Source organism: Schistocerca piceifrons, chromosome 7 (genome assembly GCF_021461385.2).
Source record: "Schistocerca piceifrons isolate TAMUIC-IGC-003096 chromosome 7, iqSchPice1.1, whole genome shotgun sequence".
NCBI lineage: Eukaryota > Metazoa > Arthropoda > Insecta > Orthoptera > Acrididae > Schistocerca > Schistocerca piceifrons.
This window is the reverse complement of record NC_060144.1, coordinates 252738140-252882318: the sequence shown is the minus strand read 5'-3', so window position 1 is coordinate 252882318 and position 144179 is coordinate 252738140. Positions and strand designations below refer to the sequence as shown.

The window sequence follows — 144179 nt, the reverse complement described above, 5'->3', positions numbered from 1 at the left end:
TTACTAGTAACATTAAAATTTATATTACTATTTAACTAATGTAATGTACCTAACTATTCCGTGATACGAACTGAAACAGCCTGTTACATTATTCGTGTGTCGTACTTTTATTTCCATTAGAATCATGGATTTTACTTTATTTGATGCCGTTGATTTTATGTCACCTTGTGTGCGGCTGTCAATAATTTACGTGAGTATGCGACATAATCTGTACACCGGTTAGTGTTATAGATACACTTGGACAGGTAACACTTCCCGTGTGTCTGTTACATAGGTACACAGGATACCTGATGACCGTCTGTGGGCGAGTAGTTGTAAAGTAAAGAAATGTTTATCAAAAGCTCTTGTGAATCATGAAGCTTTTCAAATTTTACTAGCAATGGGGGGTCGCTTTACTAAGACAAAACTTCCGATTGTCCTTACAATATAGGATATATTTTTTCACTGTTGCTCATTTTTACTGCTCTTAAATTAGTCTGTCTTAGTTCTTACTGACAACAAGATTTTTCTTAAAATCCCATTTATGCAAATTCTGTCTTAATTTTTGTATTTGATGTAATTGATTTTACTTAGCTTAACCGAGCGAGGTGGCGCAGTGGTTAGCACACTGGACTCGCATTCGGGAGGACGACGGTTCAATCCCGTCTTCGGCCATCCTGATTTAGGTTTTCCGTGATTTCCCTAAATCGTTTGAGGCAAATGCCGGGATGCTTCCTTTGAAAGGGCACGGCCGATTTCCTTCCCAATCCTTCCCTAACCCGAGCTTGCGCTCCGTCTCTAATGACCTCGTTGTCGACGGGACGTTAAACACTAACCACCACCACCACTTAGCTTAAAGACTTCCCGGTTTGACTGCCATATCATAAGGTCAAATTTTGTTGTTTCCAGTGAAACTTATTCACAGTAAAACTTACCTCTTCCACCTGTATTACAATTTTGTGAAAAAATGACTCGATCCGCATTTGAATTTATAGTTCACTTCCGATTTAGCACAGCAGTCATTGAATGAAGTAAATACTTACAATTGAGTTTTATTGGCTCTATTGCTTGATGTCCATAAAACCAGGTTCTAGATTTCTTTATCGAAGTATTAATTGGTAATTTTGGTGGTGGAGGAGAATATGATGTAAAAGAAAGAGATTAACATGCTCGTTTTTTCTTAGGGCTGCAAAATATTATTTGTCATATTTTTTGTTCAAAAGTCAAGCGGGACAATACGAACTTCAGAAACGTGTTTCTACCATGGTTTATATCTGGTTTGGTGTTTACTTGTGTACCCTGTAAGAGGGACAAGATTCCTACTCGCTTGATGGTTTGACTATCAGCTATATTTATGCCTGTGAGCGTATTTGCATTTCAGATTTCTGCCTGAAGTTGAGCAATACTCTTAACGACTGTCGCAATAAATAAGGAAAAGATAATATTTAATGACTGTACGTGGAAGCGAACAAGTTTAATAATTAGATTAAGACTGTGGTACCAATCCCGCATAAGTATGTATTTCTCGGTTATTTATTCAAAATAATTTCTGAACAGCATGTTATATGTACAGTGCTGTTGGTGCAAGGTTAAATGATGCTACCCTGGAACATAGATGGTGCAGGCTGCTCCACACATTTGGCTCACAATGTGAATCGCCTACTCTACCTATCCTATGTCTAGACACTCGTCCCCACGACTGTCCGCCTACCACAGATGCTTGCTCCTTGACAAAACTTCCCTAAAACCAGATGGCGCCACCGGCGTCAGAGTTGAACTTTCAAGTTCGTCGAAGTTTATTCTGACGGAAACAGACGGCAGCCCAAGCAAAATGCTGCACTATTCCTTACGAACATCAAATCTTATTCGTAATCACTCCATCATTTCATTTAATGGCATTATACTGTGTGTCTTAAATGCGAGTAAACTTTCACCTTCAGTACGTCAACCACCAACACTACAAAACTAAAATATTTACGTTTTACTTAATAGTAAATTAAGATTAACATGGTTCCTAAATGACTCAGTCTTTTTTCACTGTATAAGATGGATATGACATTAGCCTTGGTATGTTTTCCTCAGTTGATATTTACCTCCGATTACTTATTGCAGTCTTCTTTTTAAAAACAGTTTAGTTGCCAGTGTCGCTATGCTAACACAGTTACTGGATTACTAATTTCGGTAATATGTATCGCCATTCTCAGATCTATAAAAATAAAATATATCAAGGTTAAAGGCCTACAGTCAAAAAATTAAAAATGTGTAGGGCACTTACAAAAGCTCAGTGACAAAAATTACATATCCACAAAACCGGAGAGTGGTACTTACATCACACAAAGCTTACAACGCTCTGTGAAATAAGGACCATACAATGTGCTGTAAAATAACCAATGTCAACATTCAATAATGAATGCCTCTAACAAATTCACTTCTTTAAAACAAAAACATACCGTAAATACCGAGACATTGCAATGGTATGCCAGGTGTTCTATCACAAAGTACGTACAAATCAAAGGACACAAGACACGAACAAGACAGATACAAGCCGCGGCTTGGCGCTTTGTGACGTAAAGCCACGTTGGCTATGACAGGGTAACTGACGGCAGCTGGCCCTGAGGAAGCACCAGATGGCGGTCTGCACTGCCTGTCGCCCATTACACCTAATGTAATAGAGGCACACTTTTGTTTAGCATTGGAATTAACAAAAGAAAAGTAGCATGAAATTATCACACACCAAGTAGCCACAACGGAAAATTTTACACAAATTGTGTGTTAAAGAAATAATATGTTGTAAACTGTCATGGATGATTGCCTACACCATCAGATAAGAATTGAACAATTTGTGACGGTAACGATGACATAATCGGTTACATAAATTAGCCATCCATGACAGCTTACACCATACTATTTCTTTTATACAGAGTGATTTTTTTCCATCGTGTATCAGCTCCAGGGACTGATCGATCAGAGGATACGGGTCAAAAAAGGGCTAACGTACTTATGTCCGGAAATGCATAGTTTCCATGCTAGATACCAGTTATTCAATCGCACTTTGTTACAGAGGCTGGAATCTAATATACGCTGTACCATGCAGCCACAGTTACAGTATACATGGTTTCCTCCTAGAGGGTGGTACTGCTCTTCATACGTCATGCCCTAGCGCCCTCTCCTGCCATAGTAATTAGTAATATTGTGACCGATTCACTTTTCTTGCTGACTGGCCCTGAAGTGGATGTGATGATGCGTTGTACACAAGGGTTCCGTATTCGAACCGAGAGCTTGCCGACATGGTGTTAACTTACGGAAAGCCAAATGGTAATGGGCAGCGGACAAGAAGATCGTATCATGAGACCTATACCCACAGACAGCAACCACAGCATTCAATATTTGCACAGTGTTTGTCTGAGACAAGGTCGTTTCAGGAAGCAGGAAATCATGAAGGACGTACCCGTAATGTTCGGACACCAGACTTTGAGGAAAATCTGGTTAACACTTTGGAAAATGACCGCCGTGTTAGTACAAGGTAGTCGGCCGCCAGTCCGGGGTAAGCCAGACGACCATGTGGAACATTCTCCATGACAACTGTTACTACCCGTTATCACTTGCATCGTGTGCAGGGCTTACTTAGACTTTCCACAAAAGGAGCAGTTTAGTCGCTGGTTTCTTCACCAGGCAACCACGATTCCAGGACTTCAGTCATCCATCCTATTCACAAATGCTGCTACCTTTACGAGGAATGGTATCCTCAACTTTCATGATAGTCATCTGTGCGATAGTATGCAGAACCCCCGTGATATAGCGACAGCAAATCATCAGCATCTGTGCAGCTGAAATGTGTGCGCCGGTATAATTGGCGACTGTATTTTGGGACCAATCTTCCTTCGCGTCGTCTAACAAGCTGGAACTATCGGCATTTCTTGCGGGTTACTTTGCCTCCCCTCCTGGAAGAAGTGGCATTGATGATTCGAAGGGTTATGTGGCTGCTACATAATGGTGCTCCAGCGCACTTCACCGTTAACATCCGGACACTTCTCAATAGATGCTTCCCAGGTCGATGGATCGGATGAAGAGGTCCAATTAATGGCCTCCGCGTTCACCGTATCTCAACAAGTGCATTTTCTGGTTGTGGGCCATCTTAAAAGTATCGTGTGTGCAGAGCCCATTCCAGATGTGGAGACACTGGAGCAGCTTACTCATGGCGCCTTTGACACTGTTCGGATGCAGCCTGGCCGACGCGAACGTGTGAGACAGAACATGGTATGGCGCGTACACGCGTGCGTTGAGGCACGTGGAAATCATTTTCAGCACATACTGTAACGGTGGCTGCATGGTGCAGTGCGAATTAGACCGCTGCCTCTGTAACAATGTATGACTGAATAAATGGTCTGTAGCATGGAAACTCTGTATTTCCGGTCATAGGTTCACTAGATCTTTTTTTGGTCCGTATCCTGTTACCAAACAGTCGCTACAGTTTGTACACGGTGGAAAAAAAATCACCCTTTATATACAATTTTGTAATCTTCGCTATTATGATTACTTGGCGAATATCAATTTGATGTTATATTTGTTCTGATAATTCCAAGGTTAAACAAAACTGTGATCCTGTTACATTAATTGTAATTGACGTGAGGCAGTACGTCACTAGCTATCGCTAAAGCACGAGCTACCGTTATACCCAAACCCAGTCGTCAGTTTCTGTGCCGTAGCCAACATGGCTTTACGTCACAGAGCGCACTCTGCGGCCTGTATGTCTTGTTCGTGCCATCCGTAATCAAAGTTCTACGTATTTCGTGATAAAACACCTAGCATGTCATTTCAATGCGTGGATACTTATGGCATGCTTTTATTTTGAAAAAAATTTGCTTATTAGAGGTATTCATTATTGTATATTGACTTCGGACTGTATCCGCCCATATGACGAGAATTTTATGAGGGTTGTTATCTTACAGCATATGGTATAGTCCTCATTTGACAAAGTGGCGTAAGCATCGTATGATGGAACTACCACTGCCCTGTTTTACAGGTATGTAATTTTCGTTACTGAGCTGTTATGTATGCCATATCACATTTTTCGTTTTCTTTTACTATAAACCTTGACGTATTTTCTTTTGGTAGATCTCTACAACTCTAACCCAGTAGTTGTTTGCAAACCGATCTTGACAAATAAAACGGTTTTCAAAAGAAGAATAAAATCCATATTTATAAATAGCTTCCTGCACTGAATGATCAGATCAGATAACCATTTAATACCAATTAATCCAGTTGCTTTCAATTTACGGTAAATAGGGTTCTTGTAAGACTTTCGCCACCTGAGCAGACGGATCTAGTTGTACTGTTTGTACTGACAGATTCCTATTGTGTCAAGTAAATGTACACTTATTTGGTAGAATATACATGGCATAAACAGGTTACGGAACATATTCCCTGCAGAAACCTTCAATATGTGATAGATGCGTTGAGATCCGATACTGAAACCTGCTTTGACTGTTTGCGTCTGTCTTCAAAAATACTGGTGGAGTGACTCATGGCAAAAGACTTCAAAAAGCCAAGTCTGGTTTTAATGTCAGAACTATAAGTGGTGCTGCAAATAGTTATGAAGACTGATACACATTACTTCCTCCCGGAAAACCGGAGGGTCCGAGGTAGTTGTAGTTGACCTTAGTCGTTTGTTATAGATGTTTCTTAGTAACACAAACATATAGACACTTTTATAGAGCGTCAGCATATAGTGTCCTCATAAAAGTAAGTGATTTTAACATGATTGTTCTAAGGAGTCCGATTATATCACAGCCGAAAGAGTCTCGTTTGTTGTAAGATTACTTAGTAGACCGGTCGTACTTGAATATCTTCCTTGTTTAGTCTACTGAAATTCTATATTGTTACAGTATTTTATCAAGTTTTTCAGCTGCTCTGTATACTGATACTGATCAGTTTTTCATCTTTACTATGACCTTCATGCTATGACACTGGAGTTGTTCCTCTCACCAGTTGGATGAATCTCGTTTAACCATCGAATATCAGCCTGCCTAGTAAGCAGGAGACTCAGATTCGATTCCCAGCCTTGGTACAAATTATCTCTCTCCGCTTCAGTCTATGTGCACAAAAACATGAGACCAGTGAAGTTTCTGAAATGGTGTCTTTCATTTGTCATATACAGAGAGGTCCAAAAAAATGTATCCACTGTTTAAAAGTTTATAATTTGCAAGCTAATTGACGGAGTTGTCTCATTTTTGGTGAAAGTGTAACTTAAAGTCCAACTTAAAGGCATCACTCTAGGTGTTCGAAATGGTCACCATTAACATCCACACACAAACGATGCCTCCGAACTGCAGCACGAACTACTGACTGCAACGTGTTCAGTTGGATACGCTTTTGTCGATAAACGACGTCCTTTAGTGTTCCCCACAGGTAAAAGTCCAGAGAAGTTAGGTCTGGGGAACGTGGTGGATACTCCACAGCACCTCTACGGCCTATCCATCTTCCTGGTAGATTTTCGTCGAGATACGCCCTTACACGATTTTGGTAGTGGACTGGGGCACCATCCCGTTGAAAATAAACTCTTCCGTCTCCATACAAGTCTCAGATAGCAGGTAATATGGACGTCTGAAGCTTCTCAAGGTACACCTCACCGGTAACTGTGCCGTCAAAGAAGAATGGTCCAATCAAGTCCCAGTAAGACAACCCACACCACACATTTACTCCTGGCAAATTCACGGCTTTGTCTAGATGGACGTTCGAATTTTCGGTGGCCTGGTAGACGCAATTGTGGTGATTTACTGTACCATTGAGTTTGAACTGTGCCTCATCAGACAACACAATCATCTCTGCAAACTCTTCATCGTTGCCCACCAGTTAACATGACAGCATATCGTGACTTTCACGCTAGTGGAAACAATGGAGATGATTCTGTCTGCTTTCGTGAGCCTAACTGCACAAGAACTAGCCGTAACCTTTCGTTTCAATGTAACTTTGTGTAGTGCAGAGCCGTATGGGGTCGACCATGTGCTGTCAGGTACACAATGCCACCAGCAGAAAATTTTTGAAAATGTACTCGAATGAGGATTATATTTTTTAAGATGAACCTGTAAACCACGGTGCGAAGGTGGCTTAGTGGCTAAAGCACCTGCCTAGTAAACAGAAAACCCGTGTTCGTCTCCCGGCCTTGGTACAAATTTTGACTCGCCACTTGAGTCGTTATCCATAAAAAATGACAAATTCACCCATTGTAACATGCTGTACACAAGAAAATGGAAGCGAATTCACGCGATATGCTATCGTTCGTGATACTTTACAAAACATGTAGTTCTTTTTGGTTTGACAGATAATTAGTCTACTTAAGATGGCAGAAGTACACCGACTATCTGCCAAGTTATACGTGATAGAAATAGCACAGAAGGTGGCCAGAAAATAAGACAAACGTGTTTCCTCACGGACAGACTAACATTATCTTTGTCCTTGAGCGTCTAAGATAAGATATAGTGACGTTATACCTAACCACAGTCAATTCAGCGAAGAATACTGTGCAATCGAGCACTGCGTTTTTACCGACATCTAAGGCAGAGGTACTACGAAGTGAGTCTCTTTCGTCTAACTACTGCAAGTCACGCAATGATACACTCTTAGGAAGATAGTAACTGCTCTCGAATGAACCGTGCGGGTTGTCTAGAATAAATGCTAATTAATTGACACCCTCAGCTGCCGACAGGTGTTGTTGATATACCTCGATGGGGACAGCTGAAAATGTGTGCTCCGACCGGGACTCGAACCCGGGATCTGCTGCTTATATGACAGACGCTCTATGCATCTGAACCACCGAGGACACAGGTGAATAGCGCGACTGCCGGGACTTATCCCTTGCACACTTCCCGTGAGACCCACATTGCCAACTGTCCACAATCTACATACGTTATTGTTCCTAACAGATATACTGCCCATCCACTCATTACTCGCGCGCACTGAGGTGACGATTCCCGTAAGCGTTTGCTAACTGTGCTCATTCGCGCAAACGAAGGTCAATGGCCAGGTAGCCTTTACCTATACATGAAGATAGTAACTGTTCTCGAAAGAACAGGTACCATTGATGACCGTGCAACTTCTCTAGAATAAATGATAATTCATTGAAGAAGGTGATCCCGGTTTCGAGTCCCAGTCGGGGCACACATTTTCAGCTGTCCCCATCGAGATATATCAACAACACCTGTCGGCAGCTGAGGGTTGCAATTAATTATGATTTATATACTATTAGCTATAAAAATATAACGTGATAAAGGCGGCATGCAATAGAAATCGAAACGGTACGAAGTGTACTACTAGCTTCAATGTACCAATGGTCAGCATTTCCACGCAACTACACAGGTTGTATAGTAGTAACGCCATCTGCATTCTGTATGTAAGCAGAGATTATATAGTGGATTTCTCATTCGGAAACTGCATTTGGATGTTGTTTGCTTGTAGTACACTGACCGCAGTGAGACGTACATTAAGATGGTCAGTGAGGTTGTGGAAGGTGGCGACAGGGATGTGGGGCCTAGCCGACGGCAGTGCTGTGGCCAGCGGCGAGGTTTCTCGGCTGAGGATCTGTAGAGCGTACAACCCGATCGAGGTGGTCCCACACTTTACCAATCGGGTGTAAGTGCGGGGAGGTCGGTGGCCAGGAAAGTATGGGAAATTCATCCTGGTTTTCTTCGAACCACCCACGTACACTGCGAGCTATGTGACAGTCTCCTTTGTCCTGCTAGTACATCAGAGCGCGCCGAGGAAAGGCAAACTGCATGAAGGGGCGGCCCTGGTCCACAAGGACACATGCGTACTTTTGTTGGTCCGTTGTGCATTCCCGTACGACGAGATCACCAAGGGAATGCCGCTAAAATACTTTCCAGACCATAACTAATGCAGGGCGTTTCCTACGAGATGTTTCACGCCATACAGGCCAACAGCCGTGTATCCGACGGAGCATAAAATGTTACTAATCTGAAGAGGCCGCCTGTAGTCACTCAGCGGACATTGGTGCACCCGTCGGCAATACTGGGCTCAGTAGTGGTACCACGTTGTATGTTGAGACTAGTTCCAGGTCTTCGTACAGCATCATTTTGCACATACATTGTATGCTGAGGCTAGGAGGATAATGACCACTGCCAAACTGCCTTCATCATGTGGGCCCTGCACCTCGCGTGCTGGTGTGAGGTGCCATTGGGTACAAAACACAGTCACCTCTGGTTCACATAACCTTAATTTGGACAGCAGGTGTTACATTTCTGATGCTTTATGGCAGGTGGCTGTACCCTGTTGTCACGGTCCATTATCTTTCATCAAGGTAACGCAAGATATGGGAGCAGTATTGTGTACTAAATTTTGCATCTGTGTAATTCTCAACCATCGATTACGAGGGAGTGCCTACGCATTTTTAAGTGAAAACTCGTAAAGTTTTTTGAATAAAACAAACTTTATTAACATTCTGCATCTCATTCTTCGTGGCTACATATTTGCAGACCTCTGCCGCTACGGAACTCTGAACTGTAGCGTATAAGTGTGGGTTTGTAATCTATGTAATCTATGCGTGGGAAACAGTGCCTGTAATCGAGTTTCCAACGGTATAAGAGTTCGTCTACACTTGGAGCATCCTGTCCTTCAGCGTGACAATGCCAGACCGCACACTAGCGCTGTGAGACCCTGGTGGTTCGACGTCAGCGATCGGTCTCCATACAGTCCCGACTTGGCTTCACACCATCTCCATCTGTTTGCAGGACTCAAAGATCACCTTCTATAACTTCACTTTGACAATGATCAAGCGGTTCGAAGAGAGTCGAGGTTGTGACACCGTCAACAACGTCAAGTTACGATATCAACAAATACAGGCTTATTACAAATGATTGAAGCGATTTCACAGCTCTACAATAACTTTATTATTTGAGATATTTTCAAAATGCTTTGCACACACATACAAAAACTCAAAAAAAATTTTTAGGCATTCACAAATGTTCGATATGTGCCCCTTTAGTGATTCGGCAGACATCAAGCCGATAATCAAGTTCCTCTCACACTCGGCGCAGCATGTCCCCATCAATGAGTTCGAAAGCATCGTTGATGCGAGCTCGCAGTTCTGGCACGTTTTTTGGTAGAAGAGGTTTAAACACTGAATCTTTCACATAACCCCACAGAAAGAAATCTCATGGGGTTAGTCGGGAGAGTGTGGAGGCCATGACATGAATTGCTGATAATGAACTCCACCACGACCGATCCATCGGTTTTCCAATCTCCTGTTTAAGAAATGCCGAACATCATGATGGAAGTGCGGTGGAGCACCACCCTGTTGAAAGATGAAGTCGGCGCTGTCGGTCTCCAGTTGTGGTATGAGCCAATTTTCCGCGGGCTACGCGTGAAACATGCCCGCACGCATTCAACCGTTTCTTCGCTCACTGCAGGCCGACCCGTTGATTTCCCCTTACAGAGGCATCCAGAAGCTTTAAACTGCACATACCATCGCCGAATGGAGTTAGCAGTTGGTGGATCTTTGTTGAACTTCGTCCTGAAGTGTCGTTGCACTGTTATGACTGATTGATGTGAGTGCATTTCAAGCACGACATACGCTTTCTCGGCTCCTGTCGCCATTTTGTCTCACTGCGCTCTCGAGCGCTCTGACGGCAGAAACCTGAAGTGCGGCTTCAGCCGAACAAAACTTTATGAGTTTTTCTACGTATCTGTAGTGTGTCGCGACCATATGTCAATGAATGGAGCTACAGTGAATTTATGAAATCGCTTCAATCATTTGTAATAGCCCTGTAGGTCTCTCCTTGGGAAAAAAGTGTTAGTATTCAGAGTGGCTTTTTGGAGAAATAAATATGTTGACATAGAGCATAAATCTGTAGAATGTTAGTAGCTTTCGTTTTATTTAAAAAGCCTTGCAAGTTTTCAGAGAAAAAAATTCTGAGTCAGTACATTGCAGCTTGCTGTCTTATTTTAATCAAGTACCTTTCCAACTAACCTTGATTCGAAAAGTAAGTAAAAGTTTTTACTTCATGCAATTTTAGTAGCCAGCAGTGTACTTAGGTCATGGAAGAGTGATAATTGCTGCATTAATTTCTACTTAAGGTTTCTAATAAAAGGACGTAATTTTATATCTTTAGTTTATTTCTGCTCCACAATTCTGTCATATCAGAATCTCCGTGGAAATCAATGGTAATTTCGTATCCAACCGTATCCTTTGCGATTTCGGTATTCATTTTAAGACTTCCTCTGTGAAAATCGTATGTCTCTATCTCTGAAACAACATATTTTACTGTTACGTTTTGAATGTTTTGATTTTCTCTTACTCTCTTACGTACTAATTATAAGTGGCCTCTCGATATGCCATGCATTGCAGTTATTTCTTCTTGAGGTGCCGAAAAGCCCCAGGTTCCTAACTGTCAAGAACAATGAGAATAGGGAACATCTGTACAGGAGCATTTGAGTTTGGTGTTGTGTCACCAGCCTGTCATTCGTAACAGATCATGTTCTTCTCCACAGCTTCCTTTGCATTTAGTGATTAGTACAGACAAGGGTTTGGCTTGCCACTTTTTATTAATCAACATTTGTGAGAAAAGTGTGCAGGGATAAAATCTCGTTTGACATTCTGTAAATGTGTCACTCCCGTGATAACATACACTGCAGTATGACAATGCAACTATTGACGTCACTGCTTCTGAGAAGTGTTTAGTGGCCTCACGTGCTCTACTGATATTCAATTGATCGAAGATGGCACACGTAACTGACGTGATACAACACATAGCTCATTTCCTCCTTAGTTCTACAATTAATCTTTGGATTCGTCGATTATCTTTTTTACCTATTTCTACTGTCAGTATCATTTATACATTAAATGCAGGTTCACACAGTAAGCTGTAATAGACCGTCAGAGCGAGTTGTTTTTTTGGCAGGGACACCTGACTCTCTATAAGTCGTAACATTTGTTTCCTCTTCCCTCGGCAGCACCATGTCAGTTACTGTACTAAAGATGTATCTCCGATACGACTGGTCTCATTAGCGTTATGTTAGTGGATTTGAAAGTGTTTTACGTGGGCTGATAAAGGACGGAGTAAAAAGTAAAGAAGATGGTAAATTTCTTAAATCGGAGACAGGACGAATGTTAAAGGAAAGAAGTCATATACCGCAGTGTGGGAAGTATTCACAGTGAGCTGGAAGATGAGAAAGAAAAAGAAGACATAATGGACGAAGAAGAACAAGATAAAGAGACAGATATAATGGTCATAAGGGAAGCCATACACACACTGAAAAGTGTTAAAGCAGCAGGAGCGGATGAAGAGACCTTTTTTGAGTCCAAGTCCTGTCCTTTGCCAATATTTCCACCTCAAAGCATCAGATGAACACAACTTCTTTAGTTATTTGCTGGATGTATTCCAGTCTCCGCCTACTCTTCAATTTTAACGCACTATGACTCCCTCTAGTACGATGAAAGATATTCCCTGATGTCTTAACACATATACTGTCATCCTGTCCCTTCCTAGTGTCAGAATCTTGCATATCTTCCCTTCTTCGCCCAGTCTGCGAAGAATCTCGTCATTTCTTACGTTATCAATCAACGTAATTTTCAAAATTCTTCTGTTGCACCACAACTCAAAGGAGTCGAATCGCTTCCGTTCTAATTTTCCCAGAGTCCGTAATTCACTGCTATACAACGCTGTGCTCCTAACGTACATTCTCAATTTTTTTCTTCTGAAATTAAATTTTGAATGTGCAACCGGATATCGAGTTAATCTTTCGAGTTTTTTAACAACAGTCACATCACGCAATTATATTTTAGTGCCTAACGTTTCCCAGATACAAATAGCTGTGAAAATACATCCAGTTTCCGTCAGAGTGTCAGGGAATGGCGGAAGGGGCGGGGTTGACTTGGAAATTTGACTTTTGTGGGTGACGTTCTATCAGTGCAGTGAGCAGATCTGTAATTTTTTGAGTCGTCCAAGTCAACATATTTCGATTACCATTTTAAAAACTATAAGTTTTTATCAAGAAGGTGGATTTCAAAACTGTGAACAATGCTTACGGTAAAGCGCTGTATTCGCACTCCCAATTACAATCCTGAAATGATGACGTAAGCGTAGAAGAACGTTTTAAACCTTGGAAGCAACACTCTCGTAACTGCTGACATTTCATAAAAGTGTAAAACACATCAAATATGTAAACCTCTCATGAACAGGCTGTTCCGTCTGCTACTATCCCTAAAGAGGAAGGCTTCGCAACACACCCATAACTTACGTCACAATGTTCCTGCAGCTGATGGCCGATACATAAACGACTAATAATTTTCACGTTTCTTACAAGCGGTGTGTTATTCGTGACTTCATTAGGAACGAGGCTCTGACGGCTCTTTAGGATAATAAAGTACATGATCCGGGAATAATTGGGAGTGAGTGGGCTGAAAACATTAACGCGTATACAATACGCAACGTGGGTACTGAGAAGATTGCTTAAAATATCTTATGCCAGCAAACCAGCAACCCGTATCACTCCCTCACGTTTGGGTGAACGTTTACTGTGCGAAACAGCCTTCGCCGTGTGGACTCTGTAGACTTACTATGAATAACATACTGTCATGAGCTATGTTGAAACGACACAGACGATTACATTTCACTATAAACAAACTTCTGTCACCAGTGGCAGGGAATTCAGTGTCTCTTTCATTGCCTGTTTAGAGGCCCTTGCGTTGGACTGTGAATGAAGGATCTCTATCGTTCTCTCTCCCCGCTTGTCTTTCTTTAAGTACATTGTAATGGTTCGAAGTATTTGATGATATTTAGCCTCACTGTAACTTGACGCCTTAACTTGTTGACTCGACATCTGAGTATATATTGTCATAGGAAAGGTTTTCATGCAGGGTGTCCAGAAAAGGGCTCCCTGATTTCAAAATTAAATATCTCGAAAACAAAGATCGATAGAGGAATGCAGTAAACGGTACGTTTATTGTGAAAGCTGTAAGAAGTTCATACAGCAGTTTGAAATAATAGTTACAAAAGCTGCCAACAGATGGCGCTGTACGCTGTACAGCTCATATCAGCATACATAAGTGAAATAATCGTATGAAAACAAACTTTGCAAACAATCACATCACAATGTTTTCAAAATGTTCACCATTGGCAATACAGAGGTGGGCCAAACGAAGAATGAAATTCGCCATCACATTTCGTAGTGTCTCAACCGAAAATGGATTCACATGCCACAGAGATCGCCGATTCAAGCTCGTCCAGCGTGGCGGGATGCTTCGGGTGGACCATGTCTTTCACTGTGCCCCAGAAAAAAAAGTCACAGGGAGTAAAATCCGGCGAATATGGAGGTCAATCCATGCCTGCACCAGTAAATTTGGGATATTCCAAAGCAATTACTCGATTCCCGAAGTATTCCTCAAGAAAGCGAAACACTTGTTCGGTCCGATGTGGTCGGGCTCCATCTTGCATAAACCGTTCAGTACCTGGTCGATCCTCTAACCCTTGCTGTGTGGCGACAAATTGTTCCAAAATTGCAACGTAACGAGCACCTGTGACCGTTTCTCGAATGAAAAAAGGGCCAATAATGCCTCTGCAGCATACTGCGGCCCACACAGTAACTTTAGGAGAATACAGGGGTTTCGCTTCACACCAATATGGCTTTTCGGAACCCCAAAATCGCCAGTTCTGCTTATTCACGTATCCACTCAGGTGGAAGTGTGCTTCATCTGTAAACCATATGCAGCCAACATCAAATACTTCACTATCAATCATTGTGAGCATCTGATTACCAAAGGTAACCCTTTGTTGCACAGCTCGTACGGGTATGGCCTGGTGCGTTTGAATTTTGAATTGAAACATGTGTAGGCTCTTTCTCAGTATTTTCTGCGTGCTGAAACGCTTCAAACTAGTCTCAGATGCAATTCTACGGACGGATGACATTGGATTTCGCTGAATAATTCCAGAAACTGTGGCGATATTTTCAGGCGTAACTGCGGTTTGCTTGCGGCCAACATGCCCCACTAGATCATCAGTCACGCTGCCTGTTCGTTGAAATTTTGCGAAGAGCGTACGAATGGTTTTCGCATCGGCTCCTTTTGGAACATTAAATCGTGCTTGAAAACTTCGCCTTGTTGCCGTAGCACTTTCTTCTAACCTGTGGTACTCTAGCACCAGAAAAACGCGTTGTTCAATGTTGTACGTGGTTTTAATCTCTTCCTTCGGTACGCTAACCTCCTTTCACGTTTCAATAGTGGAACTGATCGCTCTGGGCTTCGGATCACTATTTATACTAGGCATTAGGTATGGCGATTACAGCGCCATCTGTTAGCAGCTTTTGTAACTATTATTTCAAACAGCTGTATAAACTTCTTACAGCTCACACAATAAACATACCGTTTACTGCATTCCTCTATCGATCTTTGTTTTCGAGATATTTAATTTTGAAATCAGGGAGTCCTTTTCTGGGCACCCTGTAATTAAAATTATTTGCTTGTATGTTGTTTAAACGTATGTTGTTGAGTGCGTCTGCAGGGTTACGAAGTGATTATCGACCACGTGTCGGCACACCGAATGGCAAATATGTTGGACGTGGCCGCTGTGCTCTAGAAAATAAATGGGTGGACATCTTTCACAATATCTAATTGTTGAAACTAACGGTAGGCCTGTCCATTTGTTTACTTTAACTGTTTCAGTATCTTTTAATGTCGGTCTTAAGGGCAGCTGCAGTTGAGATCGGGCTTGGAGCAGCACTCAACATTTACCTTTGAATGCTCATCGGGTCATTGTAGATACTGACTATAGCTGTCTGGTAGTCCAGACGTAGTTCGGAGCAAGTTCGCAGATGTATGTCAACTATGAAGAAGTGACTACCACGAAATTTTTTGGAGTCCTCGTGTTTTCCAGCTTTCAATTACAGTAAATTTGGTTGTGATTATTATTGCCAGTTCGTTTTTAATGCCGGATAGCACTACTAGTAAGGGAAGATATTGCGAAATAGCTGTATAAAGAGGACGAGCGTCTATGGGTTAGATCAGATCACTGCATCATGGGGCTTTTATAGCTGTATTTTGACCAATAAAGTATTATTGGCATTTTTTATGTGAAGATTTGTTGGAATCGGGCAGTGAACCGATACGTTCCGTTTCTAGTGGCGTAATTGAGTGGTTGCTGTATTTATGTTGGAATTTGTTATCCTCTAATGTAATAGAGCGGCTGGAGTACCTTCATTGAGGATTTGGCATCCACTAAATCAACGGAGTGATTGCTTTACATGTATGGGACATTGTTGTGGTCATTTGCATTAAGCGAGGTATTGACTTAATTGGAGTATACATTGATTAACAAGCTAGATGCTTTTAAAACTGAAATTCTCATTGGTCATAAAGCGTGTGTTACTCGAAAATTCACAAAGATCTTTTCCGGAATTACTTAACTGTTGGACCCTATCGGAATCACTAAAGCGAGCTTTGTACAGGGATTACCATTACTTGCAGAATTATTGTGCCGAGTGTTCATTCATTTTCGGGAACTTTAGTAGGACATATTTTCCACCACCAGAAGAGGCAGAACTTTGCTTTGATTGTGAAATTACAGAGCCTAAATTTGTGGTGGAGAGTAAGTTCTTTTGTTTGTACTTTTTAGGATTTCAGCAATGTTCTCGTTTTGGGATTAGCTTTTCTGGCGCTCATACACAGCCGAAGATCGAAAGCAAATAACAATCAAATAAATCTTGTGGTTAGTAAAAATTTGACTCAGAGATCATAGATCCTTAGTTTGAAGTAAATAGATAATAAATGGAATTCACAACGAATTAATTTTGACCCCAAAGAAATAAGAAATAAAAGGAAACACATTTTAAAAACAAACAAAGGACACAAAAAAGCAAAGGTATTAAGATTTTATGTTAGCTACTTTAGAGAAAAATAAAACTTCCTGTTAGGGAATAACAGCTCAGAGATAAAGCTTGCAAATGTTATGTCTAACTAGGTGGGTGTAGTCTGTTAAATTTTATTTCGTGGAAAGAACTAAAGAAATGGTTCAAATGGCTTTGGGCACTATGGGACTTAACTTCTGAGGTGATCAGTCCCGTAGAACTTAGAACTACTTAAACCTAACTAACCTAAGGACATCGCCGACCGTGGTGGCCAAGCGGTTAAAGGCGCTACAGTCTGGAACCGCGCGGCCGCTACGGTCGCAGGTTCGAATCCTGCCTCGGGCATGGATGTGTGTGATGTCCTTAGGTTAGTTAGGTTTAAGTAGTTCTAAGTTCTAGGGGACTGATGACCTTAGAAGTTAAGTCCCATGGTGCTCAGAGCCATTTGAACCTAAGGACATCACACACATCCATGCCCGAGGCTGGATTCGAACCTGCGACATCAGCGGTCGCGCGGCTCCAGACTGTAGAGCCTAGAACCGATCGGCCACTGCGGCCGGCAAAGAGCTAAAAACTGAAAAATAATTAATCAGTGTAGGCGTAGATAAAAAAAGGAATATTTGACAGTAATTTTATAATACGAAAAGAAATACAGAAAAATATACACTAATGGAAAAGAAATCGCCATAAAGAAGAAGTTGTGTGACATAAATGATATTTCGTAGGCGTCTTTCTACGTCTAAAACATGATGTATATTCAAATTTCGCACCAGTGTCAAAAATACCGCGCTGGTGGCACCACTATGAAGAATCAAATCAGGTTTCTTTAAATACACGATGCAACGGTCGTGAGCGTTAGTTACGTGCTGATTTGATGTTAATCAAGAATGCCTTTAAGATGACTAAGACGCCATTATCAGCATCTCACAGAATTCGAACTAGGTAGTGTAATAGGGCTACGAGAATCTGGATGTTCATTCTGCGACATTGCAGAAAGACTTGACGAGAATATAGTCAATGTACGTAATTTCTGGCAACTTGGGTGACAAGAACGTACAGTCGCAAGATGACCGTGCTCTGTACGGCCACGTGGCACTACCAACAGGGAAGAACATCATTTCCGGCGTAACGCTCTGGCGCATCGTACTGCACCTGCAACAGCATTGTGAGCAGAAGTTTGCAGTCTAGTGACACAACGAACTGTTAAAATTCGGTTCCATCAAGGATAGCTCCGATGCAGACACCCTATAACGTACATTTCACTGATAACAAAACACCGGCATTTGCAACGTCAGTGGTTTCAAGCGAGAGCTGATTGGAAAAAAAATGTGTGTGATTTCCTAAGTGACCAAACTGCATAGGTCATCGGTCCCTAGACTTACGCAGTACTTGAACTAACTCATGCTAGGAACATAACACACACACAACCATCGCCGAGGGAGGACTCGAACCTCTGGCGGGTGGGGCCGCGCAATTCTAACCACGCGGCCACTCCGCGCGACAGATGGTTGGAGGACAGGGCGGAGGTCTGTTGTATTTTCTGATGAAGGCTGGTTCTCTCTCGGTTCCAGAGATGGCCAGTTGACTGCCTGCAATCCACCTGTCTGCGTGCTAGACACACTGGGCGTACACCTGGTGTAGGGATCTGGGGTACAAGAGCGCTCTTATGGCTATCCCACGACCGAGTGCTAATTTGTAGGTCAATCTGGTGATTCGACATGTCCTGCTGCCATCTATGAACAGCATTCCAGGGGATGTTTTTGAATAGGAGAACGCTCGTTCACATACCACTGTCGTAACCCAGCATGCTCTACATAGTGTCGACATGTCGCCTTGGTCTGCTCCATTACCAGATCTGTGTCCATTCGAGCACGTATGGAACATCATAAGACGACAACTCCAGGATCATCCACAATCAGCATTAGCCGTCCCTGTATTGACTGAACAGGTGAAACAGACATGGAACTCCATCCCATAACCTGCTTCCGGCACATTAAAACACAATGCGTGCACGGTTGCATAGTTGCATTCATCATTATGGTGATTACACCAGTTATTAATGTACCAGCATATCACATTTACAATGGTTTACCTCGAGCTTACATTAACCTGTGATCTGGTTGTGTTAATCACTTAAATATATTGCCTAGAAAAATGTATTCCCGAAATTTCATTTCTCTACATTGGTTATTTCGCGATGTTGCGAAACAAGAGAGACAAGACTAAAATTATATCGATGACTCGGGGGTCAATTTGGTGCTTGTCTAAGTTATCATAAAATACGACAAAAGGAGGAAAGCCTGCATTTATTATGACTATTTCGGCCTACTGCAAGTAAAATAAACTTTGCAGTCGTTTAGCTTGCATAAATATTTAACTGTTTGTTTAGGGAGATACTTGTGTAAAGAAAAGTTGTATGTATTATTACCATAAGTCAGCGATGTAGTTAAGGTCAAACTACGTAGCGCTACTTGGTGTATAATTACATCAAAAATAACTATATGTGAGTTATTACTGCTGCATATCGCATATTACTATTGACTCATAGGAAGTGAAATGAGATATGCTTACTAACTTGGAATCTGGACTAGGCTCTAGATAAAATCTTTAACAATTTGTTCATTTTAAGCAGTACTAGGCTACGAGGCTTTCATGTGTGAAATGAGTACACTTAGTTGTCTCAGTTTCTATGAATGATTAGGCCGTACAAATGAAGTTAATAGATAACTTTATTTCAAAAATAATTTGTGGATGATGTATAGTTGCGCCATTAAGTATAAAAGAAAAAGCATTAGTACTGATAAGTCGTATCGGAGTCTGCATTGAATGAAATTCGAGATTTAATATTAGAAATTTAAAAACGTACATGCAACATCCTAACGACGTCTGTATTTTTGTATTACGATACGTCAGTCACATGTGTTGCATGCATGTACTTATCTGAAATGTGTGCTGGAAAGTAGAAATATAGGATTGACAGTAGCAGGTTGTTTACTTATCACTTACGCATACGATAGTTGATTATTCACCGAAATGCTTCACGCAGTATTATATAATGTAGGTGTTCAGTGTATTATGTTGGCCTTTATATTGTTAAAATTGTCAGGAATATTCTCATAGACAGATCGCATGCAGATGTACTACACTATATAAAATACAAATCATGTTGTATTGACGTCCTAGCTCAGTGACCACACTGGTCACTGAGCCAGTGCGATATTTACCTGACTGAGACTACAAGCAGTTGTTTACATTGAGGTATTCGACAATCGATGCGTACTTGTATAAATTTAAAACTAGATTTGCGACGATATTAAATCTTTATTCACTCCAGAGCAATTAAAATTACTTTTATTCTGTCAATTAGTGTTGACGCACGTACTGTTTAGACATTAATAATCTGAACTATATTTTGATTGTAAATTTGCTTTTCAAAGAATTACTGCATATTTTCAGAACGTAATTTGTCGTTAATTTGTATTTTAAAAATGTTACCTAATGGTTTAAAAAATAATCTTAATGAGATCGGAGTTAAGAAACAATTTGTGTTTTGGCATTTGTAGTTGGAAATTTATGCGAGTACTGTACGTACAATGTATACAGATGTATACAAAAGAATACAGTGCCACTGTATACAGATTCATCTGTGCAAATACCTTACTAGTTGAGTCGCTATTGTGGTGTTAGGTGAGCGAGTGAGCTAGGACGTTAACACAACATGATTTACGTTTTATATTTGTGTCGTTTTATGTCTGACATGCAGATGTTCTTTGCAACTTCTTATTGTAAAGTGAAGCAACATCTCTACGTGGTTTGGCTTTCAAGTTTCTAAAGATGATTAACTTCTGTTAATATAGTGCAAGGTACGTTCTAAAGCTTCAGTTACGTGTACAGCGTTTTTGTGAAATGATATATGTATTAGCCACCTTGACTTTGAATGTTTGTTTATTAAACTTGCAAATCTGATGATGACAGCACATATTTGTCGAAACTGTGGAATCAACGTTCGATACCACACTTGTTAGGGGTTGCAGTTATCGACCGCGGTCCGTCCTAGTATCGCTGGACCCGCGAGTCGAGACTAGCGCCGCTCCGCGGCTTGCAACATGTCTCTAGCGTGCGCACGGCCGCACTTGCTGACGTCAAGTAAGAAAGTAGTATAGCTTGCAGCTGATAGGATGCAACCTCTAACAATGCGCTCAGTTAAAGTATGGTCTATGTGATGCCTCTATAGCTCCATGTTTGTAATTATATTCCTCCTGCCTATGAAAACTCCTGTACCACCAGTTAAGTGCAATATATATATACACTCCTGGAAATTGAAATACGAACACCGTGAATTCATTGTCCCAGGAAGGGGAAACTTTATTGACACATTCCTGGGGTCAGATACATCACATGATCACACTGACAGTACCACAGGCACATAGACACAGGCAACAGAGCATGCACAATGTCGGCACTAGTACAGTGTATATCCACCTTTCGCAGCAATGCAGGCTGCTATTCTCCCATGGAGACGATCGTAGAGATGCTGGATGTAGTCCTGTGGAACGGCTTGCCATGCTATTTCCACCTGGCGCCTCAGTTGGACCAGCGTTCGTGCTGGACGTGCAGACCGCGTGAGACGACGCTTCATCCAGTCCCAAACATGCTCAATGGGGGACAGATCCGGAGATCTTGCTGGCCAGGGTAGTTGACTTACACCTTCTAGAGCACGTTGGGTGGCACGGGATACATGCGGACGTGCATTGTCCTGTTGGAACAGCAAGTTCCCTTGCCGATCTAGGAATGGTAGAACGATGGGTTCGATGACGGTTTGGATGTACCGTGCACTATTCAGAGTCCCCTCGACGATCACCAGTGGTGTACGGCCAGTGTAGGAGATCGCTCCCCACACCATGATGCCGGGTGTTGGCCCTGTGTGCCTCGGTCGTATGCAGTCCTGATTGTGGCGCTCACCTGCACGTCGCCAAACACGCATACGACCATCATTGGCACCAAGGCAGAAGCGACTCTCATCGCTGAAGACGACACGTCTCCATTCGTCCCTCCATTCACGCCTGTCGCGACACCACTGGAGGCGGGCTGCACGATGTTGGGGCGTGAGCGGAAGACGGCCTAACGGTGTGCGGGACCGTAGCCCAGCTTCATGGAGATGGTTGCGAATGGTCCTCGCCGATACCCCAGGAGCAACAGTGTCCCTAATTTGCTGGGAAGTGGCGGTGCGGTCCCCTACGGCACTGCGTAGGATCCTACGGTCTTGGCGTGCATCCGTGCGTCGCTGCGGTCCGGTCCCAGGTCGACGGGCACGTGCACCTTCCGCCGACCACTGGCGACAACATCGATGTACTGTGGAGACCTCACGCCCCACGTGTTGAGCAATTCGGCGGTACGTCCACCCGGCCTCCCGCATGCTCACTATACGCCCTCGCTCAAAGTCCGTCAACTGCACATACGGTTCACGTCCACGCTGTCGCGGCATGCTACCAGTGTTAAAGACTGCGATGGAGCTCCGTATGCCACGGCAAACTGGCTGACACTGACGGCGGCGGTGCACAAATGCTGCGCAGCTAGCGCCATTCGACGGCCAACACCGCGGTTCCTGGTGTGTCCGCTGTGCCGTGCGCGTGATCATTGCTTGTACAGCCCTCTCGCAGTGTCCGGAGCAAGTATGATGGATCTGAGAAACCGGTGTCAATGTGTTCTTTTTTCCATTTCCAAGAGTGTATTTTTTTACTAACGACTTCTATTTATTTTAGTCGTTTTGGACCCAGACCAAGCAGCCAGCTTCACTGAAAAACCTGCTGTATATGCAAAGAAGATGTTTGTATGTTTCTATTTAACATTGGCCACCAGTCATTCACATTGGCAACGATTCGTTCGTCATCATAACAGAAACCGGCAGTAAAAAACAGATGTAGAAGCAGTTTGTGGAAACAGATTCTTTAAGAATAATAAAACACTTCAGATTACCCCCAACAGCTGACACAATGCCAAACGTACATAAATATACTATGTGTTCTTTATTGCATACCAAAGATACTAGCAGTGTGATATGCTGAAATTAATTTTGCAGGAGCCCCTACATTCCCAAGTGTACTGAGATGGAGGGTACGATGATTTTCTGTAAACCGTGTACCAACGCTGTGTTGCAGAGACCAGACGGCGGTCCTCACTGGACGTGAGGCCATCGGCAGCGGCGCACCGACATGAGCGGGAACCCGTGGACGGCGGCGTCCGCCTGCCCCTACTGCGGCCGCCAGCTGCCTTCCTCGCACTTGCAGGTACTGTGACTTCAGTACAGCACTGCTCCAGGTGTTTATCTCATTTTGTCACGTGTTCTGTACCAACCAAATGGAAGCGACCAAGAGTAGTAAGTGTTGCTTCACTTCTGGCATCGCTGTACGGTCCCTCAAATGGCTCTAAGCACTATGGGACTTAATATCTGAGGTCATCAGTCCCCTAGACTTAGAACTACTTAAACCTAACTAACCTAAGAACATCACACACATCCATGCCCGAGGCAGGATTCAAGACTCCGACCGTAGCAGCAACACGGTTCCGGACTGAAGCGCCTAGAACTGATTGGCCACTGCGGTCCCTCCTTTCGACAACCTCATGGACACCGATGTGTATTTACATAAGTGATCCCGGAGTAGAGAATCAACTAAATTCGCTCAATAATGGAGATTCATCGGGATCGGGTGAGATGCCTGCGAGATTCTACAGAGATTATGTGCAAACATTTGTTGGTCCTCTCGTAGGTCGTAGGATCAGTAAATGGAACCAAGCATTATGTCGTGGCCGGATAACGAAAATCTCTACAAAAACCAACGAGGATTCTAGAAACAGAGGTCCTGCAAGACGCTAGTCACTTTGTTCGTCCATGAAATCTTGGGCGACACGGACGATGGAGCCCAGGCTGATGACATTTTCCTCAAGTTCTGGAAAGCATTCGATGCAGTTCTGCAGTGAACAAAATTCGAGTTTACTGAGTATCGGATTTATAACTGGTTTCAGGACTTTCCAAGAGATAGAAGTTAATAACGTACTCTTAACGGGACATAATCTGCAGATATGAACCTAAATTCTAGAGTACATCAACGGACTCTATAGTGCCATTACTATTTATACTAAGTAGGGTGACCAGGAATAATACCGACAAAATTTCTCAGGGTGTTCAGGGATATTTCGCGAGCCTTTTCGTGTAAGGGACCTGTGGTCTACAGTGCTCGTTATAGAGTGATTATGTACAAGAGCTACTCGTTTATTCAAGTCTGATCGGTCACGAAATGGAAATCGAAGTGAAAATTAAAAATGTTCTGTTTACGACGCTTAGCTTCACCTTCCAGCTACTTGTCTATACAGGGTGGTCAGAAACAGTCTGAAAAGCTTGTAAGAGTGTTACAGGGTACGTTGCTTCGTTTCCGAGTTAATTTCCCCCTAAGTTAGCCAACCAAGCTATTGCGTGCGCAAATACAAGAAGCCCGCAGAGACGGTGTCGTCCAAGGTGTTCTTCGCTTAGTTTCCTAAAACCGAACACACAAATTAGACATGGGACGATAGTAAAGATCGAACCAGCGCCAAAGGCTGAGCAGTCTCGTGCGCTGTCATCTGCACTACGAGAACAACCAATCGCAGTCCCGCTACTTTTTATTATTCTTGCATATCCATATTTCAGCTATAAATAGCCACCTTCAGAGCGTTTGAGTGAGTTACCATCTATCAGACCAGCATCAGTAAATGTCACCATGTCTGTCTGTCTGTAATCCACTAAACTCTAATGGTGTCATGTACTTCTGCAAGTTTATAGGACGGTAACTCACTCAAATGCACTCCAGATAGCTCCTTATAGCTGACATCTGGATAGACAAGAATAATAAAAAACTAGTGAGATAGCCACTGATTGCTGGTTTCAAATTCTTTCTTAATTAATCTACAGACGCTGTGCACAACCTTTGTTTACGGAATCAAGGTTCATTAACTGACACAAAATGTATCTGGCAGACAGTTGCATTTCGCTCGCAACGGCCTGATTGGCTAACGTAAGTGCTAATTAACTCGGGAACGGCACAAAGTATTGAATTCTTCTCTTAACTATTGCTTCTCAGGACGCTGCTCAGCAACACTCTTACAAGTTTTTAGACTGTTACTGATCACCCAGTACATCCACCATTGGGACTTACATTTGCTGTGGCGTTGTACCAACTTTGCAATAACTTACTCATAGAAAGCAGTTAGTGCCAAAATGTTGTCTTCACTGCTAGAGGTTGATACGAGCTGAGATGAAACTCAGAGGGAGTCAAGTCCGCGCTGATGGGCTGACAGTGAGTGACCAAATATTTCCCATCGAAATCCCTGCAGAAGTTTCTTTCTTACCCTTTTATGAAGAAGGAAGTGCTTGACACGGAACGTGGGCTGTATGAAATCAGGTTAAGTCTCTCAGCAGGCACTCATAATTGGCGAGAGACATAATTTTCTGGGGAACTGTACTTGCTCACTGTGCGCTCAGAACTGAAAAGAGCGACACGACGCGATCTTCAGACCTACTGGAGCCCCCACCAAACACAACTGTGCGAAGCTGCATCGTATTTTTTCTGTGGTTTCCATTTCGCGACCTGTCAGATCTTATTAACCGAATAGCCGTCGTTATGATGAATTATTTGGCTCTGTTGCTTTGTTTCCGTAAAAATACTTTCACAGCAGTGAAAATACTTGTAATAATTAATCACGAAAGCATAGTAACACAAAAGTGTTGGTTATTGAATGGGGCTCCATTAGGAGCTGTATGTACCAAGACCTCCACACCAGCATTAATAACAAAAGGACGTTCAGCACTGATCGCTGAAGTAGAAATCTTTATTTCCGTTTCAGATGGATTTCAATCACCGCGTGACCATCGGCAGTGCTAGTATTAAGGCCCTGAGGACTCATAAATAGTAGCAGTAAAACTGCAATATCCTCAGAAGTCTGACATGTATTCCTCATTAACATGTGCAGATTTCGCAATTTTAGTGCTTGTATTTATCATTCCACAGGACTTTGATACTAGCAGTGACTGAAATCGATTTGCTACAGAAATAAATATTTCTTCTTCCACGACCAATACTGACCCCCTCTTGTTATTTACAAAAGTATTTGCTTATTCGTGGGTGCCTATGTAGAGGTACAAAATAATAGTGGTTGCCGTCTTTAGAGAGCAGCTGAGCATAGCGTGATGGTGCCGCCTTTGTACTGTAGCATTCAGAAAACCCACAGACGAGGAACACATAAGCCGACTATTCCTCACTAAACCTGTATACACAGCTGTGTGTCACAATGTACGACTAACACTGCTGGAAAAACAAACCCGAGACGTAACATTGTAGTACTGAATGCGACCTTGAGGCCCAAGACTGAAGTAGACCATATTGATGGCAACAGAAAATACCGTGAGTGAACGGAGTTTATTTCCTGAGACACACAGCGCCTACCGTCGACTTATCAACGGTTGTACGAATACTCGCATTTTCAATGCAATACCAATACAAAGGGTAATGAATCAAACGGAATCCAATTACTCAGTAACGAGCAACTGGAGACCACGGGTCTCTTGTACCAAAATACTCTGAAAATATCCCTGAACAACCTCCGAAAATTTGTCGGTGATGACCTGGTTCGTCCTGTGTGTGAATGAACTTGCCAATAACGGAGGGAACTCCATAAGGTAATACTTTTGGCTATGCCAACGGCCTTGCCGCAGTGGTAGCACCGGATTCCGTCAGATCACCGAAGTTAAGCGCTGTCGGGATGGGCTAGCACTTGGATGGGTGACCATCCGGTCTCCCGAGCGCTGTTGGCAAGCGGCGTGCACTCAGCCCTTGTGAGGCAAACTGAGGAGTTACTTGATTGAGAAGTAGCGGCTCCGGTCTCGTAAACTGACATACGGCCGGGAGAGCGATGTGCTGACCACATGCCCCTCCATATCCGCATCCAGTGACGCCTGTCGCCTGAGGATGGCACGGCGGCCGGTCAGTACCGTTGGGCCTTCCAAGGCCTGTTCGGACGGAGTTTACTTTTGGCTATGTGGACGCTGTAACGCAGTGACGCAGATAATCGGCATCCGGTACAGGGAGTCGCAGTTGCCACTGAACGTAAACAGATAAATCATATTACGCGTAAACAGGTGAAGGGGTCCATTACCGTTCAATTAGGTTAAAAACTCACTGAAAACAGAGACTGCCGTGAGATACCCAGGAGTGAACGTCTGGAGCGACTTAAAGGGGAATGAGAACGTAAAACAAATTGTAGGAAAAGCAGATGTCAGACTGAGTTTCATTGGGAGAATCTTAAGGAAATGTAATACATCCCTGAAGGAAGTGCTTTACAAAATACTCTTCGACCGAGTCTTCAGCATCGTTTGTAAGTCTGGAACCTTTAATGAGAAGGGTTCACAGAACAGATACAGAAGATCCACTGAAGAACGGCACGTTCCTTCATGGAATCTTTTACTTGGCTCAAGACCGTTACCGAGATGTTAAAAAAATACCTATAGGTGTCGCTACAAGAGAGACCAATTACGTGTGCCACTGAATGGGCTGCTACTGATATTCCGAGAACGTTCATTCGAAACATAGGACAAAATAATATTGTTTCCTCTCACATATGTCTCACGAAACAGCCACGGCCATGTAATCACAGAAATTCCCACACACCATACGGGGATAGACGAGAGAATAGGGAAAATGGTAGTGGTACTGGAGATTCTCTCCACCAAACACCGTAAAGTAACTTCTGGAGTATGTATGTGAACACAGAACACATGAAGTTCCCTTACTTCATCATCAAATTCTGGTATCATTTAGTAAACAAAACATCCTTTTAAGGGGGTAACACTCTCGAACGCAAGAAAAATGCGTGATTTTCGTGATGATTCAAGTAAAATAAAAAAAGTATTGCTACATCGGATGATATAGTTTTATTCTTTACACTGCTGTCCTTTATAAATCATTTTCGTTTTCACATGGGATGCTCCCTTTAACTGCTGCGCTAGGTAGCAGGGCCCCTTTGCAGCTGGAACATTGGTCATCCTTCGCGTTCCTCTCCTGTTGGACCTATAGCAAAATAATTTTTGTAAGACACTTTTGACATATTTTCTATCAGAATTGATACGATAAGTGAAAAATGTTAAGTTCTAACAAAATTGTGACGTGTTGAAATAAATGTCATATTCTTCGCCCACACAACGGAGACAAAAGGGTGCGTCGACTTCTGAAAGTATAGCAGAACGGCCGTGTACGCTGATAGTATTTGCCATTCTCAAGTTATATTTGCCACCAATTTGAAAAATAATGTTTCCAAAAGAACGCGCTTTAAGTGTTGGACTTTACGTTTTGAGGTTAAATTGAATGTACCACTAGTAACGATCTCCAGACAGTACAGAATTCCTTCCACATCCGAAAGTAGATCTTCCTCCATATTATTCGTGGCCATCGTGGTCCTGCTGGCCTCTTAGGCAGCCTCTGTCATCCACTGCTCTGCTCGCACGCAACGCTTTTCGCCTGATTTTCTGCAGAAGTTGTAACGGGCTGGCCGGCCAAAGTGGCCGTGCGGTTAAAGGCGCTGCAGTCTGGAACCGCAAGACCGCTACGGTCACAGGTTCGAATCCTGCCTCGGGCATGGATGTTTGTGATGTCCTTAGGTTAGTTAGGTTCAACTAGTTCTAAGTTCTAGGGGACTAATGACCTCAGCAGTTGAGTCCCATAGTGCTCAGAGCCATTTGAACCATTTGTAACGGGCTGGTCCGGTCTTAAGTTATAGCGTGTTACTACTAGTAGTTTCCATATTGTTCGTTCGTTAGGGTGCCACAATGGCCGCAGTGTCGACGATTTTTTTTTTCTGCTGGAACTGGAGACTTCCAGTACAGCACTCGTGCCTGCCGCATAGTGGTCACGAAGTGGGGCCGAGGCAGTTTCAGGTAAGTTTTTAGCGGTAATATATATACTATATATATCCTGTAAAGTGACTCGTGCCACATCATTTCGGTAAAAAAAAAGAACGTTCAAATGATCTATATAACATAATAACTAATACAATTCTGGGGAACTGCGGAAATAACCTCTGGATCAATTGTTCGTCCCATTAAAAGAATTACTGAGTTTTATCTTTTAAAAGTCCTCAGTGCAATGACAAATCTGGTACGATAATCGGTAAACTCGTATAAATGCCGGCGCTGGAATGTGGAGGAGAACTGGCTGTTAAGTGTGCAGACGAGTACAATTTAGTAAGCGTCCACTGCACAGTATTTGCTTGCTTCTTGGAAACGTATCTCAATGATTTCCGTGGGTTACTTAAACATATTATTGTTATTTTTCGCTTTTGTGGGAATAATATTTTTTTTCTAGGTGATGACTTACCACAGAAAATTATTCTGTAAGCTATTATTGACTGGAAATATGCAAAATATGCCAGGAAATTAATACGCTTGTTTCCAAAGTCAGCAATTGTAATAAGAAGAAAAGTAGATGTACATAATTGTTTGAGAAGGTCAGTAATATGCTTCTTCCGGTTCAAGTTTTCATCAATTTGTACACACAAAAAATTGGACCATGCTCTCGCATTTCCTGACTCCTGCTCATGTTCTACATCAATTGTTGGTATGATTTTATTTGTTGTGCAGAAATGAATGTAGTCTGTGTTTTCAAAATTTAGGTACAGTCCCTTTTCAGGAAACCACTTAACAATTCCTTGCAAAATATCTTTTAGCAGTTCTTCTGCTGCTTCCCCTATCTTATTGCGCCATTACTGCGTATGTACCGATATAAAATATCGCTGCACCTAAAAGTAATTAATGTAGAGTAGTGAAATTTCGCGAATAGAATTTTCTAGGTAACATGCTTAAGTGATTAATATTGCAAGATCGCAGATTAATGTACGTGCGAGATAATCAATTGTAAATGGGAAACGCTGGTACATCAATAACGGTTGAAACCGCCAGAATGTTGAATACAAGAATGCTAGCGTGTATAGATTGTGTTCTGCAGGTGCCGGATGTTAGTTTGTGGCATGGAGTTTCATTCCTGTTGCACTTGGTCGTTCAATACACATATCGACTCTCTGTGGAGCGTTTTGGGATTAAACAGCCGTATGTGGACGAGTGTTGCCCTTTCCTGAAACACCTCATGGAATGCCTTGAATGGCAGCACAACAGATCGAATTACCGCGTTGTCGTACAAATTTGCAGTGAGGGTGAATGGGATAAGTATAAAATGCTTCTGCTGTCAAACGAAATCACATCCCAGACCACAACTTCAGGTATGGGTCCCGTGTGTCTAACGTGCGGGAAGGTTGACTGCAGCACCTCAATTGGTCTCCTCCCAGCTACCACACAGCCATCACTGGCACCGAGGCACAACCAGCTTTGGTCATAAAAAACAGCAGACCTCCATCATGCCCTCTAGTGAGCTCTCGCTAGACACCACTGAGGTCGCAAAGGCGGTGATGTGGGGTTAGTGGAACGCACGCTACATGGCATCTGGCTCGGAGATGTTCTTCAAGTAACCGATTTGTAACACCTCGTTGTATCGCTGTGCTGCCAACTGCTGCTTAAACTCCTGCTGCAGGTGCAGAACGGTGCGCCTCAGCTTTACGCCGAACAGAATGGTCTTCTCTCTCGATAGTGGCCGACCGTAGCCCGGTCTACCGCTGCCAGCAATCATATACAGTGGCTACAGTCTTGCCAAGTCTTTCTGCAGTGTCCAGAAGGAAGATCCATCTTCTCGTAGCCCTATTACACGCTCTCGTTAAAACGCAATGATGTATAGATAATGGGGTCTTGTGTCGTCTTAAGGCCATTCTTTATTAACATAAACTCGCAATGTCCAATCTTTAAGGTAACTAACGCTCACGACCGTTACAGCGAATATTTAAAGAAAACTTGATTTGCATTCTCGTAGTGGCACTATTGGCACCACTCATATGCGACTGACGTGAAACTTGAGTTGACGTCTTCTTTCGCGTATAGAAACACACCTGTCACACGCTCTATGAGGCTTTCGATAGGCGTTGCTATTGTCAGTAGGAAAATAACAACAGCACAAAACTGTAGCGCGATGCACAATGGAAGATTGGGGCAGAGCCTGACGGTTGCCCGAGAGCTTAAGTAAATGTAACATACGCAGGCAAAGAGGCGAAGAGATACCTGTACGATTACTGTTTTAGTGAAAACTGACTGGACACTGTAACAACCGTAAAATACGTAGAAGTAAACGTCCGAAGCTACCTAATGCGGTGCGACCACGAAAAGCTAATTGTAAGAAAAGCAAATGTTCGGCTCAGATTTAATGAAAGAATCTTAGGGAAATGTAATTCGTCCACGAAAGAGGTGGTTTACAAAACGCTTGTCTGTTTTTTTGCAGCATGGGACAGCCACTAAGTAGGATTATGAGAGGATGGAGAGAAGATCCAGCAAAGAGAGGAATGTTTTTGTCACGTGATCGTTCAGTAGATGCGAGAGCGTTACGCAAATGTTCAACGATCTCCAGTTTCACACACTACAAGAGAGGCGTTGTTTATCACAGAGAATGTAGTTGTTGAAATTCCGAAAGCGTGTGCTCGAAGAAGTGTCGGATAACGCATTGCTGCCTCCCACCTGTGTCTCGCAGAAAGACCACGACGAAAAAATATGAGAGTTTAGAGCTCATAGAGAAGTTTACCTACAGCGACCCTCCTTTCGCACCATTCGCGAATGGGACTGAGAAAGGCAACCAATGATTATGTCTTCCTCACACGGGACGTTTTTCTCATTGCGAAGCACGCCAGATGTGGTCTCAAATGGTTCAAATGGCTCTGAGCACTATGCGACTTAACTTCTGAGGTCATCAGTCGCCTAGAACTTAGAACTAATGAAACCTAAATAACCTAAGGACATAACACACATCCATGCCCGAGGAAGGATTCGAACCTGCGACCGTAGCAGTCCCGCGGTTCCGGACTGAGCGCCGAGAACCGCTAGACCACCGCGGCCGGCGATGTGGTCTCCATCGCGATTGCTGCAAGCTGTGAAACGACCTACTACATCTCACGGAACGTACTTCTCACTGTGATCTGTAGTTTGTTTACGAAAAAGGACGCAAGGGCAATAGTTGCGTTTTCGGTGTTAGCAATTACCGAAATAGATAGAAGAAAGCTGCGAAGAAGATTCTGGAATCGTCGATGTCTTCAACAGCGAATTGCTTGGAGACGAATACGTATATATGTTGGAGAAATATGAGAGAAGTTATTCGTTAACTCACTGGAAGCCTCCTCACACGTTCGTATTTAGACTGAATGCAGCCAGTCTAATGTCAGCTTCCACATCCATAATGTCTATATTATTTATGTATTTATGTTACATTGACTACCGACAGCCTGAAGTAACGTACTTCATGACTTAGGTTTCAAGATTGAGATTCACTTCGTAGTTTCATTCAAATGGAAGAGGAGAATTTTCCGAAGCACCAACCATCACTGAAAAAAAAAATTACTTCCAAGGTACAAACATGAGGCACTTCATAAAACCGAGAGATCGGTATACATCTTTTTCACAATGTTTCGTAACAGCGATAACTTCCAGTCAGTGAGTTGTGTTTATTTTCTGACATAGACGGGGAGTCACGTTAAGATTTCTGGCCACTGGCGAAAAATTATAATCATTGGCTTATGCGACAAGAATAGCATATAGAATATTTATAATAAATGACTATATTTCTATTAAATTAATAAGGAAGTCGTAGACCTTTGAAAAAACAAAAGATGAAGCAAAGAATTCGGGAGTAACTAGACAAAATCCTGTAACCTGTCTCGTGTATTTAATGACGCTAACAATTATGCTAAAACTTCGACGTGACACTTGCGCCTTCGGTATGTGGTACATTGAGTTGCGCTGTATCCAAACTACTGTAGTTTAAATAGTACATAAATGACATAGTAACTGGTAGGAATACAGGTAGTTTAGGCAGTATTGGTAGGGAAAAAAACATAAATGAGTTCTTCTGGCAGAAATAATAAACAGCCAGTCAGTTGCAACCTGGAAAGACGGCCGTGGTGGCCGAGTGGTTCTAGGCGCTCAGTCCGGAACCGCGCGACTGCTACGGTCGCAGGTTCGAATCCTGCCTCGGGCATGGATGTGTGTGATGTCCTTAGGTTGGTTAGGTTTAAGTAGTTCTAAGCTCTAGGGGACTGGTGACCACAGCTGTTAAGTCCCATAGTGCTCAGAGTCATTTGAACCATTTTTCTGCAACCTGGAAAGTTAATTTAAAACTCTGTATCATGATTTCAGTATTTATAAAAAAAATCAATTGGGTTATACGTCATGGCAGAAGTACGTTACAATGTAGCCGCAAGGCGTCAGTCACATGTAAAATTTAACCTCCATAATAATTAAAACATGTTCAACATGGCTGTTGTCATTCGGCATTTCCTCGCCAATGCACTAGCTGTGTTATGGAAGTGAATTGCGGCTATATTTTAACATACCGCTGCCACAACATGTATCCCAGCTGCCAATATGTCCTTCTGAGGAAGACGTGGTTATAAGCGTTGAAACCATGGCAAAGAGTTTTAAATAAATCTTCCATTTTGAGACTGATTGACTGTTTGTTATTTCTGCAAGAAGAACTGATCCTGCAGTTGTTGCGCCAGCGATGTAGAAAGTTTTAAAATAAAGAATTCGTAGGAGAGATACTGGGAACCGACACTTCTCTTTGGTTTGTTTGTTTTTTTTTGTTTCTTCAGCACACAGTTACAATGGCACATCACGCAGTGTTAGTTCACTGTGAATAATATATCGTCAGAGAATACAAACTGACTTTATAAATGACAAAAGTTAGCTGGTCGCGCAGCTTATGCGCTTTTATATAACCAAAGCAATTACTTTTGATGCAAGTACAGTTTACATGTACAGAAAAGAATCTATATACATACTGTTATAATTTTTTACCCAATAGAACATTCTTCATCTTCATCAAATGCAAGAGTTTCCTGTCATTATTGACAAATGCGAAACTTATTTACGACTAACAGAAACGTGTTTTATAAAAGATAGATGAAGCATTGAAGTGACGATGGACGTATTTTTGTTTTGCTGTTTTTTCTGCTTTCACCTTTTTTTCCAAGAAGTAGCGTTTTCTAGCACTATTTTATGAATTAGTTCTTTCTTTATCTACCACAGCATCCCTCCGTTTCACGTTAAAAATCAACATTTTTCGCATAAAGCTTGAATTAAATATTGACCATTTAAATTATGCTATTTCTATGTAGAACAAAAATGTTTCTTAGGTTACGCTGCCCTTTATATAGTCCCATTACGTTTCTAGACCGTTCACCGTTTCCAGTCACTAGCGGAATCTAGTAATACACAGATCGCATAGGTAAACTAAGAGACCGATATAACTGGTTTCGATTATCAGATGATCATCTCAGACCTGCAACAGCAATATAACACAGGACATACATTAGAGTGATACATAAAAAGAAATTTAAATTAGCTATAAAGTTACAAAACACAATGATCCCATATTGATGGACAATGGCTGTTTTAGGAAGCAAGGATCGCTGAATGACGGTAGTCAAGTACTGGGGAAAGCAGTAGAGTTATATCTTAAGTTCTGGAGGCTCCGGCTTCAGCTGACAATATGTTAAGTATAATTCAAAAGAATTACACTCCTGGAAATGGAAAAAAGAACACATTGACACCGGTGTGTCAGATCCACCATACTTGCTCCGGACACTGCGAGAGGGCTGTACAAGCAATGATCACACGCACGGCACAGCGGGCACACCAGGAACCGCGGTGTTGGCCGTCGAATGGCGCTAGCTGCGCAGCATTTGTGCACCGCCGCCGTCAGTGTCAGCCAGTTTGCCGTGGCATACGGAGCTCCATCGCAGTCTTTAACACTGGTAGCATGCCGCGACAGCGTGGACGTGAACCGTATGTGCAGTTGACGGACTTTGAGCGAGGGCGTATAGTGGGCATGCGGGAGGCCGGGTGGACGTACCGCCGAATTGCTCAACACGTGGGGCGTGAGGTCTCCACAGTACATCGATGTTGTCGCCAGTGGTCGGCGGAAGGTGCACGTGCCCGTCGACCTGGGACCGGACCGCAGCGACGCACGGATGCACGCCAAGACCGTAGGATCCTACGCAGTGCCGTAGGGGACCGCACCGCCACTTCCCAGCAAATTAGGGACACTGTTGCTCCTGGGGTATCGGCGAGGACCATTCGCAACCGTCTCCATGAAGCTGGGCTACGGTCCCGCACACCGTTAGGCCGTCTTCCGCTCACGCCCCAACATCGTGCAGCCCGCCTCCAGTGGTGTCGCGACAGGCGTGAATGGACGGACGAATGGAGACGTGTCGTCTTCAGCGATGAGAGTCGCTTCTGCCTTGGTGCCAATGATGGTCGTATGCGTGTTTGGCGCCGTGCAGGTGAGCGCCACAATCAGGACTGCATACGACCGAGGCACACAGGGCCAACACCCGGCATCATGGTGTGGGGAGCGATCTCCTACACTGGCCGTACACCACTGGTGATCGTCGAGGGGACACTGAATAGTGCACGGTACATCCAAACCGTCATCGAACCCATCGTTCTACCATTCCTAGACCGGCAAGGGAACTTGCTGTTCCAACAGGACAATGCACGTCCACATGTATCCCGTGCCACCCAACGTGCTCTAGAAGGTGTAAGTCAACTACCCTGGCCAGCAAGATCTCCGGATCTGTCCCCCATTGACCATGTTTGAGACTGGATGAAGCGTCGTCTCACGCGGTCTGCACGTCCAGCACGAACGCTGGTCCAACTGAGGCGCCAGGTGGAAATGGCATGGCAAGCCGTTCCACAGGACTACATCCAGCATCTCTACGATCGTCTCCATGGGAGAATAGCAGCCTGCATTGCTGCGAAAGGTGGATATACACTGTACTAGTGCCGACATTGTGCATGCTCTGTTGCCTGTGTCTATGTGCCTGTGGTTCTGTCAGTGTGATCATGTGATGTATCTGACCCCAGGAATGTGTCAATAAAGTTTCCCCTTCCTGGGACAATGAATTCACGGTGTTCTTATTTCAATTTCCAGGAGTGTATGTACAAAGAAAGAGAATAATTTTATGAGAAAGAAGAAACAGCTCATTAATGCAGACATGGATTAAGGACTGGATGAGGGCAGAACAGTTCAAACAAATGAGGAAGCCATAAGCCTCATTTTATTATTAACCGTAACTTAGACGATTTGTTCAGTATGTTCACCAGCGCCAGTTTTGAACGTGATGGTCAAAATTAGAACTAAATTTTTGCCAACATGAATCGGTTTCGCATAAACACATTAGAATTTCTACTAAATTCTACATCTACATCTACATTTCTACTCCGCAAGCCATCCAACAGTGTGTGGCGGAAGGCACTTTACCTGCTACTGTCATTACCTTCCTTTCCTGTTCCAGTCGCGTATGGTTTGCGGGAAGAACGACTGCCGGAAAGCCTCCGTGCGCGCTCGAATCTCTCTGATTTTACATTCGTGATCTCCTCGGGAGGTATAAGTAGGGGGAAGCAATATATTCTATACCTCATCCAGAAACTCACCCTCTCGAAACCTGGACAGCAAGCTACACCGCGATGCAGAGCGCCTCTCTTGCAGAGTCTGCAATTTGAGTTTGCTAAATATCTCCGTAACGCTATCACGCTTACCAAATAACCCTGTGACGAAACGCGCCGCTCTTCTTTGGATCTTGTCTGTCTCCTCCGTCAACCCGATCTGGTACGGATCCCACACTGATGAGCAGTACTCAAGTATAGATCGAACGAGTGTTTTGTAAGCCTCCTCCTTTGTTGATGGGCTACATTTTCTAGGGACTCTCCCAATAAATCTCAACCTGGCACCCGCCTTACCAACAATTAATTTTATATGATCATTCCACTTCAAATCGTTCCGTACGCATACCCCCAGATATTTTACAGAAGCAACTGCTACCAGTGTTTGTTCCGCTATCATATAATCATACAATAAAGGATCCTTATTTCTGTTTATTCGCAATACATTATATTTGTCTACGTTAAGGGTGAGTTGCCACTCCCTGCACCAAGGGCCTATCCGCTGCAGATCTTCCTGCATTTCGCTGCAATTTTCTAATTCTGCAACTTCTCTGTATACTATAGCATCATCAGCGAAAAGCCGCATGGAACTTCCGACACTATCTACTAGGTCATTTATTCAGGGTGTTAGAAAAAGGTACGGCCAAACTTTCAGGAAACATTCCTCACACACAAGTAAAGAAAAGATGTTATGTGGACATGTGCCCGGAAACGCTTAATTTCCATGTTAGAGCTCATTTTAGTTTGTTCTTCTACCTACGCTCAATGGAGCACGTTATCATGATTTCATACGGGATACTCTACCTGTGTTGCTAGAACATGTGCCTTTACAAGTACGACACAACATGTGGTTCATGCACGATGAAGCTCCTGCACATTTCAGTCGAAGTGTTCGTACGCTTCTCAACAACAGATTCGGTGACTGATGGATTGGTAGAGGCGGACTAATTCCATGGCCTCCACGCTCTCCTGACCTCAACCCTCTTGACTTTCATTTGTGGGGGCATTTGAAAGCTCTTGTCTACGCAACCCCGGTACCAAATGTAGAGACTCTTGGTGCTCGTATTGTGGACGGATGTGATACAATACGCCATTCTCGAGGGCTGCATCAGCGCATCAGGGATTCCATGCGGCGGAGGGTGGATGCATGTAACCTCGCTAACGGAGGACATTTTGAACATTTCCTGTAACAAAGTGTTTGAAGTCACGCTGGTACGTTCTGTTGCTGTGTGTTTCCATTCCATGATTAATGTGATTTGAAGAGAAGTAATGATATGAGGTCTCACATGGAAAGTAAGCGTTTCCGGACACATGCCCACATAACATATTTTCTTTCTTTGTGTGTGAGGAACGTTTCCTGAAAGTTTGGCCGTACCTCTTTGAAACACCCTGTATATATTGTGAAAAGCAATTGTCCCATAACACTCCCCTGTGGCACACCAGAGGTTACTGTAACGTCTGTAGACGTCACTCCATTGAGAACAACAAGCTGTGTTCTGTTTGCTAAAAACTCTTCAATCCATCCACACAGCTGGTCTGATATTCCGTAGGCTCTTACTTTGTGCAGTTTTGCTGGTGTACGAGAATTACAGTCACACTGGAGCTCCATGAGTAGCTGCACTTTAATTACAGCCAGCCGGTATTTCATTTCTGCAGCAGGACTGATATAAGCGATCGAAATTTCCCTATAGAGTTTCCAGGCATGAGGGACCGACTGTCTACCGCCAGTTGTTTCGCGTCTACTCCAGGAATTGGTCCCGGCGTCGCGGCCCTGAAGTTCCGACAACACCGGCGAATCACGTCGCGGCGCTATCTCGGTAGTTTCTTTGGCCGAGCGACATGTTTACTACGGAAGTGTTTATAAACACAAGGCGGATGTGAATGGGGCAGCCAGTGTGCAGCGGTGCCAGATGGAGTGTATTTACAGCGCCCGGCTTCGCGTTTCGCCCTCGGTGGGCCGCAGTGATTACGTCGTCGGGCGGCGGCGGCGCCGCTGGCTGTTGTCGCTTATCTGCGTCCTCACCCGCGCCGGCCTTGCCCTCCCACGTCCGCCCCCCCCCCCCCGTCCCCACCACCACCACCGCCTCCACCCCCGCAGCCGTTTAATTAACGCGGCGCGGCGGCCGGCGCTTCTGCGCCGTACCACAGTCACACTGCGGTCGGGCTGACCTGATAGGGGTGCAGGGTTGGTCGGTGGGAACAACGCCACCGGGCCACGCCGCACGGCGCCGCGCAAGCGACGGCCGGAAGATTCGCCCACACCGCTCTGTTCCGCGCCGCACGTCTGTATTTTCACCGCGACGCGCGTGTCAGCCGTTCGTTATTAAATCCAGCTCGTCTCGTGTTGCTCAGCTGAATGTGGCGGCGGTTTGCTTTCGCCCTGCACCTGCGACTGGGCTACAAAACGTACTGTCAGGAGGATAACACAGTAATTTCATTCAATTTTAATGAAAACGAAGTTTTTCGCGACGCACTGTTGTGTGAAAGATTCTCTGCTTCTTTCCGCATCAGTTCATGGTAGAACCTCGAGATTTCGCAAATTACCTCCATCGTCTTCAGCAACTGACGAAACAAAAGTTCTGCCTCGTCTCCTACATACTGGGTTTTTGTTATTAAAGAGGCTGTAGAAATAGTAATGTGTGAGGAAATCTTCAATCGTAAAAGCGGAATTTAATCTCGGCAACGCATGAATGCAAGGGTCCAGAGCCAGAGAAATTCGTCATAAATTTTCACAACGGTGGGAGCTGTGGCACCACCAGCGCAGACGTTGACATAATCAGTAATAGCGTGACGTATTTACCGACCAATCGGGAGCCGTCTTTGGGCTATATGAGGCCACCACAGTAGCACTTTCGACAGTCAGCTGCTCCTTACGCAGACGATAGAAACTTAGGGTTTTAACCTGAATTGACGTGGCAAGAAGTCCGAGGATGTTTTGTACAGTATTAATGAATAGCTCATGTGCGTACTGACGAAATAGTGCTCATACGTAATTCAAATCTTACGTTAGATGTGTAGTCGTCAGTAGCATACGCAGGAATACGTTGGATGTGGCAAGTTAATTGGGATCGTGAGCGAGTAAACAGCTGTAAGCTTCAGTGGCATTTATAGTAACAGCCGAGGTGTGTGAGAAATATAACCGGCCTGATATTTTATCTAAAAAAGTTTTACTGTTAACAGACGACAATATTGTCCACGTCAAAGCAGTTCACTTCGGCCGCTATACATCGGCGGAGTCGTTGCAGCAGCGCTGAAAGGCCTGAGATGGTAGAGCCTCTTTTGAATTTTATCCAGAGTCACAAAATGACGTCTTTTTAAGACATTTTTTCAATATCAGGAAGAGACACTCAGAAGGAGAGATCAGGCAAATAGTGGGAGGCTGTGGAACATCAGAAATGCCTTCTGAAGTAGAAAATTCTGTTACGAAAGTGGCAGTATGCTGTGGGATGTTGTCATGATGCAGTATGCACTGGTCAGCAGTGTCTGGTCCCACCCGATTCTCCCTTTCTCTGAGTCTTTCAGTGACATCTTTGCCAAACTCTTTGTTGACTGTTTGTCCCACTCGTTAAACGCCGGTGTGATCTCACAAAAGCACCTTACACTTTAGAAGTTTTCGTCGGTTTCTGAAGTTGAAGGTCTAGCTGAGCGCGGTTCATGTTCAACGTGTTCTGATCCTTCCAAATATGATTTGCGCCATCGACAAATTAGCGTTCTTGATAAAGATTGTTCCCCATAGACCTGTTCCAAGTTTTGAAAGGTCACACTTGCTGATTCTAATACTAAACGTGATGGCATTACTTTGTCCTAAATTTCACTGTTCCATTTTTCTTAACGCACAACATAAACACAGCTTCACTTACGGCACTCTCGAAATTCACGTGGTGCCTTTACGGAGCTGAAGTTCGGCCTGAGCATCTGGAAGAAATGAGAACAGCGATCTACACAAGTAGAACAACACAGTATTGCCAGGTTACTCGCATCGTTGTCAATCTCAATTCTTTCCTCACACACCTCGTAATGCAATTTCTTAGAGACGTCCAGCTTAACAAAAACCAGAATAATATTACTTGCGCTCAAATCAAAGATTAAACATGAACCTTCTTTCATCAAATGGCAACTCTAGAAAATTCATGATATATAAGTAAATATTGGCTTATAATGAGAAAGGAAAGCACAAGGTAAATCGGGTGACCTACAATTAATTCATTACGTACAAGCTGGCTTCATTATGTACAAGCTAATACTAATTATGTCAGTCAATAGCAGCTGTAGGGGTTGCTCACTGCTGGGTTGGAAACTCGTACACTTTGTCACGATAAAGGCCGAGGAACCAGTGTGGCATCGCCAATACAATAAAACAGGATTAAGTATAACTTCATTTTTCTCTGACTACACCTCGTAATCGTATCTTCGGCAGCGGCTGGTGGCTTAGCAACCCTGCGAGGAATCTACTGAACCCGGTTGCTCTCTCAGGCTGCCTTATCACGCTACATCAGCTCTGGGCTCAGGCCAATGGCTTCTAGTAAGCAGGTTGTCACCCATGGTGTGGATGGTGTTACCCTTCGGAAGCTGTATTCAAAGAGTGCGGTGTATGTTGTGTCTCATACAGCCATTCTTGGAGTACTGTGTGTCTCCCATGTCAATTTACCTGCTGTCCCATCAGACGGACCACAATGTCAGATGTCGAGAGATCGTGTTGAATGGTGATGGTGGATGGCCCTCTGGTTCGTTAGGTCGTCTGACCCAGGAGATGTGGGAGCATATAGCAGTTCGTGCCCCAGGATTCAATGGAGTTGGTAGGTCTCTGGAGTACCCATCAGTGGCGGCTGGTACTCTGGTTGCTGTCATCTGTGGCTATAGATCAGTGGTCATATCATAAGACAGCAGGAGTATTACTGGTACTGGAACGTGCTCATACACATGATGTTACAATATAGCAAGCAGAGAATCGATTGCGGACGACATGAACGCCAAAGGCCCTAGTGAACGACTGGTTCTAGACTAGCGAGATTCAATACCTATGGCATCAAACAGAGATGTGCTTTTTGACGCAATTCGTCATGCCCTCATTGGTTCTGCTCTTTACAAGTTGTCATCAGTCTTATGTTCTGCTACATTTGCTTAACCAACTTGTGTCAATGTCTGCTAGCTTTGTCAGACCTCTGATGGTTGTTGTTGCGACCTCCTTAGCACTTCTTACATAATGTTATGAGGCTAATGGATGCAGTCTGATCTGCACTTGTCCAACCCCTTTCCGCTGAGCTCCTTCGCACTCGCACACAAGAGCGTTTTGCACTCTTGGTGTCATAAGTTTTACGCCTAATGGCGGACTTGTGTTTATACTTCCGTGTGCTCGAACAGTGCTGTTCTCATAGTGCTTACGAAATTTCACTTTCCCGTTCCGTTATTTTCTTGATGCCTAACACACCTAGCGAGAAACAGACAATGGTTGATTGGTTGGTTCATTTGTGAGAGGGGACCAGACAGCGAGGTCATCAGTCCCATCGGATCAGGGAAGGATGGGGAACGAAGTCAGCCTTACCCTTTCAGAGAAACTGTCCCGGCATTTGCCTGAAGTGATTTAGGGAAATCACGGAAAACCTAAATCAGGATGGCCGGACGCGGGTTTGAAACGTCGTCCTCCCGAATGTGAGTCCAGTGTGCTAACCTCTGCTTCACCTCACTCGGTAAAACAGACAGTGTAAGCAACCCAGAAAAAGACTACACGATGCTGGAATATGAGCAATATAGAGGGGTTCAGCAATTCAGAACACTAAGTCAACCTATTTATATTGCTAGAGAGAGTGGTAGCACTGGTTTGAGCTGTGAGTGCTTCGTTCCCCTTGTTAAGATTATTTATATTTTATTTAAACTAGCTCTCAGCTTTTATTCGATCATAAATACAGTACAATTTTAAGCACATTTAAAGGCAGTTCCATCTTCCACAAGAAGAACTAGTACAACATAAAATACCTAGTCAGCTGTGTAGCAGGTGGATAGAAAAATTTTAAAGAACTACAAGATTCCCAATAAATAGTATAAAAACCAATTAAATTGGAAAATATCGTACATGAAATACCAGTGCTGCTTCGCAGTTAAAACTAAGTGCACTGTAACGAATTAATTCATTTCACCCAATGGCTCATTAAGTTGCTCACAAGTTGTCTGTATTACTCAAAGGGGAAAATCATACCTCAAAAAGTAAAGGAAATGCACATTAAAAAAGTATTGGGTTGTTGACATAAAAGTAAATGAAGCTCAAACGTGGAACTGTAATTGGCCAATCAAACAGGCATCTGACAACTTTCAATAATATAAGGAAAACAAAAACGCAGCTCTCAAGTCAGACAGCGAGTACTGATAATACGTGCTGATCAGGCTGAATTGCACACGGGACATACAGCAGACATCCAACCGGGCAGAGAACAGCCCCGTCTTACAGCAGAGTCACACTGGAAAACTAGCTGCGGAAACGACCAGCCAGAATAGGTACAACTTTTAAATCATGTAGGTCAAATGGTAATCAAGTGAGTGATACACTCATGTACTAGACAGAGTCAACGACTCCCATATCGGATACAGATAATATGTAATTCTATGTACAATACCTTTTGAAGAAGACAGTTTTAAAACAGTCGAAACTATGGTCAAGATTTAATAAACCTGTATTTTGCAACTGGTTGGCAATCCACAGAAGCAGTCACAGAAGTTGGAGAGAAAAACATAGGTACAAGAAAGTAAATGCGAAGAAACCATGGTAACAGAAGAAATAATGCAGCTGATCGATGAAAGGAGGACGTACGAAAATGTTCAGGGAAATTCAGTAATACTGAAATACAAATCATTTAGGAATGAAACAAACAGGAAGTGTAGGGAAGTTTAGACGATAGCCGGCCGGAGTGGCCGAGCGGTTCTAGGCACTTCAGTCTGGAACCGCGCGACCGCTACGGTCGCAGGTTCAAATCCTGCCTCGGGTATGGATGTGTGTGGCGTCCTTAGGTTAGTTAGGTTTAATTAGTTCTAAGTTCTAGGTGACTGATGACCTCAGAAGTTAAGTCGCATAGTGCTCAGAGCCATTTCTGTAACATTTTCAAGAAAAAAAAATGATTGTCGGAAGGAGTGACTCAGCATATAGGAAAGTCAAAATAACCTTCTGTGAAATTAAGAGTATGGGTGGTAGCAGTAAGAGTGCTATGAGAATTCCACTGTTAAATGCGAAGGAGAGCACGGATACGTGCAAAGAGCACATTGAGAGCCACTGTTAGGGGGAGGACTTATGCGATGACGTGATACAAGAAGAAACAGGAGACGATTTACAAGAGATAGGGGATACAACATTAGAATCAGAATTTAAAAGAGTTTTGGAAGAGTTAAAATTGAATAAGGCAGAAGGGATAGATATCATTTCATCAGAATTTCTAGAGCCATTGGGGGAAGTGGCAACAAAATGACTATCCAAATTGGTGTGTAGAGTGTATGTCTGGCAATATATCATCTGACTTTCGGAAAACATCCACACAAGTCCGAAGTTTGCAAGAGCCGACAAGTGTGAGAATTATCGCACAATCAGCTTAGCAGCTCAGTGATCCAAGTTGGTGACAAGAATAATATACAAAAGAATGGAAAGAGAAATTGAGGGTGTTCATGATCCTGAGAAAAATAGTGGTACATTATGGCGAAAGACGTGCAGTATACATGACTAAGAACGAAGTACACGGATAAAAATGCATAACATATGGATATGGTCTGTTCAATATATACGTCGAGGAAGCTATGAGGGAGATAAAAAGATGTTTCAAGAGTGGGATTAAAATACAAGGTGAAAAGATATCGATGTTAAGACTTGCTAATGACATAGCTATCCTCAGCGGAAGTGTAGAAGAATTACAGGTCCTGCTGAATGGAGAGAACAGTTTAATGAGAACAGAAAAAGTATCTACATCTGCATAGACACTCCACAAGCCACGGTACGGAGCGTGGCAGAGGAGTTTTGTGATCGCTTCTATGGTGTTTTCACCGGCATGTGGCCGCGCATTGTCGTGCAACAGCAAAACATCCTGCTTTTGCCGATGTGGTCGAACACGACTCAGTCGAGCTTGAAGTTTCTTCAGTGTCATCACACATGCATCAGAATTTATGGTGGTTCTACTTGGCATGATGTCCACAAGCAAGAGTCCTTCGTAATCGAAAAACACCGTAGGCATAACTTTTCCAGCAGAAGGTGTGGTTTTGAATTTTTTTTCTTGGGTAAATTTGCATGATGCTACTCCATTGATTTAGGTACCCGTGGTCTAGGGGTAGCGTCTTTGATTCATAATCAAAAACGTCTTCGGTCCCGGGTTCGATCCCCGCCACTGCCTAAATTTTGATAAATAATCAGCATTGGCGGTCGAAGACTTCCGGCATAAGAAGTCAGCCTCATTCTGCCAACGGCCTTGTCAAAGAGGGCGGAGGAGCGGATAGAGGTTCAGGGCACTCTCTTCTCCTAGGGGTGGGAGATTGCCCCCAAAGGCGGAAGAATCAGCAATGATCAACGACATGAGGATGCAGAAGGCAATGGAAACCTCTGCATTAAAGACACGTAACGTGTATCCACAGGACATGTGGCCTGCAATTGAAAAAGTTTCATGATGATCTCTCCATTGGCAAAAGATTCCGGAATAGTCCCCCATTCGGATCTCCGGGAGGGGACTGCCAAGGGGGAGGTTACCATGAGAAAAAGATTGAATAATCTACGAAAGGATAACGTTCTACGAGTCAGGGCGTGGAATGTCAAAAGCTTGAACGTGGTAGGGAAACTAGAAAATCTGAAAAGGGAAATGCAAAGGCTCAATCTAGATATAGTAGGGGTCAGTGAAGTGAAGTGGAAGGAAGACAAGGATTTCTGGTCAGATGAGTATCGGGTAATATCAACAGCAGCAGAAAATGGTATAACAGGTGTAGGATTCGTTATGAATAGGAAGGTAGGACAGAGGGTGTGTTACTGTGAACAGTTCAGTGACCGGGTTGTTCTAATCAGAATCGACAGCAGACCAACACCGACAACGATAGTTCAGGTATACATGCCGACGTCGCAAGCTGAAGATGAACAGATAGAGAAAGTGTATGAGGATATTGAAAGGGTAATGCAGTATGTAAAGGGGGACGAAAATCTAATAGTCATGGGCAACTGGACTGCAGTTGTAGGGGAAGGAGTAGAAGAAAAGGTTACAGGAGAATATGGGCTTGGGACAAGGAATGAAAGAGGAGAAAGACTAATTGAGTTCTGTAACAAGTTTCAGCTAGTAATAGCGAATACCCTGTTCAAGAATCACAAGAGGAGGAGGTATACTTAGAAAAGGCCGGGAGATACGGGAAGATTTCAATTAGATTACATCATGGTCAGACAGAGATTCCGAAATCAGATACTGGATTGTAAGGCGTACCCAGGAGCAGATATAGACTCAGATCACAATATAGTGGTGATGAAGAGTAGGCTGAAGTTCAAGACATTAGTCAGGAAGAATCAATACGCAAAGAAGTGGGATACGGAAGTACTATAAGAATGACGTGATACGTTTGAAGTTCTCTTACGCTATAGATATAGCAATAAGGAATAGCGCAGTAGGCAGTACAGTTGAAGAGGAATGGACATCTCTAAAAATGGCCATCACTAAAGTTGGGAAGGAAAACATAGGTACAAAGAAGGTAGCTGCGAAGAAACCATGGGTAACAGAAGAAATACTTCAGTTGATTGATGAAATGAGAAAGTACAAACATGTTCCGGGAAAATCAGGAATACAGAAATACAAGTCGCTGAGGAATGAAATAAATAGGAAGTGCAGGGAAGCTAAGACGAAATGGCTGCAGGAAAAATGTGAACACATCGAAAAAGATATGATTGTCGGAAGGACAGACTCAGCATACAGGAAAGTCAAAACAACCTTTGGTGACATTAAAAGCAACGGTGGTAACATTAGAGTGCAACGGGAATTCCACTGTTGAATGCAGAGGAGAGAGCAGATAGGTGGAAAGAATACACTGAAAGCCTCTATGAGGGTGAAGATTTGTCTGATGTGATAGAAGACGAAACATGAGTCGATTTAGAAGAGATAGGGGATCCAGTATTAGAATCGGAATTTAAAAGAGCTTTGGAGGACTTACTGTCAAATAAGGCAGAAGGGATAGATAACATTCCATCAGAATTTCTAAAATCATTGGGGGAAGTGGCAACAAAACGACTATTCACGTTGGTGTGTAGAATATATGAGTCTAGCGATATACCATCTGACTTTCGGAAAAGCATCATCCACACAATTCCGAAGACGGCAAGAGCTGACAAGTGCGAGAATTATCGCACAATCAGCTTAACAGCTTATGCATCGAAGCTACTTACAAGAATAATATACAGAAGAATGGAAAAGAAAATTGAGAATGCGCTAGGTGACGATCAGTTTGGCTTTAGGAAAAGTAAGGGGACGAGAGAGGCAATTCTGACGTTACGGTTAATAATGGAAGCAAGCCTAAGAAAAATCAAGACACTTTCATAGGATTTGTCGACCTGGAAAAAGCGTTCGACAATATAAAATGGTGCAAGCTGTTCGAGATTCTGAAAAAAGTAGGGGTAAGCTATAGGGAGAGACAGGTCATATACAATATGTACAATAACGAAGAGGGAATAATAAGAGTGGACGATCAAGAACGAAGTGCTCGTATTAAGAAGGGTGTAAGACAAGGCTGTAGCCTTTCGCCCCTACTCTTCAATCTGTACATCGAGGAAGCAATGATGGAAATAAAAGAAAGGTTCAGGAGTGGAATTAAAATACAAGGTGAAAGGATGTCAATGATACGATTCGTTGATGACATTGCTATCCTGAGTTGAAGTGAAGAAGAATTAAATGATCTGCTGAACGGAATGAACAGTCTAATGAGTACACAGTAGGGTTTGAGAGTAAATCGGAGAAAGACGAAGGTAATGAGAAGTAGTAGAAATGAGAACAGAGAGAAACTTAACATCAGGACTGATGGTCACAAAGTCAATGAAGTTAAGGAATTCTGCTACCTAGGCAGTAAAATAACCAATCACGGGCGGAGCAAGGAGGACATCAAAAGCAGACTCGCTATGGCAAAAAAGGCGTTTCTAGCCAAGAGAAGTCTACTAATATCAAATACCGGCCTTAATTTGAGGAAGAAATTTCTGAGGATGTACGTCTGAGTACAGCATTGTATGGTAGTGAAACATGGACTGTGGGAAAACCGGAACAGAAGAGAATCGAAGCATTTGAGATGTGGTGCTATAGACGAATGTTGAAAATTGGGTTAACTGATAAGGTAAGGAATGAGGAGGTTTTACGCAGAATCGGAGGGGAAAGGAATATGTAGAAAACACTGATAAGGAGAAGGGACAGGACGATAGGACATCGGCTAAGACATGAGGGAATGACTTCCATGGTACTAGAGGGAGCTGTAGAGGGCAAAAACTGTAGAGGAAGACAGAGATTGGAATACGTCAAGCAAATAATCGAGGACGTAGGTTGCAAGTGCTACTCTGAGATGAAGATGTTAGCATAGGAAAGGAATTCGTGGCGGGCCGCATCAAACCAGTCAGTAGACTGATGACCAAAAAAAAACTCCATTGATTGCCTCTTCATCTCTGGTGAAAAATGATGGAGCCACTTTTCATCACCTGTCACAATTCTTCCAAAAAATTCATTTCCACCATTCTCGTACTGTTCCAAAAGTTCGCTGCATACCGTTTTTCTTGTTTCTTTGTGAGCCACTGTCAGCATCCGGGGAACCCACCTGGCACAAACCATTTTTAACGCCAACACTTTCAGTATCCTCCAAACACTTCCATCCCCTATCCCAACGGAGCGTGACAATTCGTTCACTGTGATGCGTCTGTCAGCAGTCACCAATTCGTTAACCCTCTGCACATTGTGTGGAGTGTGTGCAGTACGAGGCCTGCCGCTGCTAGGACAGTCCTCAATATTGCCGTTCCCGCTTTCATCACGTAACCTGCTTGCCCACCTACTAACTGTACTGCGATCGACAGCAGCATCTCCATACAGCTTTTCCAACCTCTTGTGGATGTTTCCCACTGTCTCGTTTTCACAGCACATGAATTCTATGACAACACGTTGCTTCTGACGAACGTCAAGTATAGCAGACACCTTGAAGACATGCTGTGACGGCGCCACTCACAGGAAAAGGTTGAACTAAGTTTGAAAACAAGCGGGAAGGATGTATCTACACACTGTAATACTTTCACACATCCAGAATGAAAACTGTATTTTCACAAAAATAGTTTGTATTTCTTTTGGAGTGACCCTCGTACAACTCACATCCGCCTCAGCTGTTCTCTGCCTCCCTCGTTTGCTCTCCACAAACAAATTGGCTGCCCACTCCTCCATGCTACCAGACTCGGCGGCCCTACCCCTGTTCGACCAACAGCCATCTTAATCCCTGCTCCTTGCATACAGGGTCGATATATTGAGTTGTCAGCTCACTGCCGCGTCTCGTGTCTCCGGGCGTCCGCAGACAGGCGCTGCTGTTGCTACTAGCTGGCCAACTTCGGTTACCAGTCACTCCGGGAGGTAAACAACACAGGAAGGCGCGCTCTTCGCGGACTGACGCCGCTCTCAGAGTGTTGTCCCGGCGCTGCAGCCCTCGGTCTCTAGCACAAGTTGTGGCCATTTCGATGTCCTAGACGCAGGGAAGGTGGACACATTTCACTTATCTCTATATCTCGTCATTCCTAAGCTAGTAAGCCCCTGAAAGATGCTGCAGTTAAATGGTTGTCGATCAATTCACTCGTCATCATGGTGAATCCATCAGTTGTTGCTGAGTTAGTACAGCGAAATGGTGCATCTTATGTAATTTTTCTAAAGTGTATTTTCAGAGGTAAGAACAATCGTGTAATTTACTACGAAATGCATGAGTAGCGACGGTATCCCACTGACAGCTGATGAAGTAACTTTTAAAAGAATAGACATATTTAAACATTTGGTAAGCATTTTTAACGCTCAGAATAGATTGGATATTAATGTTGAGTCAAGGATCACAAAGACCGACAGAGCATATTTTTTCTTACGAGACGTGGAGAGAAGTTTCGAGAAGTTCCAAAACAAGTCTGTACCAGAAGGTAATTCTGCCAGTAGCTGTGAAACAGTTACATCAAGGAAAACAGATTAACAAAAGCTCCTAGTCATCGAGAGAAAGAAATGTAAGTTAAGTATTTGGCCTCAAGAGGGACACCCAGTCAAAGGAATGAAGGGAAATTAAAAAACCATGAACTGGCAGACCGATTTTCACAAGCTGATGCTGGCTGAAGATGAAGATAGGAAGACTGATATGGGCAGGACACCTAATTGGGGTGGAATAGGGAAGACTACGGCGAATAAAATTTTCAGGATGCGTTTGGGGCAGAAGTGGCGAGGAAGGCCTTGGACAAGATGGCAGGATAATATTAACAGGAATACGGTGGAGGGGGGGGGGGGGGCGACTGGGGAGGGGTGGTCCCTGAGAAAAAGCGACTGGACCGCGAAAGTCAGTAACACAAATCTTTGGTGGAGGAATGCAGAGGACGCATATGGTCTGTCAGGCCAAAGCGACATTTTAGACGAAAGAAGAACTATAACGGAAATAACCTTCATGTGCTTACACAATAAGAGATAGTATTTAAAGTTTCCATTTACGATATATATACGCAGACTGAAGTAACGGATGAAAATTTGTACCAAGGGCCGGATTCGAATCCCGGCCTTCCTACAAATTTCTTTTCGTCGCTTCAGCTTGCACAGATACGTCAAAGATGTTGTGACTTGAAAAGGTTCCTGCAACCACATAGTCTCAGTAGACTGCTTTTAAGCCTTTCTTTGAACGTATGTAGTAAACCAGCAATATAACCATATTAATGGTTCGCTGACATGAATGGGTGCGTCATATAATCCTGCAATATCGTAAGTTTATTTGTATTACAATTTTACAGTTTTAAATATCGTAATTGATGTAGAAACACTAACACAGAAAAGAAACACTCCACAGAGTCGATGGATGCAAGAGGGGCGTTGAAAATTGAAGAAGAGAAACTTAAGTTAGTAGAATGTAAGAAAACAAAAAAAATAGTTTTAAAAAAGACACGAAGTAGAAACCCGATCCTGCAAAGAGAAGTACGAGTTACAAAACCTGAAGTTCCATGTGTGAATCTGAATCGTGGCAGATTTGACCAAACTGTGTGATAATTAACTGCGGTATGGATGCTGATTTGAAACAGGAGTTAGTTTAAAGTGTGATAAAACCGAAAAAGACAGAGAATTTTGGTACAGATACGTAATCTACTTGTGCTAGAACCATTCAAAGTGCAGTGGATGGGACGGTTCACATAATAATATATTTGATATACAGGGTATTTCACTAAATGTGTTTGCCTCTGTAAGTTACGAAGTAATAGGCAACGGAAATAATTTTTGCGGTAGTTCATCATAAGAAACGTTACACTTTCTGCGGACCTATGAACATAGTTTACTGTGTTATTATCCAAAGAGTTGCAGTAAAAAGATACAACTTTTCAAATGGCATAATAGTTGTTTCTACCATGCACTGGAATCAGTAACACCAGCTGTGTATACATTAATTAAAATTACATGCAGATGGATAGAGCGTCTACCATCTAAGCAAAAGATGCCGGGTTCGTGTCCCGTTCGGGGCACACATTTTCACCCGTCCCCGTTGATATACACTCCTGGAAATGGAAAAAAGAACACATTGACACCGGTGTGTCAGACCCACCATACTTGCTCCGGACACTGCGAGAGGGCTGTACAAGCAATGATCACACGCACGGCACAGCGGACACACCAGGAACCGCGGTGTTGGCCGTCGAATGGCGCTAGCTGCGCAGCATTTGTGCACCGCCGCCGTCAGTGTCAGCCAGTTTGCCGTGGCATACGGAGCTCCATCGCAGTCTTTAACACTGGTAGCATGCCGCGACAGCGTGGACGTGAACCGTATGTGCAGTTGACGGACTTTGAGCGAGGGCGTATAGTGGGCATGCGGGAGGCCGGGTGGACGTACCGCCGAATTGCTCAACACGTGGGGCGTGAGGTCTCCACAATACATCGATGTTGTCGCCAGTGGTCGGCGGAAGGTGCACGTGCCCGTCGATCTGGGACCGGACCGCAGCGACGCACGGATGCACGCCAAGACCGTAGGATCCTACGCAGTGCCGTAGGGGACCGCACCGCCACTTCCCAGCAAATTAGGGACACTGTTGCTCCTGGGGTATCGGCGAGGACCATTCGCAACCGTCTCCATGAAGCTGGGCTACGGTCCCGCACACCGTTAGGCCGTCTTCCGCCCACGCCCCAACATCGTGCAGCCCGCCTCCAGTGGTGTCGCGACAGGCCTGAATGGAGGGACGAATGGAGACGTGTCGTCTTCAGCGATGAGAGTCGCTTCTGCCTTGGTGCCAATGATGGTCGTATGCGTGTTTGGCGCCGTGCAGGTGAGCGCCACAATCAGGACTGCATACGACCGAGGCACACAGGGCCAACACCCGGCATCATGGTGTGGGGAGCGATCTCCTACACTGGCCGTACACCACTGGTGATCGTCGAGGGGACACTGAATAGTGCACGGTACATCCAAACCGTCATCGAACCCATCGTTCTACCATTCCTAGACCGGCAAGGGAACTTGCTGTTCCAACAGGACAATGCACGTCCGCATGTATCCCGTGCCACCCAACGTGCTCTAGAAGGTGTAAGTCAACTACCCTGGCCAGCAAGATCTCCGGATCTGTCCCCCATTGAGCATGTTTGGGACTGGATGAAGCGTCGTCTCACGCGGTCTGCACGTCCAGCACGAACGCTGGTCCAACTGAGGCGCCAGGTGGAAATGGCATGGCAAGCCGTTCCACAGGACTACATCCAGCATCTCTACGATCGTCTCCATGGGAGAATAGCAGCCTGCATTGCTGCGAAAGGTGGATATACACTGTACTAGTGCCGACATTGTGCATGCTCTGTTGCCTGTGTCTATGTGCCTGTGGTTCTGTCAGTGTGATCATGTGATGTATCTGACCCCAGGAACGTTTCAATAAAGTTTCCTCTTCCTGGGACAATGAATTCACGGTGTTCTTATTTCAATTTCCAGGAGTGTATATCAACGACCGTCTGCAGCTGAAGGTGTAATATATAATTCTAATTTCATTCTAGACGGCTGCAGGTCATTAATGGTGTCTGTTCTTTCGGACATGTCCGAAAGAATAGACATAATATCCATATGTTGAAATACAATCGCCTCTAAATAGGAGACTATAGCTAACGTATTTCAAAAGTCGTAATAAGAAGCAAAAGCAAGAACAAAAGTCAAACGAAAAGGCAGACGAAGCACTTCAGGTATCTTCGGGTTCCATCTAAACTGCGCCCCCATGCACAGACGTGCTTTCTAGTGTGATGCGTTGTATTTCATTTCTATAAAGAAATGTAAAGTCCAGAACCGTCAAAAGAATAAGTAAAAGTGTGATTAGTTACCGTTGTTTAATGGGTGAACTTGTGAAATTATTAATGACGTGTGAACTGTTAAATAGACGGTGGATAATGATTGTAATTCCAAATCTTTCGTCTTCCGCTAGTATTAATGCATATGGAATTCCAAAACGGTAGAGAACCAATTACTAACAGTTCATTTCAGCCTCCAGACAATGGATCTACGACTTAAGTGCTGTTTTCTGTGCATGGTACGGCTATAAATGAGTAGAGGTTGGTGAACCTCATCAGAAATCCCATGCAATTCGCTCAGAGCAGTGAAATCAACTAGGTAGCTCGCGTGTGCTGCATTCTCAGTGCAAATGGGAACAGCAACAAATAATCTGTGGGAACACAAAGGAAGTACATATCTCGAGAGAAACAGTCTTTCTCAAAGTGAAATTATTTTAAAGTGTTCCCCCATACTCCTTTCGTATTTCTAAAGAAGTACGTTGTGTGTTACTTCAATCCCGTTTCATCTTTCTTCCCATTAAAAGATCCTAAATATCTAGCCCACTTCTGAGCGTTTACTATTATCATTTTCACCTCTTCGCAAATTTATGACACTTGTGCTGTTGTAGGTTATACAAAATTCCAAGTTTCACTTCTCAACCCTTTATTTCGAAATTTGTCTTGTATTTCCTCGTTTGCCCTTTCCGACCACCACATCCCAGTCCTTTGGCAGTCCAAAACTGTTCCTTTTCTGTACTTTCGTTATGACTGCTTTCATCTCCTTGTCTATGTGGTAAAAGGTAGGCATACATACTTGAACAACTAATCATTACAAGGCAAAGGCCTTATTATAAAATAGTCATCTTCATCAAACCGCAGTCTGCAGAGAGACCGCAAAGTATGAAATCAAGGCCAGAATTAATTGCGCTATTTCAGACCAACTAAGTTGCCAATGTATAAATCTTCGTACTCAGGGTCAGATGAAGTCCAATATCAAAAATTTCTCATCATAGGTATGATATGACGCCTGCCTATGAGGGTTGATATGTTATGATTAACCTCTTCAGATTCATGTTGACCTCAAAGAAATCAATTTTTTACCTCTGTCATCTGATAAAAAATTTAAAAAATGACGCAGCTTTCGTCACTGGATTGCGCCAATGTCAGGCAACTGATATTTTTCCTTCTTTGTTGTTATTTGATCCTCAACATACAGCGATCTATAAGGCAACTGATTCCCTTTCTGCTCTGGCCATTCGTGTGTGTCTTTGGATACACCTGGAAAGCACTTACTGTAAAGGTGACGTCTCATGGAAATCAGAATGTAGATATCTTATTGGCAAAATTAATTATTCGCTTTCTATTAGGTGTCGTCGTTCGGGAAAGTATAACAATATAGTTATATTAGTTGGAATTGTAACAGTTTGCCTTCTAAACTTACTTCGTTCTTTCCTGGCGTCAAAATGATTCACATTTAGGGTAACACACATTCAGGATTCCTGTACATGAACTGGCTTTTCTCTGAGAAACAAGATGAATGTTTTGTAATTACAGCTCTGTAGAGCAATCTGTTTTACACTCAAATTAGGAGTGCTACTCTCCGCTTCCTTCATCAGAACATAGCTGGCGGCAGAATATTTGTTAACAATGCGACACCGAGGAGAAGAGAGAAGATAAAGACAGTTTGTTCGTATGGCTTCAAGAAAGTATTTACTATTTGAACAGCAGTGCAGGGTTACTGACAGAGTGTGAGAAGTTGAAAAAATGCTTAAATGCCAGTACCTGTACTTATCGCACAAGTTTCTAAGCACATTTTGCACAACCAAAATGTTTACGAAGGAAGATAAGTTCACTGAGAAGCATAAGCGATCTGTATTTTCTTCTCTGCCCTCATACGAAAAGCTGAACGAGGTAATACAGTTGTTAAGGCACTTGATTCGCTTTCATGAGAAGGTGGGTTCATTTAGTAGTCTTGTCTTTCAGAATTAGTTTTGTCGTGGCGTTACGCTGCTGAGGCTAGCGCGGTATACTATAGGACTTATGGAGGAATATCTTGCAGGTAATATCTAAGATAGCAGAAACAGAGAATTCTGCCTGCGAAATTCCTGTTGGTTTCTTAGAGGAGGCTAACATTCCGCTAGTACCTCATAATGCATGAGGATAAAACAATTTCCATAATTCTGCAACAGATTGAGCTTAGTGACGTAGGCCTGCAGTTATGTGCATCTGTCTCTCTTTAAAATGTACTCTGTGTGTTAATACGTCATACCTAATAGAAAGCATTTTTGGCAACCTTAATTACCATTTTCTACCAGCATGTCATAAATGCTCATTAGCTGACCACTGATTTTTCGGAGACTGTCACCGAATAATCTTTATGCAACGGAGCCATTTACCCTACTTACAGACCTCTTTATTATTTTAGATCCACCTGGACGAGTGTGACCTGGCGCTGGAGAAATGCCCCAACTCGTGTGGAGTATCAGTTCAGCGACGCTACAAGTCGTTACACTTGAAGGTAAGTTGCTTCTCGCTGCTGCCGTGCGTACTGATTGCCTCCAGTATTCGGTCAGGTGTCTGGACTGGGACTACATATCTTCTTCTCTTTACTAACAAAACACTCTTCTGATTTGTGGCGGAACAATTATTAATAGTAAGTGAAGCTGAACTTAAGTTTTACTGTTCACCATCACGATGTACAGATCCGCTCGGGAGTTTCTGAAAGTAAAAGGAGGAAGACTAATACGGAAATAGAAGAGTGGCTGGAAAATTAGCTGAATAACCACATGAGGTTTGGAGCAGGTGTCAAGAATGTATAGAACATCTGTATAAGATGAAGCAAATACCAAGTGAAATCAAAAATATGTGCCCGACCTAGACTCGAAATCGGAACATTTGCCTTTCGCAGGGAAGTGCTCTACCACCTGAGCTACCCAAGCACGAGTCTAGACCCGTCCTAACAGCTTCACTTCTGCCAGTACCTCGTCTGCTACCTTCCAAACTTCACAGAAGCTCTCCTGCGAAACTTGCAGAACTAACACTCTCGTGTGAGGACGGGTTCTGAGTCGTGCTTGGGTAGCTCAGATGGTAGAGCACTTCCCCGTGAAAGGCAAAGATCCCAAGTTCGAGTCTCGGTCCGGCACACAGTTTTAATCCGACAGCTGTAGAGTGAAAATTTCATTCTCAAAGTGAAATCAAGACTGAAGACAAGGAATATGTGCCAGAAGATGAAAAGAGAGTAGAAGTACAAAAGGCGATGAAAGAGATGAAGAATCGGAAGGCATGTAGGCATTTTGAATCGATAATTTGGCTATCAGAGTTGTTGAAGAATTTGGGAAACACGGGAAGGAACGAAACAGCTTACCTCTGTAATGAGATTTAGGAGAAAGGGGAATGGTCTGATCACTTCCTTGCAGCAGTAATGATACCAATTGAGTTAAAGAGAAATACGATACAATGTCAGTTGCATAGGTCTATCAGCCTAATTTCTCAAGCAGCTAATGTACTACTGAGAGTGCTGAACACAAGGCTGTATAGCAAGTTGGACAGATTGACTCAGGTGGAACAGTTCGGATTTATAGGAGGAAAAGGAACAAAGGATGCTATTGGCCCTGTTAAGAATCGTACGGGAAAGATATATTGATAAGATAGAGAAATTTATGCTTTTTTTATCAGTTTGGATGAAGTTTTAAGCGGAATACAATGGAACAAGCTGATGGAAATTTTGAAGAAGAAAGGAGTAGGTTGGAAGGAGAGAAAACTGGTCCAGAACTTATATTTACGAAAGAGAATAGGTAATGGAAATTAAATGTCAGAATTAAGCAGCAATAGAAGGGGCGTCAGACAAGGTTGATGCCTCGTATTGTGAAAGGATTAGCTGGCAAAAGATGTGTGTACTGCTGGAAAGAGAATAAATTTATTAGATGATATGGTATTAGCGGCAGAAAGTGAACAAACCGTAAATAATATACTAGAAGATCTGATGAAGCTTGTATGAAATATGTGATGAGAACGAACACGGCAAAAATAAAGAGTATGGCGACCGTCAAAGGGAGGAGACTAACAAATCTAAAGAAAAGACAATTTATTATTAGCCAAGTTAGAGCATTTAAATCTCTTGGAAGTACTATCACTAAAGATTTGAGATTCCATCAAGAGGTGGAAACTCACATTTCTGTAGCGAAGGAGACATTCTACAAAAGGAGGAAATTATTATGTTGCAAAATAGAGACAGGTCTGAGGATAAACCTGGCTAGTGTTCTGTCTGGAGTGTGGCATTCCATGTAGCAGTAACGTGGACACTGAGATGAGAGGATGAAAAAAAAAAAAAAGCTAGAAGCATTTCAGACGTGGCTGTGGAGGTAATATTAAGTAACGAAACAGTGTTGGAAAGGGTTGGTGAGAGAAGACTGCTGTAGGTTATGGGAGAAAAGAAGAATAAGTAGATGAGACATTCGTTGAGCCGTGAATGTTTGCTAACGGACGCTTTTGAAGGTCTAGTTTGTGACAGGAGATTAACAGAAAGGAGGAGATACAGCACGACAGACGACGTCAAGGGAAAGGCAAATTATGGGGACCTGAAGAGGATGGCAGAAGACAAGAAAGCGTGGAGAACTACGACGTTAAAACCACCCAATTAGCAGAACACTGATGATGATGATGATGATGATGATGATGAGCATGGTGTAACGTAAGAAAAATCGACTCTAAATTATCTCGTACATTTGGTTCACAATCACGTTGGATGCCACTGTGTCGCAAAACTACCGGCAGATAAAGCTGGTAGTCTTCAGTGAGAAGGGCGAATTATTTGTATTTTTCTTGGTTTCATTTGTTATTTATCAATCAAAAAATTTAAGTTGACGTGTAGATCAATAATGAAACGGAGGTATTCTTCTTTCGTACGATCATTCAGGTTGGTACTCAGCCTCACTGCTCGTCAGTGCATGTTGGTGTACAGTAACGGAACAATAGTTATTTGAAACTGATGACAATTTGCTAGCCGTTTTCTTCACTAAGAGAGTGCAAGTTCAAGATACGCAGTAAAGAACTATTTTTCCCAAAAATGTTACGCTTCCTCCTAGCGCTCATGATTTATCGATCGGTGCTTACAAGTGTCTACATACATCAATTCTTTTTTAAAAATGATGTTTTTCTGTCTAGACGTTGAAGAAAAGGAGAAACAATCGTTACTTTCAACTGAAGGCTACTTCGGATATATTGAAGTTTTGCGGAATTAATGTTGGTATCCAAATATTTCATTAGGCTTTCAGATTTGTCATTTTCTCTTTGGATACATAAATTACCACTTATTCTAAACGTTAATATACTTACATAACTCTAACCGCCTCTTCCTTGCGACATCTCATCATTCAGATAGTTTCTAAGACAAACAGCAGTTAGGTTAATGTTCTTTGTTTCAAATAGGTTTCAACTGTAACCCAAGGTAATTTAAACAATGAAAAAGCATCACTTGAAGACAAACAATGCAGCCGGTTTACACGTTCTCATTACTTCGTTATCCACTTTCTCACAGGATCGCTTGCATCAAATAGTAATATGAACCATTATCACAATAACAGCGTCTTACAGAAAATACACTACCAAACAAAAAGTATGACGTGACCGGGTGACGATATAACTTCGTACATGTACACAGTGACGTCGGGTATGTAAATAATTAGAGTTGCAATTATCTGTGACAGTTAGAGGGTCAGCGGAGTGCTTAAGTGTTGTACGTGTTTAGCGTTATCACCACGCCTGGTAAGGGATTTAAAGGTAGTGAACAGCGTCAGATGTTGAATGGTCAGTGTGAATGACACGTAGATGCTGCGCACTCCTGTGAGACCACGATTTCCACACCTGACAGTGTAAGTTCCCCACAATGCGTTTCTGTATAAAATTCAGCCCAGATTTACCTCCCACTCTATAAAATGTCCACGTATTACCAAAACTATGAACCCTCAACCTATTATTCAACTTAAACTCGTATACTGACCTTTAACTAAATAGAACCTAATTTGAACTGAGCTGTAACTGGTTGGAATACAGCTTGTCTTTATGTTAAATGCGCAACTGAAGTAATGCAATTATCTGGCGTAATCAAAATTTCCACTTACCTTGCATCTTGATATCAGTGTTGCAGATTTCTCGAAAGCACAACAGCAAACAGCAAGCAGACAGTGGCTAACTAGATTTCTACTTCTCAAATAAAATTTTCAAACAATATTCAAACTGTAGTTTATCATATGGTGCAATGTGGTAGTACGTAATGATAAACTTTCTTTAAAGTGTCGGATGACGAGACTAACTATTCCTATGAAACGATACTCGAAGCCAACGATTTTAGAATGAAGTATATGTTCAAGAAGACAGAGTAAAACTACGCATGATCTTCACATGTAACTTTGGTCCGAACAACACTATGCTTAACGCAGTGAACAATGTACACACAGTGTATCCAACGTACAAATTTCCATAAAACCCTAGCAGCTTAATCCGTTAAAATGCTAATGCATGACTCAGAGAAGTGTGGTGGTCTTTCTCTTAGCTCTGAACAAATGAACAATAATCATTCCGACAAACTAGCTGAGAAGTGCTGTAGTCTTACCTCGAACTTCTTCTCTTCAAATTTGTAACATTATTCGAAATTTATATTCTTTTCGCCTTTAGATATATACATCATATTAATCTTTCGCGTCCTTTACAATAAATCTTTCTTCATGTGACAGATACCATCACGAGTCAACATAGCACTACTGAATGCATCTATTACCTACCACATTTCAACTAAGAATATATAAGACTGCGCAGAGACAAGAACTGTACCACAACAAGACCACAGATTGTTTAACAATAACATAACTTGATCTCTCTCTGACGTGCACACCGGCAACTTACAAAAATCAAAATCAGGTGTCCACATTACAACAAAGTTTAGAAGTGGCCCGATTCTCGGTCATCATTTGGCAGCGTTGTAGAATCCTACAATATCCAGATTTGTGGGACAATCGGACTAGACAGTGACACCATGTTGGACTACACGGCAACGCGAGGGCAGGGATATTCGTTGTCAAGGATCCGGTCGACCAAGACTGACCGCTACAAGGGAGGTTTTCCGTGTTGTCCAACGAGCACGTCGTGATGCTACTACATTTTATTTAATTAATTTATTTATTTAAGAAATTTTGTTTAAGAAAATTCTCTGCTCCTTATTTATTTTTGGCATTTTTAGTTATTTTCCAAAGGTTTTGTTTAGGTTTTATCTTCAGTCTTTTAAAAGCTAAAGAATATAAGACTTTGGTTTTAAATGCCACAGGAAAGTTAGATATATGTCCTGCAACGTCTGTCTCGCTAATACTCCTCGTCGGAACTGCTCCTCATGAAATCTCTAAAATGTTTATTTCGCTACGAAGATCGTTCGGCACAACAAGATGCTATGTTGTATGATGCTTACTGATTGATGTTTCTAACTTATCTATCAACGGAAAGTTTATTGCTTCTGAGATATTCTCTCGAAGAATATTGACCGTGAAAAGATGCAGGCTCGAACTATCATTCCACACTGCACCTCCGCTCGATCTACGTCACGTGATATCTGAAGAATGTTTGTCAAATCTTTCATAAATTGATAAACACACACCTTGAATGCGTATTATTTTCTTGACTTCGTTTATTATGCCATCGAGTAACTAAACATTCACAGTGGAGCTCTTAATAGCAGAACACTAGCAAAATCTCTCCAACATAAAACACGTCCGATCTCTGTAATCGCTTCACACAGAGTCCTTCAATATACATCTTTCGTCACTTATTCCAGAGATATGCTTCCATAGCACGGAACGTCCAAATCTCGCAGGCATTTTATACTACTCTCGGCATTAAAAATTTCTTCATTTGCAATTGGTCTCGGTGATTAGTAGCAGCAGTGATAGGAAATTGACGTTACTCAGTTGCTGTTGGGTGCTCAGTCCTTTTTATTATTACTTTTGAATCAAGTACACTTTATTTGGAACCAATTGCAGATGAAATTTCATTTGCAATTGGTCTCGGTGATTAGTAGCAGCAGTAATAGGAAATTGACGTTACTCAGTTGCTGTTGGGTGCTCAGTCCTTTTTATTATTACTTTTGAATCAAGTACACTTTATTCGGAACCAATTGCAGATGAAATTGACAGCAAGACACCATTATCAGATTTAAGTATTAAGACACAATGTGTAATTAAAAAATCCTTAAGCAAGTTGCACTCATGGCTGAAGGCCTAATGGACCAGAAATTCAATTTATTTGTCGGCTGAAGGCCCCAATAGTACTCAAAACAATTTAATGGCTGAAGGCCTGGATAGGAAATTAAATTTCTCTTGGAGATTGAAAATTTTTTGTTTCAATACAGAAAAACACAATCATTCTTTTTTTTAAAAGAAAAGAAAAAAAACTATCATCAGAATCTGATCAAACCAAAAGAGAAGTTGGCCTCAGACAGTGCTCCTAGGATCGGCCTGGGAAAGGTCGCTCAAATTGGTAACCAACGAGACAGGCACCCAAGAGTTGTATTCGCTTAACCAGATGGCAACTCAAACTAGTGACAGTTAATCCAGACCAACACTCTTCCAAAATCTACTTAAGGCCTGATAACCAGTACAAAGATGGAATAACCCAGGCAAGGCGGAAGCGGGGGACAGTACTGCGTCTTCAGAATCCGGTGGTTTAGAACATCCAGAAGCAGAAGGAACCATTACGACCAAACTAGTCCAAAAGAAACAACATATACGGACCACAGACAAGGAGGCTGTCGAACTACACGCCCTACCGGATAGGTACACTGCTGTGAAAATACGCCAACGTCCAGGGCAGGAAACTGGGGCGCTAGCGGCCACTAGACAGAAAAATGCCGCTGGTTGAACTTCACCAATAAACACAACGAATTCAATGATTAATAATAAGAAGCTGAGGACAGCTAACTAATCTCGCCAAGTCCAAACACTCCACTCGTTGCTCTTCGACTCAGGGACAGTGCGAGCAACAACTCGCAAACAAATGGCGGGATCTCAAAATAGTGGAGGTTTCACTACTGGGGTTAATGTTCACTCAACTCAAACGTCCTGGGTCCGGTGGACAACGACGTTGTGGCCCTCGCCCAACTGCAGCCCCTTGATCAGCCAGTGCCTGCATTCCGCCAGCCGTCCCGGCATAACCCCGCGCTGCCACACTTCACTGCTGTCTTATGTCAAAGCGGTAGGTGGATCAAAACAAAATGTCCAGACACTCTGTGACCAAAATGGTACTGAAACAGAGGATGACAGACTAAAGGCCAAAATACTAAATGTCTTTTTCCAAAGCTGTTTCACAGAGGAAGACTGCACTGTAGTTCCTTCTCTAGATTGTCGCACAAATGACAAAATGGTACATATCGAAATAGACGACAGAGGCACAGAGAAACAATTAAAATCGCTCAAAAGAGGAAAGGCCGCTGGACCTGATGGGACACCAGTTCGATTTTTCACAGAGTACGCGAAAGAACTTGCCCCCCATCTTCCAGCGGTGTACCGTAGCTCTCTAGAAGAGCGTTGCGTTCAGAAGGATTGGAAAAGGGCACAGGTCATCCCCGTTTTTAAGAAGGGACGTCGAACAGATGTGCAGAACTATAGACCTATATCTCTAACGTCGATCAGTTGTAGAATTTTGGAACACGTATTACGCTCGAGTATAATGACTTTTCTGGAGACTGGAAATCTACTCTGTAAGAATCAGCATGGGTATCGAAAAAGACGATCGTGTGAAACCCAGCTCACGCCATTTGTCCACGAGACTCAGAGGGCCATAGCCACGGGTTCACAGGTAGATGCCGTGTTTCTTGACTTCCGCAAGGCGTTCGATACAGTTCCCCACAGTCGTTTAATGAACAAAGTAAGAGCATATGGACCATCAGACCAATTGTGTGATTGGACTGAAGAGTTCCTAGATAACAGAACGCAGCATGTCATTCTCAATGGAGAGAAGTCTTCCGAAGTAAGAGTGATTTCAGGTGTGCCGCAGGGGTGTGTCATAGGACCGTTGCTATTCACAATATACATAAATGACCTTGTGGATAACATCGGAAGTTCACTGAGGCTCTTTGCAGATGATGCTGTGGTGTATCGAGAGGTTGTAACAATGCAAAATTGTACTGAAATGCAGGAGGATCTGCAGCGAATTGACTCATGGTGCAGGGAATGGCAATTGAATCTCAATGTAGACAAGTGTAATTTGCTGCGAATACATAGAAAGATAGATCCCTTATGATTAAGCTACAAAATAGCAGGTCAGCAAGTGGAAGCAGTTAATTCCATAAATTATCTGGGAGTGCGCATTAGGAGTGATTTAAAATGGAATGATCATATAAAGTTGATCGTTGGTAAAGCAGATACCAGACTGTGATTCATTGGAAGAATCCTAAGGAAATGCAATCCGAAAACAAAGGAAGTAGGTTACAGTACGCTTGTTCGCCCACTGCTTGAATACTGTTCAGCAGTGTGGGATCCGTACCAGATAGGGTTGATAGAAGAGATAGAGAAGATCCAACGGAGAGCAGCGCGCTTCGTTACAGGATCATTTAGGAATCGCGAAAGCATTACGGAGATGATAGATAAACTCCAATGGAAGACTCTGCAGGAGAGACGCTCAGTAGCTCGGTACAGGCTTTTGTTGAAGTTTCGAGAACATACCTTCACCGAGGAGTCAAGCAGTATATTGCTCCCTCCTGCGTATATCTCGCGAAGAGACCATGAGAATAAAATCAGAGAGATTAGAGCCCACACAGAAGCATACCGACAATCCTTCTTTCCACGAACAATACGAGACTGGAATAGAAGGGAGAACCGATAGAGGTACTCAGGGTACCCTCCGCCACACACCGTCAGGTGGATTGCGGAGTATGTGGATGTAGATGTAGATGCTCCGTCCCAACCAACTGCCAACACACCCGATAAAGAACACACTTGATGTCCTTCCAAAGATAGTACCACAGTACTAGGTATCGATAAACTCAGGTGCTGCCACTCGCGGAATGACAACTCTAGAAACGTAATGACACCAGTAAACACAAGAAGAAAACGAGACGCCACTATCCCTATTACACGATGCCAACCAGGGGGGAATCCAAGAAGTGGCCTAACCAAACTTAATTTGATTAAGATGGACTCAGTATTGCTTACCAGTGCGGTTGTCCTTAACTGGGCGTAAAATACACATAATAGTACAGGGACCCAGGAAACAGAAAGTGAACTTATCAAGGTTTCCAACACGCACCTCCCTCCCGGGAAAATTACGGACATACAGCTGCTCTCATGGTTTACCCTTGAAGACTCGTAGATAACGGTCAACTTGTTTGTTGTGGGCCTCGAGAATATTGCGCCTGGTACGATTCCAGTTTTCCTTGCTGATCGGATGGGTAATGTCCGCAGAGATTCGATCTTGCATAGGCTGCACAACAACACAAACGGTTGCGCTTGGAGTGGTACCTTCACTGGAAAACATGGACTGCTAATAAATGACATCGAATTCTGTGAACTGATGATCGCGATTCTGCATTACGTCGATAACCATCCTAGGCGAGTATGTCGGTGACCTGCAGAGAAGTCTCATTTTCCCACTGTTTGGGATAGGTACAGCGATGTTGCTCCTGTAGGAGCCGTCGGAGATGACTTCTGGTCATGGTTCGTAGTGGTTCAGACAACTCTGACGGCACGATGGTACCTCACGGACATCCAGCGTCCTCATGTTTACCTCTCAAGTGACAATATCGTGTTGCCAGTTTTCAACGGTTAATCCTTGTCGATGCATGGCACATATCTCTCTGAACTGTCTGCGTAATGATGAGGAACTCCTGTGGCCAGTGATAACCCAAGATCTGTCCCCGATAGAACATTTTTTGGGCTAGCTCTGACACCAGCTCCATCCTAATGCCAGCCAGTATAGACAGTACGAAGGGCCAATTACAACTTTTAAGCGCCAGTGTGCAGCGGGAGGGTATGCTACACCTCTATGACACCGTTCCCAAACGAATCAGTGCATGCATCTGGGGCAGAGGGCGTGCAACGCCATACTGAAAAGGAGGCACCCTACACCAAGGCGACAGGAGTAACATCCCTGTACCTATCCCAAGCAGTGGAAAAATGAGACTTCTCCGCAGGTCGCCGCCATACTCGGCTACGATAGTCATCTACATTGTACAGAATTGCAATTTGTTCCGGCCTAACCACAAGCGCCGGCACGAAGACGAAGAAAGCAAGAGCAGAGAAGGCGGTGACACGACGCCGGCCCATTGTCCGCTGACAAGGACCGCGCCACGACAGGAGCGGCCTCTACCCGAAGAGAATACAAGTATCGCTCCTGCTAGCTTCGGGCACAGAGTACTAGGAGAGCACTATGATAACAGTGACGTGTGATCCATATCAATTCCTTACATGTATCTTGTATACAGCAAAGGACTGCATGTTATTTGCATGTCTCCCATCGCTGGCGACACTGTTGTAAATTCAAAGTTAAGTATTTTCAATCCTCTTTATTATAATAAAAACTGTTAACCTGATTCGCTTGAAGCGTTGTATAGCTATCCAAGAAAGCAGCATCCTTTAGGAACCCTACAAGCGACAAGTGAGCAGGACCCCACACAATTCATCACTACACAGAAATCGATGTCAAGTTTGACTCGATATTGTAAAAACCGAAGCAACACAGATTCCCTGACAACCCCTGAACGTTTATTTCGTTCCCTCCTTCTCTTTCTAGGTGCTTCAGTTCTTTGTCAGGCTATAGACGCTTCAAAAGACAAATGTCATCGAAACGTGTGCTCCTTTTTCTATGGTTTTTAATTCACAACTAAGTGAAATTTACGGGAATTAGTACAGCGCAGTTAACTGCAAGTTTAACGACAGATTTATGTTGTGCTTTGTTGTCACGTTCACTTTACAGCTTATGTTCAAATATATTACCTCGGACACTAGTTAGTGCCTTTTCTTGACTGTGGCCTTTGTGTCACTGAACGATGCCGGTTTGTACAGTATTGTGTAACGTCGTCGTGAGTCAAAAATTGTCTCTCTCGTTTTCGTATGTAGAACATGTCACAGCAGCCGACATTTGTCCTGATCTTACGTTCATTGTGGACGATGTGTTATGAGTGAGGATGATACCCATCGTTGTATGTAAAAACAGCCGTCATCAAGACGAAAGCGACCAGTGTCCATGGTCGGCAAATAAGTGTCCCGAAAGCTGATGGAAAAATGTGGAAACTGGCGGCTCAGCATAACTTTCGTTCTAAAAACAATGTTAAATACTATGAAACAAAAAATGCTCTGAGCACTATGGAACTTAATATCTATGGTCATCGGACCCCTAGAACTTAGAACTACTTAAACCTAACTAACGTAAGGACATCACAAACACCCAGTCATCACGAGACAGAGAAAAATACTATGAAACACCCGGTATTATAATTTTCTAAAGTCCTGCAGGACTTCGTGCTTGCTAGATATGGCACGACACCTCCCTTTACATCACGAATGTTCGTGCTTACATTTTTAAAGAATTGAAATGCGAGCCCATTAAAGATTTGAAAATACTGGTGGGCATCCTCTTCACTCATCCTATCTGTCCACAAATATGATAAAATTTACGTTGAGCGTTAGATGGTGTGGTTCTTTTGTTCAACGAAAACTATGTCACCTCATGGAATAATCCTTAGTTGCGGTTTTTAATAACACCGTTCATTGTGAATGACCACTACAATCGAACGAGAAACAGCACAGCCGTCCGACTAGAGCTACCTTGTGTGTACACTATTTAGAGACTACTTTCTGTATGTTACTTGTCTAATGCAGTATTGCTCTAACAGGTGGTCTTACATTCAATCGAGGAAAAACATTTCACCTCCGTAATATTAACTTATACGTATTGTTTATCATCTGTTATTGTCCGTCTCTAAAAGATGCTACCCACTATTACGTGCAAGGAAAATTGAATTTACACTTGAGAACTTTCTCTCATAAAAGAGCTCTTCACATAGAAGGAGGAGTTTCCGTCAGTGAAAGAAACGGACAGCTGTCGAGAGAACCAGCAAGGCTTTTACCAGGAAAAATATTAGTGGACGGAACAATGAAAGCTTTACGCTTCTGACGGGGGAAACGTTTCTTGGCTTCAATAGTGCGGTATAATTATCGGAGCCGTAGCTAAGACACTCTGAAGGAAACAAATATTAGGCAACGTAACATTCTTCTTTTCCGTAGAGTTTTATTTCATTCTCTGCCACACTTCTCTTGCAAATGACAACATGCGGTAGCGCACCAATTGTGTTCAGCTGTGGCACCAAATAACCGTCATGAACCCTGCAATATTTCCTTCAGCGTTATTCGTAATCTTTTGTGAATTATTCGTTGCCATAGCGGTATTGCCTTATTCGGAAATCAAGTTTTGACGACTGTGCACCTTTGCAAGGATAAGGGTCAAAAATGTCTATAGGCTACTGAAATTATTAAATTTTACAGTTTATTTTGAGTATACTATATATACACGAAGGATAACTTCCACATGTACATATCCACTCGCTGCTAGTTTGAAGTGTTCTATTAAAACTAAACTCCGTGTTTCATCAAAAATTTCTGAGCGCAACAGCGAATACTCTCTGCATCGCTTATTGGCTAACGTCCGATATGGTTAATAGTTTGTAACCGCCCAACAGATAAAAAATAGTTATGTATAGCATCACATTCAGCGTAACACAGTTAAAAATACCTCCCAATGGTAAAAATATGTATATTGCATTCACATTTAGCCTAACCTACCAACAATAAAAATGTGACTAACCTCCTAATAAAAATGTGACTCATATATAACCTTTCAACTATTATCTGACTGTGAATCTAAATTGGTAAATTTGGACGTCAGCAGTGCTGCGTCATAGCCCTGAAAGATCATACTGAATAAATTGAAAATTCTTACCTCAATGAAGTCGCCGGATAACGCGTATATATCTGCTCCTATAAGAAATTTAACTGGAACAGCCCAGTGCAATGCTGGCCGATAGATTTGTCATGTATATATAGAAACAACTGATTTTTACTTGCAATAATAAAGATGACCATGGACTGGAGAAATCAGTAAATTCTTTAAATTTGGATGAATGATTGTCAAAAGTTAATTTTTATAAGAAATATTATTGTAAAGAGATTTTTTTAAATACAGTTACCTGGGACTTGATATAACAATAGTACATTTGCGCGAGGCTGCTTTCACCTTGCACTACATCGCTCAGGCACCGCCATCGCTCCGCACTACCGGCCCAGCCAGCTCGATACACCAGGTTGCTAGCTACTTCTTACTCCTACTGTCACACAGTTCCTACTGCAGCCAACACTGCTCTCTGGGCTGAGGTTCTCTTATAGCTTACATATCGCAGGCAGAGCGTGAGCAATCCATCGAAATTACATCTGCTCGAGCGCGCTAGCAATAAATTCCTTAGTCATGGACCTCTTACAATTTGCTTAAGAGAAATACGCTGGCTTAGGTATATTCTGAACTTGCCACTGTGAAATCCTTGACAAGTTTGTATGCTCCATTCGGCTTAATCAATTTTCTCATAAAATACAGTATTTCTATCGAAATTTATACGTTACCAAGAGACTAGAACGCACCATCAAAGGGAAAGTTCTTCAAATTAACGGTGAGATCGGAACAAACCATCTTAAGGTAATTATTGTAAAGTTGAAAGAAGAATATTCATAAGCCAAGTTACTAACATAAAATGTGTGTATCACTAGCAGAGATGTTCACAACCAAATAATCTTTTATAATGTAGTACTGTACTGGAGTTGAATATGTCGCTTCAGAAAAGTCATACAGCCGGTGAAAAATGACTTCATTAGTCAAATTGCGCACTCGAGACGTTTAGGGTGTATTTCCATTTTCAGATATCTAAAAAGCAAGACGAGACAAAGCATATGAAAAAATGTAACAAGTGTTAACAAAGTTCAAAATGCTATACCGAAAACCTACCCTCGTGCATAGAGGGTAGTTGGATACGAGCCTTACGAGCTGTATAAGTAATATAAGCTGACAGACTACTAGCTGTGGTAGGAAGACGGAGCGGAAAGGAAGACATGGTTGGCCACCAAAGGGAAAAGGCTACGTGGTGGCGAAATGGTCGTAATATTTTACTATCGAATAAAAAAAAGTTCAAACCATTTTTCTAAGGTTACAGTTGAAAATTTCTTGACTGAAAAGGTGTATATGACTATACATAACTATCATGGAAAAATGCGAGGCATCATGTAGCAAGGATGCAGCCAGCATACAAAAAATTGTATTCAGAAAAACTAATGGCTTCCAATATTGCAAAGATGACTATGATTCAATATTAACTGAAAACTATAATCATTAAATGGTAGCTGGTTTACAAAAGTAAGCAAAAATAGACTATATGCACCCAGCTCAGATGCAAACAGGGCAAATAATTTTAATAACAATAATTAAATTATGCTTAGGTGATCAACACGGTGGTGTAGAATAACAAAGACAAACTGTAATCTCCTGTAATGGACCGGTACATCTAAAAATTGGTTGTGATAGGTGCATGTAACAAGTGGTCATGACGTGGAAGAAAAAATGAGGAAGTATGAGACTGCAGAGGGGTGGAATGCAGTGGGAGTGTGGTAAAGGGGAGGGGTAGGGGTAAAGAGAAAATGGGGCTCAGTGAGAACCGAAGAAAAACATGGTGTAAAGGATAGAAAGAAAGATGATCTAATTTCGTATCTGCTCTGTACAGTTAACATATGCACTTCGCAGTTAATTAATTCACATTACTCATATGCTTTATTCTTCCCGGTGAAGATTGTATTTTACTCTGCTGTTCTGTCGCTGTATCTCCCTTACTTTTGGGCCATGTCCGTTTTAAGATAGGTCACTTCTTTATGCAATTAGTTTAAATGTTTGGATTGCTGTAGATCTGTATCTGCTTTGGAGAGATCACGCAGGCACTTTGTAATTAATTATTTCACCATACTTCAGTTCCCTCTGATGAAGTTTATGTTTTATTCTGTTGACCGTTCAGCTGCCACACCAATTGTTTTCACTAACGTGCTGTGGCAGGTGGTTTTATGCATATAGTGTAGCTTATTACCATGTAGTACTTCTACATGCTATTCCGTTTTCCATATGCTTTTACACACCACCCCTCCAGTGTGCTCCCCTTGTCTATGCCCCACCACTTGGCATCTCTTCCCTCATGCCAAACTGGTTCTTCCTCTCCACGCACTCCCCCTTTTCTCCGTCATTTTGGGTCAACACTGTTAGAATGTACTTTTGGATTGGATTTAATAGGTACTGTAAACTTTCTTTACTATAAATTGATTGTATAATCCTATACCCTTTCCGGATGCCTGTTTCACTCAGATTAAGTGTCAGCTTTCTAGACTGTAAGATAATTCTGAATGAAAAAAGAAATGTTTATTTGGTCTGCGCACTAATTGTGTACTTGATTCTTTTTGTAGGACATAGTAATACGTTTAATTTTTGTATACCTTGCTGCTACGCTTTCTTTCCTTTACACCCTGTTTTTCTTCAACAGTCATTGAACCTCATCTTACCTTTCCTCTCCCCGCTAATCCACCCTCCCCCCCTCAACAATATGCCCCTTCAGCACTCTCATATCTATTTTATACTTGCACTCCATGACACCATTTACCCTCAACTCTCGCAAGTAATTTTTAGTGAAACAGGTCCATTTCAGTGGATTACAGTTTGTGTTTGTTGTTCTACACTAGACGTGTTCTCCACGTAAACGTAATTTAATTATTGTTGCTAAAGATATATGGGCTGTTCGTATAGAACCTTCACCTGCACGCATATAAAGTCGTTTTTTTCTTACTTTGTAAAACACCTATCTCGAAATGATTATAGTTATCAGTTAGTAACGAATCTCAGTCGGTTTTTCAATTTTGACGCCACTCATTTCGCTGTGTACGATATGTCTGTACACCGCCTGCATCGTATCTCCATGGAGCCTAGCATTTGTCCATGATTTCTATGTTTGATCATAAACACCTTATCGGTCAATAAATTTTCAGTTGATATTTCTACATTTCATTTTTATTGTTACTACATAGTCTGTCACCTTTGTAAATGCCAGGCATAACGCCCCTGGCGCCACCATGTACTCTTTGCCCTTTGGTGGCCAATGTTGTCTTCCTTCCCCTCCTTCTTCCTACAACAGCTAGCGATCTGTCAGCTTATGTTACATATACATCTAATAATGCTCATATTCTATGACCATCTAGGCACTTCCTAGGTTCTCAGCTGATACATTTTGGACTTTGTTCGAGCTTGTTATATTTTTTCACATTCTGTGTAAATCTTGTTCTTATCTTACTTTTTAGACATTTGAAAATGGAAACCAATCCGAAAACCTCCAAATGTGCTATTTGAATAACTAAGTCGTTTTTACCGGCTATACGACTTTTATGAAGTGACCTGTCCGTCTCCAATACAGTATATTATATAATAAAAATGATGGCCTGCTTCCTACAAGAGTCTCAACTATATTAAATAAATTGTCGTTGGTAACATGAATTAGGGATTTCAGACTATTAACTATTAACCTTACCAAAATTCTTCTTATCAACATATCGCGAGGTATAACGGTCGTAGGTAAACACATATAAGCGTGAAAATAACTTAAGGTTGAAACAGTTGATAGGAGATCAACTTGACAGAGCTGCTGTGTCTCATTGCATGCTCTAGCAGACGTTTTTATATTCTTAATTTCACTCAACGGCCCCACCAAATCCAGTGGAAGTGTAAATTTCCTGAACACGGAACGAGAGCTTCACTAGAAACTGACAGATTTCAAACTAAGTCATATCCTGCATCAGTAACTGAATTACGAGTATCTTCCATTACGTGGCAAGGAAGTAAGGAATAGCAGATTAAGTACATTGCAAACGTTGTTACACCTAGAAGGATTACGAAACGGTTGTAATGATCTGTATAGTACTGGTTGAACACAGCTTTGAATGCAAAAACGGCTGAAAGTACGTCTTAGTCAAAGTCTTCACGTGTCGCTGGCGAAATTCTCTCCTAAGCTCAAAACATACGCTACTGTCTCTGTGCGATGGTTTCGTTGGTAAGATAACGGGAAAATGAGGCCAGGCTAGAAAACGACATTTTCTAAATAAATACATATTATAAAAGTGTATGTATGTCTGCTTATACACTTGTAGGTACGTATGTTCCACAGATTTTAACCAAACATAATACACACATCACTCACCGGTTACAAAGAATTGCAGTGGAGGCAAGAACCACCTACCAATGAAGGGAGCGAGTGTGGGGATGGAACGGTAGTATAGCTCCCGACGAGCGAATCTGCAGACTTCACTCATCCAGAATTTGAGAGTGAGAGCTCTTAGTGATTTGCAAAAAACTTTACACATAATTTCGAATATTCACGAAGATTTTTCTCGCTGACAAGCCCACACGGAATCATGGAAGAAAAAATATTTATAGCCTGCTACATTATCGCTGTTCGTACATCACATCTGCCACATCAAGGATGACGTTTTGATGTATTACTTCTTGGTACAACCTGTGTTGACGACACATTTTGCAGACAGTATTCACATATTCCACTGAATACACCTGCAAAATTATATTATTGTACGACACACAGTTCAGGAGATATGACGTCATAAGCAATGAAATGCCTAAAAAATAAGCGCATCATGCATGAAATTTAAATTTACTATTACTCTGCTACTAGCTGTATTCGCAATGCATTTCAAATACAGTATCCACATGTGGCTCAAATGTCTACGAAAGTATATCGCTGTACGACATATAGTTCAGAAGATATTACGTCATGTATGAAAAATTCCCGCGTTATACATGATGTTTTAATTTATTTCGTCTTTGCTACTATATTCAGTCTATTTCTCAAACAATATAAAAAGGATGTCATTGAATGTACCTACAACATTATATCATTGTAAGACTAATTGTTCAGGTGATGTGACGTCATAGCTATTTAGCTGCGTTACATCGAAACTACAGGATGAAATTCGCTACAGATACAGTTGAAGTATGTGTACAGATACGAGTAAAATATAGTAAACGTATGTACCAGTGCCACGCCGGCCGGAGTGGCCGAGCGGTTTTAGGCGCTACAGTATGGAACCGCGCGACCGCTACGGTCGCGGGTTCGAATCCTGCCTCGGGCATGGATGTGTGTGTTGTCCTTAGGTTAGCTAGGTTGAAGTAGTTCTAAGTTCTAGGGGACTGATGACGTCAGAAGTTAAGTCCCATAGTGCTCAGAGCCATTTTTGAACCAGTGCCACCGCAGTTAGATTTCTACCAAATGTGGTAGACATATGACTATCAGGAAAGAAAATCTGTGGGGGTTAAAAAAGCATCCTCCTATTTTGGTAGTGATGGTAACGCAGAGAGAGAAGGCGGAGGAAGAGATTGAAAGAGAGAGGAAGTAGGATATCGGCACGGATGTGAAGTAGAAGGAGATGAGCGCAGTGAGGGGGAGAGGGAAATGGACAAAGAGGAAAAGATGGACTGAGAGAAGGTTAGAGGAGCAGATGGACAGACAAAGGAAAGAGGAAGAGGCAGAGCGAGAGAGGGAAGGAGGGGGGGCGGAGAATATGAACTGGGAGAGGCTAGTGGAGAAGATGTGGTTCAGGAAATAAGTTGGAATAGGAAATGGACAGAGAGGGGGCGTGGAAGGAGATGGACAGTGGGAGGGAGGAGTAGCAGATCGACAGAGGGAATGGGGTAGATAGTATGGGGTGGTAGAGATGGACATAGAGAGGGGAGAGAAAGATGGATAAGGAGTAGGGCGAAGGTGAAGGATAGAGGGAGGGGGAACGAATATATGAGGTAGTTGAATTGGAGTAAATATGTATCCGGGCGATACAGGGTACTCAGATATTGTTAAACAGAATTTTACCTCTCGTACTGGGCTTACTACACTAGTCTCTAAATTCCACCTTAACGAGACTATGTGAACGATGCAGACGAGCTATTTCCGCGACGAGGACAGAGTATTTGAGGTCATACGTTTCTCTCTATTCGACCACATGTTACTGGTAACACTTTTTTGAGTGTATTAAATAATGTGCAGAACGAGTGCCTGCTGCGACCACCGTCGCTGCAGCGCCCGGCTACGGCGACGCTGCTGGTGAGCTCCGGTGCGGGCGGCGGCGTCGGTGGCGGCGCCGGGACTGCGGGGGGCCGCGGGACGGACGCGCTGGCAGCGTCTGCGGCGCCCGACGTGCTGGCGGCGGAGCTGGCCAAGCTGCGCAGCGCGCTCGACGAGGAGCGCCGCCTGCGCGGCGTCGCCGTCGCCGAGTTCCGCCAGCGCTGCGACGCGCTCGACCAGTGGAACAAGAAGCTAGTCCAGGTGCTCGCCGCCTTCAAGGTGAGCCACGCAGCGCCACGCAACCCCTACCATGCGATACTAAGTCTCGGTGGAGGGCAGCGATTATTCTGCACAACACCTACGCAGTTACAGTATACGCTAATCGCGTAATCAGTGTATTTGACGCCACTTTACGTTTTTTCATTACCTTCACCATCTTCAGAATACGAGGTGCAATGAATTAATAAAACATTTGCGAAAATAAGTTCAATGAAAATCGAATATCATTATACTTAACATCGATATGGACAATAACTTACTTGAAGAAATTTTCTGCATTAAGTGTGTCCTCAGCTATCAGTTTACTACTATGTGCTGATTTTTTGTTTTAGTTGTTTATATGTACATTGGTGAAGGCGACTGAATGCGTTCGACGGTGCGAATGCAAACGCCTCACAAAATATTAATTTATAAAATATAGGGCATGTTCAAAAAGTGCGTGAGTGTACTGTGACCATGATGAGCTGTGGCTTTTTGGGAATTGGCTACACTGGATTCTACAGGGGAATCCCCTGACCAGAGCGAGCATCGGAGGAACACGGTAGTACGTAAACTCACGTTGTAGTGTCCAGTGGCGTGAAAGATATAGGTAAATAATCCCGCTAAGTGCGAGCCATTTGCTGTGATCGGCTTTCTGCTCGCAGAAGAATAACACCTGCCGAAATTTTTTCGTGAATCCAAACGGTTTACGGCGAAGGTGTTAGAAACAGATCTAGTTTGTTTACGTGGTGTAGGGAACTTTTTGAAGGCAGGACAAGTGTTGTGAGGAATACCGGAGTGGAAGACCTCCCATTTTCACTGATTAGTTGGTGCAAAAAATTGAGGATATTCAATGCAACTGGATGAAATTTCAGTGATGTTTCCACAGCTCTCGGGATCTCTCTTATACGAGACACCTACAGAAACGTTGGGATACCGTAAACTGTTCGCGTGAGTGGTCCAAAACTGCTGCCTCAGCAGCACTAGAAAAATCGAGTCAATAACACCCGTGCTTTTCATAAGAGACTTCAATTGAAAGGGTGGATTTTCTGAGCTCTGTTGTGACTGTAGATGAATCCTGTTTGGCTCATTACACCTCTGAGACAAAAAAGACAGTCATCACAGTGGTGTTACACCAACTCCCCATCTGGCAAAAAGTTCAAAAGTTACAGTTTCTACAAAAAAAAAAAAATCATAGCCTCAGGGCTTCGGGAACGAAAAGGAACAGTTTTGGTGCAATTACTTCCAAGGGGGAGGGTGGGGGGACAATCAATGCACAACGATTCTGCGAGAACCCAAAAAATCCTCAAATGGAACTTTCAAAAACGAAAGAGGAGAACGTTGGGAAGAGGAGTGCACTTGTAGCAAGACGACGTTCGTCCTCACATAACCATAGCCAACACGGTGCTCTAGAACTCATTTGGTTGGGATGTTTCCAACCACCCCTCCTATTCCCCTGACATGGCGCCTTCAGATTATCATCTTCTCACCTCCGTTAGAGCACACACCAGTGGAACTGAGTTTCTTTCCGTCGAGCATGTGCAGAAAGTAATTCTGAAGTAGGGGAAAGAACTGGTGTCACGGCCCACCACATGCAATGAATGAGATATAGATTACGTGGAAAAACAGTTAACAAATGTACCAACAATGCTCTGTATCTCTTTCTAAATGACAGAAAAAAACTGGTACACTTACCTTCTGAACATGCCTTCTTTTATCGAAATTTGTAGAATTCAAAATAGTCTTTGGTCACAAAGATCTATATATTTCTATACACAGTCAGTTTCTACCTAAATGATCATCATCAAATATACTGTATTAATAAACCAGTACATAAAACGTATATATGTTTTAGCCATGATAGGCACCATGAAAATGTGTGAAACATGAGCTCTATGTAGATGGTGACCCTACTTTATTGGCTAGTATCTTGCAGTTCTATAGCTTTTGACGGTGACTTTCTGGCCTAGAGGGTTATTTAAGTTTCATTTACTATAAGGGCGATCAGAAAGTCTCCGTTTGTGCACGTTGCTGCAGCCTATATGCAACCGAGCACGATTGAGATGTGATTGTATACAATGACCGCCATATAGATAAGAGTTTAGTCTGGCATTCGAACGCAAATTTAAAGTTTAGGAGGACTGACACATCTGATAATTATATGGATTCATTACAAAATAAAAGAAAAATATTTTACGTCCAAAGAATGATTTGAATTCAATGAAATTTGAACTCTGGACCATTCTGTGCGAACAATACGAGACTGGAATAGAAGGGAGAACCGATAGAGGTACTCAAAATACCCCCCACCACACACCGTCAGGTGGCTTGTGGAGTATGGATGTAGAAGTAGATACCTCCTTAACGGTGATTGTCACGTCCCATTAAATACTCTCTAGCTTGTAACCGTGGCACGTACTAGAAGTGATTCATACATATTACACTTAAAGGTCTCTCTCTCTCATTGACCGCGCGACTGCTACGGCCGCAGGTTCGAATCCTGCTTCGGGCATGGATGTGTGTGATGTCCCTAGGTTAGTTAGGTTTAAGTAGTTCTAAGTTCTAGGGGACTGATGACCTCAGCTGTTAAGTCCCATAGTGTTTAGAACCATTAGACCCCATTCTCTCATTGATACCCCGTATGTCTAGTGTTACGAATGACTCCGTGACAAAAACAATAACAACAAGAAGCCGCTGTTCTCAGCTTAATGAGAATAAAGATTTTATCAATTTCTAGCCATGTTTCACCAGTACACAGTTTTGTATTCGTTATGTTTTACATTGTGGTAAGCTAATAGATTTCAGTTTTCATGACGGCATGCTGTATGTCGCATATACTCTATGAAAATAGACAGACAGGAATACAAAATTTATTTTTAAGGTAAGGTACAGTAGAAGTACGTTATAAAGGTGAGTGATAAGTTTAGTGTTCACTTTCAAATTTGTACGATAATGCAGGGGTTTTCGTTACCGTATGTATTCTGCGCCATCTAAGGTTTCCCTTGAATCCAGTGGTTTTGTCTTTAGAATATAAATGTATCGTACGCTGTTAGAGAGTGGAAAAGTAGAGATACATTGTGAATGTGGTTCGATGAACACTCTGCCAGGCTCTTAAGTGTGAACTGCAGAAGAGTCGTGTAGACCTAGACGTAGAAACGAATTTCGCTACGAGATCGCATTCAATGCTATTTATTCTTGATGACCCGTTTCAATAGCTAAGACTGTCACCTTTTGACTTTTTAATAGCTAGTTGTTATCCATCGAGTTCCATTATGACTGTAACACTCGTGCCATGTTGGCATAATAGTGGATGGTAAGCAGCATATCCCACACCGGTTTGCTAAACATGTAAACAGGTTTTTCACAGCGGAACTAAACGCATTACAAGATTTTTTCTTTGTAAGATCAAAAGAGCACATTCCTATTTGCTGAAACCGGTTATCAGGAATGAGTAGCACTGACTGTAAACTTGGCCATTAAAAGTTTCTTAAGAGCAATTACAAATTGCTCCTTGCCATTCCTAAACTAAAGTCCGTCCGAAAAGGCCTCGGAAGGCTCCATGATACCTGACGGACCGCCGTGTCATCCTCAGCTGCGAGCCGTCACTGAATAAGGAGCACACCACCCTCAGCCATTCTCAGTTCACGATACCAGAGCCGCTACTTTCAGTCAAGGAGATCCTCAGTTGGGCACACAAGGGCTGAGTGCACCCAGCTTGACAACAGAACCCGGCAGACTCGGACCTCCCCACGTGCCAGCCAAGCCCGACTTCTCGTAACTTCGGTGACTTGACGGGAACCTGTGTTACCACAATCGCAAGGCTGTTGGCCTTTCTCATATCTAATTGTCAGAAATGTCAAACCAACTTCTGGTTAAGGACAGCCTACATTAGCGCTAGTGTCTGATTCGTTTACAAACCGTTTCTAATCCATTCTGAAACACCTCTGTTCGTAGGACTCGCTGCGACGGGAGGCGGAGCAGTGGCGCCGTGACGCGGTGCTGGCCGCCGCGACGTCGGCCGCGGCCACCGCCAGCGCCGCCCCGCCGCTTGCCGCCCCCGCAGACGTGGAGGCGGCGAAGGCGGCGCTGGGCGCCCTGGGCGAGCAGCTGGAGGCGGAGCGCGCGCAGCGGCTGCGCTCGGAGGGCGAGTACGACGAGCAGCTGGCCAGGCTCAGCGGCGCCGTGGCCACCGCCAGGGACCTGCACAGGTGAGGGGCGGCCGTGGCCGGCTCTGACGATGTAACCCACGTGACTGGAATTAACGCTATTCCACAGATTAGGTGGCATACACAACTGCAAGGAAAGTGACGTAAATAAGACAACTAGAGGACAAGTCACGCATTATCATGCTCAGATGTATTCGAAAGACCTGAACTGCGTTCCGCCTAATTTGCGTGCTTAATACCATCATATTATCATTCCAGAAGGTGGGATTCCCTGGCCCTCGATCGTTTGTCATTTTTTCCTCTTGGAAAAGTTTCACATGCATATGGTAAGAGCGTACCCAGAATCTCTAAAAGCTCACTTTTCTCTTTCGACAAGGCCGTTGTGTAAGGCCCATATAACGGATCTCATAGGCTGTCTAGGTTGATGATATTTTATTCTGCATTCGAGAATTGGTATCAATTTGAAAAGCGTCTTAACTGTAAGCATGGGCTACATGTTCAGGGGAAGTTTCTAACAAAGAGAAATGTCATTCATTACGCGGGCACTATTAGACTTGTCGCAGTGTTGCGTATCTTGCAGCCATCTGTGGTGTGCAATGAAACTATTGGAAATTGGGCGTGACAGAATTAGCAGAGGTATCAACGTGCTTGTATGAAGATTGGTATGATGAAAGGGGCATCTTAGATTGAGACGTCCCCTTAGAAAAATTTAAAAATGACAGTGCTGGAAAACCTCTTACGTTATTTAATTTTCGAACAACTGAACGTACTCAGACATTTCTCTCTTTACTTATTCTGATCAACACTAAACTGACACACAATATTTCTAGCGCAACGCAATCTGACTTTCAATGATCCCTACAAAAGAATGGCCCTGACATACCTCACAAAAATCTTCGCTACTCGAACTACTGCAATACAGCGAGCGCCAATACTGCCAGCTAAATAAAGGATTCTAACATACTGAAGGCACTAACTACTGATAGGCATAGTTAGCAAATGAAAGATTTTGATAGAGAACAAATAATGACCTTAATAATGTTCAAAAGTCATCATATATATATGTTCATCATATTCAGTATTAAAAATTTACTCTTTCTGATGGACACGCGTCCAGATCGTCCGCTCTCAAGATTCTGCCATCTCTCTTCCCACATCCATCACTGCTGGCGGCTCACCTCCAACTGCGCAACGCTCGCGCTGTTCACATCCAACTGCCCAACACTACAATAGCGAATATTCCAACAATGCCAACCAGCCACAGACTGCTCAAAGCACAGCCAGTGATTTTCATTCAGAGAGCTACGTGGCGTTGCCAACATAAAAACCTAAACAGCCTACTTACACAGCCCCCATGCTCCCCATAAAAACTTTTACAAATTGTTTTGCGCAGTGGCCAATAATGACTTGATAAAATTTTTCATAATTACAATAACAAATATATCAAATGCACACACTTATTGGTGCAATGTTGGTCAAAATCAAAAATTGTTCTCATGAAGACAGTCCCGATCATTCATCACAATAGTAATTACAGTTTTCTTTTTTTTCTCAAAGTCTGAGCAGTAAAAGAAAATGCACATGGATGTAGTGGATTTCCATGCACTCTTGAAGAAGTAGCGTTGTCCTTCCAACGGAAAGACAGTGCTGTCTCTTGACATGCAGATAGGTAATGGGCCACAACAGAGCAAATCCACAACTGAGTCAGTCAAAGTTTTGATGAATATTGGTAGGTAGGTCATCACAGAGCAGACCCACTGTAGTCCTAGTAGAGAGTATGGTACCGGTGGGCCATCAAAGGTGCAGACCCACTGCAGTCCTTGTAGAGACGGTCAGTAACCATCTGTTGCGACTGTGCAAGTGCACAATCACCATCGAAGAGTCTTGCGGACAATATAGCAAGTCCGTAAACCACCACTTGTGCACTGACAAAGTTTTTGGAATTGTCCTTAGAACCAGCAATGCTGTTAACCAGTTCCTTGCTGAATTATTAACACACGTGCAAACACTAACAGTCCCAACTTCTCACATATTGTGCATATACTACGACCAACAGAAACGTGTGCAGTGAAATGAAACTTAATTTAGTAGCGTCGTCATATAATCGTGTAGCTGTCAAAGAAACCGAATGCTAAGTCATCTTTAATCTCACAGAAAGTACTTCAAATAAAGAATGTCTTTTGAAGTAAACCAAAATATTGCATTAAAATCTCACTAGAGGTATATGTTCTAAGTATGTAAGCCGTATATTCGATACGTAAGCGTGCAACTAACAAACAAGAATGTACAAATAACAACGCTGTGTCGTCTGTTCACTGTAACAATGCATTCGTAATTAATGTTTAAATAAGATCTCTTGGTTCTTGACTGGACAGTTAACTTCAAACATTGTTGCATGTTAACAGTTTCTAAGTGTGACAAAGCGTACTAGTAACATGAAATGAAAAGTTTTATCGCAAAAACTAAGTTAAAAAGTAGATTATCTCTCAATAAAGGGTTTTACATGTGAAATGTGGTGCAATCTTTTACCCTTTCTAGTGCGCAGAGCTACATTTTCAAAGCAAATATCATGTTGCATACGTCAGTAAAGAATGCTCAGACTATTATCAAGGTTAGCGTCTATGTTATTTTTCTCTGAACCAGCCGGCGCACGTGGCTGCCTGCGGTGCGAGTCATTGTCTGTCTCTTTGTTGGCGTGCGTCGTTATTAGGATTAGGAGACCTAACTTCTATAAATTCACCTTGTCGAGAGGGCCTTTCCCTGTTTGAATCCCGCCAGTTCTGATGAAATTCAGGTCTGTCGTTACGATTATATCGTCTATCGTCATGTCGGCAGATTCCATAGTTTCTTTCATGTCAGTCACGTGGTGGAGAATTTCTCCCTGAATCGCAACTGCACGGTGGACTGTTGCGTCTGAAGTTATTCTGTCTCCCTTGATAATAATTGTTTTGGTTCTCATATTGTCAGTTTATATGGTTGTCTCTGTCATAGTCATTACCGTGGAGAGCTGATCTATTCCTGTGATTATTATTACTCTGTCAGTGGTTGCCATATGGGTGGTGTCTGTTTTGATCGCGAATTGCGTTGTAAGAATAGCCTTGTCGTGTCCAGTTATTGTTTCTGTCGTCACGGAATTGTGAAGGATGTGACCTCTAATGATTGTTTTCCTCTTTTCGCGTCCCGCAATTGTCAGTGTCAATTTCCAATTCGTGTAACAGTCCCTTAAAAGCTTCAATGTCGTCTTTGCAACGTCCTGCCAAAATAACATGTCGTAAATGTTCAGGCAATTTGATTAAGCAAATGCGGATGACTTCTGAGGGGCTGTATGGGTTTGACAGGTACTGACTCTTGTGCAACATGTCTTCAAAATATTTGACAAGACTGGAAAATTCAGATTGCTCAAAGTGTTTCATCTTCATGATGCTATGTTTTACGCGATCTTGAGTAGCTGGAGACCAATATGCTGAGAGGAATGCTTGATAAAATTCTCCTCGACTTTGACAATCGCTAATGACCAATCGCATTCTTACAGTTGGTTCATTCCCTAAGTAGCCACACATAAATTCTAATCTGTGCTCCAATGACGAGTTGGCAGGAAAACGATGAGAGAATTGATGAAGCCACGCTTGTGGATGAAGGTCGTTGCCAAAGTTCTTAAATGTTTCGAATTTACGTGTAGTAATGAAGAGCTTATAGTCAAAGTCATCGTGTCGGCAAGTCCCATATCGGTCATTGTTACGTCGTGTCAGCGGTTCCATCTCTAAATTCGGTGGGCCTGGCCCATTTCTTTCATAATTTCCGAAATGCCCTGTGTTATTATTTTGTGGCTTTTCCATATTTCTAAGTTCCTCTTCCCGTGTTGGAACGCGAGTCTCCTTTCAAATATGTAATTCTTGTATTACTTGTGCCAACTGATCTTGTGCTTCCCGGATTTCTCTTTTGTGTTGCGTATTAATTTGATTCTGGTTTTGTTTGAATTTCCTAATTTGTTCATACTCTTCTGTGTCATTAAAGTCTACCAGTCCAGTGTCGTAGATTAATTATTTACCTGATCCGAAAGTTCGACTACTTTCTCTGATAATGAACTAATTTCCTCCATGTGCCTTTCTGAACCAATTTTAAGAGTATCTACTGTGTCCTTTAAGTTTTCTTGAGTTTTCGCAAGTTGCGTAACCGAATCGGTAGCTGCAACTGAGTCAGTTATAGCCCGCGATGTCTCGTAATTTTCATGAACAATAGTTTGCAGATCTTTTATGGCTGCTTCGTTATTCTGTAATGCATTTTCATGCCGCGAAAAATAGGCTGAAAATGCTCACAAATTTTTGTTTTTACATCATTACAGACGAATCGATGTTATGTAACTTAGTTAAATCTTCACGTGTTTGTTGAAGTGTTTCTTTAATTTGTTTCTGATTTTGTTCCATTTCTTGCTGCGACTGTTATTGATTTTGTTCCATTGTGTCTAGCTGTTGCTGTGTTTGTCTCTGATTTTGTTTCATTTGTTGCATTAATTTGAATAATAATGTATTAGTGTCTGGAATCTGTTCCTTTATGCTTTTCGCCAGTGCATTTGCACCGGCAACATTCGCATTTTGAAAATCAGATAATGTGTCTTGACTTAATTGAGAAAAGTGTGAGGTTGTAAAACCTGAATCTACGGTATTTGCAAGATTCTGTTCTGTCATTTCGAGTTCCTGGGGCGATCTGTTGCCGACCGATCGATCGACAATACTGCCCTGTTCACTACCTTTTTCACTGTCTACACGATTATTTATTGCTTGGTCCATTTCCCTATGGACAATTACCAAGTTACTATGTTGAACATTAGGTAATTCATTACACAGTGCGCTAACATGCTACTCTCGTCTTCACTGTCCTTTCTCAGTTTACTTTGGAGCGTAGTATTACGTTTTTCACACGCCATAATTGTCACAATATTTCACACGATAACACAGAAAAGCACAATTTGAAGAGTAAAACGAGGAAACACATTAAAATAGCACTGAAAATAATATCCATTTCATTGGAAGTGCGTCTGCGAAATACTTGGTGAAAATCTACATGTGTGCCACAACTTTTTTACACTACAACAATGAAAAAGTACAACTACAAAGGAAATTCTCTCAACAATTACGCTCTAGCAATAAACAATAGCTACACTAATCACACAAACTACAAGAAAAAATCAGAAGATTCCAGGACCGAATCCTGGCAGGGTCGCGATATGAAACGTCCCCTTCGAAAAATTTGAAAATGACAGTGCTGGAAAACCTCTTACGTTATTTGATTTTCAAACAGCTGAGCAGAACTGAACGTACTCAGACATTTCTCTCTTTACTTATTCTGATCAACACTAAACTGACAAAATATTTTTAGTGCAACGCAGTCTGACTTTCAATAATCCCTACAAAAGAATGGCCCCGACTAACAATAACCTATACCTTTCATGAATCACTTACCTCACAAAAATCTTCATTACTCGAACTACTGCAATACAGCGAGTGCCAATACTGCCAGCTACATAAAGGATTCTAACTACTGAAGGCACTAACTACTGAAGGGACTAACTACTGACAGCATAGTTAGCAAATGAAAGATTTTGATAGAGAACAAACAATGTATTTACCTTAATAATGTTCAAAAGTCATCATATATATATATATATATATATATATATATATATATATATATATATATATATATCAGTTCATGATATCCAGTATTACAAATTTAGTCTTTCTGATGGACACACGTCCAGATCACCGCTCTTAAAATTCTACCATCTCTCTCCCCACATGCACCACTGCTGGCGGCTCACCTACAACTGCGCAACGCTACGCGCTGTTCACATCCAACTGCCCAACACTACAATAGCAAATATTCCAACAATACAAACCAGCCACAGATTGCACACAGCACTGTCAGTGATTTTCATACAGAGCGCTACGTGGCGTTACCAACATAAAAACCTAAACAGTCTACTTACATTATCACACATGCACAGCCATCTTACAAGCTTCTACCAGTGTTTTCGATCTTCTGGAAAAAATTCGTGTCTAGGTTCTACCTGTCTAGAATTAGTATAGTTGTAAATTCTTACAACGAGGACCAGTACGATGAGTGTGAACCCTCAGATATATTCGAACAGACGCAGCCAACGTAAAGCGTTATGGCACCTTGGTAAGTGGAGCGGATGGTAATGTTGCAGCGCGCTGGAGGAGCGCTACACGGAGCTGGTGTCGTCGTGCGAGCGCCTGACGCTGGAAGTGGAGGAGCTGGCCCGCTCCCAGCTGCTGGAGGGCGACGCCTGGAGGGCCGAGGTGCGGGGAGAGCGACGCCTCGGCGCAGAGAGGGCAGACGCCCTGCGACAGGTGCGTGCCCACTGTCTGCTGGCGATTGCTCACATGCTCAAAACTCTCTTTTCATGACTGAAAGATAGCATGAATTACACTTCATAATTGTTCCGATTGTAGTCATCAGTACTCACCTCATCCTACATTTTATTACATCGCGTACATCTCTTTACGTTCTCACTCTACATCTACATTTACATGACTACACTGCAGTCCACCTTGCAAAGGGCTGATCGAACCATCTTCACACTATTACTAATATTAATGAACTCTCCCCAGGCATAGTGCAGAAAAATTTATTGTGTGGCAGTTTATTGCTAAATTGTCTCGTCACTTTTTTTATAATTTAAGGATCTTAGCGCAAGCTCCTTCACTCACGTAACTCTATGGCCTGCAGAGATTTTTTTGTTTTTATTTTAACCAAAATTATATGTTGTTCACAAATTGCAACATCCTCTGAGCTTTTCAAGCTAATTAAGGTCATAAAAGCATCGTCTTTTCTGAATACACTTCTGACCAAAAACCAGCTGGAGTTTATAAAGTTTTTTTAACCATAACTTTTGCATTCTTGTGTAGATATTTCCATAGCAACTGTAATCCCCGAAAAATATTTATTTATATCCTAACAAAAAGTGAAATACCGACATTCATAAATTTAGCTCTAAAATTTTTAAATGTAACGAAATATTTTCTTAAAAATTTTCTTTCCCAATTCCACTCTCTTAGTAGCTGAATTTCCAGAAACACTGAATTATGCATTCTTTTATTTCTAACCGAGAAGTCAAATACCACTTGTCATAGATGGAACCTGAAAAATCTTTTAGTAGTTCTTTAGTAATTATTTATTTTCAAAACAAACTTTCACGCTTTATTTCACCCTTTTAGTGGTTGAATTTCCAAAAATGTTGAAACATATATTTATTATTTTGTGACAGAGAAACCAAATACCAGTTTTCGTAGTTCTAACTTCAAAATTCCCTTAATACTTCTAAAATGCGTTTCATTATTTATGTCACTCGTTTCGAAGTGGAATTTCGGACAAGTCCTTCTTAAACGACACCTACACTATAAGAGCCACACCGTTTCCAAGCTTCAACAATCTATCTTTATCGATTTTGGCTGGGTGATGATGATTCAGTGCATCTGTCTGACCCTATTTCACCCCTTTATTGTTTGAAAACAAGATTCTCCAAGGACAGAGAAACACGTATTCTTTCGTCTCTAACCGAGAAGCCAAACGCCAATTTTCAAAGATTTGGCTACAAAAATACTTTCGCAACTAAAGATTTTCATAAAACGTTTCACCTTCTATTATTCTCCCTTAGGGGAGGAAATTCCAAACATAGTGTGATGCGTATGTCTTATTTTTAACAGAGAAGCCAAATATAAATTTTCATACATTTAGATACAAAAATGCTAGCACAATGAAATTTTTCCATTGAACTTTCATCCCATGTTTCACCCCTACAGGGGTTGAATTTCCAGAAACAGTAAACACTTTTTTTTCTGTAACTTGTAACCGAGAAAAACACGGATGGTCATAGATGTGGCTTTAAAAATACTTTAGTAGTTCTTTAATAGTGACATATTTTCAAAAAAGGTCTTCACCAATTATTTCACCCCCATAGGGTTAAATTTCCAAAAATGTTGAAAATGGATTTCTTTATTTGTGCCCAAGAAACCAAATACCAATTTTCGTAGGTCTACCTTCAAAATTTCTTAATAGCGACATTTTTCAAAAAACCATTCATCCCCCATTTCACCCCATCAGGGTTGGAATATCGAAAAATCCCTTCTTAAACGAGGTTAAAGGTATAAAGTTCATACTTTCGCCAACTTTGAAATTCCTATCCTTAGCGGTTTTGGGAGGGCGATGATGAGTCAGTGAGTCAGGACATTGACGTGTATGTATAGAGATGCGCAGATCGCAGAAATCAGTCAAGTCACGTCGCTAATGCTGAATGACAACTGAAAGCAGTGTTCATCACTGTCAGTGACTGCAATTCTAATTATTTCAACATGTGCAATCCTCTCGGTAACCGGTGGTATTCCGCACCCTTGGGATTTTTAGCTGGCTCACGAAAGGCAAGTTTTCACGCTGGGAATGGAATAGTCATAAAGTTTATATAATTTTCTAGGCCTCCACAGCCAGAGTTGACATAAAATTTAGTGAGAATCACAACGCGTCGTAATGTAAACAGCTATACTGAAGAAACGAACATTTTGACCACAGTCGCAGCAGTCTTTTCCTGCATCTTCTCGTGTGCTTTGGGTGTGTGGAGTTACTTATATTTTGATATTACTGCTCAGGTAGTGTCATTACTGTTAACTGAGCATTACGTTACGCCACAATATTGAAGTTCGTTCTTACGATATGCCTCTTGAGGTGGAGGGAGAAGGAAAATTTGGAAATATGTGGTAAAGTCTCATGGGACCAAGCTACTTACGTCATCGGTCCCTAAGCCTACTTACTATTTAATCTGACTCAAACTATAGACAACATACAGACCCTTGCCCGAGGGAGGACTCGAACCTCCAACGGGGGAGGCGGCACGGACCGTGACAAGACTCCCTAGACCGCGCGGCCACCCCGCGTGGCCGAAGGAGAAGGAACTTCATTATAATTGATAGGAGGAAGTGGAGATAACCTGTGGTCTATTACCTCTTGTATTGTTTCCTATGATGATGGTCATCTGTGCATGAGGTGTTGTCTCCAGGTTTTCTCCTACTGGATGCAGACCGCGCGGCCCAGTTACCATTCTTGGTGCAGCCAGTTGGACTCTGCGGGATGGCAGTGAGGATGGGGCAAGTTTGAATCCATCCTTTCCATTAATCTTGTCAGGTGTTAGGTGTTTCGCCAACCCCGGCTGCTTGGCCAGTTCACAAGTTTCGTTAAATTTGATTTCCTTGCCACATTCTTGCTGTGTACTGGCCAATTGGCCGGCCTTGTCGAAACGCAAGATCAGACAAGCCATAGAAGTAATAATACGCCATACAAACATGAAGAGAGAAGATGGATGCAGGCTCGCCCCATCCCGACAACCAGCCCGCAGAGTTCAAAAGACACGAAGCGTAGCAACGACCTCCTAAAAACTTTGACTTCATGCTCAGTGAGCAGTGATGACAAAGTATTAGTGATTTCATGCAGCCGAAGCACGCCAGAAGAAAGCCACTGTAAAGTTGCCAAAATGTTGGTTTATCCAGTATAGTTTTTTTTTTTTTTTTTAACTTTGTGATGTGGTACGCCACTCAGAAAATTTTATGTCAACAGTCATAAAGTCGTTCTTCCACACACGTAGAGCATTGGGACGCTGTCTGCCATCCCAGTTCAGCAGGACTGTCGATGAGGCTGCGCGGCGTGCTGTAAAACAGTATTGTGCGACAAGCACACAGAATCCGTTTTAGCCAAGATAGGAATCTGAAAGGCAATAAGAAAAACTAGCTCACAAAGCCTGAGTGCAGCTGTTAAGCGCGGACACAGTTTGCTGAAATGTCCTAGTAATGGGTTCTGGTTGGCTTATTGTTATTTTTTCGGTAGCGGGGGCGAGGTCTCATGTTTTTGTATTTGTATTTCTCTACGTTAGCCATGACTGTAGGTCTGTCATTTAGAAGGAGGGAATTTCTGCTATCTTCCGCGTGCCTTGGAGTATAGACCGTACTGACTAACGACGAAAAAATGCGAAAAAGTATAAAAGTATTAAACTTGATTATTAAATTATCTAGCCAGGTCTGCTGCAGTTACCCGGCGAAATTCCATGCAGGGATAACCAGGTTTCGAAGAATGAAGCTGGCGGACACTTGCTTCAGGGGCTCCGTTGAGGTCACTTGATGTGGGGGCTCGGTGGGCGACACTTCTTCCAGAGGTTGAAGCAACACGAGATGTCGCAGACATTGAGCACAGTACGAAGCACGACCTGCGCTCTTAGAATCTGCAGTAACTTCTCCAACAATCTTGCACCCTCTCATAGCTTAAAAGCGGCAAGTAAGTCAGTTAATGTGATTCAGGGTCTTATTTCACAGATCTAATTTTCGCAGCCAGCTAGTAATTAACCACTTCTACCCATTGGCCACTTTCACGTCACAGTTATATATATATATATATATATATATATATATATATATATATATATATATATATATATACGATGCGCCAGAGGTATACGCCGAACACGATGTTCTTCCCTCTCGGTAGCATCACGTGGCCATCCGAAGATCGGTTTTCTTGCAACGGTACATTCTTTTGACCACAGCTGACAGCATTCATGTAGAGTGACTTCATCCCTGCCAAGGCGTTATCGCAGGAGAAACATCCACCTCCTCGTAGCCCTGTGACACGGCCTCGTACAGGCTCAGTTATGTGTTAATAATGGCGTCTTTGCGCCTTAAAAGCTCTCGTTACTATCATCACCTCACCACGTCCAATCTCAAAGGTAACTAATGCTCACACCCGCTACAGCGTATATTTACAGCAAAACAGATGTATGTCCTCGTAGCAGCGCTACTAGCGCCACTCTTATGCGACTGGCGTGAAATTTCAATAATCATCATCTTTCAGGTGTAGAAATATCCCTGTCAACTTTCGTTTATGTCGCACATCTCCTTCTTGGTGCTGCGATTTTTTTCCGTCAGTGTACGCGTAACTCACAGCACCCAAGTCAGCCATATTACATTCGTACAATAACAGATTAATGAGAGCACTAAGTGACTTCCAACAAACTTTGAACCTAATTTAAAACCTTTAAGAAACATTTTCTCGCTGCCACCCGGCACAAAACGAAGAAATCAAGAATGTTTATGGCTTACTATAATTTCGCTGTTCATGCAGTAAAACTTGAGCTTCAGGCAAGACGTTTATTATTTCCTTGCAATAAACTCTGTTTGCAATACATTTCGCAGACAGTACCCACATATGCCACCGAATACATCTGCGAAAATACATCATTTTACGACACATATTGCAGGGTGTATGACATAATAAACATTGAGATTCGTGAGAAACCGGCTTTTACTTAAAACGGAGCGCAAATGACCCAGACTCCACTCATGCAGTGGTTAATAATGAATGCACTTGGACACTTCTAACAAACTTTAACCACAGATATAAGACACAAGCCTTTTCTAAACTTGCTCTCGTTCATACGCTAAACGTAAGGTATTTGACATATTAACCAATTTTTAAAGTAATCATAAGTTGGGTTGTATTCTTTTTACTGGTGTACCCGTATATGTTGCATGGGGGCTTATTTATATAAATGAAAATAATTTTTATTTTTCGTAGCTGTATGTCCGATTACGCTGTTTCGTAAACGGTTGGCCCTGACTAGTATTTGTACGCAATCTGACTGCATAGAATAACAACAAAGAATGAAAGAAAATTTCCGTTACACAATTAATTAATTAAGTCCCCAGCAACTATAAAACGTACGAAACCAAAGCACAAGTGTAGTTGTTCTGTGTGTGGGAGTGTGATTCAACGTACACATCTGGCACGGTTCTTCTTCAACAAGACAAGAAATTTTAAATACCATTTATACTGAAGTAATTAAAAGAAAATAGAAATACTATAATTGCGAAAGAAAACCAGAATTACACTCTAATACAAGAACACAAGCCAGATGCTTTGTTGACTGAACTTGTAATGACGCATTATTTACGACATTAAAATAATAAGAAAAAAAGCGAGTTTTGTTACCTTCATTTATATTTATGCAAAGCACTCTAATCATTACAATATCTCCATTAGAACAACATCTGCTGTCTATCCCATCAAACAACTACATAAAACATGGAACAAGCACTCTCCACTATGACTTCTCGACAAGAACTTTTCACTACGACATCTCAGCAAGCACTCACTACTACGAGTTCTCGACAAGCACTGCCAGCGGAGGCGGCGGAATAATACTCTTTGGCGCAATCTCTGGCGCTGTGGCTCAGTGTAGCCACCTTTCATATGCCCTTCCTCCACAGGCCAGAATTTTATGGTATTTTTGCCAGCATTGGTGGTGAAAATACCACCAAATTCGTCCACAAAAATACAGACAAATTTAAAGATAATATTAATATGTAAATATCACATAATTAGATAAAATTTTGGCTCTGCACTGACCTTTCAATAACCTAATATATAAAATACAGTAAGCAATACAAATTCTTTCATACATGTGACTTTACATAATAGTTTACACAATACACAAAAAAATCAGTTTATACAAATGTTCACATAAAATGCTTTCAATGATTAAAAAAAAAAACAAGTAGTTGATAGTTCCAGCAGTAGCACCCAGCAATGGTCAACAGGTGCAAACAGCAACAAGTGACATCATTTCAGTAGAAGCAGTTCCATTAGTGGCACCCAGCAATGTTGAACAAGTGCAGACACCAACAAGTGACATTATGTCAGTAGAAGCAGTTCCATCAGTGGCACCCAGCAATGTTGAACAGGTGCAGACACCAACAAGTGACATCATTCAGCAGAAGCAGTTCCATTAGTGGCACCCAGCAATGTTGAACAAGTGCAGACACCAACAAGTGACATTTCAGTAGAAGCAGTTCCATCAGTGGCACCCAGCAATGTTGAACAGGTGCATACACCAACAAGTGACATTATGTCAGTAGAAACAGTTTGATCAGTGGCACCCAGCAATGTTGAGCAGATGCAGACACCAACAAGTGAAATCATTTCAGTAGAAGCAGTTCCATCAGTGGCACCCAGCAATGTTGAACAAGTGCAGACACCAACAAGTGACATTATTTCAGTAGAACCATTCCATTAGTGGCACCTAGCAATGTTGAACAGATGCAGACACCAACAAGTGACATTATCTCAGTAGAAGCAGTTCATCAGTAGCACCCAGTAATGTTGAACAGGTGCAGACACCAACTAGTGACATCATTTCAGTAGAATCAGTTCCATCAGTGGCACCCAGCAATGTTAAACAGGTGCAGACACCAACAAGTTACATCATTTCAGTAGAAGCAGTTCCACCAGTGGCACACAGTAATGATGAGCAGGTCCAGACAGCAGACCATAATATTCACTATCACTAATCACACTGTTCATCAGAGTTTATAAGCAGAAATTAAACATGTCCTAGTGGCACCAATCATGTAGAAAAAGTGCAATTAACAGTCCATAATATTCACTATCACTAATCACACTGTTTATCAGAGCTTATAAGCAGAAATTAAACATGTTCTAGTGGCACCAATCATGTAGAAAAAGTACAAGTAACAGTCCATAATATTCACTATCACTGATCACACAGTTCATCAGCAGAAATTAAACATTTCTAAGTGGCACGCATTATGTTGAACAAGTGCAGGTAATAGTCCATAATATTCACCATCACTAATCAGACAGTTCAGGCATGAACAATAGTTTGAATGCACACGCAATTGCTTTTACAAAATTATTCTCAATGCTCTTACACTAAACATACAAATTATAAGAAACACACAAATGATATCAGATAATTGTCATCTTAACTATTACGAATACACAAATATCAGTAAACCTATAATATTTATGGGTGTCAGTGCAAGCCACAACAAGCAAGTAAAATAATATTTAGGAGATAAGTCGGTACCATTTATTTGGGATAGGAAAGGAAAACACACAAAACACACTCACTCATCTTTCATCCACATTAAGTACTACTGTGTAATTGAATAGTGTTAACTGTGTAAATGCAATTCTGTCCAAGGTTTGATGTTCGACATGTGTATCAAGTAGTAGTGGCAGCAATGTATAACAGTCAATAATAGTTAGTCAACGTCATAGTCATCATGTCAAGACCAATGTTTGCCAAGCCAGATCAAAATGTACGGTTGCTGAATAACTGTCAGTGTGCCAAGATATGCAAATGCTTCCTCTCTCCAAAAAAAAAGTATATACTGCTTAGTGATTTAACAAAGTGTGTGTGTAGACAATCTTCCTTCTACTTGAGTGTTCTAGTCTGCCATCTTCATCCTCCTTGTTCCATATAAACCAACAAAAAAGAAATGCTCCTCACTTACTTTACCTCTTATCCACCAAAACTCCAATAATCATCAGCATCACATAATCTTAATACTTCAATAATACCTCTTACGTCGATACATATAAACCTTATCATCAATATCATTTACCTTACCTCTTGTCCACCAAAACTCCAATAATCATCAACTTCACATAATCTCAATACCTCAATAATACCTCTTCAACACGTCGATACATATAAACCTTATTACCAATATTATTTCACTTCCATAAGAACTCTTACCTCTAGTCAGTCTCTTCGAACAAGTACAGATAAAATCCTAGTGCAAACTTCAATTCATCATCCCATGCAATCCGAAGACACAGTGTCCACACACAACCTCTGTGTAATCCATCTGACCCAAATCTTCTACTCATTATGAATTATAAAATACATTTTGGTTACCTTGTCCATCATTAAACAAAAGAAATGCATACACGACCTCTGACAGACTTTAGTTCGAATAACACTCAGTAATTAAGTATGATTACGGAGTGTGAATGATCATAATATTTCACAGTGTGTACACCACTTCAAGAATCATGGCAGAAGCAAACATGTGGAGTATTTTTTTGTGTCAAGATGTCACTTGCTATTTCAATTGCTCACGAAGAATGCAGTGTAATAATTGTTAATGGTCTAAACCTAGTATCGGTATGTCATGTCGTTAGCTTCCTTCCTATTAGCATAAATTTATACAGCTTTCATAAAACCTCCAGCTCATGTGACTTCTATGAAGTTTCTTGTACCAATGTCGTTCGTCGAATTATAGCAGTTCATTTTCTTATCTTAAAAATACAAGGCACTGAGCGTAAGCAAAACATGCAATAGCGAGTAAATATACCAGTAGAGAACAGAATGTCAAAAAGTGGATGCAGCACAATTCCTATAACGAGGCTCTGCCAAGCGAATAATCTATAATTAATACCATAGTGTGACCAAAACTCTATGTTTGTACACAGTTTATCAGCATTTCTATATACTCTCCTGGAAATGGAAAAAAGAACACATTGACACTGGTGTGTCAGACCCACCATACTTGCTCCGGACACTGCGAGAGGGCTGTACAAGCAATGATCACACGCACGGCACAGCGGACACACCAGGAACCGCGGTGTTGGCCGTCGAATGGCGCTAGCTGCGCAGCATTTGTGCACCGCCGCCGTCAGTGTCAGCCAGTTTGCCGTGGCATACGGAGCTCCATCGCAGTCTTTAACACTGGTAGCATGCCGCGACAGCGTGGACGTGAACCGTATGTGCAGTTGACGGACTTTGAGCGAGGGCGTATAGTGGGCATGCGGGAGGCCGGGTGGACGTACCTCCGAATTGCTCAACACGTGGGGCGTGAGGTCTCCACAGTACATCGATGTTGTCGCCAGTGGTCGGCGGAAGGTGCACGTGCCCGTCGATCTGGGACCGGACCGCAGCGACCCACGGATGCACGCCAAGACCGTAGGATCCCACGCAGTGCCGTAGGGGACCGCACCGCCACTTCCCAGCAAATTAGGGACACTGTTGCTCCTGGGGTATCGGCGAGGACCATTCGCAACCGTCTCCATGAACCTGGGCTACGGTCCCACACACCGTTAGGCCGTCTTCCGCTCACGCCCCAACATCGTGCAGCCCGCCTCCAGTGGTGTCGCGACAGGCGTGAATGGAGGGACGAATGGAGACGTGTCGTCTTCAGCGATGAGAGTCGCTTCTGCCTTGGTGCCAATGATGGTCGTATGCGTGTTTGGCGCCGTGGAGGTGAGCGCCACACTCAGGATTGCATACGACCGAGGCACACAGGGCCAACACCCGGCATCATGGTGTGGGGAGCGATCTCCTACACTGGCCGTACACCACTGGTGATCGTCGAGGGGACGCTGAATAGTGCACGGTACATCCAAACCGTCATCGAACCCATCGTTCTACCATTCCTAGACCGGCAAGGGAACTTGCTGTTCCAACAGGACAATGCACGTCCGCATGTATCCCGTGCCACCCAACGTGCTCTAGAAGGTGTAAGTCAACTACCCTGGCCAGCAAGATCTCCGGATCTGTCCCCCATTGAGCATGTTTGGGACTGGATGAAGCGTCGTCTCACGCGGTCTGCACGTCCAGCACGAACTCTGGTCCAACTGAGGCGCCAGGTGGAAATGGCATGGCAAGCCGTTCCACAGGACTACATCCAGCATCTCTACGATCGTCTCCATGGGAGAATAGCAGCCTGCATTGCTGCGAAAGGTGGATATACACTGTACTAGTGCCGACATTGTGCATGCTCTGTTGCCTGTGTCTATGTACCTGTGGTTCTGTCAGTGTGATCATGTGATGTATCTGACCCCAGGAATGTGTCAATAAAGTTTCCCCTTCCTGGGACAATGAATTGACGGTGTTCTTATTTCAATTTCCAGTAGTGTACCAAATTAAAGAGTACTTATGACAACAAACAGAAATGTAAAAATATGCAATCCATTTGCAAAGCAGCAAATATATATCTTACATAATAAACAGGTCATTAGCATCATATCAGCATAAGCAAATAAATGTTCATATGTAATCTTAATAAGTAAACATGAAGGCGCAAGCAGATAAATCACAAAGTATAACTTACATACATAACTACAGTCAGCACAATTAATCATGTGACAATTATAATTTAAATAAATAAGTACAGCAGGCACATAATTAAAAAATGTGACATCAGTAAAAGAGCATAGCAGCCAAGCAATGCATAATATACACAAGTAACAACCCTACTCATTAATCAATCATTGTCAAAATCAGTTAATGTACGCAAGCACGTTGCTTCACAAGTAAATTCATAGAACATGAAATTTAGCACAAAGTCTGAATCACGTAATCGCGAGCAGCAAATTACGTCCAAAGTACGTACCTAAGTGGAAATATGTTACCTGAAAAATAAACTTAATTAATAGTTACCTTTTTAGTATATTAGTTTCTTCTTCGAAATTACATTCTTCCTGAAATTTTCTCGATAGCAAGTCGTCCTAACGTCGGACATGCACAGAATTTACCTGAAGTTCTTAAATATTTTATACAACCGTATCCTCAAAAATACTGAACGTTAATAACATAATTCATCAAGTCACTATAGCTTTATACTGAATTTAATCGGAGAAATTAGACTGTGTATTTGTTTACGGCTGTCAGTGCATTCGCACTGAGCGCTCGATCAGCTGTAGGCGCGTGACGTAGGAAGTAATTGTTTGCGGTCAACGACTGCCTTGTGCGGCGCGCAGACTTGACTGTTGCTTTGAGTATGTGCCGCCGCCAAAACACAGCGCGGTATCCTTGTATTCTCTGCATGTTTACGTATAACTGTTGGTTTCTCGAAAGTCTGTCATTCCACAAAAATTTTAACGTTAGATATATGATGTATTCCCTTAGAGCGCCGAGATTTAAGAGTTTCTACTTCAACAGTGTTATCATCTATAATATTGCGAACTCTATATGGACCGTTATAAAGAAGAAAAAATTTGCGACACAAGCCTTTTCCTTTGTGAGACAAACGATGAGACTTAATTAACACCTTTTGACCAACTGACAAGGTTTTTAAACGACCAGGACGTTTAGCTGATTTCTCTCTTCTAGCAGCCGCAGAAGCAATATTTTGCAGAGCCAGGTTCACAACTTCAGAATGCCGCAGTTTCCGTGTAGGCTGAAAAGGAACGATTTCAGAAATGCGATTTGTCAGTGCTTTGTTTTTTAATATCAGTATAGGCGGTAAAGAAGTTGAGTCATTAGGAAGTTCATTCAGAATGTTTCGAAAAATATGAAGATAATGATCCCAAGTTCTGTGATTCTGATGACAATAAAGACGACACAATTTATTGATTTCCTTCATCCATCTCTCTGAAGCGTTAGATTGAGGGTGAAAAAGTGAAATGAAAATTGGTTTAATCTTACGACGCCGTAGAGTACGAAGCCAAATTTTAGAGCGAAACTGTGATCCATTATCTGATATAACCTTATCAACATGACCCACTTCTTTAAGAAAATGTTTGATGAAAGCGTTAGATACTGAACAAGCTGTTGCTTTGCGTAAAGTTGTAAAACACACATATTTTGATGTCAATTCCACTGCTACGAAAATGTACGCAAAACCATTAGTAGAACGAACCACAGGACCGAACAAATCGACTGCAGCCATCTCCTTCAATTTCTTTGGAATGATAGGAAACAACGGTGCTCTGTGAGAAATAGTTGGCGGCTTAGCCTTTTGACATAATTTGCATTTGGCAAGAACAGATCGAACTGAAGTAGCAATTTTCTCGTAATTTATGAAAGCATTTTCTGGGACGAAAGTGTGAATAACTGAAATGCGTATACCAAATCAGCTTATTAACCCACTCATCAGGAATACAAACTAACCAAACAGAGTTGTCGACCGATTTTCGTTTAAAAAGAATATCACTGCGAACTAAATAATGTTGTCTAATCGCTACGCTTTCCTTTCTCCTCCACTTCTCTTTAATGTCCTTTCAGATTGGATCCTTATTTTGTTCCTTAGCGATGTCCTGGAGCGAAGAAGAAATAAAATTCTCAAACGCAACACCTTGAATATACATCAAACAATAATTGTTTTCCTTGCAGTCCTCTTCAGCACTTTGTTTCAAACCCATAGGTGCACGTGATAAAGCATCAGCAACAATATTTGAAGAACCCTGTATGTAAACAATACTAAAGTCAAATTCCTGTAGGTACAGCGCCCGTCGTGACAATCTTCCATGAGTTAATTTTGTCGACATAAGAAATTCCAGAGCTCGATGATCGGTGTAAACCTTAGTATGTCTGCCATACAAAAATATGCGAAATTTTGTGAAAGCCCAAACAACAGCCAAGGATTCAAGTTCCGTAATCGAATAATTCTTTTCTGATTTAGAGAGAACACGACTTCCAAATGCAATAGTTTTCTGTACTACAACGCCGTTTTCTTCTCTCTCTTGAAATAAATGTGCACCTAGGCCTTTGTATGATGAGTCCGTCGCCAAACAAAAATCCTTAGATAAATCCGGATGTGAAAGAAGTGGAGCAGCAACTAAAGCATCACGAAGTAGTTCAAATTCTGTCTGAGCTTCCTCATCCCAACACCAATTAGAATTCTTTCCAGATAATTCACATAAACGAGGTGTGGCCAAATTGTCCAATCTAACAAAGCATCTAAGAAAATTACAGACACTAAGGAAACTACGAACATCACGTTTTGTGGTAGGAACAGCATAATTACGAATAGCGTCTAGTTTCTCTGGATCAGGAAGAATACCTTCTGTAGAAATAATGTGACCGAGAAATTTCACCTGAGAACGACCAAATTCAGATTTTTCCAAGTTCACTGTAATCCCAACTCGTGCAAAAATACGTAATAATGAATCCAAAATTTTGCTGTGTTCGCTCCAAGAACGTTTAGCAATAAGAATGTCGTCAACATATGAAGTAATATTGTCACGAAGATAAACAGGTAAGATTTCGTTTAAACTACGAATGAATGCTGCAGAAGATACAGTAAGTCCAAACGGTAATTTCCGAAACTGGTAACAGTTACCAAAGGCTAAACAGGCAGTATATTTTCTACAATCAGGATGGAGTTCTATTTGCCAAAAACTTGCGCGCATATCAATCGTGGATAAAACTTTAATTCCATGGAAATGTTGAAGAAGTTCATCTAAATTTTTTGGACGGTCAGTTTCAGGAATGATGATATTATTTATCTGTTTGGAATCCAGAACCAAACGAATTGACCCATCCTTTTTATGAACAACGTGTAATGGGCTGATATAAGGACTGACTGCTGGCTCAATAATGCCTTGATCTATCATGTATTGAAGTTCACTCTTAACCTTGTCTCTGTAAGCCAAAGGAATAGCGTACGTTTTCCCCCGAAATGGTGTGTGCTCTTTTACTTTAAATGAATATTGTAGGCCTTGTATAGTTCCTGTGTGATGACTAAATACTGTAGCATGTGAAGCCAAAATATGGTGCAGCTCTTCTCTTGCAACGTCTTCTGGCACTTCAGCTTTCTTAACCTTTTCATTAATTAATTCTTCGCTATTAATTATATCATCCATCGCGTCTCTGTATCTATTGTCATTGTCATGAATAAACACACTGTCGTCATAATGCTCAACGAAAACATCAGAAGTAAGAAACCTTAAACATTTTGTATCTGATTCAGATCTTGTTAAACACTCGAAAAATTTCAAATATTTCGGCATTCCGGCAACAGTCAAATTCACACTTCCTTCTTTAAAGTTCAAAATTGCCTTACGTGTGTTAAGAAACTCCATACCTAATATAATTTGTGTACTGAGTAATGGAACAATAATAAAATTAGCAGAAAATTCGTATCCTTGACAAATGAAATTTAAGTTGGTCTGTTGTTTGACTTCCACACTTTTTCCAGAAATCGCTCCTCGAATTGTAGTTTTAGAAACAGGTAACACAGGGCAAGCAATAGTTCTTACACATATACGAAAAACTGATTCACTAATGACATTCAGTGGGCTCCCAGAATCTAAAACTGCAGTGAACTTATTCTTACCCACACATACTTCAATAACAGGATGTAAAAATGCGTCTACATTATTTTCCTTTTCGTCTAGCAAAATGTCTCTCATGTCTTCCAGGCGTACGTAGTGTAAAGTCGTAGTGTCATTACTTTCTGGACCGTCTATATTGCTGCCAGAAGCCGAAGCTGCAAGTCATTGTCGATTGTTTGCGTCACGTCTTTGATTATTCGCGTCATTTCGCGGATCAATTTCTACGATTTGCACTTGTCTCTCTGAAGTTCTGTCACGTGGAGGATGCCAGTTAGGTCCCTCCTGTCTGTTAGATACAAATTCTTGGTTGTGTCTGTTATAAAAATCTCTATTTTCCTGTCTATCTGAACGACTACTTCTTGTGTAATTTCGACTGTCACTTCTGAAATTATTGTTGTATCTACTACCCTGGTTATTTCTGTAGCACGAATTTCTATTACTGTATGTATAATTTCTGTCTTGATGATACCGATTACTGTTTCCGTATGATTGATCATTCCGGTAGGAATTACCGTTATTATAATTGTCTGTGTAATTTCTGTTAGAACGTCTGTTATTGTCATAAGGCTGGTATCTATTGTCCTGTCTGTTTCGTCTGTCATTCTCAAAATTACCGCTATAACGTCCGTTACGATCACTATCCCTTTTCTCTGAAAATCTATTGTAATTACTGTTACTGAAAAAATTACAAGAAGTCCCGTCGACGTTGTCATACTCAAGTTCTTGTTGCAAAGTCTTAAAAGTCTCAATGTCGTCTTTACATCTTCCGGCTAAAGCAATTTGTCTTAATGGTTGTGGCAGCTTAGTTAAACAAATGCGAATTAATTCAGTGCGGCTATAAGGGTTGGACAGGAATTGATTCTTTCGAATCATGTCTTCAAAGTATTCTGCCGGCGTGCGGAACTCAGACTGTTTAAAATTACGCTGCATAATAAGACTGTGTTTGACTCTGTCTTGCGTGTTTTCGGACCAATATGCCGATAGAACTGCATGATAAAAATCATTTAGATTATTACAATCTCTAATGAGTGCACGCATCCGCGTCGCCGGTTCGTTTTCTAAATATTCACACATAAATTCCAGTTTGTGACTTGGTGGCCAATTTGGTGGGAGTGCGTACATAAATTGATCTAACCATGAACATGGATATATGTCATTCTTAGAATTGCAGAAGATCTTAAATTTCCGAACAGTCAAAAAGTGTTATAGTCAAAGTTTTCGCCTCGTGGCGACAATGACCTACCGCGTCTGTCCCAGTCCCAATGTTGATTATTGTCAAGTTCGCGCGCCTGGCGCTCTCTTGTTGCATCCCGTAAATGAAACAAATTATTTTCTTCAAACCCCTCTGGTATCTGTGATTCTTAATTTCTTTTGCTGTCTTTTCCTACGATTTCGCCTTCAATTTGTTTGACTTGCTTTCGTAATGCCTCAAATTCCCTTTTGACGCGTTCATTAAATTTTCCCTGATTTTCAACATGCTTATTTATATTCTGGTACTCTTCGGTTTCTGCAAATGGCAATGGTGCTGTATCATCTGAATCTCTGTCCCCATTTAAACTAAGACTTGTCAATTTATCCGCAATCTCCTCAACTCTTTCCGATAAGTCACCTATTTGTTCTTTCTGTTTATTTACGTCTTCCGTAAGTGTCGCGACTCGGGTTTCAGTATTGACACATTTGGTAGTTAACGGTTCATATTGTTGTGTTAGGTTATTTAATCTGTCATTTGGTACGGATTCCTCGATTCTCTCAAATATTTCTTCCTTATCGTGTGCACGTTGTAAATTTAACTCTGAATATTTTTGTACTATCACGCGATCTCTTTCTTCCTGTTCTCTATCCTGTTCCTTTTGTATAATCTCTACTGCAATTAATCTATTATTGTGAGAATTCAAAATCAGTTGTACTTCTTCTCTGATTTCTTTCTTTAATTCATCTTTCATATTTTTGAAACATGTCCCTATTCGTGAGTCTAACCATGTTTCCATTGTTCCCATACCAGTTTTAATTGTTCCTATTTGTGATCCCAGTGAGTCTAACCGTGTTTCCATTGTTCCCATACCAGTTTTAATTGTTCCTATTTGTGATCCCAGTGAGTCTAACCGTGTTTCCATTGTTCCTATATCAGTTTTAATTTCAGATCGCAAAGTTCCCATCTGTGATCCCAAATGTAATATAGCACCCATCAACTGCTCCATGTTAATTGATTCGAAATTCTTTTCACCCCTAACATTTCCCGCGAAACCAACTTCTTTCGTCATAGCTGTAAAGCTACATGTGTTCAACACTATTTCAGAATCTTCTATCGTTAATCTCGTATTCTGTGAATTTTCTGATTGAGAAAAATTTTGAAATGGTTCTGGACTATTTTCCCGACTTATTAAATTGTTTTCCACTTCATTATTCATCACACTGTTCTCCTGTGTTGGCGAGTTCGCCATGTCAACAATTTCGTCATTCTCACTATCCATCATTTTTGCCTTTTTCATCGATCGCGTAATCATTTCTAAAACATACAAATCTCGTCACTGTACGAAAATTACACACAATGACTCTTTATCTCCAACAATACCATTTATACGAAATGTTTCCTTCAAACACGATTAATGAACAATTGAAATAATTGCACTAAATTGTCAAACCCGTAGACAAGACAACAAAAATTAAATTTTGAAAAATACCATTAGAAGAATGCCAATTACCAAATCTACACATGCAATATAGACTACAATTACTAAACTACAAATTACTACAATAATACTACTGTCTACTATTTTTACAATCAGAAGAATTCCAAGGGACGATCCTGGCAGGGTCGCCACGTGCATGGGGGCTTATTTATACAAATGAAAATAATTTTTATTTTTTGTAGCTGTATGTCCGATTACGCTGTTTCGTGAACGGTTGGCCCTGACTAGTATTTGTACGCAATCTGACTGCATAGAATAACAACAAAGAATGAAAGAAAATTTCCGTTACACAATTAATTAATTAAGTCCCCAGCAACTATAAAACGTACGAAACCAAAGCACAAGTGTAGTTGTTCTGTGTGTGGGAGTGTGATTCAACGTACACATCTGGCACGGTTCTTCTTCAACAAGACAAGAAATTTTAAATACCATTTATACCGAAGTAATTAAAAGAAAACAGAAATACTATAATTGCGCAAGAAAACCAGAATTACACTCTAATACAAGAACACAAGCCAGATACTTTGTTGACTGAACCTGTAATGACGCATTATTTACGACATTAAAATAAGAAAAAAAAACGAGTTTTGTTACCTTCATATATATTGATGCAAAGCACTCTAATCATTACAATATCTCCATTAGAACAACATCTGCTGTCTATCCCATCAAACAACTACATAAAACATGGAACAAGCACTCTCCACTATGACTTCTCGACAAGAACTTTTCACTACGACATCTCAGCAAGCACTCACTACTACGAGTTCTCGACAAGCACTGCCAGCGGAGGCGGCGGAATAATACTCTTTGGCGCAATCTCTGGCGCTGTGGCTCAGTGTAGCCACCTTTCAATGTTGGCGTCTGTTCTCGTCTCGAATTCTGAAATATTTGCAGGTTTTGCCGGTTTCGTTTCCTCTGAGTCAACAAGTGAGGATTACGAATCATGTGAACCAGAGAATTACTTGGAAAATGGTCGTTCAGCGCCCGTAGTGGTCACTTTATATCAGCTGCTTTAATAGTCTTCCCATTTCGGACAATGCAACGACCTAACAACTATCTGCTGGATAGTTGGGCAAAAAATAGTTAAAAGTGTCATGAGTGGACGATCATTTTAGCTTTAGGAAAGGTACAGGCATCATAGGGGTACTTCGGACCATGATATGGAAGCAAGACTTAAGAAGAATCACCATCATAGGATTTGTAGACCCAAAATAAGAGTTCGATAATGAATGATGAATAATGGTGCAACAGATTCAATTTTTTCAGGAAAATAGATGTAATCTATAGGGAAGACAGGTAATATACAATAAGTAAAAGAACCAAGACTTAACAGTAAGAATCGGAGGCCGAGGAGGAATCCGATTACAAAGGCTATAAGAGAGGGGTGAAGAGTAATAAAAGAACGGTGCAAGAGTGGGACTAACATTAACAATGAAAGGATACCAGTGATAAGATTCTCTGATGACTCCACAATACTCAGTGAATTTGAAGAATAATTACAGGAGGTGTCGAACGGAATAAACAGCCTAATGAGTATTCGCCATGGCGTGACAGTAAACCAAAGACAAAAGGAAATAATGAGCAAAGCAGAAGTACCATTAGCGATAAACGGAATATCAAAATTGGAACCCACGTGGTACACGAATCTAAGGAATTCTGCTATGATAAACCCTTTATAACGCACTGTTTTTTATCCACTTGACTACTTGGCGTGAAGACCAACTTAAAATGACACATTTCATAACAAAAAGGTTTTTATAAGACCTGAAGACGACGGCAAAGTTTGCTGAAACCGGTTGTTTTAAGTAAAGAAATATTTATGCGATCTTTGCTTCAGAAAGGTTTCAGAATTGAGTTACCTTGGAAACAAAACAGGACATAATGGATGAAGCAAGGAAGAGGTAAACAGCAGTGTAGATCACACCTCGCGGCAGGATTTTTAGAAGAGGTGGAGGTTCAACAGGTGAAACGGTGACGTTACTGCTGTAGGAGACCAAACTTTTGAGATGGTGCAGATGGCTGTCATATGCCCTACAGGGTCAGTGAAAGAGCAATATCTGAAATAACATATGTTTAATGTGTAAAATGTGCAGAGTCATATCTTCAGAGTTGCAGTCAGCGACCTGGCGTAGAAGCGCTCACACAGCGTATGTCTTATCAGCAAGTGTGACTTGCTGATAAGACATAAACACTGCCCAGGGTTAGTGCCACGACCGAGTGCTGTGCCCATGGCGGCTGTGTCGAGGAAGGCACTGCCCACCGAGATGTTCCGTGTTGACCTAGACTGGTTTTCATTAAGCGCTCTCGAAGAGGAATGTGTGCTTACGCAGATGCCGGCAGAATGTTTCAGACGGTGGGTGCCATAAAAGCGAAAGCCACGGATCCAGATCGACGACACAACCCACAGCCAGGGAAGCGGTACTATGCACAGCCAGCGAGGCGGTACACCGGTGTCACGCCCAATAGGTTGTAGGCGGTAGTCTGCAGTCAGTCGGTATGGCTCTTTTACGCCCACGTCCTGTTCAGTCAAGGCGACAACTTGCAACAGTCGCAGTTTGCTGTGACTAAGTCCCTCTACAGCCGGCTGTCTGTGGTCTCGGAGGCGAAGTCTTCATTCGGCAGCAGACAACACATCACAATTCGCCAGTCAGGCTATAACCACCGAGACTGTCATTCTGTCGCAATAAGAGATGGAAGCACTGAGAGTGAGACTTCAGGGAAGCTCATATTTAAAACCGGACATCACTTCATCATACCAGGTGATGCGGTCATTTGCTGTCATTCTCTCGAGGTGTCAGTGGACTTGTCTCCATTGTGGTATCTCAGCTATTGTACGTTCCCTTTGACTTCACGCTTTCCGTCCATAACAGGGCGCCGCTGAGCGACTGATAACGGAAGTTACAGGTTGCGCCTCCATAGTGTTCTCATACTTTGCGCATCTCGATTACGGCTCGGCTTGATGTAGCGATGTGTTACTAGCAGCAGTCTGTCTTGTGCAACAAAGCACTCGTTGCACGTACCAGATATCGGTTGTGAAACACGCTATGAGCCGGAAATGGTTCCTTCGCGTCCGCGCCAAGAAATAACTTTAAAAATTTGTATGTGAACCAGGTAACTGAATTTGCTGTGCAACAGCGTACTAGCACGGGCCAAGAGGGCATCCTTGGCAAAACAGGTATTTTTTATTGGCCTCAGAAATTTCTGAGAGTATACGTTTGAAGCACAAACACTGCCCTTACTATGGGCTGTGGGAAAACGGGAAAAGATGTACTAAATAAGGATATTGGGTGTATTGATAAGAAATGAGGAAGCTACCTCCAGACTCTGTGCGGAGCAATGTGTAAGACATCGACAATAAGAGGGGACAGTATTATAGAACATGAAGGAATAGCTCTGATGGTACTTGAGGATGCGATAGAGGGTGAAACTATAGAGGAAGACAGTGTTTGGAGAAAATTCAACGAATAATTGACGACATTGATGTATGTGGTAGCCGCGCTAAGTGGCCGCGAGGTTTGAGGCGCCTTGTCTTGGATTGCGCGGCCGCTCCCGCCGGAGGTTCGAGTCCTTCCTCGGGTATGGGTGTGTGTGTTGTTCTTAGCATAAGTTCGTTTAAGTGGTGTGCAAGTCTAGGGGCCGACGACCTAAACAGTTTAGTCCCTTAGGCATTCATACAGTTTGAACGTTTCTTATATGTGGTACGCAAATGTGGAGAGATTGACACAAGAGACGAAAGCGCAATTCATCACATGAAAATGGTCAGAAAACTGAAGACTCCCAGAGAAAAAGAAAAAGCTCTTACTTGCAAGAAACTAATAGAATTTTTTGAAGTTAGGACACAAACACGTGTTGAAATAAAATCAATAGACGAACACCTTCTAGATCACAAGTTCTTTAACTATTGGCCACTGCTTTCATTTACTTTATTATTAACAAACTGCACTTTGTGGCACCAGACTGAAGGTGATTTGCAGCGCAATTGTAACCGATAGTCACTAATAAAAGAAGTTGTGATCCAGACAATGTATTTACTACTACCTGAGTACCCGGCGTTGCCCAGGTATGTATTTATTCCAGTTACCTGTTAGTATATCTCCTCCTTCCCCCTTTCTCTGTCCACCATCCCCGCTACCTCTGTCCACCTCCTGCTCCTCCTCCTCCTCCTACTCCCCCTCCTCCTATCTGTGCCTACCACCTGCTTCCCGTAGCTATCTGTTACAAGTACCAAATTTGATCTAAATCGTTCCAGGGGTTTAGGATGAGCCTTTCACCCATGACTTTGCCCGCGTACGCACATGTCAAATATATGTCACATATATTTAACATATTGCAGTCGTATTTGTTCGAATATTTCACATCTACATCTTGCAAATTTCGCCCCGTAGTTTCATTTTCATGCAGCTCAATGTTTATGATGTCGCATCTCCTAAACTATGTCATGTACAATGATATATTTTTCCTCTGTAGCGAAGAAGTAATAGACTGAATTGTCATGGATGATGCGGCAGTGTTTCATGCATCTCAGTATTTAACGTCACATCTTCTGAACTATGTGTCTCACAATGATATACAGGTATATACAGCGGTATAAGTGCAATCTATGTGCAAAATGTGTTGCTTATAGAGTAAACAATAATGAAGAAATAAATTAAAATGTCATTCATGATGTGGCAAATTCTTTCGCAGTTCAATATTTGACGTCATAAGTACTGAGCCATTCGTCGTACAGTGGTATACTTTTGTAGGTTCATTCAGCGGCAGATATGAATACTATCTGCGAAAAGCTTTGGGAACAGAGTTATTAGCAACGGAGCAATAATTTTAAACGTCTTCCATGATGCGGTAATTTTTCACGCATTTCAGTGTTTACGACGTCATATCTCCTAATCTAAGTGTCGTACAATGATTTAATTTTTTGGTAAATGCAGTGGTATATGTAATACTGCCTGCAAAATGTGTCACGAATAGAGTAAGTAGAAAAGGAGGAATAAATTAAAACGTCACGCCTCATGCGGCAGTTTCACTGCGTGAACAGCGAAAATGTAGTACGCGATAAACTTCCTTCCCTTGTTGTGGGGTTTGTCAGCGAGAAAAATTTGGTAAAGGTACGAAATTATGTACGAAGTTTGTGGAAAGTCACTAAGTACTCTCTTTCTCAAATACTGGATGGCTAAACTAAGTGTATTTTCGTGTCGTGGGCTACACTGATTTTCCAACCATAACCCCACCGCTTTGACAGGTGGTTGGTTCATATTCCCCCCCCCCTCCCTCCCTCCAAAACATTCTTACCGGGTAGTAAATGATCTGTGTACCAGGTTTGGTTAGTAACGCTCCAGTGGTTGAGGACGAGATGTGTTGAATTATGGTTCAAATGGCTCTAAGCGCTATGGGACTTAACATCAGAGGTCATCAGTCCTCTAGAACTTAGAACTACTTAAACCTAACTAACCTAAGGACATCACACACAACCATGCCCGAGGCAGGATTCGAACCTGCGACCGGAGCATTCACGTTGTTTCGGACTGAAGCGCCTACAACCGCTTGGCCACAGCGGCCGGCAATTATAATAAAATATTCATAAGATGCAGTCCATCATTAAAATTCTGAATCCGCGACGTATTCTAATATCATAAAAGTCCTAACAACGCTGTTGTTAGTAACGCCAATTCTACCAAAATCTGCATAACATCAGTTTATACCGAAATTTCTTATCAAATATTGAAAATGGAGCACAATGAACCTAATCATTCATAATAAACATGTAATATAACCAAACCAGTTTCACTACTTCGTCTTCAGATATAGCCACAATTTATCTCTTTTCAACTACTACAAGCTAATGTAGCCAGGTTATTATTAAACCAGTAAATGTTTCATTAATATCCGTCACAGCGTCGTTGCATTTGGATTTACAGGAACTGCAGGCGCTGAAAAAACGTATGGAAGAGGAGAACGTGGCGTTGAGCGGCGTCTGGGGCGACCAAGAGGCGCGGCTGGAGAGACTGGAGAACAGGGTGGCCTCACTGGCCTCCAGGCTGGCCGACATGGACCAGCAGCTAGTCCAGCAGCAGGACCTCAGGCACGCAGTCCAGGTGCCAGGTACTCAACGCCCGTCTACTCCTAACGTCACTTTTTTTTGTTCTTTTCAGTTATCAGGTCTTTTCAGTTATCAGTCTTTCGACTGGATTGAAGCTGTTACCTTCCTTGTGCCAACAATTCCCAAATCTACGCAGGTACTGCATCATATATGGTTTGTATATCGAGTCTCTGTCAGCAGCTGACAGCCCTACTGCTCCTTCTATAGCTACAGCCGTATACACATCAATACTCTGTAAATCACTGGGTAGTGCACAGCAGAGGGTACTTTGGATTATAGCTGTTATTAGCGCTTTTACCCGTTCCATGGAGAGTGAGAAGAGTGGTTGCCCAATTTCGCTGTAAGTATCTAATCCTTGTCGTCACATCTCCACGCCAACGAAACGTAATGGTTGCAGTATATTCATAGTTACATTACTTAATATTGCTTTCCGAAACATGCTAATAAGGTTCCTCGGGGTAGTTTGAAGCTGTCGCCAGTGATGGAACGAAATCCTTGAAGTTGTCACCAATGGTGATAGAAAAACGTGGAAGCCGTCACAGGTGGGGAGAAACGTGTAAGCCCTCGCTAATGTTCGGACGAAACAATAATTGCTTATCTTCGATACCGAATGATGGAATAAGCCATTGGAAGCCATCGCCAAGGACTGGAGAAAAAGTGAACATACGGTGATCCTCGTTGCAAAATATTATGATTATACACTTTAACTGGTCACCTGTGACTTCTCTTAACTACAACAAATTTTTATTGTCATTGCAATTGATGGACAGTTTGTTGAGAGGAGACGTTGGAGCCGATGGTGGAGACGGACCGACGAAAAATATGTATCCATTGCGCTAATCTATGGGACGGAACTGTGAGTGGTGATGCTGGAGCCAGTGGTCGCGATTGAGCTGGTGAATTATGTTTGTCCTTGTCACAACTGTCAGCCTACTTCAGACGTTGGAAAATTGACGCTCAGGGTTACTGTGAATAATAGGTTTACTGAAAAGAAAATGAACCTTCCATTTTCTTTCTCAGGAGCTTAACTGTCACAAACTTAAGAAACAGTTATCAATAAAGTCTCTGCCTTCAAGTGACTGAGATCAATTAAGTCTGGTGAAATGACAGTCATACAAGACTGAATCACAACTACTGTAGCTCCACACTATTTTTATATGTGTACTATGAACCACATGACCATGGCATTTTGCTGTTTACATCTTATTGTTGACACTAGCAAATAATGCTATAGGTACGACCTTCTGAAAAGCATTTACCTCCCAAAATACGAGAAGCAAAGACCTTGTAACAAAAGTTTATTTGACAGTGTCGCAGTTATTAGCTTTAGTGGTATACATTTGCAGCCTATTTTAGTAGAATTTCTTGCTTCGAATGATCGTTCCTTTTATATTGCCGGATACTGACCACACATCCTGGAGCATTCTGTATATCTCATACTGATAGAGCACTCTCACCATTGCCAGCTTAAGTGATGTCCTTCGTCCTCTAATGCTTCAGCTATCTTATCCCATTGTCTTTCACCGCTCTTGCAATCCCAGGCGGCGAAAATAAATAGAACTGGCCCCAATTCGCAGGCGTGTTGATTGTGAAGACGCCAACGGCTTTTTAAATTGATTGTCTAGTGTCAGACCGTGTTCTAGAAGTTTTCACTGAACTGAGTATGGCCTGAAGGCAGGTGGCTGACAGCTTCCTGACCCGAAGAGTGTGAGGTATTATGTTTGTAATAGGCGCAGTGATTGACTGTATGGAGAGCGATCGCTAACGAGGTGAGGTTTGCTCTCAACTGAGAACTGCGTGGCGGGAAGACCCTCTGGTGAGTGTTGTGAGGGCCCACATCGTTGGATAGCGTTGTAAGACATTGTTGGCGAAGCGCCAGTTAATAATCTCACTATTAGATTTGATAAAGTGCTGATTTTGCTGTTAGGAAAGGAATTACTCATTTCTCCGTCAGCAGAGAAAGGAATCTGTGCTTGTTTGCGGAGACGTGAAACTGTCTTTGTTTTCGTAGCAGTTTTCTAACGTGGCTGCCGAACCACGGCTGGCCATTTCCGTCCCTCATAAATTTTCTCTGGACACACGTGTTTAAGGTGTATTGTATTTTGCTCTTGACTTTGTACATTGACGCTCAACATTGTCAGTGCCGGACATGAAATCTGTCGCTCGTCGCTGTTGCTAAACAGAAAGGTCTTTCTGCCTTTGTTTGTATTCATAACTACAACCGTATTTAATGATGTAGTATCGGCCTTATGATCACCGATTCCCTTATCTACGGTGAGTAGAAAGATCCGGGTCTGTTTGTGATCAGAAGGTCAAAGATGTCGGTTCCCTGATTAACTGCTCAAGGCAATTTTCGGAAAAGACATTTCGAACAGTTTCATGCGACTTCCTGTTCGTACTGTCTGTCGCAATCTACAGTTGGTAAGTTAAAATCTCCACCTAAAACTGTAACATAATCAAGACATTTACGTAAAATATTCTCCAGTTTTCCCCTCAGATGTTCCGCCACTACTACTGCAGAGGTAGCGGGTCTGTAAAAGCATCCGATGACCACCTTTAACACTTATCATTACCCAAATTACTTCCAATTCGGAATTTGTTCTAATCTCACTATGTACTGTAGTATTTTTTATTTCTATAAACACACCTCTACCACCATATCTTTGTGATATACATTCCAGTGCTGATTATAATTTCATTCCTACCGACGTATGGTGTCATCGAGATTTCTCTCCCTATTACTATGTCAGCACCGATAACATTAATAAGAGACATTAGTTCCGGAACCTTTTCACAGACGCCCCTCAAGTTAACTAATACTAGATTAATGTCTTCTTCTTCGATCCAGTACGGTGACTGCTACTCAGTCTGAACTCGGACGAGCCTTATTGGACCTGTGAAGGGGGTTCTCTATCCTAAAAACCTCACATGTGGACGCCATACTTAATCCGCTACCCATTTCCTGCGTGTAGTGCACTCCTGCCTTGATAAGTTACGTCCTACGTTTTCATCCGAGAAATTTGTATGCGATACTGTCGCTGAATCGTCTGAGCCTTTGATTTAGTCCTTCTGCTTTGCTCCGAACCAGAGCACGATCGGTTCTGAGAAAAATGTTACAAAACGATATCTCTGCTTTCAGCCTCTGGGTGAGATTAGCTGTCTTCACCAAATCTACCATCTTCCTTTAGAAACCAATGATGGATTCTGAATGTACGCTACAGACGTCATTCTTGCCAACATGAGTCACGATTTTCAACCGAGTGCATCCAGATCACTGCCGGCGGAACCTCTTCCACATCTCGGACGATCCCCCTCGCACCCACCCCCCTTCTCTACCACGCCCCCTCACTACCACCCCTCAACCCCACCCCCATCCCCCCTGCCCACAAGCAGAGTGAATTCTGGCCCTCTTTCTCAACCTAGCCTCTATTTCCTGAAGCGAATCCATCACCCGACCAACAATGGGGCTCCCTAGTACAAGCAGCCCCTAACCTCTTCCCTTGTTCGAACCCCTCTGGAGGATAGGCCACGGTCCCAACAGGTGAGGCATCCAGTATGGCATAGAAGTGTGTTCAGCATTGACAATAATTCAGTTATGTTCTCGAGGCGTAAGAGGACAGCTGTGTTGGCGGTACCTACTTTCGCCCCCTCACCAAGAGACTCGCGATTCTGCTACGGTTTGCTAATGATTGTTGAGCAAGTGTCGATCATCAGAGACGTGCGAATCGGATTGCGCTGCGTAATCAGGGATCGCAGGTGGCGTAGTAGGCTCCAGAGGTGCCGAAGCTTCCGTCTTATGTTTCGCAACACCACTACAGCCAAGAACAGAAACCTGAAGCCTGTCGATCGTGGCCAACGCAGCTACCAACGGTTTACAGAAAGTGGCAAATTCCAACAACCAGCTGTTTACAGAAAGCAGCCAATTCCAACTACCAACTGTTTACACAAAGTGGCCAATTCCCCCTCTATCCGTACCCAACAAAGGCAGTCCCTGTTTGTTTAATCAACATTTTATCGTTTCTATCGCAAGCAACATTGACACTAACTGGAAAAGTCACTGGGTGCAATCTGAGTTTCGCTGTTGCGCTACCACTAGTCTATATTACACGAGAAAGTCACCTCGCACAAGGATAATGCTCTAAAATGTACGCAAAAACTGAGAGTAAGTTACAAAACGCTACACCATACTGTGCATGTGCAGTTGTAAATATAACGAACGATGTCAATATTTAACTGTGAACTTTTATAATTTTTTCAGGTCGCCTCCTATGGAAAATAACGGACTTCGACCAGAAAATGGCAGACGCCAAGGAGCATGATACCGTTCTTCATAGCCCTATATTTTTCAGCCAACAGTTCGGACACAAGTTAAGGGTAAGAAGTACTTTCTATGGAGCCATTAAGCAAACCGTTCTAGACAATAGAATAGCAAATATTCTTATTCCGTCATTTTTATTCAGGTGCCTTCTTCACTTAACGGGAAATTTGTCAACGCTCCTTTAGCAAACCCGGGAACAATGCCTCAACTCAATCTTTGTTCATGCAGACCAGTGCTACAAATCTGAACTCTTTGTGAATGGCGTTTTAAATCCCAACAATAATTTCACAATAAAATGTTTCTGGGAGTTGATGTACGCCATGATGTTACTCTGGTCAATGTTTTGGATTTTGTTATAAATGGCTATCAGGAGGGTGGAGTACCTTAATTTTACGACCCTGACGAAGCTTACTAGAAGCAATGGTCGGAATGTTTGTCAACATGAAGATACAGTCACATATCAGGGAATGATAATAGATATGGTGGTTAAAGCTCGCACGGAAGGCATTTAATACGTATAGTGTAGCCGTTACGTGTCTGAAAATTACGATATTATACGCGCTGAAATATGTCAGCTTTAGTATTTTCTAGGTCATGCGTTCTGCTCAAAGGGTCACTCACCAGCAACTGACGAAACAGTTTTTCTGTTCTAGTAACTGCGTTAGAAATGTTCTCAGATATCATTCAGAATATCTTAATCAGTCGCTCTGATGTCTAGTTGTTTTCTAAATAAAATAAATTTTTTAGACGTTTAGGGATGTTCCAGTCGTATGAGGATAACGCAACGACAGCTCTTGAAGTCATACTTCATCCCAAAGTATTTGTGTTGACGCAGTGTCGTATACTAACCATTCCTGTCCCAATATCAGTTCCTTAACTGAAGAAAATTTCTTCGGTCTCGGTTTATCAGCTGCGTCGTGTTGTCGCAACGTTTCGACGAGTTTCCTACTCGTCTTCTTCAGGTGAAGTGTCGCATTCGTGTACAGTTCGGTCCTATATAGCCGCTGGAACGGTTACTGCTCTGCCGAGGACCCAACGGGTGATGTCGCGACTGCTGCTGTGGAGGATGGACCGAGGTCCGGCCGTCGAGTCCTGGTGCTGACTGTTTATTACATCTACATCTACATCTACATTTATACTCCGCAATCCACCCAACGGTGTGTGGCGGAGGGCACTTTACGTGCCACTGTCATTACCTCCCTTTCCTGTTCCAGTCGCGTATGGTTCGCGGGAAGAACGACTGTCTGAAAGCCTCCGTGCGGGCTCTAATCTCTCTAATTTTACATTCGTGATCTCCTCGGGAGGTATAAGTAGGGGGAAGCAATATATTCGATACCTCATCCAGAAACGCACCCTCTCGAAACCTGGCGAGCAAGCTACACCGCGATGCAGAGCGCCTCTCTTGCAGAGTCTGCCACTTGAGTTTATTAAACATCTCCGTAACGCTATCACGGTTACCAAATAACCCTGTGACGAAACGCGCCGCTCTTCTTTGGATCTTCTCTATCTCCTCCGTCAGACCGATCTGGTACGGATCCCACACTGATGAGCAATACGACCGCTTGCTCCACCACTATCACACCAGGGTCTTCCTGACATCGCTAACGCCACTGCCCACGCGGAAAACAGGTGGAAATCGTTGTCCCGGTTGACAAAATTGTCATGTACTCGTATTTCCTCTGCCTCTTTGATGACCCAATCCCACAATCCATTGGTGCGGCACAGCGTCTTCGTCTGTTCAAGAGCCAAAATGTGTGCCTCGTTGATGCTCTGCCACTGCAAACGTTTCTGATTTGGCCGAGATGAACGGACCTGTTCCGAACAGCGCTGCGAGATGCAAAGCTCCGTCTGACCGATGTGCTACACGCCACACTCGCAACTAATTCTATAGATGTCAAATGCCTTAGTCGTAATTGGTCTTTGACTGATCGAAGCATTTTCTTGATTTTAATCGTGATTATCCGTTACTGTGGCAGTCTTGGCTGCGGCCGGCCGTGTATACAGCAGGAGACCAAGCGCTTGTTTTCCATTTCTCGATTGTTCTTTTCTTTGCTTGACTGGAAAGCCCATATTATTTGTGTCTCCGAGTAGCAATTCTGCAGACGCTTTCGCTCATATGCTGTAACTCGATAATCAGACTTTCCTTGCAGCGTATGCCTCGCGCTATGCGAAGACATTCGTGAGCACAGATGTGTGTTGTGCTGGATGGTGGTACCTGTTGGCGTTTAGCTAGAGGTCCGAGTGTGTTCCAGGAGTGTCGCAGAGTGGAGTGGGAGCTCTTCTTTATCTCTTCCAGAGGGAAAAGACTGGCACATCTGTTGGGCCCTCGGCAAAGGAGTCCGCGGTCCAGCCGCTACGAAGGAACGAACTGAACGGGAGCCCAACACATCGCCTGAAGATGACGAATAAAAACCTCATCGAAATATTGCGACAATAAGACGTCATGACATGGCTGTTAACTCGAGAACATATCATCCATTAAATTCACCGAGAAGGGCTGCATTCTCGTATTAATACCTTATGCTTCCCAAGACACAGATGTTTACTTACGTTTCTGCTTCCGTTCTGGGAGCTATGTCATTAGATATTCAAAGTCACCATTCATTGTGAACTACTCACCACTGATTTGCTTCTTTAATGTGCCGTAAAGATAGAGATCTTTGCCTTTCTATTCGGAGCAACTGCAAGTATTCTTCAGTCCTCCCACCCAATGAAATGCAACAATGTGCTGCACATGGAGGCAATAGTTTTCATTCCTTTGGACTATTGAAAAATCATAGGGATGAGAGGTGACTCATAACCGATACGGACCATGACCGCGTCATCCTCATATGGTTGGAGAGCAATGGCGGAGATTTCCTAAACTTAACTTGCGGCCGCGCAGGGTACCTGGAACCATTATATGAAAAACTAAACGAGTTCTTGTCAGTGTTTGACGGCCGCTAATAACTTGGGTCAACTTATTAAAACTTTTTACTTTTTCCCTTTTCGGGCTTAGCCCATCATCAGAATACAAGAGAGAAAAACCTGATACAGACTATCGTGTCAAGTGACATGTATCGTACAACTTACTACGATAGATGCCACATTACACGATACCCAATGTCAATTTCATCTCTGATATTCTGATGATGGACAACACTTGAAATGCAAAACTGTAAAAAGTTATTTCTTATATTCATGCCCTGATGACCTGGTATGCTGACTGCATGCTTTTTCGAAAGTCGTTCAATATGTAGAGAAGAAAGTAACAACGGCATTGCTTTCTGTGGAACGTAGTTGCCAGATTAGAACTACTAATACCACAGTTTCCTTTATAATGCCCGGGCGTTACTACTTTTGCTCATAATTCACACGTTTCTAAAATTTTGATACGCTGACAAAGTGAGGAAAGCGGGCTGTTTAGGATCTCGGAACATTGTAGAGGTCGGATTTTTCGAGAAATATCTAATCCACAGCGAGTAGGACATGACGTGCGAGCGATTGGGGCTCGTGGGTGGAAATTAACGGTTCCAGCATTTCCGATACACTATAAGCCATGCGATATCGTGAGTCAGAGAAAAAAACATTCATGGTGGTAAATGTAACTGGGGCTCTCTGTATACAGAGTGATCCAGGAGAGGTTAATATTGAGGAATATGACAGGAGCGATCATCTGAAGAAAAAAGTCTAGTAAACAAGGGCTCTAAAATACGTATCTCGAGAGAGATGAACACTTCATCTTCGATACTGTGAAACAGATCTCATCTGAAGAAAGTTCTTTGCTTTGTGTATTTTGAGAGATGGTAGTACGGACCAAGTTAAGGACAAAAGTCCCGTACACATGAGCTCTAAATTGCACACTTTAAGAACTATGAGCACTTGTTCATTTTCGAATCTGTAAAGTACATCTCTCCTGCTGAGCAAGTGCTCATAACTCTTAAGATATGCGTTTTAGATCCCAAATTTTTCTTGTGTTTCTCCATTCTGTCACCTCCAAAAACATGGAAAGCAAAGAGCTCGCAGAAGAAGAGATTTGTTTCACATCATCCAAGATAAACAAGTGTTCACAGCTCTTAAGGTACAGTATGCATTTTGAGCCTTTGTTACCCGGACAATTTTCTCATGTTTTTGACCGTACTATGCCTTCCATAATAAGGAAAGATAAAAGCTTGAAGTAGAAGAGTTTTGTTTCACAGTACTGAAGATGAAGATGTGCTCATCCGTCTTAAGATTACAATTTTTTGGACTCATGTTTACTGTACCTTTTTCCTTCGAATGGTCATTCCCTTCACCACCCTGAATATTGACCGTTCCTCCTAGGACACTCTGTTACCATACAGTGCTCTAATCTCTGTATTAAAAATATTTACAGGTAAGTCTCATACTTACTTTGTCACTTTTCTGAATATAATGTTTATTTGTCGTGAGCTGAACCTGGACTGGACTGGTTCTCTATCTTAAACTTCTCGTATATGTGGTGATCTGAACAATGCAAGTGCTGTAATTGCGAAGCTTTATCTGGTAAAGTGAGGAGCCTAACCATCTCAAACTGAATAAGTATATTTGAATTAAGTCACCAAAATAATAAGAAAACGTAAAACTTTATATTAAATAAGCTGTCCTGTGAAATTGTGCATTGCGCATTGCAGTGAACAATGCAACAAAGCGTGACGTCACATTATGTGACTTACAGTTCCAACACACAAAACTAACAATGTAAATGCAACATAAAATTACAAAATGAATTTTCAAAGAATAAATAATCAAAAAATGTTCGTGTAAAAATACCCTTGAATAAACGTACACAAACTGACTAACTAAATTTCCAACATTAAAACATACACACTCATATTTAACACTGCACTAACAATATAACTGTCTGCGTATGAAATGGAATCTGAACACCCTTTAAATCTGAGCCTGACAACAATTTTGAAATACAGATCTTAACAGTGAGTGATCTTATTATCCAGACAGTAATGTAAAATTGGCGCTAACGAACTTTTGCAACTTACCTGTGGCAACCGAAACTTAGTATTGCTCGAAGAGATGAATATAAAATTACAGCTTAGCAGCAAACTTCCTGAAAGAAAAGAAGGCTCGTGCAGTGCAGGCAATGACGTGCAGCTATTCTAAGCAGATTAAGCTTTGACTTTAGCCACTGTGTTCTGCGTAGTGCAAAGCTACAATACACTTAACCAGAAAGAAGCTTTCGTGAGGAGATGGTGGTTCAATTTAAACATGTTACATGACTGAAAAGAAATTAACCTTTTTTTGAAAAACTATGTTGCAAATAATGAAACTTATTCTTTGACAATTACATTAACTCTTACAAAAATAGCTACTTATGAAAGAATATGAGCCTGCGTTGAGATTAATTATTGAACTGGTAAAGGAGTGGAAATCTGTAACTTCTGCGTACAGGCTATGTGAAATGATAACTTTATTTGTTCACGGCTGAGCAGTGAAACTAATCCGAACCGACAAAGGTAGTTACGCGCAGACAAACAATGTAGCAAAACCGTTACCTGAAAATGTTCGTTTCTCAAATTAATCTTTACCAAATCACATTTCCAAAATTCAACTCCCTCTGAATCTTTATCCCTCTGCTCTGCAAGCTACACTACTGGCCATTAAAATCGCTACACCACGAAGGTGACGTGCTACACACGCGAAATTTAACCGACAGGAAGGAGATGTGTGATATGCAAATGATTAGCTTTCCAGAGCATTCACACAAGGTTGGCGATAGTCGTGACACCTACAACGTGCTGCCATGAGAAAAGTTTCCAACCGATTTCTCATACACAAACAGCAGTTGACCGGCGTTGCCTGGTGAAACGTTGTTGTGATGCCTCGTGTAAGGAGGAGAAATGCGTACCATCACGTTTCCGACTTTGATAAAGGTCGGATTGTACCCTATCGCGATTGCGGTTTATCGCATCGCGTTGGTCGAGGTCCAATGGCTGTTAGCGGAATATGGAATCGGTGGGTTCAGGAGGGTAATACGGAACGCCGTGCTGGATCCCAAAGGCCTCGTATCACTAGCAGTCGAGATGACAGGCATCTTATCGGCATGGCTGTAACAGATCGTGCAGCCACGTCTCGATCCCTGAGACAACAGATGGGGACGTTTGCAAGACAACAACCATCTGCACGAACAGTTCGGCGACGTTTGCAACAGCATGGACTATCGGCTCGGAGACCATGGCTGCGGTTACCCTTGACGTTGCATCACAGACAGGAGCGCCTGCGATGGTGTACTCGACGACGAAGCTGGGTGCACGAATGGCAAAACGTCATTTTTTCGGATGAATCCAGCTTCTGTTTACAGCATCATGATGGTCGCATAAGTGTTTGGCGACATCGCGGTGAACGCACATTGGAAGCGTGTATTCGTCATCGCCACACTGGCGCATCACCCGGCGTGATGTTATGGGGTGCCACCGGTTACACGTCTCGGTCACCTCTTGTTCGCATTGACAGCACTTTGAACAGTGGACGTTACATTTCAGATGTATTGCGACCCGTGGTTCTACCCTTCATTCGATCCCTGCAAAACCCTACATTTCAGCAGGATAATGCATGACCGAATGTTGCAGGTCCTGTACGGGCCTTTCTGGATACAGAAAATGTTCGTCTGGTGCCCTGGCCAGCACATTCACCAGATCTCTCACCAATTGAAAACTTCTGGTCAATAGTGGCCGAGCAACTGGCTCGTCTCAATACGCCAGTCTCTACTCTCGATGACTGTGGTATCGTGTCGAAGCTGCAAGGGCAGCTGTACCTGTAGACGCCATCCAAGCTCTGTTTGACTCAATGCCCAGGCGTATCAAGGCCGTTATTACGGCCAGAGGTGGTTGTTCTGGGTACTGATTTCTCAGGATCCATGCACCCCAAATTACATAAAAATGTAATCACTTGTCAGTTCTAGTATAATGTATTTGTCCAATGAATACCCGTTTATCATCTGCATTTCTTCTTGGTGTAGCAATTGTAATGGCCAGTTATGTATTTCCAGACTTATCAGTAGCATGACCGACACCCTACTCACTCAACAGCTTCCCTGAGAACACTACAACAACGACAATGCTACTAGCAACCAAATACCACACTGCATACTACACTGGTTGTACTACGAATTTCTGTGAAGTAACATATCGACTGTTGAAAACCTCTGTTTGGAAAAAATATTCAGTATACAGATATAAACTGACACATCGAACGAAAATACAGAGCTCACATGAGTTTCCTTGAATACGAAAAGTAACCGTGAAACGTTTGAATAATATCCAGTATACACATATGAAGTATGGCACATCGTAAGAAAATCGAGCTTACATCACTTTTCTTGAAAACCAAGAAAACTTACAATGTGTAAATTGCGGGATAATAATGTCTTTGAAATACCAATATCTGGCGCGATTGAAAATTGGAATTAGAAGCTACTCGAAAGTACGACGTTGCACAACGAGCAATGAACTGGTAGTTCGAAAGAAGTCATCATGTGAATCGGGTACAGACTGTGACGTTTTCCACGCAGCAAATACTGACTGAATTTTGTTTCATTCTAGTTGGAAGTTCACCTAAATGGAGTGGGCCACTGGAAGGGCCGCAACATGATCGTGGGCTTGCAAGTGCTGCCGGGGGACTGGGACGCCCTGCTGCCGCAGCCATTCAATCGCAAAGTGTCCGTCACCCTGAGGGACCAAGCCCCCAACTCGGAGCAGGTGAGATCTAGTTTAGACCACTGAAGAACTGTTTTCTTTTCCTTTTAATACTCTACGATACTATCAGTTCCGACCTGCATTTTGGATCTGTACGTCTTTCCTAAGTGTCTCGCCATTTGCGAATACAGTCATTTACAATACCAAACATGCAGCTATGAAACTTTTTATTAAGGCAAGGCTGAGCCGTGCTTTGTATTTCTCCTGTAGCTGCACAATGCAGAACATTCTTGTGTGTGGTATTATTCATACAGATAACAACGAGAGTGAAACCGGGGGAATGACGAGCCACAGCCATTTTCAAAGATCACAAAGTCAACAGAAGAAATTACAGTCGCTCTTACGATGTTTTATACATCATTAACTACAGCACTAATGAAGAATTTTTACCAATAAAATGAAAGCTCCCTACATGTAAATGGCCCATCGTAGCCACACGACGCCTAGTTATAAAATTAACTTACGTACTATTTAAATTACTGAAAATTACTGTCAGCCTTTGCACAAAACGTAAATAGTCGATCGTTCAGTGTCATACTGTCGCTTTCTTGAAGTTTTCATACGTGGTTATAGCATTGTGAAAGCGTGCAAACACGATTGTTTTGAAGAAGGGTTGAGGACAAAGATTATCTAGTTCTCATGCTCTGTATTACAGTCTGGCGACCAGATACGGGAGAGCTTTGGTGAAATTCCAGTGTAGCAGACTGCAGGAGCAAAAAGTGCTGCATAGCATCAGCTCCTTTCAGTTTGGCTTTGGATTAATGTAGTCAACGGAGGAGTCTATAAACGATGCAAGAATTTTAGCGAGAAGGGCTCCACGCGGATTCAGTACTTCTACAGTGATACAGTCTGGAATGCAGTTTACCTTTGATGGACAGCGCTTTCTGACCATTTGAGAGAGCTGGGTTACCCTACAGCTGTTTGAAAAACTGTTATCTGGACAGGAGAGAAGACTCGCGTATGCAGGTCAACATTTAAGCAAAACTATCTCCAAAGGCAGCCGACGAGAGTCGATTTGTGGTCGTGATCCTTTCAAGACGATTGCTGCCAAGGAAATACATATTGTCAGAAGGCCATAATTTCCAGAATTTCGTACCTCCAGAGAAAAAAAAATGAGTGTTATAAAACATTAGAAGGCCTTCTACCAGCATATCCTCTATTCCGATTAATAATATACCTATAAAAACAAAAACTGTATTCACATATTTCAGTGTCTTCGTGGATGAGCGATTCTATTACGGAACTCATATAGAATAAGGGGATAAGACAGACAGAAAAGCAATGCAGAATACCTGTTATGATTGCTGTCGTGGATTACTGTGCAAAGAGTCTGGGCTCACAGATTGCTACAGGTGACGCTAGCACAAACAGCAGCACTATTCAACAAATTTAAACTACTTTGTGCATCTGGTTTGCAAGTAGCTAGATCTACCAAAATTAGGGGTTTTCATTTCAGTGGTTAAATCAGTTTTTCTCTATCATATTTCCTAGCCATAAGGCAGAATCAAAATCAGTACTGGGGAACAGGAATTAAAACAAACAAGAAACGCATGTTCAGATGTTCAGAATTTTAGAACTCAATACTATTTAATATATGTATACAAATGATGCTAGTAGACAGACTAATTTATTTCACGAAACATTTTCAAGTTTAATCTTCATTGGAATTCTAAAAATGCGACAACGATGCTCTTCGTTTGTTTGCCGTTTCATTACTCTCTGTAACAATACACCATCACTGAAGTATTCTTGTGACCTAATAAAGGCGTTCCATCGTATAGGTGTCCGGGTGAAAGAGTACGCCATGCTCATTGTTTACGGCTTCCTAATTTTCAGGAATGAAATCAAGGTAGTGATGTAGAAAGTGCGTTTTAGACGACATTCTACACACCATGTTCCTCTAGCTGTCTAACAGATCATTTATCTTGCAAACATAGCTGTCATCTTTCCTGTTGCCTAAACAGCCATTCACAATCACTTTTAAAGAGGACCAGCAGCTAGTTCGATATTTTTTTGAGTTTGGTACTAAAGATTGCAATTTTAATCCATTGTCTTTTTACACTCAGCTTTGCGTTACGAAATTTAGGAAACTTCTGTTTGAAATGATAGGAGGCCTGGCGGTAAGAAATGCTTCAAAGTTCTAAAATGTTACGTGGTAGAAGATTTTGAAAGGTATATTCGGATTCTACACACCAAAGTACATGGTAACTGATATATCACACGACAAATGCAAAATGAGTGTTGAGTAGTGTAATCAGCTTGCAACGAGGAGCATTCTTCAGGTTGTCGGGAACCTTCAGTACTCTATGCGTGCAGGCGGATCAATTAATGTTTAGAATACAAAAATGTACTGCTTGAAGAACAGTGATTACCTCGAAGTTCAGCTTTTCGCAAGACTGGAGGCAACAGACCGAACACAAGCTGCCATCTCTGGCAGCAGAAACGGTTCTCGCTCCGCTTGGCACCGTGTCCGAACAGTTTGGATAACAGACAGAGACAAGTGCGTCATTGCACGCTGCTTTGACTTTATTCCAGTGTTTATTCCTGATAATGGCTGACGAGTGTGGCTAGCCAGTCTTTCGGCAACCCATGGCCAGATGTTTTCTGTGGATCGAATACTGTCGTTTCGAGGTAGCTCAGAACAGTACGGACAACATGCGGTCTTGCACTGTCGCCCTGAAACATGTCACGGAAGTCTCGAAGACTTGGTACAGCCGCCAGCCTACAGAAATGGGGTTGGTTGAAATGGCTCTGAGCACTATGGGACTTAACACGTGAGGTCATCAGTCCCCTAGAACTTACAGCTACCTAACGAACCTAAGGACATCACACACATCCATGCCCGAGGCTGGATTCGAACCTGCGACCGTAGCAGTCGCGCGGTTCCGGACTGAAGCGCCTAGAACCGCTCGGCCACCGCGGCCGGCCCTACAGAAATGTAACGCTTGTTGTCCAGTTTACGGATTTGTGTGGTGAGGTGGCCGTTTCCTGCACCCAATGAGACGTCAGATGCTGGACAACTACAGTGAAGGCAATCAGCTAATGTTCGTTCTCTTCAGAGCCTCTGCATGGAGATACGTCCATTGTGATGTTATACGCAGACTTAGAACTCGTATTAAAGTACATCGTGACCATTCATAAGTCCTGTGCTGTTATTGAATGTACCACTGTCGGTGTCCTTCTCTCTGTTGCCTCGTCGAGGGCAGCTACAACAATTGCCGCCGTAATGACAGTTCGTGGCACTCCAGTCGTCATCGCAATGCCCTCGTTAATACTTGTCTTACCGCAAAGAAGCCTTTTTGCCGCCGCAAGGTACATTACGCGGGTTACAATCCTGCACGGCCAAGTCAATAATGTGTCTGTCCCGTCCTTTCCTCCGTTAGTTGCGCACGGACATTGAGATTCAGCGTCAGTGAGTATGGTCCTCAGTAGAACCGTCGGATAGTGCGTTTTTGACCAAAAAGAGCGGCCATATCACTGAAAGGTAAAAGGCAGTATCGACTGACGTCGATCCTGCCGCTGTCGAATCTCGACACTAGATGGTAAACGATTCCTCCTCTTGCAGAAAGAATACGTCATTGTTAGCCACGGCCAAACAACATTGAAGTGGAATCTCTGAATGACAAATCCTTTGTGTAATCTTTCCCCATACTGTAGACAGATGGCGTTACTCCTGCCTTCATGGCGTTTCACTTTTAATGGCCAACAACACAGAAAACTGCATCCTTAATTTCAAATGCCTGGATTACGCCACACATAAACCCCTAACGTGCCGTGAGCCATTTTCTGACTAAACATAAGAATTAAAATTTCGATATGGATATTTGGCTGGGAGTCGCCATCGGGGAAGTTCGGCTGGCTGGTGGAGGTCTTTTTATATGACGCCACTTCACTGATTCGTGCTTCGATGATGATCAAATGATAATGAGGACAACACACACCTACACCCTCTCCCGAGCGGCGAAAATTCCCGACTCGGCATGGAACAGAATTCGGACCCACACGGTCGAGAATGAGCAACGCTAGACATAAGAGCATGAGCTGACAGGACACAGACAGTATCACATGTACCATCAACGAATCAGAAGGAAACGTAGCTACGTGGAGGGAGCCACCCTACGAGTACCGTAGCTGGTTATGCCCTTTTGTATGTGGATCCTGATAGTGCTCGGCGACTACAGCTGACACAGCATAGAATAGAAACGTTAAGGAGATTATAGATTAAGCCTGGCTAATACCCGAAGCTGTGCACAGAAGACATGACACACGCAACGTCATTTGGACCGAAACGTTCCCTCTGCCTTTCTGGCACAACAGAGTAGCTGAAGTACAGGTTTGCACAACTTATGAGTCTGAGAGATATGAGTCACCACAGGACAACTGTCGACATCAAATGTCTCAACACACCCTAGGACAGAGAACTGTCACCTGCAACCACGCACAGGGAACAGCTTTCTATACTTAAATGAGTGAACAATATAGATTCCATCACAACGTCCTCCGAAGTGGCCACTAGCCAGAAGTGCAACTAATGACCAGAGTACCACAGAGCTACTGAAGATTCCCTGAAAACAAATAAATTTAGAAAGACACTTTTGTACGGGTATAAGTCACAAGGACAGTAGAAATAAGTTGAGGTACATAGGTGCGCACGTGATCAGGTAATATCGTTGATGATATCACCATTAACAGGACCAATATTGACGCACGACGAGCCTTCAAAGATAAGTTAACCATTATTAGGTTTCGACACGTAGCTTTGATTTAAGGCTGTACTACACTACAAGGTTACACAGAACCAGATACTATTTTCCAACACAAGACCAATTCTCTGTAGACACCTGTGAGAGCTATCTACCGGTCGATCCATTCCAAGATGATAGAAAATAGCTCCTTGATCACTCATCATAGTAACATCTCTTTTCCTCAGATGTTTCTCCTCAATTGCCTGGACACTGTCCTTTGTGGTCGATGTAGAAGCCCTTCCTTCCTAATCCACACCACCCACGTCAATGTGGCATTGTTCAAATTGGTGGCAAGAATAGGCGCCCGCAAGGGGGGTAGGGGCAATAAGGGCAACATGCACCCTCCTGTGGAATCTACAATACACAGTTCTTATTCACATATTGGGTTGAGATATATTTTTTAGTGTCGCCTATAGTGCTTGTGGTATGATAATCTCCAAACGACCAACATATATTTATAAAAATGACAATTGTAGAATCATTACCACCATCCTGGATAAATTATTTTAGGGTGCTGCCCCAACACCGTGGAAAAATTTCAGCGTTCGGCCATGCTGGTTGAGCGGGACATTGCATTTGATCCACATACCACCAGGATTTCATGGTGAATCTGTGTGCAATTTAGATGTTTTTTCCCTCAAAAATTGCACTATCGCACGTACTTCAACTTTGGGATACTCTTCCAATAACCGCGCCATTTCACTCCCACACTGTGTTGCGTCCGTAATCAGTACCGCAGCAGAAGTGTGTCTACACGAAACCCGTACCATGTACTCTCTTCTGACACTGCGTCACTTTTTTGGCAATGGGCTTATCATAGGACGACATGTGTAACTTATTTTCTTAAGTCCCTAAGTAAAATAAGTTTAATTTTTTTATCGTATGTCGTATATATGTATCTTAAACAGAAAGTAAAAGCTATAACTGCAGACAGATAATATGTCCAGTTGTAGACTACTGACAGGCTATGATGTTTGTAACCTAACTACACTCCAAAGACTAGCCACGTATAGAGATACTTAGTTTTGCATCCTCGGATGGTTTGCAAGAAAGTAAGAGACATTAATTAATTAATGATCCAGTCAAGTACAGATTCGCGAACCTTTCGAAATCGTCAACCCATGGTTGAATTAGTTTTGCAACTACTTATTCTGTTTCAGGGAAACCAGTGATCTACGTGTAGCGTCTTTGGCTAGTAAAACATGTTGCATCCAGATACTATTCCGCCAGCTGCTTTAACTTTCAGTGTAACTTAACCAGCGTAAGGAGTCCCCTCGTTCCGCCAACGGCCTTGTCAAAGAGGGCAGAGGAGCAGACAGCGCTTCAGGGCTACATAATGCATTTCGCATTCGAAACTGCCTCTAAAAGGCGCAAGAAACAGCCACGATCAGTGGTACGAAGATGCCGAAGGCAATGAAAACGACTGCACTGAAGATATAGCGTGTGTCTTTAGGATATGTATCCTATAACTGCAAAATTATCTTCCCACTGCCGAAAATTTCTGATTAGTAACCCGTTCTGATCTTCGGGTGAGGAGTGCCAAGAGGGAGATAACGATGAGAAAGGGCTGACCAGCCAACGAAAGAGTAACATTTTTGCGAGTCGTGGCATGGAATATCAGAAGTCTGATCCTAATAGGGAAGCTAGATAATCTGGAAAGGGAAATGCATGATTCAATCTAGATATTTTTTAGGTCACTGAAGGGAAGTAAGAAGCAAATAAGGATATCTGTTCAGATACACTCTTTACCGTAGTCTAATATTGCCACCAGACGGGCGCTTACCAGGGTCTCCTTCAAGCTCTTACACATTGCTTCTTGGGAATCACCCCACTCGCACATGTAAAACTTAACCGTAACTCATTCGGAGGCTGGAACAGTTACGTAAACATCGGTACAAACTTCCTAAAAAAAATAACGATTCCCATAACTCCTGCTGTTGTCTTAACGTTACTCTATGGGGGGCATTCTCTGTGGTTTTGACCTTTTCATGATCCATTTTGATGTTCCGTTCTAAACGATATCTTCTGTACACTACATGACCTGGAACCCAACGCTCACCTTTCCACGTCTCGTCACCAGAATCACCTTACTATGGTGTATAAATACCTCCCTCATATTGCATGTGTACTGCACATGCCCATGCCAATTTTTGCTAAAAACCGCCGGTACTGGCATTGGAATTTGATATCTGAAAACACGCCTAAAAGCTGGCATAAAGTCTCTGCACCAGTGGCGAGCCCAAAAGACACCACATTACAATCAAACATATTTCAATTGACGGCTAACACCGTGCCTGGTTCAAATCCGAGGTAATAAAAAAAGTTGCCTACAAGCAGGTCAAAAGACGAATACTTATCTGTCTGGCGGACCATCTTCTTATTAAGTTCTCCGTAGTTTACTGTTGACCTTTATTTGCCGTATGTTTTAGACACAATAATGTCGATGCAAAACACTGTGATTTGGAAAGGCAAATAACTCCTTGCTGCAACATAATATTTGATATAACTGCAACATATCTACCAGTAGACCTTTCAATTCCGTCATGCATGATGGCGACAGGTAATATGGTGGCCTCCTCACCGGAAATGTAGACATTAATTCGATACAGTACGTAATAAATTTAGCCACCCCTAATCTGTCCATCATCACGTAGCCCAGTTCACTGTGTAATTTCTAAACTTCATTTTTCAGGTGAACTCCCAGATTTTCATCTTACCTAAAACACTCCACAACATCTGTAACGCACTAAAACTGGCCGATACATACGGGGTGTTAACCAGATTCAGAGTCGATGATCCCCAGTAGTGTCTGGCGTGTGCTAAGCTACTTGTCACTTGCTGCTGTGACTGATGTGATAGTGTCGAGTAGGCCTCATGTAAGTTCATTATTAGCTTCACAGCAAGTAAATGGTGTCTTTTGTCGCTGATGCGCAAACTTTACCTTAATTCCTACAGGGGCAGTTACAGAACTGACACTTTTCGCTGCACCCAAACTGATCTACTGCTTTGGGCCATCTCTCATAAATTTTCCTCTGCAAGGCAGAGGAAACTGCTGTTACGCTTTGAAAACTCTTCTTCTGACACCATTCCAAAAATCGTACTTACCTAATCCTTTGATCTGATATGCTAGTTTTCCTAAGCCCTTGAAGGTAGAAAGGCAATGAGTGAAAGATCTGCTGACTTGATGTGTTGTATGATGTTAGCCACTACCGCGACCTTGGTGGGCACAAGGCAAACTGGTTTGAGTCCTGTTAAAAAAGTCTCCAAATAGCTCATTTATTCCCTGTTCGTGTCCATAATGTAAGTCAATCAACTTTCACATTGCCTGCACAGAAACTGCTCTCTTACATAACCAGTATAGTATATCCTTCAGCTACGCTATTCGCTATCCTGCTTGCCAAACAACGCCTAATATGAGGACACATTAGCTGTAGAAGTAACATGTCCCTTAGTGCACATATTACCTTCTGTTCTTTCAATAACACTGTATTGTACAAACACATGGCAGTATATTGTATAGAATCTATTAAAAATTCCTTGTTATTAGACATAGCTGCTAAAGGGGGCAAGAATCCTAGCGGACTGCATCTTTCACTATTTACCCTCCCTTTCTGGCAGCTCAATCTTATCCTGTTCTTTCGCTTTGTCAAAAGAAGGAAAACTACTTGAATGTGATCCCTGCACCAGCACAATGCACAACCATGCTCTGCTACTAATTATAGCGTAGAATTTGGGTGGAGTGTAGATTGTGTTGGGACTGTTTAAGGTGTCGGCTTAATTTTACAAATGATTTATCAAACATAAAATATTATTCTTGACATGGTCTTGACATGGCAAAAAGCTCTCCTGCACAACTAGCATCGCTGGCACTTCTGGAAGCAAGCGTTAACTCCACTGCAAGGTTAATATTCATCGTAGAAACAATGCCCTAGCCTTAGGCTAAGCTATTTCTCTCCAGTACCCTTCTATCCAGGAGTGCTTTTCTCAAGCCGTATGCAGGATAATTGTGATGTTTGGAACGTAGAAGAAGTACTGTGCGGGAATAAAACTGTGATGGTGGGTTGTGAGACATTCGTGGACAGCTCTGTTGCGTGGACTGCAAAGGTGCCAGGTTGGTGCACCGGTCTATCACACCGTTTCAGTCTGCCAGAGTGAAATTCATTCTGTGTACATGTATTAGGTTGAACATTAGACAACTTTAGATTAGGCTTCCTTGACTATTCAAGCAATCTACACAATCAGAAATTGTTCTGTCTGGAGAGAAAATACGTAATATGTTTCTTCAGATTGTTCCAGCGTACTTCATGACGACCATGGCAATGTGTTCACTTTTCGAAATATTGTACCTCTTTGACACTGACGTCCAACCATTCACAGATTAACTATTTCATCAGAGTTTATGTAGTTATCGATGGGTACATGGTTCACAACCTGAAAGACAATTAAAGGGATTTTTAAAACAGGAAATTTTTAAATGCCCCCACCGCACCGCTCGACTGTGTTAGTTACAGTCTTCTGTAGACAGTTACACTTATTTGTATGCTATTTCTCTCCTGAGGCAGAAAAAGAGAACGATATAAGAAGCTAGAGGTTTTCTTACCGAAGACTTCTGGTGGAACGTAATTCCAAATTTTCTGTCTGTTTAACAGCATATCAGCTTCATTCAGAATGATTGCATAAGCTTCATACACGCTTAGTGTAACTTACGCTTCATGATACCTCTCTGTGATTGCCAATAGTTGTTTCAGGCACAGTACGCACCTCAAAAGAAGGAGCCCCTTAACTGTAATAGATGAAATATGATATGTTCAGTAAAATAAGGGAAAGAAGGAAGTAAAGTTGTTTTCTTTTCAGGCAAACAACCTGATGAAAATTTTGAAGGCTGGAACAACCAAAGAAGATCCTGCTGGCTACCACCAGTTCTTCCCTCACAAGACGATGCAGCAGTTCAGTTACATCAAAGACAACGCTATATACCTAGAAGTCACTGTAGAGTAACATATCCAAGTGCACTTCCATGTGAACCGAGTGCATTGGTGGAATCGCTTGTTTTTAAATGGATAATTTAACTTTACAGATTTCTCTGTTTGACCGCGTAATGTGAATGTTTTGTTATTGTAACGTATATAAAACAATCGTTCTGGTTGTTTTCAATTGATGCGTCAGCAGCAGCGGAGAAGTCTAAGGTCATGTGAGACACATTTTATATAGCAAGCACTGGTAGTTCTTTATGATTCTAATGTTTATAATGAAAAAGAATCATGAATGATCTGAATTTTATTTAATTGTATTGAAAGATCAGTTACTACAAAATGAAACCACCGGATACCTCCATCTACAGGTGGTGTCCTGCAGTAGACTAGATTAATTACGGAATGATGATGCCGAAACATGACTGCAGATTCGTATGGTTCAGAATATCCATGTGTTGAAAAAGTCATCTAACGGAAGCCGTTTTTATTTCATTTCCTCTTAACAATAGACCAGTTGTAGTGATTCCTCGCCCAGGATTAATTTTATGGAACAACGTTAATCCCGCCATCTTTTTAATATATGCACAGCAAACAGCTAGCAACACTGACTTTCTTGCATCCCATTCCTCCATTCTGTCTACTTTTTTAATGTTGTCGAAGTTGGAGTACGTGACACAATAAGATAGTTGATTACACTACAGGAATTCTCAACTCAAGACTTTTGCTTTTGCACCTGAGGCTAACGCTTCCTCGTTCTGTGTGCGATGCTATATTTTCAGTGACATCACTGTTCGCTTTTCGAATCACGTCCATCGCGAACATCAAGAAAGGGATACAATATTTATTAGTATCCAAGAGAAATTCTCCAGCCGGGGAATCAAGTAGTTTCACTTTATGAAATCGACAGATTGCACTTATCTCTTTATTAGTAGTAGCCGATCACGAACCACGTATGATTTCCATCTTTTTAGTCTGTCTTCAGCAGGCATTCAGGTATGTGTTTTATTCTGCCGAAAATTTTCTTTACAGGTGCATGTAGCCATATGTTTGTTCCAACAAGGAACTTTCTCATATCCTAGGATCAAACTTTCGCTGCTCTCTAGGAAACCAATGCTCTTCGTGTTCATCCTAAACGAGTGGTCTCTCTTATGGATTTGTCTCCGTAACTTCACTGCGGGCCCTTGAGTACCCACCCACAACATCCACGTTGTTTAGTGGCTTCTGCGTAAAGGCACCCATATGACTACCGAGTAAGGCAACAGACACGTATTAGACCGCATCAACATAAAGATACTGAACAGTTCAACATTGTTCCTCAAATGATGATGTAATTTCTTTCTATGCAACGAAAAAGATTATTATGCTAGAAGGGGTCAGGGATTTTCTCTGCCTCGTGATGGCTGGGTGTTGTGTGCTGTCCTTAGGTTAGTTAGGTTTAAGTAGTTCTAAGTTCTAGGGGACTTATGACCACAGCAGTTGAGTCCCATAGTGCTCAGAGCCATTTGAGCCAATTATGCTAGAAGAATATTAATCACGGAACGCATCTTATAATCTTGACTAAACTACTTTAGATTTCGTTCTCCGTGTGTTTTCACTTATATTTACTTTTATATTGAAGTTCAATGTCAGCTAAGATTCGATCCACAACTTGGGGGACGATTGTAGAGGACTTACTGGTAATTGTGTTGTCAGAAGAGTCCAAGAGAAAAAAGGAATTGTTCTCAATAATAAAATGTCATAATGTTTATTTAAGAAGAATGAAATGAACTGTGAAACAAATAAAAGCGAAATACATATTTTTTGGGCATAGAAACGTTGGTATTGTGTATATTATTATCTAGAGCAATATTTTGTTGTTAGCCCGTATTGCTTTCTTCTGCGGTTACCAATTTTAACTAACGTAAGTGTTCCATATCCATGACTGTGCAATGAATTTGTACTTACCTGAAAGATATTTTGAAATAGCTTTACAGCACTAGCAATTGTAAGGAAGTATTGACATTGTTTTATTTGACACCTAAGAACTGATGTACTTTATAATAAAAACCTTTATTGTACAGTGTCAGTATTTACATTTGTGTCTGTCCTTCATGTTTGGCAACGTTTGATGATAGACGAATTTACATGGAATCGAAATTGAAAGGTATAATGACCTGTATTTGAGAAAGTTATCCATGAGTGAGACAGTTACTATTCTTTCGTGTCAAACTGGTTGCCTTGAAATAATACACTGATTTGTTGTCATACACATTCAAGTGCCCGTAAATACAATGCCCGGTAGAAACTGTGGAGCACGCTGTAGATATGGCCAGCTGTGAACATAAATTCGTATGCGAAGACACCATCGACGGGTATGGAAATAATCAGAATCAAAATTCTCTGTGATACGTAAAACGGCCACCTCAGTGCGTCAGTGCCTGGTTCGTGTTTAGTACTGTTACCGGTCATGGTAGGGTACATAAGGGGCGTATACAGTGTCAGATACTAACTGATCACTGTGAAGGGAACAGAGAAATCATTCATTCCTGTAAGAAAGAGTTATCAGCACGTGACAGTTTCGATAAGGCCTCATTGTGGGTCTTCGTTTGGCCATCCACTTGTATCATCCAGTATCCATATTTTTTGAGTACTCAGATCCGACAGTGGACCTGTGCTGGACTTCATGGGAAGGTGAGGGCAGAAATACTCATCGTCAAGATTCCGGTCGACCACGTCTGAACACTTCAAGGGACGATCGTTTAACGACGCGCCAAACATGTCATAATCCAAGTTAAAGCAATTACAGCCCTCGAAGGGTGAAATGGCTTTAACTTTAATTTGTAAATGGTCGCTGATCACGCAGCCATGTTAAAAACTTTACGTCAACACTTCATATTTGCGTTCGTTTTCTGAGAACAATCAATGAACTACCTGCTACATTGTCTGCCATTCTGCACCACTGGTCAGAGACTGTGCATCCGGGCTGGAAAATTACCGTCCCAAGCGTAGACTGTAGTTAATATCACAAGATAAATGGCTCAGTTTGGAGAGGTGCCGTGGCCGGGAAGCATGGGCTACTGAAATGATAATTAAAGCAAGACCCTACGCTGCCGACAGGCGTTGATATACACCCACGAGGAGACTTGAAAATGTGTGCACCGACCGGGATTCGTACCCGGCATTTCCTGCTTACATGGCAGACGCTCTATTCATCTGAGCCACCGAGGGCACAGAGAATAGTGCGACTGCAGGGACTTGCCCGTTGCACGCACCCCGTAAGACCTACATTCCCAACTTAATGTCCACACACTACATTCGTAGTGCCCCTGCCCATTACACTCATTACTCGCGGCAGAGAATCTTACAGAGTCCCGTAAGAGTTCTGGCAATGCGTGCGCATCAGCACAGAAGAAGAAGGTCCGAAAGAACAGATACCATCTTCATATGGTTAAGGCGAAACGGCCAATGCACACGCACTGCCCGAACTCTTGTGGGACTCGGTAAAATTATCTGCTGCGAGTAATGAGTGTAATGGGCAGGGGCACTACGGATGTAGTGTGTGGACATTAAGTTGGTAACATGGGTCTCGCGGGAAGCGTGCAACGGGTAAGTCCCTGCAGTCGCACTATCCTCTGTGCCCTCGGTCACTCAGATGGATAGAGCGTCTGCCATGTAAGCAGAAGATCCCGGGTTCGAATCCCGGGCGGAGCACTCATTTTCAACTGTCCCCGTTGATGTCGGCAGCGTAGGGTCTTGATTTAACCATCATCTCATTCTAAAACGCTGCATGGTCACCGATGGTATCTGTTCTTTCGGACATGGACTACAGGTGAACGGCGTCGCATTGTGTTCAGCGTTGAATCTCGTTTCTTCACTATCCCGGATGACCTTCGTCAGCGAGTATGGCGGCGATCTGGGAGGAGATCCCATTCTTCCAGTGTTCTGGTGAGACAGGGTGGTGTTACTCCTGGTCTCATGGGATGGGGAGCCATCAGGTCACAATTGGCAGTGGCTGATGGAATCCTGGCGACACAACGATACGTCACCGATATGTGTTATCCTCATGAGCTACCTCCGATACGACGGTATCGTTGTATCATATTTCAACAAGAAAAAGTTCGTCAATATGTGGCACGGGCCTCAATGAACTGTCTGTGCATTCCCATGGCTATAAGATCCCACATCTGTCCCCAATGGAACATGTGTGAGACCATCTCGAACGTCACGTCTGTTTCTGTGCCAGTATCGGTTGTGTGCAAGTTTGCCTTAGCAGAGGACGGCTTCCTGACTCCCTTTCCAAGTGATTCATTGTATGCATCCAGGGAAAGGAGCGTACAACATTACAGTAATAAGTAGGATCATACTCCCCAGTTCTTCGTTAATTTGACAGCATTTCGTTTAATCTCTGAAATTACAGCACGTACCCTCTCACCATGTGACGTTTCATTTCGTTCCCAACTACTCTTCTAGGTGCTTCGCTTTTAAGGTAGAATTTCTGAAGTGGCACGAGCGAGGAGGAAATGATGAGGTGCTAGGACCAATTTACATAACATATTTTGCACAGAATAACTTAATATACAGAAATCAAAACCTCAATATTGATACAGCAAGTAACTTGTTCTAACCTTCACAGAATGAATAACACATGCCCTGTCCTTCGTATTACAATTACTGAGAACATCATGCTACAACAAATAACAGTTTAACAGTGTGGCTGTGATCCACAAGAAACCAAGCTGTAACTACAAATTTTACACATTGACTTTAGCTCAGGGACATAGAAGGTGTCAGACTCATACTTTCTAAGACATTAGACAACAACTACAAAATAAAAGATCCACTCAATATACAAGTTAAACCCTGTTTTGAGCAAGTATGTGTATGAAATTTTGAGGCAATCCAATTAAAATATTTCCACTTTATCAAGATAATATGAACTTGCCACTATGATATGAATTATTAAACCTTCTAAATGACGAAACTTCAGTGCAGTGAACAGATTTAAAAAATAGCAGTAATTACATACCTTCTATTAGTGAACGGCTCTTAAAATTTAAAGCCTGCGTAAACAAATATGAAATAACATTAATCGACGACAAAAAATTGTACCTACCTATAGGATCCTGTTTACTGTAATACAAGACATACAATTCAGTCAGATAGTTCGAAAAACAATAATGAAAACTTGAAACTAAATAGAAAATTTCATTAACTAACAGTTGATGACAATAAACCGGAAAGTATCATCAATGATTTCTTTGTGACAGCAACAATGCCACAACATTGTCCTCTACTGTTAACAAACAACGAATAGTGCACCAAGTTCTGTAGGGTTCTTTTATTTATTCTAAAAGACTCTCAATGACCTACTACATAAAGCTGCATGTGAAGGTGCTGAAAATTGTAAGGGTAAGTTTTCTCCTATCAGCATTTGTAGTTGTGTAACTACGATCTACAACTGGGCATTAACGATAACTCGAAAATTTTGTTTTCGGAGATGAAGTTGTCATTTTGAAAGACATGATATATAAATGATTTAATCAGTGAAGTAATATACTTTAGGGGCTCGTAACTTAAAACAGGTACCTACATCAAATTACAGTACATTTTCATGAACAAAACTCTCGTCAAAGCAATTATTTTATCATCGGGTGATCGAATAATTGCTGACGCTGACTATTAAAAATTCTCCTGACCGAATACAGATGAAAATATTTGTTGAAAGTATCGCACTCGCTGGTGCAGTCTTTACTACAAAAGGAATTCGTTATGCCTTTGACAGTGAAACTCAAAACTTTCTTCACTTTGATTATATACTGACGAGCCGAAACATTATGATCACAGCCAACGCAAGACTGAAGACCACCTGGAGCATAGACGAACGAAGAATCATTTTTAACAACTTTAGGATCCTAAAGACGTAAAAAGCAAACTAGCGCTGTCAAAGAGGGCATTCCTGGCCAAGAAAAGTCGTTTAGTATCAAAAATAGGTCTTAATTTCAGGAAGAAATTTCTGATATGCACGTATGGAGCACAACATTGAATGGTAGTGAAACATGGACGTAGGGAAAATCGGAAAAGAAGAGAATCAAAGCATTTGAGATGTGGTGCTAGCAAAGAATGTTGAAAATTAGATGGACTGATAACGTAAGTAATGAGGAGGTTCTTCAAAGAACTTTGACAAAGGGAAGATTGTTAACATCTTGCAATGGGTGAAGGTGTTCGGCTTTTTACGAGTTACTATCGTGAACATCTGTGGAAAATGGTGCTGCTACAATTGTTTTGGAGCACACCGTTCAGGTACATAGTTCAAAATGGGCCTCTGCATCAGACGACCATAACGATTACCTATTTTGAACGGTTCAGGACGTTTGCATCACACTAACACGACTGCTTTTGTTTTTAGTGATTATTTGACCAGAAACAATAGTTTACAATGCGCAAGGTTCCACATTCGGCAGACATAGAGACAAGTGATTTTTCTTCTTCTCCTAACTCTTCATCTCAGAGCAGCACTTCCTACCTATGTCCTCTATTATTTCCTGGAAGTATTCCAATCCCTGACTTCCTTTACAGTTTTTATCCTCTACAGCTTCCTCTAGTAGCATGGAAGTCATTCCCTGATGTCTTAACATATGTCCTATGATCCTGTCCCTTCTTATTGCCAGTATTTTCCACATACTCCGTTCCTCTCTGATTCTGTGGAAAACCTCCTCACTCCTTACCTTATCAGTCCACACAATTTTCAACATTATTCTGTAGCACAACATCTCAAATGCTTCGATTCTCCTCTGTTCTGCTTTTTCTTCACTGCCATACATTGCTGTGCTCCGACGTTGTACTCTCAGAAAATTCTTTCTCAAATTAAGGCCTATGTTTTGTACTAGTTCACTTCTCTTCGCAAGGAATGCCATTTTCCCAGTGATATTCTACTTTTTGTGTCCTCCTTGCTCCGTCCGTCATGGCTTATTTTGCTGCCTAGGTACCAGAATTCCTTGACTACATCTACTTCGTGATCATCAAACCTGAGGTTAAGTTTCTCGTTGTTCTCATTTCTGCTACTTCTTACTATTTTCTTCTGTCTTCCATCTACTAACAATCCGTATTCTGCACCCATTAAATTGTTCATTCCATTCAACACATCTAGTAATTGTTCTTCACCTTTACTGAGGTTAGTAATGTCATCAGTGAATCTTATAATTGATATCCTTTCACTTTGAATCTTAATTCCTCTCTTGAACCTTTCTTTTATTTCCGACATTGCTTCTTCCATGCGTAGATTGAACACCGCTGCATTACACGCTTTTTACTCCGAGCTCTTCGGTCTTGCTCTTCCAGTCTTATTGTTCCCTCTTGGTTCTTATACATGCTGCCTATTTCCCTAAAGCTTAGCCGGCCGGTGTGACCGTGCGGTTCTAGGCGCTTCAGTCTGGAACCGCGTGACTGCTACGGTCGCAGGTTCGAATCCTGCCTCGGGCATGGATGTGTGTGATGTCCTTAGGTTAGTTAGGTTTAAGTAGTTCTAAGTTCTAGGGGACTGATGACCACAGATTTTAAGTCCCATAGTGCTCAGAGCCATTTGAACCATTTTTGAACCCTAAAGCTTAACCTTATTTTTCTCATAATTTCGAACATTTGCTCCATCTGACATTGTGGAACACTTTCTCGAGATCAACAAGTCCTATTGACGTGTCTTGAGTTTTCTTTAGTCTTGCTTCCAGGACGAAACGCAACGTCAGAACAGCCTCTCTGGATCCTTTACCTTTCCTAAAGCCTAACTGATCACCATCTAACAGATCCTAAATTTCTGTTCCATTCTTCTGAATACTATTCTTGTCAGCGACCTGAATAGATGAGCTGTTAATCCGATAGTGCGATAATTCTCACATGCGTCGGCTCTTGAAATTTTCGGAATTGTTTGGATGATGTTTTTCTCCGAAAGTCCGATGGTATATCTCTGGTCTCATGTATTCTACACAACAACGTGAACAGTCATTTTGTGTTCACTTCCCCAAACGTTTTTAGAAATTCTGATAGAATATTATCGATCCCTTCTGACTTATCTGATCATAAGTCCTTCAAAGCCCTTTTAAATTTTGATTCTGTTACTGGATCCCATGTTTCCTCTATATGGACTCCTGTTTCTTCTTCGGTCATATCAGACAAGTTCTCCCGCTCGCATATTCTTTCAGTGTACTCTTTTCACCTCTTCCTTTAACAGTGGAGTTCCCTTGCACTCTTAACGTTACCACTTAACGTTACCACCCTTCCTTTTAATATCACCGAAGGTTGTTTCCATATTTCTCTGTGTTGAGTTAGTTCTTCTGAAAATCTCTTCTTCTTAAATTTTTTTGCATTTTCCGTACAGCCATTTCGCCTTAGCTTCCGTGAATTTCCTGTTTACTTTATCCTAAGTGACTTTTATTTCTGTGTTTATAAATTTTCCTCAACTTGTTTGTACTTCCTTCATCCGTCGGTCATCTGAAATATTTCTTCAGTTACCCTTGGTTCCTTTGCACTTAACCTTTCTTGTACGTACGTTTTTCTTTCCAAGTTTTGTGAGCAATCTTTTTCCACATGTCCACTCCTCTTCAACTGTACTACCTATCGCAGTATCTATAACTTCAAACGTAGCTGCTCATTTCTTAGTACTTTCGCATAGCACTTCTTTGGACTTTGATTCCCTCCAAGTAGCCTTTTAAACACCAGCTTACTCTTCACAAGTAATAAATTGTGAACTTAGTCTCTATCTGCTCCTGGGTACGCCTTACAATCCAGCATTTGATTTCTAAATCTCTGCCTGACCATGGTGTAATCTAATTGAAATCTTCCCGTATCATCCGGCCTTCTCTGTCTTGTAATTCTTGAACAGAGTATTCACTGTTACTAGCTGAAAGTTGTTGCAGAACTATATTATTCTTTCTTCTCTCTCATTCCTTGTACCTAGCCCACATTCTCCCGTAAGCCTTGCTTCTACTCTTTCTCCTAAAACCGGATTGGAATCCCCAATGCCTACCATATTTCATCTCCCGTGCAATATCCGCATGTACTTTCTCTGTCTCTCCATCTTCTGCTTGCGGCGTCGGCATGTGTACCTGATTTGTCGTTATCGGTGATGGTTTGCTGTCGATTCTGATGAGAACACTGAACTGTTCACAGTAACTCACCCTCTGTACTACTTTCAGATTCATAACGAATCTTATTCCCGTTATACAATTTTTTCCTGTTGCTAACATTATTTTATACTCATCTTACCAGAAATCTCTGTCAACATTCAGTTTCATTTCACTTGCCCTCACTATGTCTAGATTGAGGCTTAGCATTTTCCTTTCCGGATTTTACATGTACGGATATGATTTAAAAACGTATGCATGAGCGAGCTAAAATCTATCCCAAAGAACGAGTTCCAGAAGGTTCAAGGGGACTGGAACTATCTCTCACAATATGTTTGCAATACGTAATGAGAACTACTTTGCAGGAGGTAGCATCGTTGTAGACGAAAAACTAAAATCATTTCAATAAACAAAAGTTTTCATTTTCGTAACAAACCTTGCAGTTATTAAGCTTTTATGATTTCGTTGTCATTCATTGATGTATACTTTAACTCGTTCCCAATCACTGAAGCTTCTCCTTCTTCATGAGTTATACGATGAACGAATGAATGGATGAGATTCGGAGTAGCTATGTCCTTGACGAAGGACTCTGATACGCCTGGGCTAGCAGGATAGAGCGGGTTAGGTTGTGGAAGGGGGCCAAAATAAGTTTCTGTCAGTTGCACTCAACATACAAACTTTATTCACCAACACACAGTATTACCACAAGGATGAAAAACATCCAAAACTTTAATCGACCTCATTTGATTAACTTTATATCGGCTGAAGGCCACACTCAAAATTCATCCTTGCTACCCTCCCTGTTTACCTTTCCCTGTTGCTTCATAACCTGGGTTGTGAGTAACTGAATCCACTTTCCCTTCTTCCCTTTTTTCCCCTCTCTCCTCCCTGATGAAGGAACAAAGTTCCGAAAGCTAGGAATGTAAATTTTCAGTTCTGTTTTGTGTGTATCTATCGGCTGTACTGAGCTGAGGTAAGTACTGGCCAGCCCCTCTATCTCTTTGTTAATATAAGGGAAAAAAAAACGATGCACCAGGAAGGAATTATCCGCATGGAACAGAAATCGGTACTGTAACGTACATGTAAAAACAAACAAATGCTGACAATTTCAGAAAAATATGGATGATTTATTCAAGAGCAAGAGCTTCACAAATTGAGTTAATCTATGTTGGTCCACCTCTGGTCATTATTAAGGTGTTGTTAAGCTTGGCATTGACTGACATTCTTTAATGTCCTTGTGAGATATTTTATGTGAAATTCTGTCCAATTGGTGTATTAGATTGTCAAAGTTCCAATTTGTTGTAGGGTCCTGCCTAAAACGCTGCAAAATTCCTCAAATGGGGAAAGATACAGGACTCGGCGGCCAAGGTAGGATTTGGTAAGCAGGAAGACAAGCAGTTAGAAACTTTGGAAGGATGAGGGTGGGCATTACCTTGCTGAAACAGAAGCCCAGTGTGGCCATACATGCAATAAAAATGGGTATAGAACTTCGTCAATGTAGCGCTGTGCTGAAAGGTTGCCTCGGATGACAACTAAAGAGATCCTCCTACGAAAAGTATAGGCACCACAGATCATCACTCCTCGCTTCCAAGCAGTGTGGCAAGCGACAGTCAGGTTGGTATCCCACTGCTGTCTGGGGGTGTCTCCAGAACGTCTCCGCTGGTCATTGGGGCTCAGTTCCACGCGGAATTCATCAGCGAAGACAATTCTCCACCACTCAGTGAGCTACCAGGCCGAAGACGTGCTGAAAGACCAGGACAGTGATAGGATACCAACGTGACTGTGGCCCACCTTATGACCTGACAACCACGAGTGATGATCAGTGGGCCCATTTCTTTTCGTAGAAGGACCCCTTTGGTTTTCATCTGCAGCACCCTTACAGCACAGCGGTAGGTCGACGATATTGTACGCCCCGTTTCGTTTACCTTCACCAAAGCCATCTTTGGCTTGCATTTCAGCACAATAATGTCCGTCCGCACATGGCGAGAGCTTCTGCTCCTTGTCTTCGTGCTTGCCAAACCATACCTCGGCCAGCAAGGACACCAGATATCTCCCCAATTTAGAACGTTTGGACTATTATGGGCTTGGCCCTTCAATCAGCTCGGGATTTTGACGAACTCACGCTCCAGGACAGAATTTTGCACAATACTCCTCAGAAGGGCGTCCTACAACTTTATCAATACATAAGGGCCTGAGGTGAACCAACGAGTTACTGACTTGCTCAATTTGTGAAGCTGTTTATCTTCAAAAAACCACTCATTTTTTTCTGAAACTGTTATTATTTATTTGTCTTTACAAGTAGCTTACATCAACCAGTCTCCCTCCCTTCCGGATAATTCCTTCGTAATGTGTCGCTTCTACTGTCCTAGAGGGGACTGCAGGGGTAAATCCCTCAAATGTGTTCATGAACGTCTTTATTTTGTGCTTTTTCCCACACCACAGGAGTACAATACCTTATTGGTTGACCAGGACAAAATATGTAACAGTAGGAAATTGTTTACTAAATTATCATTAGTTGGGACAAGCAGGATATCTTGCAGCTGGTCGGTGAAATTGTGATGCTGACAGAAGCAGCTAATTTCCGTAGAAAAAAGTTAGAACATACTTGCTCTGGGGCCACCACAGACGACACTTCTTTCAGGACTTGAGGCATTAATCGGAGACTTGAGTTGCAGAGCGAGATGTCTCTGACTTACAAGGAGAACCGCGCCTACTCGTCATCACTGATTTCGTCCAAAATTACGTTATATGCAGGGCTTGGCCAGACATGAAAGTGCCTGAAGTGGGTGCTCCAGACGCCGAAGTGTAAAGAAAAAGCAGCACTGTGATGCAGTTCGGGCGGGACTGGGCCATTTACGTGATCGTAGGTTCCAGGTAGCGGTTGGTGCATTGGATATGAGTACGGAAGGACAATCGAACGGTCATGGGCAACTGTCCCTCTGAAGAACTTTTTTCATTTCCTATTTTTACGTTACTCGCACTGCAAATAAATTGAAATAATGATACATTTATTGTATTTATTGGTATTTTCATAAAAGACATGAAAAGGGAAGATAAAGAAAATTTTGGATTACAAATAAATTTCCAGGAAGCGTTTTAAATGCGTACACAAGAACTTCGTATATAAAGTCAGATATTTAATTATTTTATAGTTGCCGATTTCCAAAGGGTGTGTTGATATTCACTGTAAGAACAGAGAAAGTAGTAACGTTCTTGTCACGTTTCACATACCATGAACGCCACATTTTTACCTCTACATCTTAATTACAACACCTTCTTGGAAAATTATTTGCTGAGTGCTCATGGATGCTGTATGCACAGTTCTTTCATAGAAATTTATTTACGATCTCAGATCTTCATTTGCCTTTCCATATTATGCCTTTCTATGGAATTTTAATAAAAAATATTTGTTTTGCATTATTTTGGTTTATTTGTAGTGTAAGTAACATAAAAACTGAGACTTAAAAAAGAAGTGTTCCCGTATAAGGACTCGATCCCACGACCCCGTTCTACAGTCAGTCGCTTGCATCAACCGCTGCCTCGAAGCTACTCTAACATATATGGCTGATGACATTCCTGATCCGGAATGCATTTTTTTCCAAACATTTGAAGATCTGGAGCTCTCACTTCTGTCACTTTCAATTCTGGCCAAGAGCTCTGCACACACCATAAATGTGAACAAAATCGGGTGATGACGAGAAGAGGTTAGAGCAGAGCATAAAAGGAAGTGTTGAACGTAGAATTTCCAGTGTCTACTGCAGTCGTCTTCCACCCATGCACAGCTTTACGAATAACACCACTGTGACGGCCTAAAAAAGGGTTTTCCTGATTTTTTTTGTGGAAAGAAAAGTGATAGAGGGATAATAATTGGGATAGTGATTGAACATATACTCAAGTATATCACAAAAAATTATTGTCGAAAAATATCAAAAAATGGCGACACTTGGTGCAATTCTCCGGAGGCATGATGAAGTTGTGGCAATATGTGGCACCTGTTATAACTGTTGCCAGTTTGAATCTGGATAAATCTGCTTGAGAGTAGCTAGGAACCGTGTAGGGGATTTTAGAAATATTGATGTCGGTGTAATTGGTGAGTGTCTGAATGAAGTCGTTCAAATTTTATTAAAAGAAGAATGGCCATTTGTTAATAAATATTGTTTAAATTAAACAACCGACAATTCTCCACGTGGTCCACTTTGAAATGTTATTTCAAAGTTATGGTACAATTTTCTAATAAAATGATTAATGATTGCTTGAATTATCCTGTGGACCGTTTTGAAAAACCATACTCCGAGAAAAACGCGTTTGAACTTTTGAAGTGTCTTATAGGCACGAATAAATGAAAATGTTCTACTTTTACAAAACTCTTGCCATTAATCTGTTATCCCAGGAATAGCTCGTAGTACTGTTGCCGTCGTGATCAATATCGTATCCAACATTTTATCATAGAACGGATGAAATACTAGTCGTGGCAATTCCATGAACTCACGAAACTATACCACTCCTTTTAGCCTCAATCCAAGCAAGCGCATTGCAGGACGATTCAACGACTGATTTCGTATCTATCAGGTATAAACTTACTATCTGGTATAACAGCTAGGCAGTTTGGACCAACAATAATCATATGCGATTTCAGTCTTTCTCAGCGTATTCCACTGATGAATTCTTCTCGGGTTATCAGCATAGTGGTGGCGTCGTCTTGTCGGAAAGTTTCGATGAGTTTCGTACCCATCATCTTCTAGGGATGATGACGTCGCCAGAAGATGATGGGTACCCAACTTATCGAAACATTGCAACAAGACGACGCCACCACTCCGCTGATAACCCGAGAAGAATTCATCAACAATAATTATAGTGAGGCCTAAGCTTCGAGGAATTTGTTCTTGTAACGTGACGTCTGTATTGCCCCTTTTACATTTAACATGTTGAAAAAAAAAATTGAGAAAACGGCAAGAAACTGTAAGCCTATAACTCAATCTACAATTCACATCAAAATCCTGGCCACTGTCTTTCAATTTCTTAGCAGAAGCACTGACTCCTTGTGAACTGCTCTCAGCTTCAGTTCATTCTTTGGACGTTTAGATGACCTACTACTTCGACGCCGCATTGGATACGATATTTTTAAACCTTTTACGCCCGAG

The 144179-nt window shown here is 42.2% G+C and overlaps 1 protein-coding gene and 1 pseudogene across 1 annotated transcript; both read left to right on the top strand.

Annotated features, from left to right (window-relative positions):
• Positions 1-26556: 26556 nt before the first annotated feature.
• Positions 26557-26674, top strand: LOC124709449 (annotated as a pseudogene).
• A 47263-nt stretch (positions 26675-73937) lies between these two features.
• On the top strand, positions 73938-131524 carry LOC124805608 (TNF receptor-associated factor 3). The gene is made up of 10 exons (XM_047266175.1): positions 73938-73970; positions 74051-74107; positions 74216-74347; positions 74680-74689; positions 78390-78534; positions 84701-84863; positions 108020-108203; positions 112460-112575; positions 120076-120231; positions 129828-131524. The coding sequence occupies exons 1-10, from the start codon at positions 73938-73940 to the stop codon at positions 129969-129971; spliced, it is 1140 nt and encodes a 379-aa protein (XP_047122131.1). The 3' UTR covers positions 129972-131524.
• The last annotated feature ends 12655 nt before the right edge of the window (positions 131525-144179 follow it).

Coding starts and splice junctions, on each gene's coding strand:
- LOC124805608 (XM_047266175.1), top strand. CDS start 73,938: ATGCAGACGAGCTATTTCCGCGACGAGGACAGA. Junction 74,108..74,215: donor CGGCTACGGCGACGCTGCTG/GTGAGCTCCGGT, acceptor CTGGCGGCGGAG/CTGGCCAAGCTGCGCAGCGC. Junction 120,232..129,827: donor AAGCCCCCAACTCGGAGCAG/GTGAGATCTAGT, acceptor TTTTCTTTTCAG/GCAAACAACCTGATGAAAAT.